This window comes from Mesocricetus auratus, unplaced genomic scaffold (genome assembly GCF_017639785.1).
Source record: "Mesocricetus auratus isolate SY011 unplaced genomic scaffold, BCM_Maur_2.0 Super-Scaffold_100009, whole genome shotgun sequence".
NCBI classification, from domain to species: domain Eukaryota; kingdom Metazoa; phylum Chordata; class Mammalia; order Rodentia; family Cricetidae; genus Mesocricetus; species Mesocricetus auratus.
Genome location: NW_024429193.1, coordinates 50,603,525 through 50,746,102, shown reverse-complemented (window position 1 = coordinate 50,746,102; position 142,578 = coordinate 50,603,525). Strand labels below are relative to the sequence as shown.

The 142,578-nt window shown below is 43.4% G+C and overlaps 5 protein-coding genes and 2 long non-coding RNA genes across 18 annotated transcripts in view; 3 read left to right on the top strand and 4 right to left on the bottom strand.

Moving 5' to 3' along the window:
* Window positions 1-22,003: 22,003 nt before the first annotated feature.
* Window positions 22,004-93,908, top strand: LOC101844401 (adenosine receptor A3). 8 transcript variants are annotated; one of them, XM_040752102.1, is made up of 8 exons: window positions 72,848-73,406; window positions 80,610-80,622; window positions 86,037-86,130; window positions 87,869-88,210; window positions 89,739-89,805; window positions 91,086-91,186; window positions 91,713-91,780; window positions 93,514-93,908. In XM_040752102.1, exons 1-8 carry the CDS (start codon window positions 73,054-73,056, stop codon window positions 93,523-93,525), a joined length of 1,050 nt encoding a protein of 349 aa, XP_040608036.1. In that variant the 5' UTR covers window positions 72,848-73,053; the 3' UTR covers window positions 93,526-93,908. The 8 variants fall into 8 exon arrangements, with proteins under 8 accessions (XP_040608030.1, XP_040608032.1, XP_040608031.1 ...); XM_040752098.1 differs by lacking the exons at window positions 72,848-73,406; window positions 80,610-80,622 and adding an exon at window positions 22,022-22,102 and having other exon boundaries at window positions 86,029-86,130; XM_040752099.1 differs by lacking the exons at window positions 72,848-73,406; window positions 80,610-80,622 and having other exon boundaries at window positions 86,029-86,130; window positions 93,511-93,908.
* Window positions 35,254-63,666, bottom strand: LOC110342122. The gene is made up of 5 exons (XR_002384122.2): window positions 63,503-63,666; window positions 61,720-61,913; window positions 55,611-55,723; window positions 54,879-54,948; window positions 35,254-35,513 (listed from the first exon to the last, which is right to left on the bottom strand). It is a non-coding gene; the product is annotated as an uncharacterized LOC110342122 (long non-coding RNA).
* Window positions 47,791-51,098, bottom strand: LOC110342123. Its single transcript, XR_002384123.2, has 2 exons — window positions 48,882-51,098; window positions 47,791-48,347 (listed from the first exon to the last, which is right to left on the bottom strand). It is a non-coding gene; the product is annotated as an uncharacterized LOC110342123 (long non-coding RNA).
* Window positions 93,909-96,383: 2,475 nt separating the features above from the next.
* CUNH1orf162 (chromosome unknown C1orf162 homolog) lies at window positions 96,384-103,699 on the bottom strand. 5 transcript variants are annotated; one of them, XM_040752103.1, is made up of 7 exons: window positions 103,421-103,699; window positions 103,276-103,319; window positions 98,630-99,185; window positions 97,878-97,935; window positions 97,246-97,340; window positions 96,941-96,996; window positions 96,384-96,662 (listed from the first exon to the last, which is right to left on the bottom strand). In XM_040752103.1, exons 3-7 carry the CDS (start codon window positions 98,682-98,684, stop codon window positions 96,501-96,503), a joined length of 426 nt encoding a protein of 141 aa, XP_040608037.1. In that variant the 5' UTR covers window positions 98,685-99,185; window positions 103,276-103,319; window positions 103,421-103,699; the 3' UTR covers window positions 96,384-96,500. The 5 variants fall into 5 exon arrangements, with proteins under 5 accessions (XP_040608037.1, XP_021086617.1, XP_021086615.1 ...); XM_021230958.2 differs by having other exon boundaries at window positions 98,630-98,929; XM_021230956.2 differs by having other exon boundaries at window positions 98,630-98,695; window positions 103,421-103,697.
* Window positions 103,700-110,846: 7,147 nt separating this feature from the next.
* Atp5pb (ATP synthase peripheral stalk-membrane subunit b) lies at window positions 110,847-123,130 on the bottom strand. Its single transcript, XM_005076580.4, has 7 exons — window positions 122,974-123,130; window positions 122,671-122,707; window positions 118,066-118,211; window positions 116,552-116,715; window positions 115,377-115,502; window positions 111,759-111,938; window positions 110,847-111,240 (listed from the first exon to the last, which is right to left on the bottom strand). The coding sequence occupies exons 1-7, from the start codon at window positions 123,011-123,013 to the stop codon at window positions 111,163-111,165; spliced, it is 771 nt and encodes a 256-aa protein (XP_005076637.1). The 5' UTR covers window positions 123,014-123,130; the 3' UTR covers window positions 110,847-111,162.
* Window positions 123,131-123,220: 90 nt separating this feature from the next.
* Wdr77 (WD repeat domain 77) lies at window positions 123,221-131,881 on the top strand. Its single transcript, XM_005076581.4, has 10 exons — window positions 123,221-123,480; window positions 123,721-123,906; window positions 125,546-125,687; window positions 125,956-126,005; window positions 128,381-128,451; window positions 128,574-128,628; window positions 129,066-129,137; window positions 129,757-129,865; window positions 130,381-130,449; window positions 131,152-131,881. The coding sequence occupies exons 1-10, from the start codon at window positions 123,366-123,368 to the stop codon at window positions 131,309-131,311; spliced, it is 1,029 nt and encodes a 342-aa protein (XP_005076638.1). The 5' UTR covers window positions 123,221-123,365; the 3' UTR covers window positions 131,312-131,881.
* A 5,511-nt stretch (window positions 131,882-137,392) lies between these two features.
* Window positions 137,393-142,578, top strand: part of Ovgp1 (oviductal glycoprotein 1) — a 13,597-nt gene continuing 8,411 nt past the window's right edge. The window contains 6 exon segments of the mRNA NM_001281337.1: window positions 137,393-137,431; window positions 137,972-138,001; window positions 138,390-138,594; window positions 139,273-139,329; window positions 140,817-140,982; window positions 141,359-141,483. Of these exon segments, the coding sequence (NP_001268266.1) occupies window positions 137,407-137,431; window positions 137,972-138,001; window positions 138,390-138,594; window positions 139,273-139,329; window positions 140,817-140,982; window positions 141,359-141,483 (608 nt within the window). The 5' untranslated portion in view covers window positions 137,393-137,406.

Sequence of the window (142,578 nt, the reverse complement as noted above, 5' to 3'; positions counted from 1 at the left end):
CGAACTCACAGAGATCCACCTGCCTCTGCCTCCCGAGTGCTGGGATTAAAGGCGTGCACCACCACCGCCCAGCCTACTTGCTGAGTTTTATGACCTGAATTGTACTTCCATCATGGAGTCAGTTGCGCTGAGGTCTGGGGCCTTATTACAACCTCTGTGCTTGGAATCCTAGGAAACAGGAAAATCATGTAAAACAGGACAGGGGAGGCTTCACTAGTGAACCGGCATCAGCCAAAGTTAAATGACTTCTAGAGAAGACTTAACTGCATGTGGTCATAAAACTTCTCCTCGCCCTTCGATAGGTCTGGTGACACAAGTCTTTAATCCCAGCACTTGGGAGGCAGAGGCAGGCAGATCTCTGTGAGTTCAGGGGCAGCCTAGTCTACAGAGTGAGTTCCAGGATAGCCATGGCTGTTATACAGAGAAACCCTGTCTCAAATAAACCCCAAACAAACAAACAACAAACAAAAAAACCCTAGAACTTCTCACCCAAGGACCACCCTGCCCACTATCTTTGTCGTATGTTTGCCATAGTCATCTCTAGGTCTCTGCTAGAATTTGGCTCAGTTCTTCCCTTTCCTGTTCTTGGTTTAACAAATTCCTGATCATCCTTTACTGAGCTGTCACTTGGTTAATGTATGAAAGCCTTGTGCAGAGGAAAGAATTTGGATGTCGGAACGAGACACAACTGCATTCAAACTTCATTCCACTTCACACTAGATGAGTCACCTTTTGATAACCTAGCCTCTGAGTCTACCTGCTCTTCTGCAAAGGGAGCTAATGTCTCAGGCACTAGAATGTGGATAGTATTAAATAATACAACTGTATAAAATGCTTCTGTGAATTAGACACTAAGTCAGTGTCTACATCCTCCATGCACATCTTCCAACCTCTCCCTGAATTCTCTAGCAGAATCATTTTAGCCAAAATTTAGAGCATGAGCTTGTGTCTTATCTATAGTTAGTTACCTGTGGTTATGTGTATCCACATTCTTCCATTCCCAGAAGAAAAGATATAAGATGGAGGTCTGGGTGGAAGTTTTGTATTGGGAGTGACCAGTCAGATTTCTGCCACCAAGGGGGTGAATGTGACTGCTGGGAAGTTGGGGCTGGGTAGTTAATAGAAGACAAAGTTGGCTGGATCTTGAAGATAATGTTCTCATCCTAGAACTGCCCTAACTAGGACTGATGAGATGGCTCACTAGATAAAGGCACCTGCTGCCTAGCCAGATGTCCTGAATTCAATCCCTAGGACCCACAAGGTAGGAGAAGGAAATTGACTTTCAAAAGTTGTCTTTTGACCTGTGAATGCACATGCACACACACACACACACACACACACACACACGAGCTTGCACACACGTATACTGAATAAATAAACAAACGAATGTTTTTTTTAAGTTACCTGATTAGTTTTAAAACTTCACTTGTCCAATACAGTAGTCATTTGTCACAGTGGGCCAGTGTAACTCTAAAATGGAGCTACTGGTTTTACTTGATTTTAATTAAGTGCAATGGTGAAGTAGAACGTTTTCTTATACTTAGTTCTAATTAGTTATAATTTAAAAATTAAGAAAGCATGCATTTTGAAGACTTTAACATTTTATTTATTTAACTTTGTGGAAGACCTATAAGTATATGGGGAATAACTGGGGTACATGAATAAACCTACATTTGTGTGTGTATAGTAGTAGTAGTAGTGGTAGTAGAATATGCTTCAATGTGTGTGTGTTCACACACACACACTCACACACGCACGCATGCACGCACATGCTCACAAAGGGGTATAAAAAGGACCTTTGTTGACATTAGGATGTCATTACTACTTCTCCACCTTACTTTTTGTAGGCAAGGTCTCTCACTGTTGGAAACTTGTATTTTAGCTAGATTGGTAGGCCAATGAGCCCATGGCCTCCACTTCTCTTTGTAGCCCCCATTCCAGCACTGGTCTTATATGTACATGCTGCTGTACTTGTATTTCACATAGGTCCTGAGGATTCAAATTAAGCTTTTGGCGATTGTGCCACAAGCAGTTTACACACTGAGTCATCTTTCAAGCTCATATTTACATTTTCAACTGTAAATTATGTAAGATTTAAGAGACCAAATAAAAATGGAGACGCACATGCCCGGTGATGGAAATGCTAGAAATATAGAACACACACCAGAGCACAAAACTGATCATGAGTAAAAGGCTGCATGACATTTAATTAGCTTGTATAGACAGGCTCTCATATAATCCCAGGCTGGCCGTAAACTCACTCCTATATAGTATGAGATGACCTTGAACTCCTGATCCTCTTGCCTCTATTCCCAAATATTGGGATTGCAGAGGTGTGCCACCCTAAAATTCATTGGTAATTTTTGATGCTGAGAAATTAGCATTTTATTATATTAGATTAAGTATATTGTCAAAATTAATGTCAGATGTTCATATTTCTCCCTTTGTTTTTAAGCTTTCCTACTGAGTGGGATGCAAAACATCTCATTAGTTTTTTCATACTGATTACAATTTGGTTCATTGGATTTAATGAATTATAAGAATTAATTTTGTTGTTTTTTTTTTTTTTGTTTTTGAGACAGGGTTTTTTATGTAGCCTTGGCTGTCCTGGAACTCAACCTGTAGACCAGGCTGGTCTCGAACTCACAGAGATCCACCTACTTCTGCCTCCCAAGTGCTGGGATTAAAGGCGTGGGCAAACACCATCCAGCAACTAATAGTATCTAAAAGTCTTATTTTTAATGATGATTACTAAAATTATGAAGATAATTAATCATTGGTAGCGTATAGAAAAAGAGGTTCTGGCGGGAGACAGCTGTGGCCCCACTAAAGCAGGCATTCTGGTCATTTTATATAGCATGAATCATGTTGGTGAATTTCCAGAAGTCTTGCCTGAAACCCAGCCTCAAACCCTGGTCTGTCCCAAACCCAAACTCACATTTTCAGAGATGCCTTCTTGAAACCTCACAGAGGCCCTCGAGGAGGCCAGAGTGGAATCTGAACTAGGCACAAGCATGGGTATGCCAAGCAACAATTGCCCTGTCCCCTTGGTATGTGAGGCAAATCCTCATAGCAGGCTTCCTTACCACTGGACTTCACAAGCCAGGAACACCTCAGAAAAGCTTCCAGAAACATTCATCTGAAAGATACCACCAAAGCTGCCAACATATCCTCTGTCTCCTCTCACTCCACATAGTTTGTAAGCACCCACATTTTGTCTTGTAGAGTAAGTTGTCTTGACCTCAACACTTAACATTTGGGCCACATTAACTCTTCCATGTGAGTGGATGTGTAGGGTTAACCTGTGCTTACTAGATGCTTGGTAGCAACTCCCTGGCCTAGCTTTGGCAACCAGAGTGTTTCCTGACACTGCCCCCTGCTTGAGAACTGAGATCTTTCTCCTTGCTCATTCCCTCTCCAACCTTTATATTCACGATTCTATATTCAGGCTCCCTTTCTTCATAAAAAAAGGCTACTTTCTCCAGTCTTTAAAAATTAAACAAATCAATTAACCGCAAAACCCTTTCTTCTTGGTCAAGTTTGCTAAAGAACTACAGCTGAATTGGCTGTCATTTTCCATCCACTTTTGCAGGCAGGGTCCCTCACCCTCTTTGTAAAAGGCTCGAGTCTCCTCTCTGCCATGATCACCTAGTTGGCCTCTACCATCTAACATTTGGTGAGTGATGTCTGGCTTCATGGTTCCTCTTTTACCCTCCCTTGCAGAGGGAATCTTTAGTAAGATCGCTGTTGTGTCCTGCTTCTTAAATTATAGCATGCCCTATCTCCAAGGGCATTTCTCTCTCTTCCTGGGGCATGGTCATTTATTCTAAGTGTTTTTGTTCCAGGGGGAGCATCAACTCTAAAGTTTATAGTTCAAGCCCAGATTTCTCTCCTGAGTATTAAATCTACACACAGATGTGTGTCTCTCACATACTCTCTGAGAGAATTTATTATCCCATAACTTTTTCCCCCCAACAGTCCACTTTTCCAAATCCCCATCTCAGCTACACAGTGATGCACACAGAGTATCAAGATCTGGTGTAACAGTTATATGGTATTTCAGTAAAGATGTTCCTCTTATGTCACCTAGAAATGCAACCCCACAGCTGTAGGTATACATGAACCAGATAATGAGAGTTGTAGTAAAAAGAAAACATCAATAATGCACCTTGTTCACAGTAGGCACTCATAAACTCCCTTCCCTGTGTAGTATAACATGAAGAAGATTTACCTTTTGTCCCTGACTCTTGTCACAGAGTTCCTACAACCCCTGGAATTTGCTAAGTGACCAGGGTCACAGACCTATATAATGCACTTGCATAAAGTAAACACATTGATGTTCCCAATCAGCCCCTTTAAAGCACCTGATTGTATGTGGATAAGATGGTTTAGTGTGGGTCCCTAGACAGCTTGGGAGTGGGCTAGTCACTAGAAAGACAGAGTGAGTGGATGATTAGAGATTTGGAATTTCCTGCTCTACTCACCCTCCAGAAGAGATAGGGCTGGGGCTGGAGACCAAGTACTGTGACAACTGTGGAACAAGGTTACTCAGCAGCTGACAGTAAGTGATGCTGTGAGGTGCCCCCGAGAAGCTGTGCACCTCCCACTACACCTTGTTCTGGATGCCCATCTCATATTGTTTGATACCTTTTACGATAAACCAGCAAATGAGTGTTCTCTGAGTCATGAGCCACCCTAGCAAGTTAATTGAACTTAAGAAGGGTATCGAGGGAACCCTGGTTTACAGATTGGTGACCAGAAATATGGAAGGCGTGGACTTAAGACCCACAGTTCAAGGGAGGGAGTTTGTGGGACTGAGCTCTTGACCTATGGCAGAGTATCAGAGCTGAGTTACTGGGTACCCAGTGGGTATCTGGTTGAGAACAGTTAGCTGTGAGGAAAACTGCAGTCACACTGAGTGCTTTGTGTTGAACTAATGGGAGCAGAGAAGGAAATAAAGTTTACCTTTTACTTTACTCCCTGTTAGTTTCTCTGAAAGATACACTCTAGAACATTAAGAATTGTGTTTTGGCAGTGAGAGTATAAGCCATGTTGAATGTATTCTCTGCATTTTTTTCATTGAAAAGAAACTATGCAACTCAAGATAAACATTTTATTAAAACACTCTTTTACACATACAACTGACCACACCATTCCTTCTGCTGGCTGTTTGTTTACTTTCCTGGTAAAGTATAAACCTCTAAATGTGGCTTGTAAGATCCTTCATGAGTGGCTTTTGACCAGCTATGAAATGGTTTTATATTTTGACTGTTTCTTACTTGTATGAAATGTATTCTGATTGTATGTTCTTGTGTCCTTTCCAGTCCTGCTGACCTAGTCTTCTTAACTGGTCTGTTTCCTAACTGGTCTCTCTGACTTTCATGTCGCTCGTGCGTGTGTGTGTGTGTGTGTGTGTGTGTGCGCGCGCACATGCGCGTTTGCACACAGGTGGTCACAGATGTTACATGTTCATGATTGAAACTGCTATGTCATATCTAGAAGAATGTACTAGAGAATATCTAGAATATCTAGAGAATAGTACTGTTCTCCTTTTCTGACTCTTACAGTCTTTCCATCCTCTCTTCCACAATGTTCCCCAGGCCTTTAAATGGGTGAAGTAGATTGCCAAGTAGTACACCGCACCCAGTAAACCCTTATTCTCAGCACTTCGATGATTTATGAGTCTCTGCTTGCCTGTCACTCAGTGCTAAAAGAGGCTTCCCTGACCAAGGCCTGTACCATGGGTATAGGCATAAGTATTTGGAAGGCAGTTTAATTACATGTCCATTTAGCAAAACATCAGTAGTAGATTCTTCCCTAAGCCATAGGCTTTTGAGCAGGTTTATAGAAAGAGGCATGCATTCCTTCCCTTGGAGTGAGCCTCAGATCAGATCAGGAAGTGGTTGGGTAGCCCAAGAACAATTGTGCCACTATTATACCAGTGGAAATATCCTGCCTGGCAGATTAGTACTGTAGTACACAGCTGGGTTAGATCACTGGTGACTTTTCTCCCCCAACAGTTTAAGTAGCACTTTTCAGCACTATGAATGCTAGTTAACAAGGAGGTTGCTTCCAGTTCAGTTTCAGCATGATTCTTCTGTGTCCTGTATCCCAAGGGAGTGTTGTCTTCAGAAACAGGAGCTTACTGTGTAGTTCTAGTAGGAAACCAAGAGCAGTGGCAACAACCTGTACTGTTTTTGGAGTACCTAGGGGCTGTCTGGCTAACAAAAAGTATTCCACACTTGCCACTGGGATTTTGAGTTGAACCTTCTGGGAGTGAGATGCTAAAACATTCTCACACAACAGTTGGTACATGCATATATACTCCAGATTTCTGGCTAATTCTCATTTTTTCAAACTCATTTCAAACATGTCCTCTCTAAACTCTCTTCTTAATGCAAGTCTGCTAATCAAATGAGACATACTCTATGTTTATGTTGTCTCCATCACACACGTCTGTATTTGTCAGAGCACCTAGGACACTGGCATTTATTTGAATCATATTGTCGCCTTTTAAGAGACTATGAAGTCCTTATGGGTAAGGCTTATAGGAGATAGAAAATGAAATTTAACAGAGGACTGGGGATGTAGTCAGGGTGGGGAGTTTGCCTGACATGCACAAGGCCCTGGGTCAGTCCCTAGCACTACAGAATCATTACAACAAAATGAACCTGGGAAGCCCTGTGGTTTACTTCAGGAGGGAAGGAGAGGATGAAACAGGCTCACAGTGCCTTCTGCTCTTAGGGGACTTTCCACCACTTCATGAACAAGACAGAAGACATTATAATAAGAGCCAAGCACTAGGCCAGTGTGGCAGCACAAGCCTGCAATTCTAGTACCCAGGAGGAGCAGGGAGGAGAATCAGGAGTTCAAGGCCAGCTTGAGCTTTATGAGACTCAAAAAAAATACCCACAAACAAAAAACAAAAAACAAACAAAAACCTCAGCTAACCAACCAAAAAAACTCCAAGCACTTTATATGCTTTAATCTTTTATTTGATCAATAATTTATTTGAAAATATTTTAAGGCTATACTTTTATGTTTAAAATTTTTATTGAGTTTTGTACAGCATGTTTTGATCACATTCACCCCCTTAATTCTTCCCAGATCCACTTTCCCTTCCCTACCCTCCCCACTCTGTGTACTTAAAAAAATCAGAAGCCTTCAAGACCAATTTGTGCTGTCCAAATATTGTTGGATGTCTGGTCTTCAACTGGAGCACAGTTGACTTACCAGGAACACTTAGACAAAACTGTCTCTCCCCCTCCAGCAGCTAGCAAATGCAGATAGCTCCACAGTTAGGGGTGGGATTGTGTGCTCAGCTCCTCTTTCTCAGCAGGGATTTGGTCTGGCTTGGCTTGCACAGGGTTTGTACATGGTGTCACAACTGCTGTTAGTTCATGTGTGAAGCTGTCCTGCTGTGTCCAGAAGACAATGATTCCTTGCCGGCATCTGCCACCTCTGGCCCTCATTTTTTTTCTCTTCTGCAGTGATCCCCGAGCCTGGGGAGACAGGATGCAACATTTATGTCAGAAATATGTTCTTACTTGAGAAATTGAGGCTTCAGACATGGTAGACAATTTGCCCAGGACGAGGCATGCAGTAAACTTTAAAAGTTAGTGTATTTGACCCTGTTTTTGAATGGAGCCCTCAATACACTGGGGGAAGATTTCCATTAGGGCTTATTCTAACCAGTCAGCATACAAGAAACCTGAGGGTCCTTGCAAAGTATCCAGGGAGGAGCTAATGGATGTTAGTGTTCGGGGACTGAGGTTTGGGCTGTTTTCCCTGGATCTATTCTCCTACCTCCAATTCTAGAAAAACATTAAAAAATGCAAGGTTCCCCCAGTTGCTGGATCCACATCCATTTGGCCTATGGAACATCCTGACTTTTGGAAAATCTCACTGCTTTGTGGTCAGTTTTACAGAAGAGGCTGTTTTATCGGAACACAGTGAGACTCTTAATGGTGATGCGAGGCCTCTGGCAAAGACCTTAATACCAGGTAACTTGAGGTCAAGTGGCCCTTGCTATTCTCTCTTCCCAAAGCCCTGACTGCAGACCTGCAAGGAGGCCCTGTAGCTTCCTAAGGACTTTGGGTTCTGATTGAGATCAGGTGGCCTCTCAGCTGGCACCAGCAGCCAGTATACTTTCCAAAGATAAGGAAACCAAATATTAGCTGGCAGGAGTGTAAACAGTGCCATAAACACTCCCACACCTTCTTCTCCTCTCCTCCCCCAGTCCTGGGGAAGCAGCAACCTGTTACTCCCGTCCTTAGAGAGGAAAATGAGGAAGTGAATACAGGCCTGGCTGAGAAAGTTTTCTTCATTCCCCACATAGAGTTGGGGTGCATTCTTTGATTTCTTTACAACTCCCTCAAATAGCCTTATCTGTCTCAGCACCTTAACTTGGCCTAGAATTATAAGCATGCCACAATGGGACTGCAATCTCTAATCGTTGTTTATATGGCTGTAGGATCCGGTTCAGCGAGTGTTTTCCAACCCCTTTGATGTTGGTTCTGTGTCTTGTGTATTAAACAATAGCTCACCTTAGGATTCCACATCCTGTATCTTCAGTGTTGCCTGGTGTGGTCTTCTGCCTAGTTCCCCAGAGTGCACTGGGAGCTTTTTAGAAATGTAGCCTCTCAGACTCCACCCCAAATTCACTGAGTCAGTTCACGCTTTAACATGGTTCCAGGTGACTCATCTGCCATTTAAAATTTGAGGTGCTCGGGGCTGGAATGGTGTTTACAAATATACAAGTTCTGTGATCTTAAGTATGCTAAATAGTAGGTAGGACAGGTTAGTCATCTCCCATGCATCAAGGTCTTTGGGTGTAGGCAATACCGTCTTTGCATCCCTTGTATATATTAAACACACACACACACACACACACATTATATAATGGCCTGTTCAGAGATTTTCATTAGTAAAAACAGTAGTAAGTGTAGGAATGTAATGTTAGTATCAAGCTGCCCCTTGGGCCACCGTACCTGTGGTAGTCCTTTCTCCTTCACAGATACACACAGAGAACTTGTATGTGAACATGTGGCTAACAGACTTCCTGTGCTCGAGGTTTCTGACCTGAGGAAGTGGGTTGACATCAAAAGGGGTCCCAGGGGGTATACATACTGTTCCCCACTCCATTCCCTGCCTCCTGCCGGGGAATCTAGCCAGAGAGTCTGGCTAGAGGCATGTGCTAAGGAACCTTCCCCCTCCTCAGAAAGACCTGGAGACCTGGGGCCCTTGATTTCCTCTCTTAGCCTCTGCCATGCTGTTTCTGGTGCTGGGGCCTGAATTCATGTTACTTATTTGTCTGTCCAAGGCATTACTAATTTATTCTTCTAATAAATCCATACTCCCCAAATCCATTTCAGTAACCCCTGATTTCCTACTAAGTACTCACCTGCTAAGGAATTTATGTGTGTTAGTCTCAAATCTCCATTGTACCTGTGCTTGCTTAGAGTGCCACAACAAAATACCAGAGGCAGGGAGTTTCGAGTAATATAAATTTCCCACAGTTTTGGTAGTTGGTTGGTCAAAATCAAAGTGTTGGCAGGTTTGTTCTCACCTGAGGTTTCTCTTTATGACTTGCCGATGGCCCCATCCTCAGAGTGTTCCCCTTTTGATGTTTGCTTTTGCTTCTTTTTTTAAAATATATATATTTTTTATTTTAATTTTAAATAGCTTGTTTTACATGTCAATCCCAGTTCCCTCTCCCTCCCCTCCTCCCGCACTCCCCTTCCCCCCAACCCTCCCACCCTATTGCCAAATCCTTCCGCATAGGGGATATCTAGAGTCTGTCATTTTACTCTGGGTAGGGTCCAGGCACTCCCCTAAGAGTCCAGGCTGAGAGAGCATCCCTCTTTGTGCTATAGGCACACGAAGACTGTTTGTATACCAGGGATAGACACTGATCCACAGCTCAGGGCCCCATAGGTTGCCCAGGCCTTCTCGCTGACACTCACATTTGGGGGGTCCAGATCAGTCCCATGCTGGCCTCCCCACTGTCGGTCTGGGGTCCAAGAGCTCTCCCATGTTCAGATCAGCTGTCTCTGCTGGTTTTGCCAGCCCATTCTTTGCCAATTTGCTCATCACTCCTCTCTCTCTGTCACTGGGTTCCTTGGGTTCAGTTCAGTGATTAATTGTGTGTTTGCCTCTGCTTCCATCAGTCACAGGATGAAGGCTCCCGGATGGTTATAGACATCAAGTTCATTATCAGGAATGGGCATTCGAGGTGGTCACTCCACTATTGCTTAGCTTGCCAATTGGTGTTATCCCTTTAGATCACTCGAGGTCACTCTGGTGCATGATCTGTATTCGATCCTATGATTCCCTCTTCCCCCTATTCTACCCCCACCCCCTCAACTTCCTTTTCCCCCATGACCAACTCTCTTCCTCTTCACCCCCTCTCTTCTTCCCAGGTCCCACTCCCCCCCACCCCTCGCCGTGTTCCCCATCCATTCAGAGGATCTTGTCTCAATCCTCTTCTCTTGGGTACTATGCATATATGCATATATTTTAGGTTCTTTCCTGTTTCCCAGACTCTCTATCAGTGGAAGTGCAGACTGGCATTATCCTGATCCATGTCTAAAATCCATATATGAGTGAATACATACCATGTTTGTCTTTTTGCGACTGGGTTACCTCACTTAGGATGGTTTCTTCAGTGGTATCCATTTCCCTGCGAATTTCAAGATTCCATTGTTTTTTTCTGCTGAGTAATACTCCATTGTGTAAATGTACCACATTTTCTCTATCCACTCTTCAGTTGAGGGGCATCTAGGTTGCTTCCAGGTTCTGGCTATTACAAATAATGCTGCTATGAACATAGTGGAGCAGATGCCCTTGTTGTATGAACTTGCCTCATTTGGATATATGCCTAAGAGTGGAATTGCTGGGTCTAGTGGTATATTCATTCTCATTTTCCTGAGGAATCTCCATACTGATTTCCAAAGAGGCTGCATGAGTCGGCACTCCCACCAGCAGTGGAGGAGTGTTCCTCTCTCTCCACATCCTCTCCAGCATAAATTGTCTTCGGTGTTTTTGATTTTAGCCATTCTGACAGAGTAAGATGGTATCTCAGAGTTGTTTTGATTTGCATTTCCCTGATGGCTAAGGATGTTGAGTACTTTCTTAAGTGTCTCTTGGCCATTTTAGCCTCCTCTACTGAGAATTCTCTATTTAGCTCTGTGTCCCACCTTTTAATTGGATCCTTTGGTGTTTTGGAGACTTGTTTCTTGAGTTCTTTGTAAATTTTGGAGATTAGCCCTCTGTCAGATGTAGGGTTAGTGAATATCTTTTCCCATTCTGTGGCCTGCCTTTTTGTCTTTTTGACTGTGTCCTTTGCCTTACAGAAGCTTTTTAGTTTCAGGAGGTCCCATTTGTTAATTGTCAATCTCAGTGCCTGTGCCACTGGTGTTATATTTAGGAAGTGGTCTCCTGTACCAACTCGTTGAAGAGTATCTCCCACTTTCTCTTCTAAAAGTTTCAGTGTGGCTGGATTTATGTTGAGATCTTTGATCCATTTGGACTTAAGTTTTGTACAAGGTGATAAACATGGATCTATCTGCAGTCTTCTGCATACCAGTACCCAGTTATGCCAGCACCATTTGTTGAAGATGCTTTCTTTTTTCCATTGTACAGTTTTAGCTTCTTTGTCAAAAATCAAGTATTCATAGGTGTGTGGGTTAAAATTAGGGCTTTCGATTCGGTTCCATTGGTCTACCTGCCTATTTTTGTGCCAATACTAAGCTGTTTTCAGGACTATAGCTCTATAATAGAGCTTGAAGTCAGGTATGGCGATGCCTCCTGAAGTTCCTTTATTGTATAGAGATGTTTTGGCTATCCTGGGCCTTTTGTTTTTCCATATAAAGTTGATTAATGTTCTTTCCAGGTCCTTGAAGAATTGTGATGGAATTTTGATAGGGATTGCATTGAATCTGTAGACTGCTTTTGACAAGATTGCCATTTTTATTATGTTGATCCTACCAATCCAAGAGCATGGGAGATCTTTCCATTTTCTGGTATCTTCTTTGATTTCTTTCTTTAAGGACACAAAGTTCTTGATATACAGGTCTCTAACTTCCTTGGTTAACATTATCCCCAGATATTTGATGCTGTTTTTGGCTATTGTAAAGGGTGATGTTTCTTTGATTTCTTTCTCAGTCACTTCATCATCTGTATATAATAGGGCCACTGATTTTTTTTAGTTTACCTTGTATCCTGCCACATTGCTGAAGGTGTTTATCAGCTCTAGGAGTAACCTTGCGGAGTTTTTTGGGTCACTTATGTAAACTATCATATCATCTGCAAATAGTGAAAGTTTGACTTCTTCTTTTCCTATTTGTATCCCCTTTATCTCCTTTTGTTGTCTTATTGCTGTAGCTAGAACTTCAAGTACAATATTGAAGAGATATTGAGAGAGTGGACAGCCTTGTCTTGTTCCTGATTTTAGAGGAATTGCTTTGAGTTTCTCTCCATTTAGTTTGATGTTAGCTGTTGGTTTACTGTATATTGCTTTTATTATATTCAGGTACGTTCCTGTTATCCCTGATCTCTCTAGGACCTTTATCATGAAGGGGTGCTGGATTTTGTCAAAGGCTTTTTCAGCATCTAGGGAGATGATCATGTGGTTTTTCTTTCGCAGATTGTTAATATGGTGGATTACATTGATAGATTTTCTAATGTTGAACCATCCCTGCATTCCTGGGATGAAGCCTACTTGATCATGGTGGATGATTTTTCTGATGTGTTCTTGAATCCGGTTTGCGAGTATTTTATTGAGTATTTTTGCATCAATGTTCATGAGGGAAATTGGTCTATAGTTCTCTTTCTTAGTTGTGTCTTTGTGTGGCTTGGGTATCAAGGTAATTGTAGCCTCATAGAAAGAGTTTGGCAGTGAGCCTCCTGCTTCTATTGTGTGGAATACTTTGAGGAGTATTGGAATTAGCTCTTCTTTGAATTTCTGGTAGAATTCTGCACTGAAGCCATCTGGGCCTGGGCTTTTTTTGCTTGGGAGACTTTTGATGACTGCTTCTATTTCATTAGGGGTTATAGGTCTGTTTAGATTGTTTATCTGTTCTTGATTTAGTTTTGGCAAGTGATATCTATCCAGGAAATTGTCCATTTCTTTAAATTTTCAAATTTTGTGGAGTACAGATTTTCAAAGTATGCCCTGATGATTTTCTGGATTTCCTCAGAGTCTGTTGTTATGTCCCCTTTTTCATCCCTGATTTTGTAAATTAGCATGCTCTCCCTCTGTCTTTTGGTTAGTTTGGACAGAGGTTTATCTATTTTGTTGATTTTCTCAAAGAACCAACTCTTTGTTTCATTGATTCTTCTCAGTGTTTTTCTGGTTTCTACTTGATTGATTTCAGCCCTCAATTTGATTATTTCCTGGCGTCTGCTCCTCCTGGGGGAGTTTGCTTCTTTTTGTTCTAGAACATTCAGCTGTGCTATTAATTCTCTAGTATGACTGTTCTCCAGTTTTTTCATGTGGGCACTTAGTGCTATAAACTTTCCTCTCAGCACTGCTTTCAAAGTGTCCCATAAGTTTGTGTATGTTGTGTCTTCATTCTCATTGAAATCGAGGAAGTATTTAATTTCTTTTTTTATTTGTTCCTTTACCCAGGGATGGTGCAGTTGTGCATTGTTCAATTTCCATGAGTTTGTAGGGTTTCTGCGATTTGTGTTATTGTTGAATTCTAATGTTAATGCATGGTGGTCTGATAAGATGCAGGGGGTTATTCCAATTTTTTTGTATCTGTGGAGATTTGCTATGTTTCCTATTATGTGGTCAATTTTAGAGAAGGTTCCATGTGGTGCGGAGAAGAAGGTATATCCCTTTGTATTTGGGTGGAATGTTCTATAGATGTCTGTTAAACCCAGTTGGGTCATAACTTCTATTAGTTCTTTTGTTTCTTTGTTAAGTTTCTGTCTGGAGGTCCTGTCTAGCGCTGAGAGCGGAGTGTTGAAGTCTCCTACTATTAGTGTGTGAGATTTTATGTGCATTTTGAGCTTTAGTAATGTTTCTTTCACGAATGTAGGTGCCTTTGTATTTGGGGCGTAGATGTTTAAAATTGAGACTTCGTCTTGATGTATTTTTCCTTTGATGAATATGAAGTGTCCTTCTTCATCTCTTTTGATTGATTTTAATTTGAAGTCTAATTTGTTAGATATTAGGATTGCTACACCCGCTTGTTTCTTGGGACCGTTTGATTGGAAGATCTTTTCCCAACCCTTTACTCTGAGATAATGTCTGTCTTTGATGTTGAAATGTGTTTCTTGTATGCAGCAGAAGGAAGGGTTCTGTCTTCGTATCCATTCTGCTAGTCTGTGTCTTTTTATAGGCAATTTGAGGCCGTTGACATTGAGGGATATTAATGACCATTATTGGTGATCCTTGTTTGTGCTTGATTTATTGTTAGTGAAGTTATTTTGTGTAGTTTCTCCTCCCTTTTTCTTTTGGTGTTTTGTAAAGTGTGATTATATATTGCCTGTGTCTTTGTGAATGTAGTTATCTTCCTTGGCTCTAGGTTTTCCTTCTAGCATTTTCTGTAGAGCTGGATTCATGGATATGTATTGTTTAAATCTGGCTTTGTCATGGAATATTTTGTTTTCTCCATCTATGGTAATTGAGAGCTTTGCTGGATATAGTAGTCTGGGCTGGCATCCTTGTTCCCTTAGCGTTTGTAGGACATCTGTCCAGGATCTTCTGGCTTTCATTGTTTCCATTGAGAAGTCAGGTGTAATTCGGATAGGTCTGCCTTTGTATGTTACTTGGCCTTTTTCTTTAGCTGCTCTTAATATTTTCTCTTTACTCTGTAGGTTTGATGTTTTGATTATTATATGGCGAGGTGACTTCTTTTTCTGGTCGAGCCTATTTGGTGTTCTGTAAGATTCTTTCATAGGCATATCTTTCTTTAGGTTAGGGAAGTTTTCTTCTAAGATTTTGTTGAATATGTTTTCTGTACCTTTAAGTTGAATTTCTTCACCTTCTTCTATACCTATTATTCTCAGGTTTGGCTTCTTCACGGTGTCCCATATTTCCTGGATATTTTGTGTTAAGGATTTGTTGGTTTTGAGATTTTCTTTGGTTGACGACTCTATATCCTCTAATGAGTCTTCAACACCTGAGATTCTCTCTTCTATCTCTTGTATTCTATTGGTGATACTTGCATCTGTAGTTCCTGATCGTTTACCCAGCTTTTCTATTTCCAGCATTCCTTCATTCTGTGTTTTCTTTATCGTTTCTATTTCAGCTTTCAATCCTTCAACTGTTTGAGTTGTTTCCTTCATTTTTTGGTTGTTTTTTCTTGGTGCTCTTTAGATTCTTTGAGAGATTTGTTTATTTCTTGAATTTTTCCCCCATTTCATGGATTTTTTGTTTGTTTTTTCTTCTATTTCTTTAAGGGATTTCCTCGTTTCTTCTTTGAGGGTCTCCATCATCTTCATGAAATAATTTTTAAGGTTTGTCTCCTCTTCTTCATCTATGTAGTGCTTTTCAGGTCTTGCTGGTGTTGGATCCCTGGATTCTGGTGGGGTCATGTTTGTGTTTCTATTGCTGAGTGATCTCTTATTCTGTCTTCTTCCCATCTCTTCTTCCAGTGGGTGCTGGTGAGGTCTTTCTGTCTCCACTGGTCTCCTTCCTTCCTGCAGCTGAAGCTGGGGATGCTGACACAGAGTTTGGGTCCTGGTAGGGCTGATGTCTTTCCTGAAGCTGGACTCGCTGGGGTTGGGGTCTTGGAATTGTTAACGTCTTTGCTGTGTGGGCAGGTCTCCTGAAGCTGTACTCGCTGGGGCTGGGGTCTTGGAAGGGCTGATGTCTTTCCTGAAGCTGGACTCGCTGGGATTGGGGTCTTGGAAGGGCTGATGTCTTTCCTGAAGCTGGACTCGCTGGGGTTGGGGTCTTGGAGGGGCTGATGTCTTTCCTGTGTGGGCGGGTCTTCTGAATGCCAGGAGCGGCCCGGAAGATCAAGGGGATGGGTGATGGGCGGGCGGTCCCTGCCGGAGACCCAATCTCACCTGAAGCTGGACTCGCTTGGGTTGGCTTCTGTTTTCATGAAATCTACACTTTTGTGGATATCCTTGCATTTGCCTTCCCTCTCTTGCTGTAAAGATCTATTTTTGTGTAGTCATGCATTATTGATTGCCAAATTCAACACTACAGCAGAGTCATTACCTTCCAAATAAAACCAGGCTCTGAATGCTGCTTTAGAAAAACTTACCCTAGGCCGCATCGGTTTTCTGCCAGTCTCAGCTGCTTCCTATGGAGTACTCCTGCGTTTGCCTGCAACTTTCTTGGTTCCTTTTTAAAAAGCTGCTGTTTCAGCAAACCCACCTATCCCAGGATAGTCAGTCATGCTACTTCCCAATGCCAACCTCGACAGGACAGGAGATGAGGAAGGAGCAGGCCTCAGTCTACACCCATGGTAGAAGCTGTGGGGTGGTATAGGCAGAGCTCTCAAGTTTGTCCTATTAAGGAAGACAGAGCCAGCAGCTCCTGAGAGCAAGAGCTCTTGCCTAGTTGGAAAAGGCCTAGAGAGCATCTTAATAACTAATGCTATGGAAACCATCAAACAAGAAATTTAGCTCTCAAGGATGGTAGTAGCAGAACATGCTATTAATCCCAGAACTCCGGAGGCAGAGGCAGGTGTGTCTCTGAGTTTGAAGCCAGCCTGGTCTACAGAGCAAGTTCAGGACAGCCAGGGCTACAGAGAGAAACCCTGTTGCAAAAAACGAAAAACCTAAACCAAACAACCAAAGGAAAAAAGAAGACATTTATCTCCTTTACAGCAATGACAACCAATAGTCAAAACATATGCCGTTTTATATATTCTATCAACAAAATCCAAGGCTATGTATGGAATTGGGGCTGTGAATTTTCCAGACGGAGGTACAAGGTTTCTCACAAAATCAAAGGAAAAGGAGATTGCTGGCCATGTTTGTCTTTCACCATGCTTGTCTTATTCTGGGTCTTCTTTTCTAGATAAAGTCTCACTCTGTGGCCCAGGCTAGCCTGAAACTTCACTTTGTAGCCTAGGGCTGGCCTTGAAGCCATGGCCATTCTCCCATCTTAGCTTCTCAAGTGGTGCTCACCATGCCTCTTCTGTTTTCAGTGCCATCCCCTCCCTCTCCCCAGTGCAGTTGTTACACCTTGGGTAGCCAAGGCTGGCCTTGAACTCTGTTTACTTCTGCCTCTGACTGCCACACACTAGGATTACACATGTGTGCCACAAAACTGGACTGGTTTTTTTTTTTTGCTTTGTTTTAATTTGTAGTACTCATAGATGCAAGAGTCTCTACCTCTGAAATATGACCCAAAGCCAGGTGTGGTGGCACATGATTTAATCCCAGCACTTGGGAGGCAGGGACAGGTGGATCTCTGTGAGTTTGCAGCCAGCCTGATCTATGGAGTGAGTTCTAGGACAATCAAAGCTACACAGAGAAACCCTGTCTGGAAAAACCAAAGCAGGGAGGGGAAGGAGGAGAAAGAGGAGGAGGAGAAGAAGAAATACAACCTTCATGTTTCTTGGGTTCCAAATTAGTCTAAAAAGAAATTAGCTGGTATGGAAACTCGTGCCTTTATTCCCAGCACTTGGGAGGAAAAGTCAAGAGGTTCATGAGTTTGAGGCCAGCCTGGGCTACATAATAAGACTTTAATCTCAGAAAAGAAGAAAGGAGGAAAAGGATGATGATGAACCTATTGTGTATAGTTATGGTCCAATACAAAATCTGCAGTAGTCTGTGTCTGGAGCTCATTTCTTGGAAGACTGAGTCAGGAGTTATTACTTGAACTTAATGGTTTGAAGTCAGTTTGAACAATATAGTGAGACTTGGGCTCATACATACATACATACACACACACACACACACATACACACACACACACACACACACAAATGGGGCACAGGCCTGAAGTTCTAGAACATGGGAGGACCAGAAGTTCAAGGTTGCCCTTAGCTATATAGAAAATTTGAATTAGGCCTTGAATTTTGAGACCTTGTCTCAAAACAAAACCATAAATAATAGATAAATAAACTCCAGCTCTGTGCGAGTCATAGAGATGTCTACTAAATTTTCAAAGGACTGTCTGGGCAGTCAGAGAATGTATGGTAGGGATAGTTCCTGAGAAGACAAAGTATGAAACTGTGAGAATGAGTGAAAAGCTTCAGTGGAGATCTCCAGGAAGCTAAGGGATACCAAGAATGTGGACCATCCATCCAGGGAAGTGCCCAGCAGTGAACAGAGTTAGCTTCTTCTTTTAAGGACACTTGTTCTGCTGACAAGACCCCTACCTCAATGGCCTCGTTTCTTTAACCAACCACTTGAAGGTCCTATCTCTAGAAGACAGTCACATTGGGGGTTATAGAGCTTCAGCATATGAATTTGGAATGGATAAATTCAGCTGGTGTTCTACTAGCTCCCTCATTTCCCCTTTCTACTCAGTCTGGGACAGCAACCCATGGGGTGGAACCATGCTCATGCATGATAGATCGTTCCTCCTCAGTTAAGTCTCTGTAGAAATGCCCTCACAGTCAGGCCCAGTGTGTGTCTCCTAGAGAATTTAATACAGGCAAGTTGACAATGAAGAGTAGCCCTCACAACCACCCTTCCGTCCTCTGAGGTAACTTGCTGCCATTCCTCTCTGTACCCATAATCCTTTGCCTAGATCTCTTATTCATGCATTCATAATATAATTTTACATTCCTCTCCTTATCTATCTCTTCCAAATGGGTGTTTCTTTTCTTTATTTTGTTTTTTCGAATTTATTTTCTTCTTCTGTTTTTATGAGGCAGTGTTTTTACACATAGCCCAGGCTGGCCCTGAACTGAATTCATAATCCTTTTATTTCAGTACTGGGATTATAGGTAAGGTGCCACATCTGACAAAATGGCAGATTTCTTTTCTTTCTTTTCTTTCGGTTTTTCAATTTTAGATAGAGTATGTCCATGTAGCCTTGGCTGTCCTGGAACTCACTATGTAGTCTGGTCTTGAACTCACAGAGATCCACCTGCCTTTGCCTCCCTAGTGCTGAGGTTAAAGGTGTACACCACTACTTTCAGCTAGACTTCTTGATAGCAGCAACTCTCTTCAGTCCCCTGTTCACATCCCCAGTGCTCTTGCTCACTGACAGTCACAGCCAAACACTGAAGGGAGCCAGGGCAGAAGTTCAAGTCAGGAACCTGGAGATGGGAGCTGAAGCAGAGCCCACGGAGCAATGGTGCTTCCTGTTTTATGCTCAGCTACCTTTCCTTTCATATACACCTCAGGTCAACTTTAAGGATTGTACTACACACAGAGGGCTGGGCCCTCCTTCATTATGAGCAATTCAGAAAATGCCCCACGGGGCAGTAGAGATGGCTCAGTGGGTAAGGGCACTAGCTGCTCTTTCAGAGGACCCGGATTCAATTCCCAGCATCCACATGATGGTAACAACTGATGGGGGAAGTCCTTATGTGTATATGTTTCTCTTATTGGTTAATGAATGAAACCAGGCAGGGAATGATATAGCTGGGCAGAATCAGAATATAAGCAGGGACAAACAGAAAATAGCTCTCCTCTTCTCTTCTCTGTGGAGACACTGAACAGACGTGATGTATAACAGAGTAAGAAGCCTGAACCTTTCTCTGGTAAGAGAAGACCACATGGAAATACTAAGATTAGTAGTTTTGGGTTAATAACTAACACAGAGCTAGCCAATAAGAAACCTTAGACACTGGCCAACAGCTTTATACTAATAAAGCATCTGTGTGTTTAATTGGGGAAGAGAAGGGCGGTGGGTCATAGCCATGCCAAGAAAACCTCATGTAACACAGAACTGTCTTTGACTGTAGTCTGATGGGATTTAATACCCTCTTCTGGTGTACATGCATACAAAACATCCATATACATAAGATACGTACATAAATAAATCTAGAAAATGCCCCCACAATCATGTCCAAAGGTCAATCTGATGGAGGAGATTTCTCAGTTGAGATCCTCTCTTCCCAAAGTTGCCTAGGTCTGTGTAAGTTGACAAAACCAAATAATGACACTGTCCATAACTTATAACATTAGATATGCGATATAAGTTTGACTGATGGTGGGTTACACACAAAACAAAAACACTATTGATACAGAGACAGATATGCTGTGAAGGTAATGAAGCTGAAGGCTTGGGGTTCCTTCTTTGCAAGAGAAACTACCTATGGACTTTGAATTTATAATTTTGTATTCTCTTCCATAAAAAAATAGAGATTGGAGGATCTTAATGAGTTCAGAGACAGCCTGAGCTATGCATTGAGATTATGCTTAAAAGAGAGAGAGAGAGGCAGAGATGAGAAAAAGAGAGAGATGAGAGAGAGAGAGAGAGAGAGAGAGAGAGAGAGAGAGAGAGAGAGAGAGAGAGAGAGAGGCAGAAACAGAAATAGGGAAACACACAGATGTATTTTAGGTTGTATAAAATCTGGGGTGCCCCTGATTTGCTAAGACAGGCTGTGACTTTCTATACTTACTATTTCTTCCTTACTTATCACTGGATTTGAGGGGATGAACAAGTACCTCAGTTACCCCTCTCCTTCCCTGACCACTTTGGAGACATATAATCCACAGTTCAGCCATCCTTTGACCAAAGGAAATGAAAATGCTGGAGCCGTGTACCGAGCAGCAAGAATCATACCGACTTCCAAATTTACATTAATTAAAGACAACTAGATGCCCAGTGCAATGATCCCAAGGAATGTGTCTTCCCATTAGTTATTGCCCAATAGAAATATTATATGAGTCATGTGTTTATTTCACTGTAAATTGTCTGGTAGGAACATTTTAGTAAGTTAAAAGAAGGTAAACATTGAAAAACAACAAAGTCTTACATGCTGCAAAGGCAAAAGTGAATGAAGCCCTCCTGATATTAGAGATTATGCTGAATATCTTCACTCATACTTTTGAGTTTACACCTTAATAACACTACTGGACTATGGTCACCTTTTTCCTATTTTTAAATATTATATTCATTTATTTGGCAGGATGTGTATGTGAAGGTACGTTTGTTCCTTCCACCATCTGGGTCCATGGGATAATCAAGCTTCTTGATTATCAGATTTGGATGTCGCTTGCTCTGACACTCCCTGGCCTGTATTAAGCACCCTCATCTTTCCTTGCAGCGTTCCATGTTTAACCTGATCGCATTACTTACTGCACTGTGATGCAGCTGCCTGCTTGCCTGTCTTTGTTTCTTGTTAGATTCTGAGCTTCTTGACAATGAGGACTTTGTCTAATTCATTTCTGTATCATCAGCATCCAACAATTCAAGCCTAAAATATTTGCTTAGTTTGTTTGTTTGACGGAGTTTGAATGCCTAAACAACAGTCTTCTGTGGCCCAGTACAGTACTGCAGGATCAGGTCCCTCACTCACTATGATCTCATCGCCTACCATCCTCCTTTTTGTTCTCTACTCCAAACACATTGGCCTCCTTTCTATTCTTTGAATAACCGAAGTCTGAGCTAACCTCAGGGCCTTTACACTGGGCACTTTTTCTGGAAAGCCCTTCCAGCTGAGGATGTGTTGCTTGGTGGGTTCTCTTATTGCCTCTGGCACCTCACTCAAACCTTCCTTGAAAGCTTTCTAAAGAAAACACACAGAACGAGTCACTTTCTAACTCTGTCGCTATTTTATTTTTTAAGCAAGTTTCTCACTTCTATTTGAAGTGTTGTTTTGTTGATCTGATCTCCCCACTAGAATACAAGTTTCCTGAGCTATATCTCTTTCCTGTTGTGTTTAGTAATGCATTCTCCTTACGCAATGTCTGATATCTAGTAGATATATGCTCAGTAAGTACTGGTTGACAGCAAGAAAGTTTATCTAGGATACTGGAGAGAAAGGAAAAAGACCAATTTTCCTCTTTAAAGTTTTTTCCCTTTAAAGTTTCACAGCGTCCAAATGGCTTGGAAAATCTGAGCATGTCTGACTCTCTCCCCCTACAGCCAAGGTATGCTTGGTTCTCCAGAAAAGGGTTGGAGGGATGGAATGTGGCTGCTGCAGGCTTCCATGGCAGTTGGTAAAGATGACCAGATGGACGGATGCGCAGGACTTCAGCAGGACCCATTGAACAAGAAGGGCAGGTAGGAAAGCCCTCATGCACAGTAACCACACTGGAGTTGCCTCCTCCTGAGCCTTGAAAAGCATGAGACAGCACAGAGAAAGCAGGAGCAGAAGGCCAGACTCTGTGTGCTGATCACTCAGGACAAGGGCACCCTACTTCCACAATGCTCAGTCCTCTCTGCTAAGTAGAGACAATTCTATTCACAGCCCAGTGAAGGCAATCGGGTAGGACACGTGAAAGCATTCTGTGAGGCACGGAGGGTTTGACAAAGTCATGGGAAGCGTTTCCCATGAGTTCTCTTGTCTGCCCACCTTACACCTTTAATAACTGCATTGTTGATTGCGTATAACTCAGGGCTCTGATAAACTTTGATTTTGTTGCAGAACTCAGGCTCTTTCCTCTTTCCTCTTTCCTCACAAGGTTCAGAAAATCAAATTTCAGCCTACAGGAACTATCATAATTTGTGATTTGAGGAGCCGTATCTTAGTATTTCAATGAAAACTGTGTCAATTATTTCTTATATGGTTGTCTTTCCTTCCCAGATTTAGACTGTAAGATGTCTGCTAAATCATTCAGAACTATGTTTACAGCTTTGCTCTTTGCTAGTGCTGCACGACTGGAGTTAGGTTACTTAATCTCTTTCAGTTCTAATCCCCTCATCCATGATATAGACATGATAATATTCTTTGCAGAGTGGAAGTGTGGGAACTAAAAGATGTATTTAATGCATCTAAAGTATTGACCTAGACCTAGCACACAGTAAGAGACTAATCAATGCTCCCTTATTAACAAGAGCTACTAGCATAAGGCTGGAGAATGCTAGAATTGGATTTTCCTCAAATTCTTGATTGAGAAATAGAAATAAAACTAAGAAAGCAGAGTGACTCCATGCCAAATCTGGTTTTAGTCGATACAAACAGAAAGGTTTATGGCTGCTTGACCCAGGCAGAGGCTTAAACAGCAACAAAAGGGCACTTTGTTTTCTTGGGTTGACAAGTGATAAATCCCATTTGAAATAGGTTATGGGTTTATGTAGAGGGGGAATATTGGCAGCATTAGTCTTGAAATGTTGATGAGATGGTTGTGGGGCATAGGGATGGATGTCACAATGTGACATAGTTTCCAGTTAAATCTAACCTAGTAGAAGATGTGTACTCAGAGGTGACAGCATTTATCTTACTTCTGGGCTAGCTGGAGACCCAGTGTAGGCTCTGTAGGAGGTATACAAGTTGGAGCTAATTGGGTCAGGTGCCCCAAGGCAGCAAGAAAGAACTTGACAAGGGTTTGAGAGGATGCAGGGAAATTGACATCCTCCTTGGTCTCCAAGGCAACCAACAGTTTATCTCGGGTGAGTTTTGGCGGTACCAAGGCCTTCTTTCACTTTGCTCTGGAGAAGCCACTGATTCATTTTCAACAACGTTTTCTTAAGGACCGGCTGCACATCTCACCTGCCCTCAGGGGCCAAGGAAGGTGAAATAAGAAAGGAAATCAGCACCATCAACTTCTGCCTTCACTCTCTGCTAGCTTTAAGGCTGGTAGGACAAGATGGGGCCATGGGGTTATGATGGTGAGAGAATGCTAGGTACCTCTGTCAGCCTCACCCCTTAAATTGTAGTCCTTGAATTTCCAGTGCAAGGGCTGTCACCAAGAAATGCTCAGCAAAATGGTGTTCTGTGACTATCTAGGCTGTTCTGAGAGTTGATTTTGAACTCTGTGTTGAATGTACCAAGAAATCTTAGTCTTGAAATGAGGACACCAGACACTGTGGAAATACCACTGTTCAGAGTCATAGGCGTACACAAGAGGGGATACAGTAATCACACAGGCTCTCCAGGCTTTAAAGTTTGAAGGCACCTTGTAAATAAATCTTTGACATTTGAAGTGGGTAGTGTTTATCCCTTGGAGGTCCTCCCACTTTCCTGAGTTCTTTCTCACTCTTTCAAATGAATCTAAAGTCATCCTAAAAGCAACTCATGTGTAGCTTGATTGTTTTGTGCTTAGATAACTTGATTAGTGGGCACCTAATTTGAACATGCTGGAACATAATTGATGATCTAGTATATGCTCATACATGTTATAGTTTTTAAGAGTAATCTACATAAGCAAAGACTATGTTTGAAGCTCATGGTGTCTGAATACCTTATTGATATTTTGGACAGCTGTTATGTCAATAATGAAACTCGTATGCTAGAAATTGTTACTACTATTTAATTTATTGTGGCATTCTGTCTTTTTTAACTTTAGGTAGTTTATAGCTGTTATTAGTTATGTAAGACCTTCGACATTTATATATCTTGAAGAAAAGGAAATGATGGCTATATAGTGCCCCATTTATTTCCACAAAGCAGTGGTTCACAACCTGTGGGTTATCACCCCTTTGAGGTTGAATGACCCTTTACAGGGGTCGCATATTAGCTATTTCTATTACTATTCATAACAGTAGCAAAATTATAGTTATAAAGAGGCAATGAAAGTAATTATATGGTTGTGGGTCGCCACAACATGAGGAACTGTATTAAAGGGTAACAGCATTTGGATGGTTGAGAACCACTGCCATAAAGATAATATTTTTGTCAGATATTAATATAGGTACACTAGCTTTTGATTTGTACTCTTCCCACTCTGTCTTCTTTCCTTCCTGTCTCCCTCCCTCACTCCCATCCCTCCCTGCTTCCCTCCCTCCCTCCCTTCCCCCTCACTTTGGTGGTGCTGGCTATCAGAAGCAAGATCTCCTACATTCTTAGCCACAGTGCTCTTCCTCAGAGCTACACCCTCAGTCTTCTCTTTGGTTTTTACATTCTAAGTGTTTATCCTGTAAATAGCAAAGAGAGTGGGTTTTTAAAGTCCTTAAAGGAAATTCCTCTCATATTGGCATTCCCCTGCCTTTTTTGTAGTGCTTCATGCATTCCAGGCAAGCTCTGTACCTCTAAGCTACACACCCAGATCCGTATTCACTTTAAAACAAGAGTGTAGTCTTCTTACTGGAATTATTGCTTTGTTTACTTACTAAACAGGCTCTCACTATGTAGCCCAGGTGACCTTGAACTTGTGGCAATCCTCCTGCCTCAGCCTCCCAGGTGCTCAGATTATAGCCGGAGTCATCTTGTCTAACTCTCCAGTTTTTAGTTGCTTGAAACTTTTCTGTTTCCACATTTATTTGGGTGGGGTATTTTTTATGATGTACATGTGAGGTAGGCTTAGTTTTTGTCTTAGTCCTTTGAAGAACGTACACTTCTCTACTTTGTTTGTCCTCATGGTGTTGCACAATCCATGGCTACCCGTGTCATCTCCAAGGAACAGCCTTTCAGTTCAACTGCTCTAACGTTTTCTCTTTGGAACAGGGTTTTATGCAAATATGATATGTCTTGATATGAATCTCTTTTTACCAGGGACATGCTGTAGTTTCCCAAGTGAAATAATTGTAGTTTATCATTTCTGGAAAATTCCTGAACATCATTTTGTTTCTCCAAGTTATTACAAATCTATAGTAAAAATAAGTGTAGGTTGATGTCCTGTAAAAAGAGAAAAAAAAAGGAAGGAAGGAAAGAAAGAAAGAAGGAAGGAAGGAAGGAAGGAAGGAAAGGGCTGATGATGTTGCTTAGTAAGGAATCCTTAGTACTGATTAAAAAGAATTGTGATAAAAACTACAAATCACACCATACACCATCAGCTTTTTACCTGTTTTTAAGTGGACAGTCCAGTAACATTTTGGACTTTCATATAATATGGCCGTCACCATCATTCATCCCAACCCCTTTTTTTCCATTTTTACCAAACTCTGCTCCTTAAACAATTCTTTCTTCTTGTCTAGTCCTGGCAATCACCATTCTACTTCCTGCCTCTAGTCCTGGCAATACCATTCTACTTCCTGCCTCTAGTCCTGGCAATCACCATTGTACTTCCTGCGTCTAGTCCTGGCAATCACCATTGTACTTCCTGCCTCTAGTCCTGGCAATCACCATTGTACTTCCTGCCTCTAGTCCTGGCAATACCATTCTACTTCCTGCCTCTAGTCCTGGCAATACCATTGTACTTCCTGCCTCTAGTCCTGGCAATCACCATTGTACTTCCTGCCTCTGTGAACTTGATTCTAGGCAACTCCTGAATGCTATTAAATATTACTTGTCCTTCGGGGAGTGAATTATTTCACTGAGCATTCCTTCCTGAGAATCTGTAAAAATTCCCTTCTTTTAAAGGCTTGACCATTTTCCACTCCATATACAACATTTTGCCCATTGATTTATATGGCATTAAACGCTGGGCTGATGGTATCTTTTGGCTGTTGTGAATAATGCAGCTATATACATAAGTCTGTACTTATCTGCTCAAGTGTCCACTGGAAAGACAGATACACAGAAGGAGAGATATTAGATAGCATGACTTTGTTTTGAGAGGAACTGCTCTTTATAGCACCTTCACTATCTTATATTTCTACCACATGGAATATGAAAGTTCCAAATTATCTAAATGCTCCCTAGTGCCTAATATTCTTCCTGCACCCAAAGTGGTGTGTGTGTGTGTGTATGTGTGTGTGTGTGTGTGTGTGTGTGTGTGTGTGTGTGTGTGTATTCGTATGCCACAGTATTGGTGCATGTACTGGTCAAACAGCAACTGTGGGAATCAGTTCACTTGTTCTACCATGTGAGATGTGAGATGGGCGATGGACTCAGGTCAGCCCTGCTAGCAGGCCCTTTAATCTGCTGAACCAGCTCACTAGCCTCAAATTCTGAGTAATATCTTCAGCTCTGTTTTTCAGCTGGTTGATTCATCCTCTGAATAATCTCACCATTTAACTTGCCCACTGAAGACGCAGACAGTATTAAGGATTGAACCCGTGGCCTTGCACACCCAGGCAAGCACTCTACTATTAGGGTGCATTTCCAGCAGTGCCCACCGTGTTTTAATTTCAAATAAGATGTTTTGTCATTTTGCAATGTTTGAGAGTCTCATTATTTTCTCATACTTTAATTATCTTTCAAGTTTATTTAGTATTCTGTAGCCACTAATACCCACATTTAAAATCTTGGCAGGTCAGTTTTCTTCAGGCTGTGGTGCTGTCTTTCTCCTCCATCTCCCCCAAAATATTTTCTTTAAAAATTTTTTTTGTAACTAGCATACTCCAGGACTTTGTGGGAATTCTTAGTGGCTTGAGCAGTAAGTAGATTTGTGTTTACTTTTGCCAGGAGGTTGAAACCAACCTGGGGGACACTTTTAGCAGGATTCTTGGGTTGGATATTTTGGAGCATGAAAGAAATATGGACTCCTTTTCAGATGATGAATAAATGTTTGGGTCTCTAATATTACTTTTGAACTTGTGGGGATCTAAAAATATCCCATCTCCCCAGTAAAACAAAGTTCTGCATTACTGTGGACCAGAAAGTATTCTAGAATAGAATATTTTAATATTTGACCTACTCTTCAGGCTTGTGCTACGGGCTCATTTTTGACTGTCGAATATTTTCTTTTTTTGCCAAACAAAAGATGTGTGCATAGGTTTACCTGGTAATTTGAGAGATTTATAAGAAAGGTATTTCTGACTGGAAATCTCTATATCATATATGTCCACAGGCCCTATATTACTTATGATTTATTAAAGCTTTGTCTGAGGATTCAGAAAGCAAAACCAGTCACAAGCTACAGATATCTGGCAGTTGTGATACACACCTTTAATCCTTACTAGCTAGCCAGGCACATACCTTTAATTCCAGGACTCAGGAGACAGGCAAACGGATTTCTTTGAGTTCAAGGTTACCCTGGCCTACACAAGAGTGCCAAGTAACAGAGCTCACGCCTTTAATCCTAACACTTGGGATCACACACCTTTCATCCCAGCAGTAGGGAGGTGGAGACAGGAGTGATATCACTGGGCAGAAAAAGGGATATAAGGAGGAGGAGACAAGAACTCGGAGCTTTTGCCTCTTAGGATTCATGGAGACAGGACTGCAATTTCAGCTGTGTAGAGATAAGATCTACGGCCTTGGCTGCTCTGCTTCTTTGATCTTCAGCTTGAAGCTTGAACCTCAATGTCAGTCTCTGGATTTTTATTTTTCGTGTTGCAGGCCCTCAGACTTCTGAATTCTGAACACATTTGACTTAATATTCTGATGATATTCTACAAATATTCTTTTAATTATTTTAATAGACAGGTAAGATAAGAATTCTTATTATTCCCGTCCCTGTGTTAAAGACCAGAAAATGAAGGTACAAAAAAGTGGAGTAATATGCCCAAGGGCAGGGTCGGTAAGTGGGCAGATGTTTGAGTCTGAGAAATTCAGCTTCAGTATATCCACATAAAAGCCCTCCTGTCAGTCACTTCCCATTTCTGCTGCATCCCCAGCACTTTTCCATTTTCTTTAAAACCAGAATAAGGTATGTGGTAGTGGTAGATTAGGCCTCAGAGGCAGAGGAATAGTTGTGAGTTTGAATCTAGCCTGGACTACATAATGAGTAGCCCAGGCCAGCCTCAGCTACACTGTGAGAACTTGCCTCAAAAAGCAAGCCATTAATCCCAGCACTCAGGAGGCAGAGGCAGGTGGATCTCTGTGAGTTCGTGGTCAGCCTGCTCTACAGAGTGAGTTCCAGGACAGCCTCCAAAACAATACAGAGAAACCCTGTCTCGAAAAACTAAAAAAATTTAAAAAATAAAATAAAAAGTAAAAACAAACAAACACCCCCAAGCAAGCAAACAACCCAGAATGGAAACAGAACCCAGAACCTTGCACATGCTCAGCAAGCACTCTACTGCCAAGCAGTACCTCTAGGCTAACCACAGAGGCATTTGTTTTTCCAGTGCTGGGATGGAAGCCAGGACCTCGCGTACACAATGTATGTGTGCTCTACCCATGAGCTTCACCTGTCACTCTGCACACAATTAACTTAGTCCCATTTTCAGCTTCCCAGCCCAACAGTAGTCTTAAAAACCACAGTTTCCATGCTAAGACCAATGCCAGAGAGAGTACAGTGGATGTCATTGTTTGTCCTCTTTTGATCACTCTGCTAACTCTGGTAGCTTCCTAAAGGATCAGCTCAAATGGCATGGTTTGTCTTGCCTTGACTTTCTGTCACCTGAAGCTACTACCCCAGGCAATTTACTGAAACAGACAAATATTGTAACCTTTGAGGCAATGGATAATGGTTGAGGAAACCAACACATTCAACCAACCACCTTGGGGAGAAAGGCTGGGGTGAGATGCTTTAGGAAATAAATGGAAGACAGGAAGTGTTGTAAACTGCCTGGTTGAGTGTTGAACGCATACCTCAGTGAAGATACAGACATCCTCTTTTGTTCCAGGTCTTTATGGAAATCTTCATCTAACCATTGCCTGGCCACTAAGTTAACAGAACAGAGGCGATAGCATTTGCAGATGACAAAACAAAATTAGTTCACAGAAATCAGTAAGGAAACATGCTACTAGTGTGGTACAGCCACAAGGCAGGACATGTAGGTCAGGGCAATAGGCTTGGAATCTGGGACAATGTGCACGCTGGGCAAGTATTCTATCACTCAAATACAGGCCCAGCTTCTCCAACCCTACCTTTTTTGGACAGTCTCACTACGTATCCCATGCTGGCCCAAAATTCATTCTGTAGCCAAGGACGGCCTGGCTTTGGTTTTAACTTTATAGAAGAAAGTCGAATGCCTCAAGTGGCTGAGGCATAAGGATTAGGAGTGCAGAGCTCTTGTGGGTGACACAGACATTTCAAGACAAGAAAGAAAGGGAGGGGGCTGTATCCAGGTGAGTACATTAACATGAAGATTCCAGCACAGGCAGTTTAGAGAATCACTTTCTGTTGCTAGAGATGAGTAAGTTTAGAAAGGGGATCTTGACTTTTAAGAGCAAATGGCAAAACTGACTTTGAGCATGTCAGGTTCAGACTGAAGAGTGTGTTTTGCTGATAATGATTACCTCTGACAGATGCCCCATGAGAATGCCTAGGCTAGACCTAGAATTTGGACTTCTCACTCTCCTCAAGGCTGTGCCTAATCTTTTAATGAGACAGAACCACTTTTTATTTCCCTAAAGCACTGAGATACGAAGACACGATGTCTGAGAGTGTTAAGCAGAAAAGGGTTGTGGCCCAGTTAACTTTGCTTCACCATGATATCTGGGTTGCAGAGTTGAAAATGAATGAGGAAAGTGTTTGTTGAGACTAGGCATCAGAGTATTTTGTTGTTGTTGTTGTTTCTGTGTTTTTCCTGTTGGCAGTGGTTCTCCTTGAAAACAAACTCAGTTTTTCTCTCAGATAATCCCCCTGCCCAGATTTTAGGGTTAAAAAATGTACCTATACTTGAGTTCCCAGGGAATCACTGTAGTTCACTCTTTCCTGGCTCATGGGGAAATGCCCATACAAACTGCGTTTCACGGTTGGATCAAAGAACTCTCTCCTCGACTGAGTGTACAAGTAAATTTCGGTGTCAGTGTCTCATCGCCTTCCAAATTACAGCTTTTACATCTCCTCATGAGAGCCTAGATGTGCAGCTACACAGCCATACCTGCCCTTCAACAGGGCTGGGGTTCATACCAGAACAACGCTTCACTAAGTTTGTTTGAAACAGAGTCTCACTACACAGCCCAAGCTGGCCTTGAACTTGTGTAACCCTCCTGCCTTGGCCTCCCAATGCTGGGATGGCAGTCCTGAGCCACTAACCTCACCCATGTGGTTTTTTTTTTTTTTTTTTTTTACAGTGAAATGCACTTCTGGTAGCAAACTGCTAAGACATTGGAGGAGGCCATACTGTTCTATCTGTGAAGGTCTGGTTAGCTCTCAGCATAAAGTTTATTTACACTTTGTCCCCAGAGAATCAGATGTTTAAAAGGATGTTTCTCAGAGATGCTAAAAACCACAAAGAAAAGGAGACTGTTTATTCATTTGTTATATATGGTTATGGAAACTATTCATGACAATTTTTAAATCTTAGGGAATAGTCTAGAAGTAAACATGTGTCCATATTGTTTGTCAGAGTATAGGTCCTACCACAGGTGAAAAGGCACTATATCCAGCCAGATGACCCCACCCTCACACAACTCTTGTGTCTTCCTCCCAACCAAGTCTCTCTTCCTCGGGCCTCATCTTCTGATCTGGACAACTGCTTGGTGCTTCATCCAGGAAATGGAGGCAGCGGCCAGCTTCCTGTTTCTACCCCTCAGCCAGGACAGCCTCCCACACTAGGAGAAATGAACACTTCTTAAATTCTTTGTGCTTTCCCCAAGTTAAACAGCCCCCAAATCTACTCTCATCTAAAGAAAGGAGGGACAGTGGATGGACAGGTGTTCCTGTTGACACAGATCTCCCAAAGTTGCCCATCTTACTCTCTTTTCCAGATGTTTCTTTGGAAAGGAGTGGGTATTTTGAAATCTCTTTCAGTTTTGGCTTACTACATTCGTCAGCAGTAAGTATGTTTATAAGCATACAGTTTATGTCTTTGTCTGTTTGTTTTGCTATGGGGGTCTTTCTGTGTAGCCTAAGTTGGTCTCAAGCTCTAAATCTTTCTGCCTCCACCTCCCTGGTGCTCAGGTTGCAGGTACAAACCACCCTGCTCAAACCATGTCCAGTTTTATGGCAGTCACACAGCTTCTTTGGTTGCTGTTTCTTTCGCTTTGGTGTCTTTCAGTCTCAGGCTTTTTTTGTGAGTGCTTTCTCAGCCCTGTCTGGGCTCTCCCTGGTGTGCCTTTACCCACCGCTCTTCTCTTTCTTTTCCCTGTCTCTCTCCCATTCCTATGATAGTGACCATTGCGTCCAAGGAAGAGGTTTCCAAACTGACAAGTATCCCAGAACTGAAGGCTCCCTGTCTTCCTGCCTGCCAAGCATCTGCACTCAGGTGTCTCCTACTTGGCATGCCACGAGTTGCCTCCTCTCTGAATGCACTACTCCATCCCATCCTGCCTGCAAATCATCTGCTGACTTCGTTCCTCTCGTCACTGTATCTGTCAGGATTCTCTTGGGGTTCTCACTCACAGGGGAGCTCAGATTCCTTATATGGATGAACCTTGAGCTCATCACTTTCCTGCCCCAAGTTCTCCAGCACTCTCAGAAGCGAGTAATCAATCCCATCATAGTTCATATTCTCACCGAAATACCCCACACCAGCAAGTGGTTCCTCCTTCACAGCTTTACCTTCTATGGTAGAAGTCTGCAAGCTGTGCCTCCTGGGCCAGATCTGGCTCACTTCCCATTTTTGAAAATAAAGTTGTATTGGAACACAGCCACGTCCGCTCATATACATATTGTCCGTGGCTGTTTTTTATGCTACAATCGTAGTGGTGAATGGTTGCCACAGAAACCATCTGGCTTACAAGAGCTCACATATTCGCGGTCTCTTTTTAGAAGAAGCTGCACTTTCCTGGTCTCTAGACATTTGATCAAAGGTGTCACTCTTGGGCCACTGTGCAATATTGGTGTCCCCTTTGCCACTGGAAAGAGGACTAGAAGTGCCTTTGAATCTAGTGCCATCAGAGAATAAATTAACCCATCCCCCCAAGTCCCATTGACAGAGCTCGTTTCTCCTCGAGGTTTCCATACCCCTGGATCCCTGATGGACGTCAAATTCCCTACCAGGGTTGGACTGAAGGAGCAAAACCTCTTGAAATTTGATCTTACATGGTTTTGAAATGTGTTTCTGTCTTTGTGTCTGGTGCTGGAGTGTGAGGTTTGCAGGGCAAGCAGTCCAGAAAACATGGACGTAAGGTGGGGAGGGGAACAGGACCGCCAGCTGGAACCTGAAAAACTGGATAGAGCCTCGGTCAGTACGTAACTGCCCCCAGACATGCTAAGGTGTGTCCACAGGAGCTAAGTGCTTGCCTGCCTCTGATGTCAGGAAAGTCTGGAAGGAGGTGGGGTAGCTATAGGCTACGGTCTATATATGCCAAGGGGTGGAGCTATCGAGTAAATGACAGCATAAGTGGCTTAGTGCTCTGTCACCATCCTTTTCTGCATCAAGGCTATATGGTTGCTGCTTCATCTCCACCGCCAAGACTCCTGAAAACTGTTGCTTATGATGACAAGAGCCAGAAACACACAAGGGGAAGTGTTCTGAGAAATACTTATAACTACACTAACAATTGCAAACCACCTTCTGGAGATGGTTCTACACACCAATAATCCCAGCATTGAGGAGGTGGAGGCAGGAGGATTGCCACAAGTTCTAGACCAGGCTGGTCTACACAGCATCAGGTCAGCCAGGGTTATAGTGAGAAAAATAAGCAAACAGATAGACAGACAGATGGAAAATCACATTTTCTTCCTTTTTAAAAATGTAAGTTAGAAACAAGCTTGTTTCATATATCACGGCTCCCTCTCCCTCCCCTCCTCCCCAGCCCTCCCCACCAGACACCCCCCCCAGTCCCTCACCCAATCTCCACTCTGATCCCCAGGGAGGGTGAGGCCTTCCATGGTGGATCTCCAGAGTGTATCATGTCATCCAGGGTAGGGTCTAAGCCCTCCTTCAAGAGTACAGGCTGAGAGAGCATCTCACATTGTGGTATGGGCATTCAAAGTCTATTTGTACGTCAGGAATGAATACTACCCAAGGACCCATAGATTACCTAGGCCTCCTCACTGACACCCACATTCGGGGGGTCTGGGTCAGTCCCATGTTTTGCACACAGCCATCAATCTGGGGTCCAAGAGCTCCCCCTTGTTCAGGTCAACTGTTTCTGTGGGTTAAACCAGCCCACTCTTAACTCCTTTGCCCATCAGTTCTCCCTTTCTGACACTGGATTCCAGGAGGCAGATACCCACAGATGAACACTGAACTGAACTCCTGGAAAATCACATTTTCAATGGTTTTCATTTTATTTAATTGATTTTTGTCCAATAATAATAATAATGAATCTTTTATTATTTTACTATAACCAATCTGTTATTTCTGTGCGTGTGAGCACGTGTGTATATGTGCATACCTGTGCACATACATGGAGGCTGAAGAGGGTGTATATGTCCTTTCACTTCCACCTGTCCACCTGAGGTAAGGTTTTCTCCTTGAACTTGGGCTTATGTTTCCCTCCTAGACTGGAAGCCAGTGAGCCCCAGTGACTGCCCTGTCCTGCTCTCCTTGGTGCATGCAGGGTGCCTAACTCCTTCCTTTAGCATTAAGTAGCATGCACTCTTAACCACTGAGCCATCTCACCAGCCCCTAAGTTTTAGCTAAGCTATTCTGAATTGTATTTGATACAGTTCAGATGGCTCGTTAGACGACCTATTTTGTTTCTCTGTGTATTTATTTGGTCATGGCCCTTCATTACCTCAGGGCATAGAGATATGGCCTCAGTGAGACCTTGTTAGCTTCTGTGGTATCACTGTTGGTCCTCCTTTCTACAGCTAGGAAGAACCCCCACCTCCACACCAACAACCAGTGCATTCTGCCATTAACTGCTTCAGAATTAATGTTGTGCTTGTGAATGGAGCCTGGAATGGGTAAGATGTTTCACGTTTTTCTATAATTCCAGCGTTTAAAAAGTGACTAGATATAAATAACATATATTTACCATTAGTCTTTTTAAAATATGCAATGCAGTTATATTAAGTGCATATTCACTGCTATCACTATCTATCATTGGATTTTGTTCATCTTTCCCCTTGAAACGACCATCCTGCTTTTTATCCCCAAAAAATCTATTGACCACTACAGATATTTGCAGAAGCAGAATTGTACAGTATTTATCCTTTTGAAGCCAAACATAGTGTCCTCCAGAGACATTTGTCCATACATTCCATGAGTCAGACTCACCTTTCCCTTTTAAGGTTAAGTAATCTTCAATTGTCTGTGTATGTTACATTGTATTTACTTGTTCTTCCAGAAGATTGCTTCTGTCTTCAGGCCATTCTGCCATGACTATGAACTTAAACAATTTTCTTAGATCTATTTTATTTTATTTATTTATTTATTTGTTTTTGTTTTTTGTTTTTGTTTTTGTTTTTTTTTTTTTGGTTTTTACGAGACAGGGTTTCTCTGTTTTGGAGGCTGTCGGTCCAGCCTGGCCTCCAACTCACAGAGATCCGCCTGCCTCTGCCTCCCGAGTGCTGGGATTAAAGGCGTGCACCACCAACGCCCGGCGATCTATTTTATTTTATGTGTATGTGCGTTTTGCCTGAATGTGTATGTTCACCACATGCATACCTGGTACTACGGGAGCCAGAAGAGGATGGGGATTCCCTGAAACTGGAGTTACAGGTGGTTGTGAACCACCACATCAGTGTTGTGGGTAGAACCCAGGTCCTTCGTAAGAGTGACTCTGAGATTATGAGTCATTGCTCCAGCCTGTACTATGAATCTGTTTGAATCTCTGCTTTCAGTTACTCTAGGTTTTTTCCCAGGAGTAAAATTGTTGGATCCTATAGAATTCTATTGTAATGCTCCGAAGTGTCTCCATGCACACAGCTTCTGCTTTCTCTGTGTATTAGCTACTTCTCATTTCTAAAACACCAGACACCTAAAAGAAACAAAGGAGGAGATATTTACCAGCTCAAGTCTCAGGAAGCAGAGAGGGAACATACTAGCATCCACTTGGCTGTCTCTTTAATCTGTCTGGAGACCCTGTCCATGAGATGGTTCCACTTGTGTTCAGAATGAGTCTTCCTCAGTCAATTCTCTCTGGAAATACCTTCCCAGACACAGATGTACCTCACCCATCTCCTAGGTGACTCCAAACCCGTCAAATCTACAGTAAAGATTAATCATTACCTTCCACATATTTACCAACATGTATTACTTCTTTCTTTTAAATTGCATTTGTTTTAATTACATTTATTTATTTGCTGTGTATGTGGCGGGGTGTGAGAGTACATGCCACAACACGCGTGTGAAGGTTAAAGGACATCATACAAGAGTATGATGTTCTTCCATCATGCGGGTGTTGGTCAACAGGCTTGGAAGCAAATGCCATCTTCTTGGCCACTGTTTTTTTTTTTTTTTTTACTTATGTAGTGAGTTTTATCTTAGTGGTTCTGCTTTGCATTTCTCTGAGATTGATGCTAGTCAGCATCTATTGATGATACATATTCTTATTTATTAAAATTGTGAGTCTGCATTTTATGTGTGTGTGGGAATGTGGGCACACTCATGTCACAGTGCAGGTGTAGAGAGAGGTCAAAGGACAACTTTCAAGAATCAGTTGTCCACTTCCAGCATCGTGGTTCTGTGGATTGAACTCATAAGGCTTGTGCAGTAAGTGCTTTTACCCACAGAGACACTTATCCCAGCCCAAAGTGTGAATTTCTTTTATTTCAGTTCTCTGCCTGTTTGTACATGAAATCCATAGTTGTTGAGCTGTTGGTGTTCTTTTTGAATTGGGGATATTGGCCCTTAATTAAATGTATGATCTGTAGATATGTTCTCCTAGTCCATGAGTTTCCCCCTTTTACTCAATTCCTAGTGCCCCTTTATACATGAATGCTTAAAAGTTGACGTATGCCATTTATTGATTTTTCCTCATGTTGCCTATGCTTTTGGTGTCACATAAAAAAGTCACTGCCAAGCTGAATGCCTGATGCTCTCCCTCCTTTCATCAAAGAAATTTTAAGTTTCAGCTCTTTCCCTTCAGTTTAATCCATTCAAGCTAACTTTTGGTGAGAATATGCAGTGTTCCAGTGCTGTTGAAATTTGTTTCCCCTTTGCCTTTCTATGTCCTTGGTACCTTTGTTGAGAATAATTTGTCTGTGTACATGATAGCTTGTTTCTGGCCTCTCCATTCTTTCCATGGGTCTGTATGTCTGTCTTGAAGCTAGTACTACATTGTTCCAGATTACTGCAACTTTGAAATTGGGAACTGTGAAACTGGAGTTTCTTTTTGCCCTTTAAGGTTGATTTTGACTATTCAGGGTTACCATTTTTAGGTGGTTTTGTTTTTAGTCTTTAAAATTAAATGAATATTAATTTTTATTAGTAACAAACTACTACACATCAAATTTAATAGAAAACTTTAGCCAAATGACTCCATATGTACCAAATGGCAACTCTCTACTAGTCCCCGCTCTGGAGCAAATTAACCCCTCCCCACTCTGGGTGATGCGAGTTCTCCATGTCTATCTTCTGTAGAGTTAGTCTTGCTTGCCACTCCCCTTCCCCTTCTCATTCTGGCCCTTGCTCTCCAGCTGCTTCACAGAGGCCTAATCACTCTCAGATATTCTTATCAAGGCTGCTTCTCTATGCATCGCTGTGCCTTTGCCTTCCCGTTCCCTCTGTCGCAGGGCTTCCCCTGCTTTTCTTAGCCTCAAATTACCCTTAGCTCTTTCTTTGGGAACTAGGTTACCATGCTGTGTGGATTAATAAATATTACGTGGTCATTTCCAGTAGCTTTTCAAAGGCAGAAGCTAGAGTTTCTATTTTTTCCAGCGTATAAATACAATCAATGGTGCACAGATAACTTCTGTTAAACTTGACAGAACTAAAAGAAGAAGGAATCACCCAGGAAGAGGCCTGACACTAAGAGTGGATATTGCTGCTATGAGCAAAAGGAAGGACCAGTGGGAGAGGCCCTGTGATGCCTAGGGATCAGGCACACAGGGACTAGGAATGTATGAACACTTGCTACATAATAGCAGTGTCAACTGACTTCTACAGAGTAGGCTTGGAAAATTCCCCTCTTGTCATGTCACCACACAGAACTCCTATTCAGAAAACCTATAGAAAGTTCAAGGCCCCCAAAGGCCACTGGGCAACAGCCCAATCATTCTCTGGTGTAGTAGCCTTTTCCTGGAGGAATGCCAGAGGCCCTGGAGACCTTTTGGTTCTCCAGTGCATTTAGACAGTAGAGATATGCTGTACGCAATTTTAGTTCTCCAGACTGTAGGTACTGCAAATACTTTGTGGATGAAATGGTTTTAAACCCAAAGCAGACCCAATGGGCTTAGATCTTGAGATATCCAAGATGAAAAACAATACTTGTAGGCTATAGTGAGTGGCAGCAAGTTTCTAGCCCAAAGATAGCAGGAGTAGGCTGGCTCAGCAGCCAGAATGAGAGAGACATACTTAACTTGAAATCTCACACCCTGCTTGGATCGACTAGTCACAGGCTAATGAGAGGTGTATGTGTGGAGGTGATAACATAAAAGTTTCTGAAGACACATGATGACTTTACTGGGCCATCATCCCTCTCCCACATATGGCAAATGAGAGCAAGAATGCTTCTGTTTTTCTTCGAGATTTGATATTACCTGTGTACATGGTAGGATGTGTGTGTGTGTGTGTGTGTGTGTGTGTGTGTGTAGTTTGCTTTTCAGCTAAGGACTGACCTCAGGTTTAAGCATTGTAGACAAGAATTCTAGGATATACTTCAAGGCAGGAAGTGTTTTTATATAAAGGGAGAGAGAAAGAAGAGACGAGAGAGTTATGAATCTCATAATGACCTTGAATGTCCTCTTTATACAAAGATGACCTTGAACTTTTGTTCTGCCTTCCTCTGCTTCCTAAGTATTGCAATAATAGACCGTATTATTATGTCCAGTGTGTGTGGAACTGAAGATCAGACCCAGAGCTTTATGCATGCTAAGCAAGCACTCTACCAACTGAACTACATTCCCAACCCAGGAAGTGAATTTTTGTATCAACCTGGCATGCTTGGTTTTTGGCTCCACTAATTCTTTTTTAAAATTGTGGAAATGCCACATGAACTAACAAAGAAGTTGTCTGAAGTTTTTTGTTGTTGTTGTTTAGAATTTAAGATTGCTTTAATATTTGCTTAAAGAAAATGAAAGGACTATTATAGTAGTAAGGGTATATGGTTGGAGGAATTCCCTTGAATAAATCACAAAGATCACTTCTATTTTCACTGTGGTTACAATGGACCCCATGTGTCTCCTACCCCTTATTATGTTGTTTTTTTCCCTTAACATTATGAATTCCAGATCAGATGTGTCTTCGTTAGTCATGGTAAAATAAAACGGATTTTCTTGGAAATACTATTTTGGACATTGTAAGTTTTTACGGCCTTCTTTCTAATTCTTCAAATTCTCCTCAAAAGGCCTGGCATCCTCTGACAGCTTAAGATGTCACAGCAGTGCTTGGACTTTGACAATCCATGGCTTTGATTTCCTCCAGAGAGAAGTCTCCTCTTTAAACACCTGCTCTGTGACCAGGCACATGTGTCATAAACGCTGCTGACATGCTTGCCTGCATCACTGAAGGATGCTTGGTGTCTACTTGCCTGTGGGTGCTTAACTGATCTCCATCAAGCACTTGTGGAGAGCTCAGTGTTATGTTAATGCACTAGGAGGTGTAGGAGGAGAGTATGGTTCCAAGTTTAAGCAGCTCAGAACCCAGGTAAGAAAGACTAAGTAAACAGAGATGCTTACAGAAATGTGAACAGTCTCGAACTAGGAGTGAATGTTGGGAGCGAGGACAAGCCATTACTCTAAGGTTGGAGAGAAGGAATTTTAAAGTGGGAAGTTAATGCCTGATCCTAGGCCTGAAAGAATTCGTGTAACTCTATCAGGAAGAAACGGAACTGGTGTCATGTTGTAGATCTGTAATCTCAGCACTTACTTGAAGGCCAAAGCAGAGAATGGTGAGTTCAAGTGCATCTATCCTGGGCTTGTCAGAGAGATGGGTCAGGAGCAGAGGAGAGAGAGATGGGGGTGGATTATGGTAAATTAGGAACTGGCTAGATGGCTCACTAGGTAAATAGTAGTACTTGCTCCCAAGCCTGAGGACTTGAGTTCAATCCTAGGGAAACCATAGAGGAAGGAGAGACTGAACTTCCACAGGTTGTCCTTCCTCTAACCTTAGGAGCGCTCTGGCATGCATGTGTACACATGAGCATACACACACACACACACACACACACACACACACACACACACACACACAAAAGAAATGTAATGCAATTTGGAAGGAGATAGTCTGAGACTGGAGGACCAGAAAATGAGTGGCAGGTGTGTTAGTTATTTTTCTGTTGCTGTACTAAAACACCATGACCAAGGCTGCTTATAAAAGAGTGCATTTGGACACACAGTTCTAGAAGGATAGGGCCCATGGCCATCACAGTGGAGAGGTGGGGCAGCAGGCAGCAGGCATGGCAACATGAACAGGAAGCCAAGTGTTCACATCCTGAGCTGTAAGCATGACACAGAGAAAAAGACAGAGCGAACTGGAAATGGTGAGTGTTTAAACTCTGACGGTCTGCCTCCAGTGTCTAATTTCCTCCAGCAAGGCCACGCCCCCCATGCACCAAACACAAGGATCACGTGTTCAAATATATAAGCCTATGTGGGACATTCTCATTCAAACCACTACAGAAGGGAAGTGAAGGGACTGTGCCTGGCTTGTGGAAGAAGATACCTATGAAGAGACTGGCCTAACACTTAGATAGACCATTGGCCTTGCTAATGTTTTCAAAAGGGGTTTCCTACTTTGCTTTCTACTGCTGTGATAAAACATTAATCAAAAACAACTTAGAGAAGGGTTTAATTCATTTCATCTTAAAACTCCCAGGTCACAATCCATCACTGCAGGAAGCCATGGTAAGAACTCAGGGCAAGAACCTGGAGGCAGGAATGGAAGCAGAAGCCATAGAATAATTCTGTGGACTAGAATGCTTTCCATGGCTTGCATAGCTTGCTTTCTTATACAGCCAGGACCACCTGCCCAGGGGTGGCACCACCCACAATGACCTGGAACCTCCCACATCAATCACGAATCAAGAAAATGCCTCATAGACATGCCCACAGGATAATCCGATGGAATCAGTTCCTCCATTGTAATTCTTTCTTTCCAGATACGTTGAGATCTGTGTCAAGTTGACAAAACCTAACCACACGGGTAGAATTGAAACATGATTTCACTTTAAGAATTTGAACCCCAGTGACAAAAAAGAATGGCAGACTGAGAGCTATGAGAGATGATGTGGATTCGAAGAGATTAACCAGTCACAGTCGACTGCAGGGTAAAAATTTTCTCCTTTTCCTGAGCGCAGGACTTTGCACACCCACAGAATAGCAAACGCTAATAAAGCCAACACAGAGAAGGCAGGGATGTGGCTTATCTCATGGGTCTGTCTCAAAGTGCTTCTCTGGCCTCAGTTTACTCATCTGAGAGATGCAGAAGCTGACATGCGGCTGGCAAAGATCACTCTAATGTTAGAAATCCGGAACTCTGTTCCTTTGCCGACCTTAAGTCATTCTCCTAAAAATAAACAGATAAACCAAACTTGAAAAAGAAGCCCCATCCGGCAGGTCTTGCTCTTGTCTCAGTGTGAGCAGAGGAGTCAGATGCATGCAGCACTGAGCCTGAAAGACTCAGGGGCTGACAAACCATGTCTCCCTGGTGAAGAGGCTCCCATTGCCATAAATGGAAGTGGCATTTGGAGTGTTGTTTTTGCCAGGTCTCCTGGACTTAAATGGAACTAAATGCTCTTGCAAAGATGGAGAGGAGTGAAGGAGAGGAGGGGGGTGTCTGGGCATGGGAGCTGGCTGCTAGCCCTTGCACTGGAGGTCCAAGTTCAAATATGCTTGCAGGCAAGCCTCCGTTAAGTTTTCTATCCTCATACAATGAAGCTGTTGTACGGCCAGAGGCTGGAACAGGCAGCTGGATTTCCAACAGCTAGCACCTTTTGGTCTCCCTTTTGATTTTCCCTCTGTAGGAGACATACCTCGCAGGACACACATACTTTTGGTCAGTCGCACTGTTAGCTCTAGGGAGCAGGAGAGGTGCTGCTCCTGCGTGGGAGGGTCAGCCCTGTTAGCACATGGCTTCTAGAAGTGGCAGCGCCAAAGGAGAATAAAGATGTTCAGTAGATCAAGAAGCTATTAAACACTTCATCCCTCTTTTAAACATTTGCCCTGCCCCCAGCAACCATTTTAGGTGACTGAATTCCTGGACTGCTTGGGTCCTTTCCCTATGTTAGTTTAATTCTGTAAGCTCCCCCTATAGGAATGACTTGACTAGATGCCTATCTGATTTGTGAAGTCCAGAGGGATCTCTGTGCCTACTGCTTACGGATTTAATCAGATGGTTTTTGAAATGGCCCTGACCTTTCATTGGGAACAATTTCTAAAGTGATAAATTTTCTCTCCCCACTAAACTGCGCTGAGTAATTCTCTCTCTCTCTCTCTCTCTCTCTCTCTCTCTCTCTCTCTCTCTCTCTCTCTCTCTCTCTCTCTCTCTCTCTCTCTGATTCTGTCTCTGTCTCTCTCTCACTGTGTGTGCGTGTGCTCCCACACACACGCGTGCACGTGCATGATTTCTCTTTCTCTTAAATTCTCTTTAAAAGAGTAAATCTTGGAGGTGAGGGCTTGTAGGTGCATTTAGCTACAGTTATAATAAAGTGGACATTTGTTTGGTTCTGACTCTGCTGGGTGCTGTTAAAAGTCCTTAGTGAATTGAATTCGTATAACCCTCAATGTGACTCTGTGTTATTATCCTCATCTCCTTCAAAATGGAGAAACTGAGCACGGAAGGATTCAAGTCATGAGCTGATAGATCATTGAGTTAGGCTCCTAAATCTGTTACTTAGAACCAAATGCTAGACTGATTTCCAGTGAATGGGATGTTCCCTAATTTTCATGCCTCTTGAGTTCAAGCTAGCCAGGAATATACTTGTCACCTTTGAGCTGTGATTTCCAGATGTAAGTAGGAAATAATAGGAGAATAAGCAGGGTAGAGAGTAAGGAATAACTATGTCATTGAGAACATACACACGGTCATACATGTACCCATGTGTACACATATTTATTTATTCATTCATCTAGAGACTGTGTGTGTGTGCATGCATGTGTGTGCAGATGTGCATGAGGGCCAGAAGTCAACCTTGGGTACCATCTAACTTTTTTCCTTCCTATTGGGTCTCTCACTGGGCTGGGATTCACCTCATCAAGTAGGACAGGTTGGAAGTGGGGAAAGCTTCAGAGATCCACTTGTCTCTGCCTCCTCAGTACCAGGATTACAAGCATGGACATACATCTAACCTTTAAAATTTTTCTTTCTTTTTCTCCCAGAGAGAAGTCCTGGGTATTGAATGCATATCTTCAGGCCTTGCAAGTCTAAGGCTTTACAGACTGAACTATCCTTGTAACCTCTTTTCATTTGGTTTCTCTTTTGAAATAGGTTCTCACACAGTTCAGGCTGGCCTGGAACTTGCTATGTAGCTGAGAGTACCCTTGAACAGATGCTCTTGTCTCTAGGAGCAGGGATTACTGGCATTCACCACCACACCCATTTCTGCCTCTTAGTTTTATGCTCACATCATTCCTGTGCTCCCAGAGGCCTTCTGAGCAGGTTAAACATAGCCCTTCCCCAAGGGATCAGTTTTTCCTATTCCAGGTCATGGGAAGGGGCAAGAAGGAAAGGACTTCCTTTTCAAGGGCCTGTCAGGAAACCATGTTTGGAAAGGAACACACACAAATTGATCAATAAGAATATTTAACAGCTTACTAGGTCTCTGTGCATGGCAGGGTGCAGTTGGCAGCTCTTAGGATATAGGAGGACACCAGCCTTGTCTTTTAGGAACTCAGAATTGAGAAAACAGATAGCTGGGACCCCAAGATCACTCTCTCTGGCCATAGTGTGTGATAAGATGTCATTTATTTCATGTGATATCTTTAAAGAATCGTTTTAGACTCCTTTGTTTTTGTTGTATGTCCATTGCCTGCATGTATGTATGTACACCACATGTAGTACCCGCAGAGGTCAGTCACGAGCATCAGATCCCCTGGAACTACAGTTACAGATAGTTGTGAGCCACCAGGTGGGTGAAGGGAATTGAACCCCAGGTCCTCTGAAGAGTAGCAAGTGCCACTGAGCCATTCTGTCTAGGCTCCCCATCCCCTTAATGCTATTTTATACTCTGAACTTAAAAGTGGATCCAGCTTGTACACAAATACAATCAATCAGTGCATCAATGCTATGCTATTATTACAATGCATGAGGTTGTACTGGTATTCAAAGATACATATGATATGTTATCAGATTACACAAGCTTGTAGAACAATATGCATGCTATGGTCCCACTTGTGCAACAAAGATAAAAATGCATAAATAACAATAAAATGCACAATAATTAATCATATACCAGGCATTACTCTAACTTATTGGTCCTCCAAAGAACTCTGTGGTTGCCATTGCTAGTTCAGCAGATAAAAGCACTTGCACCCTAGCCTGTTGATCTGAGTTTTAATCCAGGGTCCCACATTGAGGAACAGATTCCTCAAGTTTTCCTCTGACCTCCACAGATGACACGTGCACGCATTTTAAAAATGTGATTTATAAAAAAAGAACCCTGTGAAATATATATTACTCTTATTTCAATCTTATATGAATAAACTAATGTATAGAAAGGTCGCCACTTCTGTAAGATTCCTTAACTAGTAAATGGCAAGGTCAGAATTCAATCTCAGGTGCCCTACCTTCCAAGTGTCTGCTACTAACCAATTGGGTAACTTATACGTAGTGTATAAACATAAACAAAATCTAGAAAGACATACAACAAATTCTAAGCTATCGTTAGCTAATAAGTAAGGGAGTGAGTGGGATGTAGTGGAAGGTATGTTTTCTTTTTATATGCTGAGCACTCTTTCCTTTTTGGCAATGTTAGAGATAGGTCCTCGTGGAAGGAGTCATTCTGAAATTAGATTACAACTTACAACTTTGCACCTCCATTAGGGATGCAGACAGCTGTGGAGTCAGTGGTACCTTAGACAATGGAAGAGAACCCATGGGATTCATTCTAGGTAGAAAGAATGAGAACTGCATCAGGTTAGTAAGTAGAGAGAAACAGTGGGAAGTGAAGAGAAGGAGAAGGAACTGAGGAGCTGAAAGAGGCAGCAAAGAAGGGAAGGACTTGAATCTGTGAGTCCATGTTAGTCAAGAGGCAGGGATTCAACACAGTCGACTTTGAGGACCCACATGTCAATACGAAGTCTTGGGGTGGGATGATCTGTGTATGGCATTCACAGAAATAAAATACTGAGCCCATTTACAAAGTTAATCAGCAATTGTAATTTTCTGGGTGGGCTAGGGAGGATGGTCAGAGGACCCTTCAGAGAAATCCAGTCTTAACAGGTTTCACTCCACTCTGAGGCCAAATGTCATTCTGAAGGGAAAGTAGCAAGCCCTATGCTGACAATTATGGGTGAGTAGGGCCACCCACAGCCACAGAAGCCTGTAAGGGCAGGGGCCATGCATCAGCTGTTGGGACACTTGGCTGCCCCTCTGGCAGGCCTCTTGACTTGTTCCCATGCCAGCAGGTCCCAGTAGCTAGTATGCCTTGTCTGCTCTCAAGCTCAACCACCTTCACCCCTGAACCAGGATGAGGGCTCTGGAGGGCTCTCAGTACACACAGGGACAGGCAATGCTCAGCCTTGAACAGGGAACCAAACCTTGCTTTCCAGGGTCAGGGCGGATGCCACTGTTATGGGAAAGACAGAGTCTTCAGAGAAAGGTAGACCAGAAAGGGCTCTCAGCTGGCCTGATGGCTGTCCTTACAATATCTGGCAACTATGGTTTTTATGAAACATAGACAAGACTGGGGTTTTTTATGGGCTCAGATGGACTTCATTGTAGGACACTGCGTGTCTGGACAGATGAAGAGGTGCCACCTTTGTCTTCCTCAAATAGCTGCTGGAATAGTGATGATAGGCATGTTTTCTGAGTGAATATTATAAGACTCCTACAAAACATCCTTCCCAACAAAATACTACATTATTTTACAAATGATGAAATGGAGACTTGGAAATGCTAAGTCTCACTCATTTGTGTAAAGATGGTATTTGAATTCAGGTCTATTCTGCTCCAAATCTCATAAAGTTTACACTGTGCTCCCTAGATAGTTCTTTCAAACAGGAATAGGAATGACTTTCTAGCCAAGAACCCGCTAACAAGTGAGAAAACTGTAGTATAAACAGTTGTATATCACAGGGAATAATGTCCATTCTTCCCTGCTTTACCTTCTATGAGTGTTACCTGTGTATGTGTCTTAGAAGTGACATTCACACCAGCACTCAGTAGGCAGAGGCAGGTGGATCGCTGTGAGTTCAAGACCAGCCTGGTCTACAAGACAGGACAGCCTCCCAGTCTCGAAAAAACAAACAAACAAAAATAAAACAACAAAAAAAGTGACAATCACTTGGCTACTAAGTACCATGAGATTTTAGAAGAAGACTCAAATCCTCAACATTCTTTACTTATGTCTAGAGTGTAATTCATGCTAGTTGTGTCCAGAGGTCTAGGCGGAATGCTGGCTGATACTTCTCTCTTTCCCATGCCAAGCCAGATGGCCCTCTGCGCTCCTCCCTGCCTGGGCACTGCTGTCCATCAAGCCGATTGGCATCTGAGCCTTGCTTCTCTGCTGATTCTATCTAGTCCTAGTAAAACTGATCTGTGCATTTGTAAGGGCTGGACTTGATTTCTTCTGGTCTTGAGTACAGGCTATTAATTATTTAAGCCATTTGAACTCCTGTCTAATCTTTACATAAGCTACTATGTCCCCTAGAAGGACAAGTTAGGGAGATTCTGAAAAAAGGTGGTATTACAGCTGCTTGAGTCTTTGTGTTGATGGAAATGCATTGCTTATGGATGTATGTCACAGACAGTACTGTTTAAAACACACACCCAGACACACAAAGAGTACGTTCAACATTTTTACTTCTCACCAAGACGGAGTAAGAGGAGCCAAGTTTACCTTCCAAATAATAAACTGGACAAAATACATTAGACAACAATATTCTGATGCTAATCTTATCAGGCTGTGTTGGAAGGTGCTTCCTAAAAAAGAGAAAACAGAGGAAGTGAGCCCTACAGTTAGCCAGCTTACTCTTGAGGAGAGTTTCCCACTGCAGTTCAGGGAGGAGAAAGCTAGGTAGTATGGTTGAGAACTCAGACCTAGGAGCTGAGGGAGACTGAAAGCAAAAGAAAACACCGGAAATGACAGTGCCGTCTATGCTGAAGGAAAACTCTGGGGATCGGGAAGGTCTCTCTAAAGTCTTCTACTCAGAGTTTTTCAACCCACACATGTGTGAGGAAAGTAGCTGAGGCTTGGCTTGGGAGAGAATTACCCAGAAGGACCAAAGCAGAGAACTTCATAGTTAGTGGGTGGAATTTTGAGTGAGAGTGAAAGATAGGACTTTAAATTACGGGACAGAATTATCCCTAGACTGAAGGTGGCTGTGATCTCCCCTAATGCTGCAAGCCTGGGAACGAGGGAATTATTCCCAAGCAATTTATCTGTTCTCTAGAACAATGCTCAAATGTATTTATGGCAATACAAAAATGTCTAACATTAACAAGACAAAGTCCTGTAGGCCTGACATCCAATCCAAAACTTAGCTGGCATGGAGACAGGAATACGACTAACAATGACCATCAAAGCAGAGACCAGATGGAACACTTTTGATAGAATCAGTAAATAAAGTCTGTGTTGGTTTGGTTTGGCTTTTGTTTAGGTGGTGTCTCCTATAATCCAGATTAACCTGGAACTCACAATCCTGCTGTGTCCTCTGAAGTGTTGGGATTGCAGGTCTGTGTCCTCATTCCTGGTGACAGTTTTCTAAATGGTGGTTATAATGTATCCTATGTGCTGAAAAACGCAAAAATTGAGCATGCAAAGAGCAGACAGAGAAGGCAGTAGAAAAACAAGCCAGGTATATTGAGATACACATGCAATCTTAAGAGTTTGGGACGCTGAGGCAGAATGATTGCCTCAAAGAGGATGCTGCCTGGGTTACATAGTTTCTTAGTTTCTCTTCCTGTTGCTGAGATAAAATACTCTCAACAAAAACAACTTAAGGAAGAAAGGCTTTATTCTGGCTCAGAGGGTACAGTTCATCTTGGCAGGGAAGCCAAGGCAGCAAGAGAGCTGCTATCGGAGTCAGCGAGCAGTGAACACGTGCTGCTACTGTTCAGTGCCCTTTCTCTGCTTACACAGTTCAGGATTCAAGCCAGGGAATGGTGCCTCCCACAGGGGGGGTGTTTTCTCAACCCAATTAACATAACAGAAAAATCCCCGATAGATAGGCATGCCCAGAGGCCTGTCTCTCAGGCAATTCTAGATTTTGTCGAGATACAAACTATCATACATAGCAAGTTCCATTCCAGCTTGAGCTACAAAGGCCTGGTCTTACCATACCACCCAAACCTACCTCCCCAATGCCAAAACAAACAGTCGATCAAGGAAACAAACAAAAAGCCCAAACACTAAAACTGTCTAATCTGCTTTATGTAGCTATAGAAAGAACTCCCCAGATGGGATGATTTGCACATCTGAAGAGGTTTCCTGCTGCTGGGAGATCAACTGCCTCCTTGCTTACAAGATCCTTGGATAGGAAGAGGAGAAAAGAACCTGTAAGAGAAAGAAGAGAATGGAACGCATCCTTTTATCAGGAACCCACCCCTATAATCCAAAGCATAGCAAAATTCAACAACAACAAAGTCATTCAAAAAGGATTTTTTTTTTCAGAGCTGGGGAGATGTTTCAGTTGACAAAGAGTCTGCTTGTGCAGGCATGAGGCCCTGCTTTGGATCCCCAGATTTTTTGTAGAAAAACAGGGTGTGGTGGCCTGCCTCTGTGATCCCAGCACCAGGGAGGCAGAGAAAGGATTCCTAGGACTTTCTGCCAGCTGGTCCAGCCAAATTGCTGAGCTTCAAGTGAGAAACCCTGTCTGAAAAAAATAAAAGTAGAGGGCCAGCAAGAAAGCTCACTGGGTAAAAGCACCAGCTACACTAGCACCCTGAGTTAGAGTCCTAGGACTCATGTAAAAAGGCAGGAAAGAGCCTCTGAACACACACACACACACACACACACACACACACACACACACACAGAGTAATAACAGTAAAAGGCTGGGAAGATAGTTCAGTGGTTAGGAGTACTTACCACTCCTAGAGAAGCGGAGTTTGATTTCTGGAATCAATGTTGAGCTGCTCACAATCACCTATAACTCCAGCTCCTTTAGCCTCTGCAGACACCTGTGCTCATGTACACACACACAGCACTAAAAACATTTCCCAATTATTTGTTAATGGAAGGAATTGACGGGTAACTACATGTCAAGCCATGTTAAAGCAGTGCTAGAAGCTGGCCTGTTGGTTGAGCATGTGTCTAATAAGTCCAAGCCTGAGTTCGATCGGCACAAAAGGAAAAAAAAACCTAAAAAATCTTAGAAGAATGTCTACGATCAAGAGAGAATAATGGAAACTCTAGATCTATACAAAAGAATAAAGACCACTGGCATTGTCAACATATAGTAAATATTAACTTCTTTTTCATCATTGAAATATTTAAACTAGCTTATGGAGGGAAGTAAAAACTGTAACAATTGTATGAGTTTATGCCACAAACAAGTAAAGTTATGGCAATTAGAGAAAGACTAGAAATGTCAAAATGTACAAACCCTGTTTTAAAAAGGTTGTTACACTAGATGTGGAATGGTATAATATTGAGGGTAGCCTGCATACTATAAATGTTTTACTATAAAACTTCAGGGCAAAGTATCACTGCTGATTATCTAACAAATGGAATCTAGTAAAAACTACTAGATAGAGTCATTAATGATAATTATAGGAACAAGACCATCCATTTAAGCATTGTGCTGGAAGTCTTAGCTAGTGTAGAAAGAAAGAAAAGGGAATAAAAATAAAGATTGAGAAGATCTCTTCCCAGTTTATATGACTGTTTATATAGAAAATACCAAAACAAACCAACAAAACCCTGGAATTAATAGATGATTATAGCAAAGATGCAGGATACAAGGTCAATATCACAAGAGTAATTGCTTCTGTATGGTTATGTTGAGTAATTGGATTTTGGAAATAGAAACACATTATCATTTATACCAGCATGCTCAGTGGTGAATACTTCTATATTGACTGCTATATGCATAGGATCTGTGTGAGGCTTGGGTTTGTGACGCAGGCCATCGATCCTAGCAGTTGAGAGGCAGGGGTGGGCAGATCTCTGAGTTTGAGGCCACCCTGGTCTACATGAGGAGTTTCAAGTTTCAAGGCCAGGCAGGGATACATAGATGAGGTCCTGTCTCAATAAACAAACAACAACAATAGAAAAATAATCTATATGAGAACTACACAAAGGGAAGGGATTTAAAAAGAAAGGAAAAAAAGGATGGGGTGAGGCTCAGTTGTGAACACTTCCCTAAGAAGTGAAAGCCCTGGGTTCCTTCCCCAGATTTGGGAAGGGGAAATAAACAAACAAGCAATGATCTAGAATTAAAGAAATGGAAAAATATTCTTTGTCCCTGAAAAGAAAGGACTCAACACTATCAAGATTTCCATTCTTCATAAAAGCTGATCATAAGTTTGCACAGAGAGATGAATAACATCTAGTTATAGTTGCCAACACAATAGAAAAAGAATAAAGTCACATAAAGCAAGTGGCACATCTGCACCCCAGCACTTGGGAAGTGGCTCAAAAACGCAAGGTTATCCTCAGCTACATAACAAGTTTGAGGGCCAGCCTGTGCTGAATTGAGAGCCTATATATATATTTTTTTGTTTTTTCGAGACAGGGTTTCTCTGTATTGTTTCGGAGGCTATCGGTCCAGCCCGGCCTCGAACTCACAGAGATCTGCCTGCCTCTGCCTCCCGAGTGCTGGGATTAAAGGCGTGCGCCACCAACGCCTGGCCGAGCCTATATTTTTTAAATGAAGTTCAATAAATGATAATAAGAAACTGGACTTAACCCATACAAAACAAACACAAATATAGAAATAATTTTCTAAGAGTCAGTGCAAGGTAATTATCGGTTGAAATGCAAAATGCAGGACTGGAAGACTCTTGGTTGATAACATGACCAATCTAGATGATATATGGGTTTGACAGTGATGGTTTTCATTACCTACACCACCCACGGCCTGATCCATGAAGAGATCACTGATAAACAAGGCTTAACTAAAACGAAAGCCTTCTGCTCTGCAAATTGCAACAAAAAAAGGAAGTTTAGACTAGGGGAAAAGCCTTTGCAAAGAACCCGTGTTTTATTCACCATTCTATTGCTGTGAAGAGGTACTCTGACTAAGGCAACTCTTTTTTTTTTTGTTTGTTTGTTTTTTGAGACAGGGTTTCTCTGTAGCTTTGGAGGCTGTCCTGGAACTCTCTCTGTAGACCAGGCTGCCCTTGAACTCACAAAGATCCACCTACATCCACCTCCCCAGTGCTGGGATTAAAGGTGTGTGCCACCAACTCCCGGCTAAGGCAACTCTTACAACAGAAAGTATTTAACTGTGGACTTGCTTACAGTTTCAGGGGTTTGGTCCATTATCATTATGGCAGGAAGCATGGCAGCAGGAGGCGGACATGATGCTGGAGAAGGAGCTGAGAGTTAGCTACACCCTGATCTACAGGGGATTGGGGAATGGATTCTGGACTTGGCATGTGTTTACCTCAAAATGCACCCCCAGTGACTGACTCACTTCCTCCAACAAGGCCACGCCTCCTAATCCTTTCAAATAGTGCCTTTATCTGGTCACTAAGCTTTCAAATATATGAGCCTATGGTGGGGTGGAACATCCTTATTCAAACAGTCACAACATACCTGATAAAGTACTACATAGTATGAAAACTAAAAACTCAGACAGACATTAGGGTTCAAGTTGATGGTCAGATAAACAAAGCAGCTAGTCACTAACTCTTACCTCTACCTCAGACTGAAAGGGTAATCCAGCTAGCTCCTTGAATCCTCAGAGTGCAATGCTGTCTCCACCAATCCTCAGAGACAATAGCTCTCCCTGTCTGGAAACTAAATCTGCACATGAGACATTTTTCTCCTTTTATACTGCCCTAGTGCTGGGATTAAAGCTATGTGATCCCAAGTGCTGAGATGACCTTTGTGTGAGCTGTTTCTCTTTAGGACTGGATCAATTTCGTGTAGCTTATTGTGGCCTTGATCTAACAGAGATCCATCTGCCTGTCTTCTGAGTCCTGGGATTAAAGGTGTGTGCCACCACTGCCTAGCTCTGTGGCTAGCTAGTATGACTGCTGGGATTAAAGCTGTGTATCACTATTGCCTGACCTCTATAGTTTGTGGCTGGATGTGCATTCTGAACCCTTAGGCAATATCACCACAGTACTACTATTTAGAACATACAAAGAGCTCTTAAAATTAAATAATAAGAGAATTAACTACCCAATAGAAAGTGGAACAGAGCCCTGAACAGATGCCTCACCAAAGAAGGTATAAAAGGTGGCAAATCAGCAGGCGAGAAAATGAAGTATCTCATGTGCTATCAAAGGACTGCAGTTTAGCATAAGACAACATCACGCAGCTCTTGGAGTGATCCAGGCCCAAACACTGACCAAAAACCTATGAGGATACACGGCAAAACTGGTTACAAAACTGTGTGTGTTCTCTCACCAAACTCCTTTCTTCGTACTGTTTCCTGAGAATCCACTTAATTGAATTCATTCATTCATTAATCTATGTATTTCAAGATTATAAACTGATCTTTGGAATTTATTCAAATGTGTTTGAAAGCTTGGGTCCACAAATGAACCTGTACATGGAGGCAAAGCTTGGGAGTAACCAAATGCCCTTCAGGAGGTGACTAGATGAACGCCCTACATGGACCAGAATCCGGAAGGCCAGGGACTATCTAACTTCAGTTATACGCCATTCTAGAGATGCCAAGATGGTGGAAATAGTAAAACGATCAATGGTTTCCAGGAATTGGAGGCAGATGGGGGCTGAATATGTGGGACACAGAATAATTTTTAGGGTTGTGAAATTCTATGTGCTAACAATGGTGAATGCATATAAATTATACTTCTTCAAAACCCTTACATAAAACACCTAGAATGCACCCTACTACAGTGTCTAAGACCTTTGGGTGACGGTGCTGTCCCCAGAAATATTCCATTGTTGAGATGTGCCAGTCTGGCAAGAAAGCTGATACTAGGAGACTGCATGAGGAGGGCTCAGGAAATCACTGTGCACTCTGCACAATCCATTTGGTTTTGTTGTGAAGTTGAATCTGCCCTAAGGAATGAAGAGTTTAAAAGAAACTATCGCAATCAAAATGTTGTGGTGTTGGTGTGAAGACAGACACATAGCCAGGTGGAACTGTGCACAGAACACACATAGAAATGGCCCCATACTTGCAGCTAACTTTTTCAAGAGCAGCGCCCAAGCAACTGAGTGGACAGTGGACAACCTTTTAAACCTACAGTGCCGAACGCAATGAAGGGAGGCTCAACTCTTCCCTAACTTGAAGTGGACATAGACATAAATGCAAGGCTAAGATCATGAAAGTTCTAGGAGAAAACACAGGAGGCATCTTAGTGACCATGGCTTTGGCAAAGATTTCTTAAATATCAAGTGTTAAGTAAGCAACAGCTGCCACAGAAAATGTCGCCCATAATGAAATTCGTTTTCTTCCCAAAGGCACTATAAAAAGACAAAGGGTTAGCCACAGACTGGGAAAAAATATTTGCAAATCATATATTTATCTGACAAGGATTTGTATCTAAAATATGTAGAAAAAAACCACTCCATTAAAAACTTGAATGACTTGGGGTTCATGTTGTGTAAGATATTTTTCTTTGCCTAATTTAATTTTTCTTTACCCAATTAAGTGGTTATTAGACACAAAATGCAAAAGAAATTTCCCCTCTCCATGTGGGCACAGATTCAAAGGGGATAAGTTTATGTAATTCATGTATAAAATGTTCCCCTACAGAATATTGTTAATTTGCAGTTTCCTATTTTTAAAAACATGAGAGCTGATTGTTAGTTTTTATTTTGCTTTTTAAGATTTTTTGAGAATTTCATATGTGCATACAATTTATTTTGAGCATTCATTCCTCACACCCTCAACTCCTTCAAGAAAATTTTACACTTCCACACCATCCACACCATTCCCAATTTCATGTAATCATATTTTTTATAATCCACTGAATCCAATTTATAGTGTCTGTATACTCAAAATGTGTGGGGTCAACTACCAGTGAGCATGGCCAACCTACAAGGGACTCCAATCTTAAAGCAATCTGGCTTTTCCTCTCCTAGAAGCCATAAACTGTCAATAGCTCATCAGTGAGGTGTAGGTAGAATTCCATACTGGAATGCTACCTGGCTTGATCTTGTGTGGGCAACCACAGATGCTGTGAGTTCATGAGTTTGTAGAGGGAATGTCCTTCTTTTTTTAAAATTGGTGGATAATTTAACAGTTACTTTACCAAGGAAAATATCAGATGATTTCATGAAAAGACATGAAATCTTACTGGTTATTAAGTGCAGTCAGCACTGTGTAACGACACATTGCTCAATGGCAGATTGGCAGATACAATGGTGACCCTATAAGATTATAATGGAGTTGATCTAAGAATGCAGCTCAGTGGCAAAAATGTGCTTAGCATGCTCAGGGTCTTGAGTTAAACATCCATCTAGCAACTAAGAGAAAATTATAATGAAATTGAGACCTTCGGACTAGTGATGCCATGGCTAAGCTCATCACTAATGTGTTTGCAGCCTGCTATATACAAGTATAGTACATATAATCACATCCAGTATATGATTGTTGATGATGACGATAAATAGCTTTTACTGGTTTGTGTTTACTATACTATAAATTTTATCATTATTTTAAGTTATACTTCTATTTCTAAAGATATATCTCCTATAAAACAGTGTGCCATGCAGTACTGTTAGCAACATCATATTTCTGGTTTCCTATCTATCTTGATTCTATTCGTAGGCTACTTAGAATGATTCAGGTCTGTGTGCAGGTACACTCTATGATAGTCACGCTGTGAGAAAAAGTGCCTAACAAATTTCCTTCATTGGTACATGACTGTACACACAAATTAAATGAGATTTTATCACATGACCACCAGAAGGACTCAAATGAAACCTTGTACTCACCATTTCAAGCATTGATGAGAGTCTCTTTCCAGGAAATGGGACTCTGACTCGTTACTGGTGTCATTCATGACTAGTGGGAATGTAAAAATACTACAATCATTTTACTGTAAGATTGGAAACTTCATAAGGAGTTATACAAATACTCACTATATGACCAGTTATGTCATAACCATGAATTTGCCCGAGGAGAAAGGCTTGTACTTGAATGCTTATGACAGCTTCATTTGTAATGTCTCCTGTGTGAAACACCCCAGATGTCCATCAACAGAGGCATGCATAAGCAAACCATGGTATTCATGCAACGGAAAAGCTGCAACAACAGCAAGCTATGAATACACTTGACAGTGTGGGTGAAACTCAAAACCATGCTGAGAGAATCCAGGTGAAAGGAGTACTTTTACAATGTCACTGCATTTATATATTTCTAGAAAGTCTCAACTAATCTGCAGTGACAGACCATGGATCAGTAGAAATGAGTGAGGAGAGGGAGGGGGTAATTACGAGGGGATAGAAGATGACTCTGGTGAGACATGGGCATGTTTGTTTTGATGATTGTAATGATGTTTACACAGGTATGAACAGATGTCACAATTTACCAAAGTGTGTGCTTGGTGTGTAGTGTGTTGCACTTCAATAAAAGCTTAAAATGAAAATTTAATTTTAGACAGATACTAACAATCATACAGTCCAAACAGTAACAACGGTTACTAGGTGAGGTAGAGTCTGACGTACCACTTTCTTCCACTTCAACTGAAAATACACCATGGTCATGATCCACTAGTTTGACTTCACAATCAGTAATGGGTTTGATAGCTGCAGTTTGAAAACACCATCTTAAGACGTATCTGCAAAACAAAAGGTTTCATGGAAACAGCCTCATAGCTTCATGGACAAGTCCTGCTGAGGCAGTGCCTGTGTCATGAGCACAAATCTTCCTCTTTTCTACTGTCCATGCAATTGAGAAATGCCCTAACATACTTAGAATTCCAGTCTTTCAAATTCTTGGATCATAGGCTCTCTCTTGTCACTATCTGATCTGTTTAAGAGATCATCACTTGATTTCATCATCAGAACTTTTCATGGTGAGGAGTCAGGGAGACACAAGAGGGGCTCTTCAGGAATACTGAGGTGGGGCTCCCTGGTTGACGACTGCACAGTTGTTAAAGGTGGTCAAGGCCTTCGGACTTTAGTCACCTGTTCCCCGCTGCTGTTTCTCACATAGACAGAAGCAGGCTGATTCCAGCAATAATCCCATCTTTGAAACAACTTAGCGGTTCCTGGAGAATTTGCTTGCATTTGTTGCTAATTTTGCCCTTGATATTTGAAGATGGAATGGAAGGAGCTCTGGCTTGCTAATGAGCATGCAGTGCATGACTCTCCCTGTGTGTAACAGGGCCCACTGAAGAAAAGTCATGAAACCAGTGGAGGAAGCAGAGAAAAAAAACAGCAATGAAAGAAATTTAGGCTTGGGATAGCCTCATTTTGCCATGAATTGCTCCTGTAACTTGATAATTATGTGCCTAGCGGTCTCTTCAATTACACATCTCTCTGTCATGAGCAGTGGTGTAATTTGCACATTAGGTCCGAATTAGCTTGGGCATGGTGGCACATGCCTGTAGTCCTAGACTTGGCAAAGCAAGGCAGAGAGCTGGGCTATAAGGTGGGACCTCATCTAGAGTCATTCATGTCAGATTTTCATAAACAGTCTGCAACCAAACAGAGATGAAACTGGAGCAGAAGTCAGAGTGAGGGCTCCAGCATTGGCGTTTGCTTGTTTGTTTTTAAACGGTGGCCGAATATGTGAAAGTTAAGAATGGTCATTGTTTCCCAAGACCTTCATAGTGATCCTAGAAAAAACCAGCAGGATAGATGGATGCTCAGGCCAGACCTTGTGGCACACCTGAGGGACCCAAGGTTGTAAACGACAGCTTAACTCTGGGGTTGGCAGGATAGCCTCACTCACACTCCACAGTTGATTTCCCTTTCAACGTCTTATACTTAGATCATGCTCTGGCAAGCTGTGGCTAGAACTTGTGAATTTGAACAGTGCTAGGGGAGGGGATCCTGGCGCATTTATACTACTGTTTTTTTGGCAAATACATTGCAGTCTCATGTTTGAGTTTTCTTTATTTAGGAACTGAAAGCATGGTTCCAGAGTAAACATTTAGGCCTTGGTTCAGATTTGGCTCTGCCAGGCTTGGTGATCTTGGGGAAACAGTCTAAGCACTGTCAAGTTCAGACTTTGTGCTCAGAACAGCCCTTCCCAAACAGTAGTGATTTTGCACCCCACTCTGAAACATTTGGCAATATCTGAAGACATATTGATTGGGAGCAGGGACTGCTGTTGGTATTTTGGGTAGAAGTCAAGGGTGATGGTAACACCCAGTAACCCAGTAGCTCATAGTAGACATCTACCTTCACAAAAAAGAATTACTTGGTCCAAACAGGCAGTAGAGTGGAAACAACAAAACCCCCTGGCTTAGGTGCATTTAGAGTCTGACACAAGACTGGTAGGTGCCAAATCAACTGTACTGTCATCAGCAAATGATCAGCTTAGTATGGTTTGATAAAAAACAAACAAAACAGGTACTGGAAAAGTAAGCACCATCCACTTCTGGGTAGAGTTCAATAAAAAAAAATCTCTCATCAGTGGTACCCTGCACTGCATCCGACTGCAGCACAGGCCATCCAAGAGGTTTCAAGTGGAGGCTCTGAGGCCCGACTCTACCATTGACTATATACGTATCTTGGGAAAGACATTTAGCTCAGCCCACTTGTCTACACAATATAGGTATTATGGCCACCATAACACCTGCCTCAAAAAAAAAAAAACCCTGCCTCATAGGAAATACGCTGAGGCATGTGAAGGGTCAGTCTGCACAGCATAGCAAGTGTTCAACTGATACTTGCTATTCTTGCAGGACAGTAGTTAGGGAGACTATTGGGAGGAAATGGGTTGTTGTTGCTGCTGTTGTTTCTAACATTTGTTTATTTGTAGTTGAGTATGTGCAGGCATGCTTGTGCCAGAGCACACGTATGGAGGTCAGAGGACAACCTGCAGGAGTCAATTCTCTCCTGCTATGTGGGGACAAAACTCCAGTTAGGCTTCACCATGAGTGCCACTACTGCTGAGCCATCTTGTCAGCTCAGAAGAACAGGGGTTTTAATAAGAAACTCTAAAGTACTTAACATGGTGTGTGAAGGGGACACAAACCAAACAAACAAGGAACCCACACCACCGTAGAACGCATCAGAGGACCCGGTGGCAAGGAACCGGGTGTTCATAAATGCCATCTCCATGGCTTTTCTCACACCCCTTTGAAGTGGCTTTTATTAGCCATTTCTATGAGTCTCATTTGACAGTTATGGAAATGGGCTCACAATAGTTAGCCAACTCATTTAAGATCACACAGCTGCAGAAGGGCAGAGCTGGGTTTTTGAATCCCCAGTGTAACTCCAGCCTGTGTTTTCATGGGCCGAAATTCAGCAATGCTCAACTTAGGGCCAATTCCCAGAATATAAAACATTAACAAGTTAGGAGGTTTCTATGTTTAGGGCAAAGAAGACAGTGTGAAATCCCAGCCTCTGTGTCTTGGCTGGAGCAGGCAGCCTGGATATGTGGCGACAAGAGCAGGAGGTTGCTAGCAGGAGTCCTTTCTGCTTTACTCCAATGACAACTGCTGAGTCCAGGCAAGTCACCCTGCAATGTCAGGCAGCATACAGTCACCCACAGAGCACATTTCTTCGGGATGTCTGAGACCTGAGGGCCGAAGACAAGGAATGTGGGCTCTCAGATTATTCTGTATTATTTCCCACCACAAGGGGAGATCTTCCAGAAGGTTCTGGTGACAATTCCCAGCAAGTGTTTTGTGTGCTGAGACAGGGCCACAATGACCTGAATAACCTGGAGAGTAGAACTGGAGAACTGTGGTGGCCTTCCTCCAAACTCCTCTATTTAGTGGAGTGGGAATGATGCCAGGAATAGCCAAAGGTCCCAAGGGCCTGGCCGTGAGGAGACTGCACCAGGAACCCTTATAATCGTGCAGTAGATGATGACATCTGCATTTCTGGTGTCCTGCAGGGCCCCTTTGCCTCTCCTGGTGTTGGACAAATGCATTGGTTACTTTGCCCATTGTTTCAATGACATACCTAAGAGAAGAACTTAGGGAGGAAATAATGGTCTGCCTCATGGCTTCAGAAGGGTTTCAGGCCACTGTGGCAGGGAAGTTGTGGCAGCAGCAAGACAATTCAGTCTTCATATGAAACAGTGGCTATGTGGAACCTGGGGTAGGTGTAACCTTCAAAGGTCCAGCCACACTGACATATTTACTAAAGCTGAACAGGTTTCTCCTAGGCCCTTCGCCTTAAAGTTAGCATCACAAGCTGGGAAGGCAGGGAGTAAAAGCTTGTGGGGATATTTCAAAGTCAAACCATAGCGAAAGGTCAGCATCTGGGTCCATCTCCCAGCTGCTTGCCCGCCCTCCCTCCAGCTCTGCTTCTTGCATGCACCACAAAATAACTAAGCTGGAAACTGTCTCGGGATGCCTGGGCCCGGCATACCCAGCAGAGAAGCTGGGCAGCAATAGAACACGCTACAATGTGGGCCATGTGTTCTGTGGAAGGCTCTGCTCAACCCTGGCAGAAAAATGCATTGAGAGCTCACTAACCTGGTTTTAAATATAGGGGAGGAAACAGATGCTGGCTGGGCGGAAGTGTCTGAGGAGCGCAGAGGTTCAGGCCGTGGCTTGCCCAAGCTGATAAGAAGGTGGGGGGCTGCAAACCCAACCTCTGCTGATTTGCTGTAGAGCCCTTCTGACATTACCCTGGGCTATCTTGCCCTCAGAACTTGGCTTCTCTGCGAGCTGCTCCTCATGATTGACATGAGAGAGTTATTTTTAAGCTGATCTTTGTGACTTCCTTTTGGCTTGTGTCCTCTGCTTCCTTGGTAGACCAATTCTGGCACAACCTGCCAGGCTGTGGGAGGGGAGGGCTGTCTCTGTATGGGTAATGACAAAAGCCAAGGAGGAATCCAATGGTGCTGACTCTGGCGGGCTGGGCTCATGACAGGGCAGTGTGGACGAGTCCCATCTCTTCAGGTCTAGGTGTTGGTCTCAGAGCGGGGAGGTAGCCAGAGCAGCCCCTTAGGAATGCTGTGACCCAGTCTGTGGCATCCAGACAAATACAAGAATACCTCAGTGTCGTCAGCTGGTCTGTCCTCTAGGGAGCTCCCCTATCTGGGACCAGGCTGGACTGCCCTCTGTGTTCTGTGAGAGCACCTGTCCCTCTAGTGTCACTGATTTCTGGGGGAGTATGTCTGGCCTGGTGTACCACCAGCATCCTCAAACAGCCCCATTCTCTCCACCATTCACAACAGGAGATGTGCAAAGGAGATGACCTGAGATCACTTTGGCTCCTGAGGGGCTGCCACAGCAGTAAACTACTCGGAGACCTCAGAGTTTCTGTTGATGCCTTTGAGACCTCCGTACATAGTGGAGACCCTGAAGTGCATTTGGCACCCAATGGCTGCCTGCAATATTGCATGCCTATGGCCTCTGGTACAAGGGATGGTGACCTCCCAGCAGGGCCCTTCTTGTTAGTGTTCTCTTGAGACTGATACGGTCCCCAACTTCTATCAGGAATCATGGAGCCTCACCCTCTTCTGATTTCAAAGATCTCTGTCTCCGTCTCTCTGTGTGTCTCTCTGTGTATCTCTGTCTCTGTCTGTCTGTCTGTCTGTCTGTCTGTCTGTCTGTCTGTCTGTCTCTCTCTCTCTCTCTCTCTCTCTCTCTCTTTCTCTCTCCTTCTCTTATCATACATGCAGCCTGAGGCCTGGCAGAGAATAGTTTAGAAACTAGAACTTCATTGCTAAGGCCCAAGGGAACGCAGCTCAGTTCTTAGCAGGTGGCAGTCCTGGTTTGAGAAGTTCCTGTGAAGTAAAGCAGTACAAGCTCATCTGTGTCCCCCCCTACAGTGACTTCCCGGGTGACCTTCAGAAAATCCTTTCCATGTCAGGGTCCGTGTTGAGAAATAGGTTTGGACTTTGAGATGCCCTCTGCAGTCAAAGAGCTAGCTCTAGGCTATCTTTCTGTTGAATCCAGGCTTTTGATGCTCAACCTCGGTTACTGTAGAACTGAAGACAATCTAGCTTTCAAAGTTGCATTTGGATTAAATGATCTGCTCCGGGCAGACAGGCACAGTGGTCAGAGATGTGAGAGTGCCTCGGGTTGGCTGACTCATGCAGTTGCTAGCCAAGCCACCAGGGAGAAGCTACTCATCTTGACGTGATGCCAATGTTAGGAAGTGAATGATAGGCTCCACGTACCACGAATCAAGGAATAGCTAGCAACAGACCATTAAAAAACGGGATGGGGGCTGGAGACATGTCTCAGAGGTTAAGAGCACTGTTCTTCCAGAGGTCCTGAGTTCAATTCCTGGCAACCACAAGGTGGCTCACAACCACCTTGAGTGAGATCTGGTGCCCTCTGCTGGCATGCAGGCAGAAGACTGTATACATAATAAATAAATAAAATATTAAAAAAAGGGGGGGGATGGTTAAGGATGCACTATGTCATGCCCAGAGAGCTGGGAGTTACAAAGAGCCCGCTGTACTACTGCATAGAACTAGCCTTAGGCTCTTGCCTTTAAGGAAGGAATGACTGCCTTGTAACAACTTTAAGGGAGGTGACGCAGGATTTGTGTATTGTGTGTGTGTGTGTGTGTGTGTGAGAGAGAGAGAGACAGAGACAGAGACAGAGACAGAGACAGAGACAGAGACAGAGACAGAGACAGAGAGAATGTGCAGGAACACGTGTCCCTCCTGCCCGTACCCTCACAGACTCACTGTGGGTAGGCAGTTGTTCAGCACCAGCGTAGACGGCTTGTTTCTCACTGCACCTGTTTCCTCTTTGGGTCTTTGCTGTCGTCTGTGAAGTGAGAGTCACTTCAGCTTTGCCACATCTAACATATAAATGGTGTTTAGGGGAGGGACTTTGTAGCTCCTTTGATTTGATCAAAACATGATGTGGAGCTCATCTTCTGTAAGTGAAAAGAGAGGCAGGTTGTGAGCTAACCCTTTAAAATGGTTTTTATTAAATTTTGAGAAACACACACACACACACACACAATGTATTTGGATCACATTCATTCCCTACTTCTCCCCCTAACTTCTTCCAAGTCTGCTCCCACTCCACCCCCTCCTAACTTCATATCCTTTAAAAATGTATTCTTCTAACCCATTGAGTCTAGTCTGCTATCTGTATATTCACGGATGTGGGTCCATCCACTGGACTGTGGTGGACCTTCCAGGGGCCATGCCCTTAAAGAACTTTCCTTCTCCTGAAGGACCTGACTGCAGGTTTCTGGAGCAGCCTGCCCCTCTGTGGACCTTCGGAGGGCCTTGTAGCCCTTCCCAGCCAGCAGCTGCCCTTGCCTCCCTGCAGATGTTTCCAGTTTGCAGATTGCATTAGGTTCACATCGGTCATTTGTTCCATTTGCTCAGAAAAAAACAGCCAGCATTATTGTCAGGAAACGAGAGAGTGCCAACTTTAGGATAACACAAAAAGCCCCAGTCATGGGCACTAGATAGGGGGAGGGCGAGGGTTGGCAAGGACCAGAGACTGGACCATCTGCAGTGACCTAGACTTCTGCTGACCCCGGTGAAGTCATGGCCACTGAAGCAGCATCTATCTAACTTCCCTCTGGGAGGGCCCGGAATGGGTCAGTTAAGTCATCTCGGAGGGACCAGGCAGAAAGAGGCATTCTCCTGGAGGCCTGGGCATGACTAAACAGTCTTACTCTGAGGATAAAGCATTCTGTTTCTTTGCTTCTTCATAATCAGGAGCTATTCCAGGATTAATGAGAGATTAGAGAGTGTGTGGTATTTGGGATCAAGAGCAAATACAAATGAACCTAATGTGTATCAGATCCTAAGTTGTGTGCCGTGTGTTTCACGTTGGTCACGCAGCTATTTTGGCAGGAGGTGACTACAATACTCAGTAACCTTCACACCCTGCCCTGGAGGTGGCCTTTTTATAGCAGTGAAGAGTGCCAAGCACTCTGCCAGGCCCTCCACAATGAGTGACGGGTGAGACACAGAAACTGTGATTATGGTTCGGAACAGGGCTGACTCTTGAGATAACCCTGGGAAGGTTTCACCTGCAGCAACTGAGGGGCCCCTGCAGCTGCAGGAGCTTTTTCCTGCCTGTCTAGAAACTGCCTGCAGTCAGACCCCCAGGCTGTCCTCGGAGGCTTGCAAAGGAGGGTGGGGCCAAGGCTGAACTCTGGCACAAGCTTCTTCATGCTGACAAGCTACTCGCTTCCTGGCAAGTGGAAAAGATAGAAGAAGACGTCACTGCCTTCCTGCCGTCGCCCTTGGGTGAGTCCAGTTTCGAAAGCTAAGAGGACCGACAGAGGATTTGGAGCCAGGAGCTTTTCCAGCAAAAGACAAGAGCTGGATCCCAGGGAAACCCCCAGGTGCCTAGCAAGCCTGCAGCGCACAGAGGGTCAGTAGGTATAGGAAGACCTTCTGTTGGTTCTCCACCCACCAAGCACCTCCTGAGGAGTCACTGGCTGGACGCCAGCGAGGTTCACAAGGAAGAACATGGATGTAGGATTCTGGTAACTACCTGATTGGTCAGGACCCTGCTCCAGCTGTTCGGCCCTTTTTACTTCATTCAGCGTCCAGAGAATCATCTTCCCCTCCTTCCCCAAAGAGGAGATTAAGACATGGGAGATTAGGCAACGTGGCCAAGGTTATCCACTTAGAAAAAAAAGAGCTCACAAAACAAGGCGTGGCATGTTCAGCTTCTGAGTTCGGTGCTGGCAGCTCATAGCGATTTCTTCCAGGGCTGGGCCTGGGGGTATGAAAACAGTGGGGCAGACCTGACACCTGCAGGCAGATGTGCAGCGTGCACATCGTGTGGGACAGGAGACACCGCAGGCATCCCACTGAGGCTGAGGGTTCTTGACACAGCCTTGAGGGCTGAAGGTCTGGAAGGTGCTGCCGATGCCAGGTGATGTGACTGGCTGGCACTTACCCTGGATGGGCAGGACAGGCAGAGCAGCTAGGAAATAGGTGCAGAGAGTCAGATGAAAGCACTAGTCGGGTGCTTGGTTGGGTGGCCCCCGGGTGTTCGGCTGGGGGTTCCGAGAGGAGGGCACCAGAGTGGGAGAGGAGTTAAAATTGCTAGCTAGCCACGAAGGCAGACTGTGTCCCAGTTTCGACCTTGAATCGGCCACTCCGCGGGTATCAGTTTCTTCACATGTTTGATTCACTGTGAATATGAATTTGGGGCGAAAGTGATGAGTGTGGCAACAGGCGCAGGTGAAGCCACAAACCGCCAGAAGCAGTTCTGGGACCCACAGGGAAAGCATGAAGAAGACAAGAAAACAGGACCAACACAACGAATAAAGGAGCGCTGATCACGGAGGGCAGGAAACAGGGTGCCCGTGGCATCATATTAGACAAATACCAGTGATGAGAGAATGAACCCAATACGTAGAAGCCACACACGGTTTTGTTACGCATTCTCTCCAAGGGCCTCTTATCTAGACCTAAGTAAGTCACATGATATTTTCTACCTGCACTACTTTAGGATTGAAGTGAAAAGATGCAACAAACAAACACTAGGCCTTCTTTGTTCCTCCCAGTTCCTACTGAACACGGTGACATGGTGAGCACACAAGGAGACAGACCTGAAACTAATGTGTTATACATATTCAGCTTGAACACGAGGCAGGTCTTGCACGCACAGGGTGCTCTTTTAGGTTCTTGGTGCTTTTAGGATAAGGCAATGGGAGTGGGGTCCAAAATTGAACAAGAAGTTGACCATATATGCTAGTAGGAGAAGCATATAAACAAACAGCTCCAAAGTGGCATAGAGGACTCAAAGAGAGGCCTGCGTAGGCTGAAGTGGGACCCTGTTCAGAGAGCGGAGCCACCGACTGCCCACAGTGACTTTGCTTCTTCCTGGGAGTGGTTTGTAGACAGCGTCTGACTGCCTGGCAGTGACTTCGCTCCTTCCTGGGAGTGGTTTGTACATGCGGTTATGAGTTCTTCCTCTGAGGCCTGTCCTGGATACGGGCATCTGTACTCCACACTGAGTCTTCTCCTAAACACTTTAAATGACAAAGCTGTGTGATACTGCCTTCCTTTTGTTTCTTGTTTCTTTGTGACCTTGGCTGGCCTGAACTTGCTACACAGTCCAAGCTGGCTTTGATCTCACCAAGGTCAACCTGCCTCTGCCTCCCTAGTTCTGGAACTACAAGTGTGTATACTTGCTCTGGACGGGTGTTTTCTCTTAAAGATTGCACAGATCCCTATAGTGCACTGGAAACACACACTAATGCTCCCTCTATGTGCTCATTATTTGTGACTTGCTTCCTTCCAAAAAGCACGTGACACTTTTAAAGGAACAGGACATGACAACTGAGACAGCAGGAGCCAGGGCTGGAGAGTTGACTTGGTGTGATTAAGAATACTTGCCACTCTTTCAGAAGACCTGAGTTCACTTCCCAAAACCCACATCAGGTGGTTCATAACTCCAGCTGCAAGGGGTTCAATGATGACCTCTGATCTCTATGGTTCTGTCACAGTGCGTGCATACATGCACATAAATAAGAATAAAAATTATTTTTAAAAGACACTAGGAGCCCAAAATTGAGATGATGCATATAGATTTTCTAGAAAGCCTTAAGTGCAACATGATTGCTGAAACAGCCTGGCTTGGGCTGCTCCGCTAAGTCTCCTGGCTGCCCATCAGAAGTGACCTACGTGACGCTCTTTATCAATCTGGTGAGCAGAGCAGCCGAAGCAGTGAGAAAAGCAGCCTCCTCCCTAGCACTAAACTCCTTAGAGAAATCGGCCCCTGAAACCTCAATATAGGCAATAACAACATAGTATCTTTAATCATAATAAAATGCTGAGACATACTCTGTGTAATAGCTTTAATGAAAAGCCGAGGGAAATAAAGTTATCCAGGAGGACACTTCAGCAGGCAGTAAAGTAATGTGGTTTCTTGATGTTGTCTGACCATGGACTGGAAGTAGGAGTGTGGAGTGGAGAGGAATGAGGGAGGGTTGGCTGGCTGGCTTCCACCACCCCGCAACCTCAGTCGAGGAGCCAGAAACCAGAAAACTGGCAAAATGTCCTGTTCCCAGTGGCTGGTCCAACCCACGGATCACCCACACCCACTCAGACAATGAAGAGTTTCTGCCCAATGGCAGTTTAGGTTTGGTATAATTGATGTTGGCCTATTCGTTCATAATTCACCAGAAAGGGCTTGGGTTTGAAACTCAGTTTAGCTCTGTGAAATGAAGACTGTCAACTTGACAAACTAGATTCACATACAAGATAAACCTCTCAGCATGTCTGTGAGAGTTTCTAGATTAAGAGGACCCCCTCTGGCTGTGGGTGGCACAATTCTGTGTGGCATCCAGGACTGAGTGAAATGTGGGGGGAGGGGGTCACTGAGAATGAGCACTCGTCATCTCTGCTTTCCAAGTGTGGGTGAAATGACTGACTGCTTCATAGTCCTGCCACATTTCCCACTGTAATCGACGGCGCCCTTAAACTTGGAGCGCAGGTTCAGATCCTTGCTCCGCCACTCGCTAGCCAAAAGTCACCTCTCATCAAACCCCGGTTTCCTTGCTTGTGAAATGGGTTAGCCTTACATACTACTAGGTTTGGCAAATGATTGTAAGTGATACGAATAAAACTTGTATCAAGGAGCCTGGCATGTGTCAGTTAACATCCTATCAATGGCAGATTTTATGCACTAATTATAGAAGGACCTTATTGGCTGAATGAGTTCCCACAGCAGGGCCTTGTGGAGTAAGAGGGGAAAACGTGTCATCAAAGCAGTTGAGACTGCAGATTTCTTGCTGTAGCAGGGAGATCTGCATCTAATTCATTAAGGATAGGTTAGGTTAAGATGAGGCCGGGGTAACCTGGCGGTGGTGGCGCACGCCTTTAATCCCAGCACTCGGGAGGCAGAGGCAGGCGGATCTCTGTGAGTTCGAGGCTGGGCTGGACCGATAGCCTCCAAAACAATACAGAGAAACCCTGTCTCGAAAAACCAAAAACCAAGATGGGGCCAGGGCATAGTCCCGAAGCAAATATCTACAACTGGCAGTTCTACTCTGAGTTCAACCCTGCACCTACTAGTGTTTACAGAAAGGGCACTGAAAGTGACATCAGGACCCAGAGTTGACCTGTGTAAAATCAGAGGATGTGTGTGTGGCAGACTCTGCGGGGATCCCTGACTTGAGTGGGGAAAAAAAGCCAGCATGGGTAAATGAACACCTGAGGCTGGGATATGAGAAGGCCCAGGGACGTTTGGAGAAATCATGGGCTTTAGAAGGATGCTCTCTAGAAAAGGCGAGTGACCAGAGGGCCCTGTGCCCACAGGAGGATAGGTTATGGTCTGGAGGCTGTTAAGGGAGGGACCACCCCAGTGAGACCCCCCCTTAGGCCGACATCTCATGGCAGCAGACCCCTCCTGAGTCCTCCCTGTCGTTATGTCGGGAGACCAGACAGGGCAGGTCTCCATTCTGGAAAGGGCTCTTTACTAGAACGGGCCTAAGCAGATTCCTTCTCTGTGAAGTGAGGGTAATTGTCTCTGTTTTGTAGAGCAGAAAGCAAACTTTTTGTTAGGATGCATGGTGTTTGCCAGCCTTTTTGAGTCCAGAGGATCTCAGTACTGTGTGGGAATGCACTGGACTGACCACAGGCAGCTCCTCACTCCTGCCTTCCCCTAGCCCTGGCTTCTCACCATAGCAAGCCTGAGGTGCTTGGCTGGCTAAAGCCAGCTTTAAAAGTTGGGGTTATTTTTTAAAGATTTATTATGTATACAGTGTTCTACCTGCAGGCCAGAAGAGGGCACCAGACCTCATTAAAGATGGTTGTGAGCCACCATGTGGTTGTTTGCTGGGAATTGAACTCAGGACCTCTGGAAGAGCAACCACTGTTCTTCACCACTGAGCCATCTCTCCAGCCCAAGAATTGTATAATGATTTTAATTGTATAATGATTTCTAATTGTATAATGATTTTAATCGACACATATTTAAGATGTAATTATAGAAAATTCCAAATTAAAAAAAAACGTAATAATGATATTCTCAGCCACAATTCAACGACCCTACCATCTATGTAGTTTACTTCTATAATTTTCCTATGGTTTCATATTCTCCCATTCATCAAACATACCATCTGTGAGTAGTTAGTTTTTCATAAGTCTAGCTAGAGTCCACGTGCTACACACCCCCACTCTGGATCCTAAAGCCAGCTTTAAGCTCTCCTCGTTTTCTTTCCTTGAGGGAACCTCTGTGTTCCAGTGGACGATGGAAATGTGCTGCCACCTGGTGGTCGAATCTGAGCATAGCTCCTTAGCCAGATCTCACTGAAACTGATGCTCTACCCCTACCCTTGCAAGACATAGCTAGTTGAAAGGCGTGATCACGTTTTGAGTGCCTATAATCTGAAAGAACATTAGGGGCAGATGAACCCTCTATATTCTCTCTTGGGCTTGAAGGCCTGGCTCACTTGGGATGGGTTGGGATAGGATAGTCAGGGTGTGGGCGCCTAGGATGGAGCAGTTTCCTTTTCCAAAGCAGGATTTCCTGCAACTCTGCTTACAGGAACCTTGACTTGGGTTTCTGGGCCTCATCGTTACCTCTCACTTTCACTGATACATAGCAAGCTCTGTGCATTGACTCCTGGCCCTGTAAATTGAAGGGGTCTTGACCTAGTCCTAAGAAAAGCCTGGGAGCTTAGAACAGTGCCTGTGGGAAGCTGCCGGAAAGATTTAGCATCTTCCCTCCGACAGAGAGGGGCAGGGGAGCATGTTAGAGGAGGGGAAAGGAGAAGGCAGCTTCATGGATGACTAGCACTGGTTCCTTCTAAGCCCCTGCTGTTCACTGGCACACAGAAAGATCTGTAAAAGTATAAGGCTTTGGGGGAAGTGGTAATTGTGTCAAGAGGAAGTGAGTAGAACGATTTTATGCACGTATGCCCGCAACGAGTCAGTGAGAGCTCTGAGTAGCGGTTTCCACCTTTGGGCTGCCTGACATCCTGTCTTGGCTCTGGTGTGGGCCAGTTCTGGGTTCCGGAGACCTAACCCTGATCTCCTGCTACTGTGCCTTGCTGTTGAAGGCTGGCAACTGAAGTTTTCTAGGCTTTTCTGAGACACTACGAAAGAGTCGTGAGTCTTCTCACTCTGGTCAGCCTTCTCAAGGTGTTATGCAGCCCGTGACTGACGGTGCTCCGTTGCTCCGGGCCAGAGCTTGGGAGGCCTTTTCCGGGATTCCCATCACTTCATTAGACTGATGGTTCTCCAGCCCATCCTTAATTCCCCGGAAGAGATCAGGCTCTTCCAGGAGAACTGAAAATCACGATGACCTTCTTTTAGATGGGAAAGAATGACAAGGAAATACGAGCCCCAGTTCACTTACTCTTCGGTTCACTATCTAAAACTGACTTTTTGGCCTTTGATGTGACCCAGAGCTTCACCAGTGGCTGGCCTGCTTATGTAGCCCTTTCTCTGGTCCTACCATCTGTTCCTGACTCAGAAGACACTGAATCTACTTCACATGTGTGCTTTCCTCTCGTGGTCTTGGTGGTCTAGACACCTCATTTTGTTATGCTAGTTTCTTCCTAGTATTGATGATAATAGTGACATCAAAACAAGAGGCTCCTTGTACTTGTGACAGTTTCATATTGTGGTTGGTCATTTGCTTATCCACTTTCTGAGGGCCACCATTCAGAACATGGGTTCTGAGGCTGCCATGTGGGTTTGAATGCCAAGCTTGTCACTTCCTAACTGTGCTCTCTGGGCCAGGTTATTTAACTTTTCTGAGGCTCTGTTTGCTCACCATTAATAAGTAGTGTCTCCCCCAGGCCCCAGAAGACATTAAATGAGATTACGAATAATAAGATGTTTACCCACACACACACACACCAGCCCCCCGTAACTGGTGTCCTGGAGAGTACCTAACAGGCCCTAGCTGAGGGTTTCTGTCATTGGGTACTCAGTGACAAGTTTCTGCCTCCTGGCTTGCTAAGAGTGTCTCTAACCATTCACCTAGCAATAGTGCGCTGCTGTCTGCCAGGCACTGTGGTGCAGAAATGAAAAGTTCTGGTCTGGTCTCAGGAAACTACAGGGTCACAGGGTAGGGATGGGGGAGGCAGGCTGTGAAGGCAGCATGGTGGGACCCGCATATGAGAGAGGTGATGTAGGAAGTTTCCTTCGAGGCCTTGCTGGAGAACTATCTTGAAGGGAGACTTTTTATTTTCCTAGGTGGACCAAGAAAGAGGCCCTCCAGCTAGACCAAGAGAGTGTGCACCAGAGGGGAAGGGAAACGGAATGGCCAAGCCATGAACTGCTGTTGTGCTGCTTCTGGCTTCTGAGAGAGACGCAGATGGCAGGAGCCTGTGGAGGCTGAACCCTCACGATCCTCCCTGGTCCTTGCATTGAAAGCAATTTCAAGGAACCAGGACTTGATCATAGGGGGTGGGAGGGCATGGGCCCATGGGTACCAGTGAGGGAAGAGGTTTGTTGCCTGTCCTGGTCTCTGCCTCCTTTCCCAGACTGCCTTTTGGATTTCAATCTCCAGCGAACAGACAGCTCAGTCATACACCAAGCAGGAGGCTCTGTTTATTCAGAAAACAAGAAGGGCTTTTGTTCTTCAAGGAAACTCCCAAGGCATTGCAGAGACCTCTGGGAGTAATGTTTCTAGGTAGGACGAGGTGGCTGTGTTGTGGCCGTATGTGTGTCCCTTTCACTGGGTGGATTAGTCTTTCACAGATTGTGTGGTCTTAGACTTGGGCCATCCCATCGACTTCCCCAACCCAGTGGAAATGAATTGGCTTCAAAAGAACTCAGTTTCTGCGTGAGAATGAAGGGAGGAGGGGACGGCAGAAAGCACAGATAGCCAGGTTTTCAGATCCACCTGCCTTTAACTACATCCTTTAACTATGTCCTCATACTTCCGGTGGGTAAAACTGTGTTCCTGGGCCCTGCCACCTTCTTCGTTTCCTTTCAGCTTAAAAAAATTTCTATTGTATGTGTATGGATGTTTCTCCTTTCATGGATGTCTGTGTATGGCATGTATGAGCTGTCCTTGGAGTGCAGAAGAGGGTGCCTGAGCCACTGAAACTGCAGTTACAGACGGTTGTGAGCTAACATTTGGGTGCTGGAAACTGAACCTGGGTCTTAACGGTTGGGCCATCTCTCCAGCCTGTTTGCTCAGCTTTTGTTGTAACAAAACGTGGACTGCCATCTTGTTTCTGCTGCTGTTAATGTAGCAGCTGCCCATTGGTGACCAAGAAGCCTTAAATAGAGATGGAAGACTGATCTCCACCAGCTCCACTCTCTATACTCACTCCTAAAGCTGAACTTCCAGGCACCCTGGAGATGCTGAACCTCTCCAGAAAGATGCTCTTTGGTATACAATTGCCACAATACCCAGGCAATGTGAATCACCCTATGCCCAGGAAGGTGTTTCTCTCACATGAAGTTGCTTTGTGTACTGAGTGTCAAAGGATGGAGACTTTTTTTTTTTACAGTAACTAAGCAAGCGAGATTCAGATTGATTTTGGTAAGATTGATTTCTTGCCACTTGGTAACTTCCTCTAATGCAGGAGAGATAACGAAAGCAGTTACAACAGAAGTAAGATGAAGGGCCACAAGAGAGGCTGTTGAAACCTTCCAAACAAAAACAAAAGTCAGACCAAACAAAAACAAATAACTGGAGAGATGGCTCAGAGGTTAAGAGCACTGGCTGCTCTTCCAGAGGTCCTGAGTTCAATTCCCAGCAACCACATGGTGGCTCACAGCCATCTACAATTCAATCTGGTGTCCTCTTCTGGCATGTAGGCAGAACAGTGTATATGTGATAAATAAATAACCCTTTAAAAAAAAGACAGAAACAAACAACAGCAACAAAATCCAACCAGCTTAAACATTGGGGCTAGAGAGATGGTTCAGTGGTTCAAGTGTGTCTGCTGCTGTTGCAGAGGGAGACCTGATGCCCTCTTCTGGCCTCCATGGGCACCTGCACACATATGTGCATGCACACAGACACATATATACAAGCATATCTATAATCTATGTATACACACGTGTGTGTGTGTGTGTGTGTGTGTGTGCGTGTGTGTACAAATTGTTTTGAGTCTGTCCTTGACTGACCTGGACTCTTTAGGTAGACTTGGATGACCTCAAACTCATGGTGACTGCCTGCCTCTGATTCCCCAGTGCTGGAATTAAAGGCATGTGCTGCCACCACTTTCTTTGTCACAACAAAGTTCTTTGCCACTCCTTGCTAATTAGGCAGGGGGTGGAAATATTACATATTCAGTGTTTCCATTCCTTCTTCTACCCAATTCTGTCCCTACACTCATCTGGTCCGTGTGTGTGTGCGCGTGTGTGTGTGTGTGTGTGTGTGTGTGTGTGTGTTGTGACGGGGTGGTACCCAGGCTCTGATGCATGCTAGGCAATCATTCTAACACTGAGACATATCTCTAGCTCCCCACACCCCCACTTGAGAGGGTTTTATTTTTGAGATATGTCTCTTAAGTTAATTAGACTGCCTTAACCCCACTCTGTAACTGAGGCAGGCCTTGAACCTGTGATCTCCCTGCCTCAGCTTTCCATGTAACTGAGAGCATCAGCTTTCACTACCAGACCCCGACTCTCATCTTCTCTTTGAGCTGTCTGTATGAGACTCATGCCAGCTTCCTAGGTCTTCCCACCTTTTTTTTTCTGAGGGTTCCTGGCCCTGTACTTCCTCTTGGCCTATCTCACTTCTTGAAACACTCTAAAGAGGGATGCTTATCTTGATGGAGCTTGAAAAGCCCTCTGAGGGGGGCAGGGGAAGGCAGAAAGCTTGACTGTGTTGGGGAAGCAAGAACAGCAGTACTCCAGACTTAGACGCATAGAACTGTGTCCTCCAGGTTACTAGGAGACCAGGGATATGTGGCTGAAGCTGATGGTCCTGTAACAGGCCCTTTTTTGAGAAGAGTCTCCAAGAGAGCATCACACTGGAAGGAAAGAGTGAGTTGTGAGTACTTGACTGCTGCTACATGCAGACTTCTGGGCAGATGTCGGGCACAAGCTAGGCCCACCAGCCCATACATATCCCACTGACAAGCCTGTCAGGAGAAGCTTCTCGGAGACAGCATGAAACCTGACAATACCACAACTGCGTTGTGGTTGAAGATCACCTACATCTCCATGGAGGTTGTCATCGGGCTCTGTGCTGTAGTGGGCAACATGCTGGTCATCTGGGTGGTCAAGCTGAACCCCAGTCTCAGGACCACCACCTTCTACTTCATAGTCTCCCTAGCACTGGCTGACATTGCTGTTGGGGTGCTGGTCATGCCTTTGGCCATTGCTGTCAGCCTGGAAGTGGAGATGCACTTCTATGCCTGCCTTTTCATGTCCTGCGTGCTCCTGATCTTCACCCACGCCTCCATCATGTCCTTGCTGGCCATTGCCGTAGACCGATACCTGCGGGTCAAGCTGACAGTCAGGTAAACCTGCTTGAAGAAGGGTGGGGCAGCAGAGTGAGAGAGATGGCTAGAAAATAGAGCTACCAAGTTTGGCTCTCAGACCTGCTCAGTAGAACTGGCCCTTGATGTTTACAAAGGGCAGTGGATGTCTTTGCACTGTATGGTTTGAGAAGAGGTTAGAATTGAAGAACTGAGACTTGGGAATAGGAAACGGGCACGCTGAGCTCTTCTCCAATGACCATGGTGTCTGCTCCTGTCTAGAGTAGCCCAAGATGATGAAAGTCTGATGTATCTTTGGTTTTAAAAAATCTGATCTGGTTTTCAAAACGATAGAGCCTAGTAGATAGGATATCTTCTCTTACGAGAAGTAGAAAGATAAGTGTAGTAAGAGATAAGCAGATGCCTGTGTGGCTTTGCAGATGTAGCTTAGATTTTAACGTTGCTTCTGTCTGAGTCTGTTCTGATGCTGAGTGAAGGTTCTAAAAATGTTTATTTTTTCCTGTGGTGGTGGCTCACACCTTTAATCCCACCACTCAGGTGGCAGAGGCAGGCAGATCTCTCTGAGTTCAAGGCCAGCCTGGTCCACAGAGTGAGTTACAAGACAGTCAGGGCTACAAAGCAAACCTTATCTTAAGAAATGAAAAAAAACATATATTTCTTTTTCCTCTTTTTTTAAAATAAAGTGCAAAACACCTCTGAGACGAATATTTTGTGATATGTGTGAAAATACTGTGCAAAATGGTAGCATCTTTTCCTGTGACCATGCAAAAAGAACAGACAGCACAATAAAAAAAATCACATTTCCTGGTTTCTTCTGGTTTCTCTTGGGGAAACTACATGGCAAGGAAACTACAAACAAGCTATAGGCGAAAACAAGTCTGGGTTCTTCTCCCTGGTTTTGTGATCTGGCATTGGGAAAGTTATTTATCTTTCTCTGCTTCAGTCTCCACATGTGAGTGGTTCCGAGCATCTGGACCAGGCTTACCTCTTTTCAATTGTAGCTTTACAGCTTCTTGCTTCTATACATTACCTAATGATGTTTTCCAGTTTTTTAGAACTATAAAATCTACAAAAGATTTCATCTTTTTAAGGTTAAGTCAATAAAGTTAATCAATTGAAAGTTCTCAGAAAAATCCTACTACAAAATCTGTGTTCAATAAATGGTAGCTATGCCACTGCCATCAGTAAAATAGAGATTGTCATAAAAATTTCTCTAGTAGGCTATGAGGTTTCATTAAGTATCAGTCTCTTTCTTTTGCAGTTTGCTTTAGGCTATTTAGGAAGTATGGTTTAAGGAGAAATTATGACTCCCCAGAATGAACCTATGAAAGTATCTGAAACACTTCAGCATAACCTTAAGAAAACATGGATCGATTAACTCAAAGACCAGAATAGATGCCCATGTGAAAAATGGGAAAATGGAGCAGGTACAGGTACAGAGAAGTGTGGAGATGCAGTGGAAACTTATGAGCCAGTCAACCAAAACAGTGCAGAACACCGCACACCAGCAAGCCTTAGGGAGGTTCTCATCAGCTTGGGGACCCCATGACTTAAGTAACTCTTTCATGGCAGGATAGGGAGGCGTTAGTCAGTGGCTCAATAGAGAAAAGCACCTGCTATTCTGGCAGAGTCCTCAGGTTCCATTCCCAGCACCCAGCACCCAGCACCCAGCACCCAGCATCCAGCATCGTCTGTAATTCCAGTTCCAGGAGATCCATTGATTTCTTCTGATCACCCTAAGCACCAGGCATACACGTGGTACACAGACATACATGCACATAAAATAGAATTAATCTTTAAAAAAAAAAGAATTCTTGGAGCCATGATTGAATGGAGGCAAGGAGGCACCTGACCCTTGGAAACATATTGCTGATCATCCTAGGTTGTTGCTGCTGTTGTTTTTTAAATATCACCTTACATTATGGGTGTTTCATCTCTCAGCAGAAGATTAGAGAATTGGAGAGCGTGCTTTCTCTTCCTCCCTTTCCCCAACTAGTCATTTCCTTGGTGACCTCACCAACTTTTTTTCCATTCAAACAGATATAGGACGGTCACTACTCAAAGAAGAATATGGCTATCCCTGGGCCTTTGCTGGCTAGTATCCTTCCTGGTTGGACTGACCCCCATGTTTGGCTGGAATAAAAAAAAGACCTCAGGGCTCTCCCCAAATGCTACCACCCTTTCATGCCATTTTCGTTCGGTCGTGCGCCTGGATTACATGGTCTTCTTCAGTTTCATCACCTGGATCCTCGTCCCCCTCATTGCCATGTGCATCATCTACCTGGACATCTTCTACATCCTCCGTAACAAACTCAGTCAGAACTTGTCTGGCTTCAGAGAGACACGTGCATTTTACGGACGGGAGTTCAAGACAGCAAAGTCCCTGTTTCTGGTTCTCTTCTTGTTTGCTTTGTGTTGGTTGCCTTTGTCCATCATCAACTTGGTGTCCTACTTTAAAGTCGACATTCCAGAGCCTGCAATGTGCCTGGGGATCCTGTTGTCCCATGCGAACTCCATGATGAACCCTATTGTCTACGCCTGCAAAATAAAAAAGTTCAAGGAAACCTACTTTGTGATCCTCAAAGCTTGTAGGGTCTGTCAGACCTCAGTTTCCTTGGACTCAAATATGGAACAGACTACTGACTAGCTACCATGACACATAGAGATATCTCACCAGTGCTCATGTTTAGCACCAGCAAACACCATAGGCCTTATCAGACTTTCTTGTTTCCTTCCACTACAGCGGGATCATCTGACTAGTGGCCATAAAGTTTCACTCCTCCTTTTTTCTGTTTCAGTTATTTTCTTCCTCTTCTCTAATTCAATTCTGTGGAAGCCTGACAGGAAGACAATGCATTACCGATGATCACGGGCTCTGCTTCCTTCCCAGACACAAGAAGTAGTAGAGTCTGGAGGGAGTCTCGTCTTACCAAGGAAAGATTCTAACTGGGCTTGATGTACACAATCTGCTTTGAAAGATTCCTAAGACATTGAGAACAGGAGTGAGCTGAGTTTGAAGAGGGCTTAAACTGCTAAGTTCACTTGTGTGGGTGCATTTAAGCAAATAAAAGATGGTGGCCAATTGTGCAGTTCTTGGTTGGGATCACTTGGGGCTTGGAGCCACAGTTAACTGCTCTCAGCGTTGGTCCTGCTTGCTTCCTGGAACACTGTTCCAAGGTGCAGTCTCAGCATTGCAGATGATAGTCCTCTCTGAGAGGTGGTCTGTTATGCAAGCAAGGCTCTGACGTTCTTGGAATCCAAGGCAACTGCAGGTTTAGGACCATTGGATATCTTTAGCTGTGCTCTGTAAGTCCAGAACATGACATTTAAGAAAGCTGGGACTAAGATGTTAGCTTTTAACTTTGTGGCTTCAGCCTGGAAGGATTAGTAAAACAGATTAGGTATCTAAAACCTATAAAATGTACAAGATTTTATACAGCTACTCTGCATTTCTTACTTTTCTGTTGCTGTAACAAAGTATCATGACCAAGACAACATATAAGAGTAAGAGTTTATTTGGGCTTCTGGTTCCAGAGGGTTAGAGGCTGTGATGGTGGGGAGTCAGCATAGCATCAAGAGCCAGGTGTGGTAATAGGAGCAGGATGCTGACTGACTGCATCTCAGCCATCAGCGGGAAGCAGAGAGAATGAACTGGAAGTGGTACAAGGCTTTAAACTCTCAAAGTCTGCTGTCAGTGCCACACTTCTTTCATCAAGGCTGAATCTCTCCACAACCTCTCAAAGCAGTGTCACCGACTGAGGACCAAGTGTTTACATGCCTGAGCCTATGGGGTACAATTCTAATCCAAACCATCACATGCTCCTTGAGGAATTAACATGCCCATATGCAAAGGGAGACAGATTGCTCAAAAGATGTGGATGAAAAATGAAGGGGGAGTTGTCAGGCTTTCACTGGACTCCTAGTTACTTTGTGAACCCAAATGAAGAATCTGTTCTTTTTAGCAAAATCAATCTTTTAAGTGCCTGTTATAATTCTACTACTGAATATAAGGCAAAAAGAGCTGATTAAAAGCTATTGTCACTTTCTGTATTTGTTTGTGTGCCTGTTACTGTGCGTGAAGGTGTGTGTGTGTGTGTGTGTGTGTGTGTGTGTGTGTGTGATGGGGTGCACATAAATTTTGCATGTGGAGGCCACAGGACAAACTGAGATATCCCTTTTCCTCAGGTGCTGTCCACCTTATTTTTTGAAACAGATTCTCTTACCAGCTTGAGGCTCAACAATTAGTCTAGGCCAGCAAGACCCAGGGATCTGCCTATCTCAGCCTCCCCGGGGCTATGAATATGAGCATAGACCATAGTGTCCAGCTTTGTGTGTGTGTGTGTGTGTGTGTGTGCATGCGCACACACACACACATGCACACCTGCATGCATGCATGTGTGAGAATGATATGGATTAAACTCTTACTGGTCCTAACAATCATTTTCTAGGCACTGAGATTTTAGGTGTCCATTGGTTCTGAAATTGTGTGAAGTGGGTACTACAGTTATTTTTATCTCAGTGTGAGGGTGCAGTCTATCATGGTGGGTAAGGCTAGATGGAGTGGGTGTGAGGCAGCTGGTCACATTGTCTCTGCAGTTTGGAAAGCAGGTTAACCACTGGCCAAGTATGGTGAACACACTTTTAATCCCAACACTGAGGTTAGGGGCAGAGGACTCCAAGTCCAAGGCCAGCCTTGTTTAACTTATCAAGTACTAGGGCTAGATAGTGAGGCGGGAGAGAAAATGCAAGATTGATCATCACAGTGCACTTAAGGCTCTCTCCTTAGCTGCCATTGCTGTCCTCTAGTTAATCAGGATATGTGTCGGACAGTGGACAGTGCCAGTCACATCATCGGAGTCCTGCAGCTTCAGACACTCATAATGCCCACCCTTGTTTTTTCCTATCTAAATCTGAAGCTGCCCATAGAGCCCGACTCCCAAGATAAAGTACTGATTTGATGGGAATCTCAAGACAACAGTTCCAATCAACCAAAGAGAAGCAGGCATCTGAATGTGGAATTAGACCATAACTGTTTCTGAAGTTTGTCTGAATCATAATGCTAGGCCAGCACTCAGCTTCCTAATTCCTTTTGATATTGCTTCAGCAGAGGCTCCATGGTTTTTCCTCCTGTCACCCCAGAAGAATCAAGCACGCAAGGCTTCCCCTTAATCTCTGGTTTGGCTCGTGCGCCTCCAGGAAGAGGCCCTGGGTTTGTTCTAGGGCTTCACAACCTCTGCCCAGTTAGCGGGACAGTAAGGGGAAGTGCTATAGGTTCTTGGTTTCCTGATAATCTTCATGCTGTTGTAGCAACACTCAGTCTCCCCTTTTTAATTTAAAGTGAACACTTCCCTCAAGTCTGAAGAAAAACCTGGCCTGGACCTGTAGGTATTGTTAGACCGTGGCAACTAGGTTTGAGAACAACCTTTACTTTTTTTCTTTGCCCTTCTGATTGTCACTGGTGGCTTGCTAGGAACAACGTTGTTTCATTTTTGCTAAGTGGGAAAATCCTGAGATTCTTGGAAGAAGTCAAAGCCAGGGACTCAGAAGAAGCTGAAACCTAACATATGAAAATACCCTTTTAGCACAAAGTCAAAAAAGGTGAGCCAAAACTCTTTGGCTACATCCTAATCTGAGTGGCTGTGGCTACCACATGGAGCTGGGATGTCAACCAACCAAGCTGCTGATGTTGGCCATGTCTGGGTCTGTTGTCCAGTTGCAGTTGGGGTCTATGTTGAAGTTTGTGGCACAGGTTGCCAGTAAGGCCCATCTGGAGGCCCAGGTGGTTGCCAGTGGTCTTGTTGGAGTCTGGGGGTCGTGCTGCAGCAGGGGCTACATAGATCTGGGTGACCTGTGCTGCCACCTGGGGCCATGGTGTCATCCAGGCCCAGGCTGCTGCTGAGGGTCATGTCTGGGTCCATGGCCCTATAGCAGCCAGGGACTGGATTGACATATGTGACTTCTGTTACCACAGAGGACCATGAGGATGCCCAGGGTCAGGTCAGCCACCTGAGTTCAGGCTAGTATCAGAGGGCCATGATGCATGCAGATCTGAGTGGCCTGCACTGCTATTCAATGCCATGATGACGTTCAGGCCAGAGCTGCAGCTGAGGGGTATGTCAGAGTCCATGGCCCTACTGCAGCCAGGGTCTGTACTTATGTCCAAGGCTCCTGTTACCATCAAAGGCCTTGCAGATGCCCAAGGTCTAGGGCCATGTTAGCATCTAAAGGCCACACTGCCACTGGGGCCTGTGCTGGCCTGGGGAAAACTGGCCTTGCCTCTCTCTAGACACTGCAACAAGAGAGACGGCCCTGATGACCCTCATGTGAGAGCTGGCCCCTGTACTCCGGAGAGATGTCCTCACCCCTCACCACAGTTGAGGAATAACCGATCCTGAGGGTGTAGGCATGGAGGAGCTAACTCCACCCCCTTGCCTGAGGTGGGTGGCCCCAGCAGCTGAGACTGACCAGCTCAGCTATCACCCAGGCCCACAGCTGAGCCTTGGGTTGGCCCACCCTAGCATCTACCCCCATCTAGGCCCTGCTGGAGCTCATGAAGGAACCAGTACTTTGGAATAATACCCGCAGGATCTCCAAGACTCGGGGTAGCCAAGAAATATCCCAGAGGAGATCCAGTGATGATGGTGTATCAGAAACCAGAGGCCTTGAACCAGAACAGTGACTCATTGTAATGAGCATTTACAAATAAAGCTAAAAGGACAAACTGTATATATAACTATATAGCACACCAAGGCCCCCAATGCCACCAGAATGAATGAAGAGGAGTTGGAGAAGCAGGGAAGAAGGGGAAACAGAAGAGGAGTTTGGTTTTGTTTTTTTGTTTGTTTGGTTTGTTCTTATTTTTTGTTTGTTGCTTGCTTTGTTTTGTTTTCTTTTGGAGGGTGGCTGCAGGGATGATGAGAGGATATGGGGGGATCAGGAGGTGAGCAGAATTGGAATGCATGATGTGAAATGCCCAAAGCATAAATAAAGAAGTCAAACTTAGAAAACAATCCTCTAAAGGTAAAAGATACAGAGACACTCAGACAAATCCAGGAATGGCTTTCTCCTCTTCCAAATGAAGACACTGAACAAATGTAGATGCCAAATACGTGGGTTTATTACTTTGCTATGTTTTTTAAATAAATCAAGTAGAACTAGAGACTAGCTTACCAAATGTCACCAAAAAGCTATTTCTCCTCCATTTTTATTTGTGTGGGGGTGGAGGTGGAGGGAACCAGTCTACAGCTCAGATTGGACTGAAGTTCACTATGTAGCCTAAACTAGCATCAGAACTTAGTAGAAATCATGGTAGTCTTCCTGCCTCAGTCTCCCTAGTACTAGGATTACAGGCATGAGTTACCACACCTAGTTTATGCTGAACTTGCTGTAGTACTTGGCACAGCAGAAGAGTAGGAAAACTTCGCAGATGTGTTTAAGGGAAACTCAGAGGCCAGGTGCAGTGGTGTCCATCTGTAATCAGGAGTACTCAGTAGGCTGAGGCAGGAGAGTGAGAGGACAGACTATGTAAAAGCACCTTATCTAGCCCATTTTTAAAAAGTAAGTTAAAACACACTGAAATTTCAATGAGTTTGTCATGAGCATTTGGCGATTCCTGAACAGAGCAACTGCAGACTACAAGCAGCTCTGCTACGGGGGCAGTTGGAAAGGCTTTAACAGCGTCTTGGTGGCCACATGACAGAGAGAAAGCCTATTTGGTGGTGACTGAGGGGTTAAGTGGTAAGTATGATTCTACAGTGTACATGGAGTTGACTGCCGGTTTGATGGTGTAGGAACCAAAGGTGTTGGAGTCATTTCAGTCCACTAACTTCTTTGAAGCAGAAAAGAGAAAAAGAAGCGTCTTGAGCTGTGTTCTTGCTGGAGGGTGTGGCACTGTGACATTCAGATACTTTTGAACAGAGAAGGCATCTGCTTGGTCCTAAACTGCGATGAGAACCACTGCACACTTACAGGACAAGCCTTAGTGACTTGAGGGTAATTGTGAACAGGGGTTAGTGTCTGACTTCAGGAGATTGTTGTTAGAGATAACAACAAGATTCCCTGAAAATGCCACCGGCTGCAGGCTGGTTTGCTGCCTGTTGTAGATGAGTGGCTGCTTTCCCGGGCAGACGGCAGCAGGTTGTCAATCAGAATCCTATGCCGATGTCATCATCCAGATGCATAATTCCCAGGCATGTTCTCAAGAAATACCTTTTCCTAACCACTGTAGCTGGCTAGGATAAGAGTGAGAAGCCTGGCGTGCATGTAATTCTCTATGTAAACTATAAAGTGCTCTACAGCTTTGTAGGATTATTGCTCTGTGTGTGTGTCTGTGTGTGTGTGTGTAAGAGAGAGACAAAGAGAGGAAGAGAGACAGAGAGGGAGGGAGAGGGAGAGGGGGAGGGAGAGAGAGAGAGAGAGAGAGAGAGAGAGAGAGAGAGAGAGAGAGAGAGAGAGGCATAATGCAATGGGAAAGGTTTCTATTGCTGTCATTTTCCAAACCTGCTAGATTTCACATCAGATCACATTGACTCTACTCTACTGACTATGTGAACTTGGCTGACTAACTTAGATTCCTGTGTCTGCTCTCATTTGTAATATGGGAATAATAACATTCATATTCCGGTCCTTTTGTTTCTTAAAAAATATTGTTAGTGTGTGTGTGTGTGTGTGTGTGTGTGTGTGTGTAAGGGCATGTGTGACAACACTTGTGTGGATGTGTGTGGAAGAGAGAGAGAGAGAGAGAGAGAGAGAGGAGAAAGGGCATGTGTGACAGCATTCGTGTGGATGTCAGAGGACAGTCTTGTGGAGGTAGTTCTCTCCATTTACCACGTGGGTTCTGGGATAAAATTCAGGTTGTCAGGCTTATGCAGCAAGCATTAATATTGGCTGAGACATTTTACTGGTGCCTTGTTTTGCTACTTTTTATTTTGTCAAAATCAAAAGTTATAAAGTGGAGTGACTAGGATAATGAGCTCTCATTTATCTATTATCCTGTTTTAGTACTTACTGATTTATGGTCTCTCTTGTTTCATTTATGGTCATACCTACTTAACCCTTCCCTGATTATCTTGAAATTTTGGACTTCAAATTATTTCATCTATAAACACATGAAATATGTTCTAAAAAGTATTACTGGGATTATTATCAGGACCTATGTCTCATTTGTTTTATTTGATTTTTTCTATTTTTTAATTTAAATTAGAAACAAGCTTATTTTACATGTCAATCCCAGTTCCCTCTCCTTCCCCTCCCTCCTCCCCCAACTAACCCCCTATCTCATCCCTTTTCCGCTCCCCAGGGAGGATGAGGTCTTCCATGGGAGATCTTCAAAGTCTGTCATATCATTTGGAGCTGGACCTAGGCCCTCCCCCATGTGTTTAGGCTGAGAGAGTATCCCTCTATGTGGAATAGGCTCCCAAAGTCCATTTGTATACTAGAGATAAATATTGATCTACTACCAGAGGCCCCATAGATTGACGAGGCCTCCTCACTGACACCCACATTCAGGGGGTCTGGATCAGTCCTATGCTGGTTTCCCAGCTATCAGTCCATGAGTTCACCCTTGTTTCAGGTCAGCTATTTCTGTGGGTTCCTCCAGGCAGTCTTGACTCCTTTGTTCATCACTCCTCCCTCTCTGCAACTGGATTCCATGAGTTCAATTCAGTGTTTAGCTGTGTGTGTCTGCTTCTGTTTCCATCAGCTACTGGATGAAGGCTCTAGGATGGCATACAAGGTAGTCATCAATCTCATTATCGGGGAAGGGCATTTATGGTAGCCTCTCCACTATTGCTTAGATTCTTAGTTGGTGTCATCCTTGTAGATCTCTGGACATTTCCCTAGTGATAGATTTCTCTTTAAACCTAAAATGACTTCCTCTGTTATGGTATCTCTTATCTTGCTCTCCTCTATTCTTCCCTGACTCAACCTTCCTGCTCCCTCATGTCTTCCTGTCCCCTCCTCTTCTCCCCTTTTCTTTCTCCTACTCCCTCTGCCTTTCTCCATGCTCCCAATTTGCTCACTTTCCCCTTCTCCGGGGACCATGTATGTCTCTCTTAGGGTCCTCCTTGTTTCCTAGCTACTCTGTCAGTGTAGAGTATAGACTGGTAATCCTTTGTTCTATGTCTAAAATTCATATAAGAGTGAGTACATACCATGTTTCTCTTTTTGTGACTGGGTTACCTTGCTCAGGATGGTTTCTTCTAGTTCCATTCATTTGTCTGTGAATTTCAAGATTCCATTGATTTTTCTGCTGAGTAGTACTCCATTGTGTAAATGTACCACATTTTTTCTATCCAGTCTTGAGGGGCATCTAGGTTGCTTCCAGGTTCTGGTTATTACAAATAATGCTGCTATGAACATAGTGGAACAGATGTCCTTGTTGTGTGAATGCATATCTTTTGGGCATATGCCTAAGAGTGGAATTGCTGGATCTTGTGGTGAACTCATTCCCTTTATTTGATTTTTTAATTTGAGACAGAATTTCACATAGTATAGGCTGGCCTTGATATTTAATTGAGGATGACCCTGAACTCCTGATCCTCCTGCTTCCATCTCCAAAGTGCTCGAATTATAGTGTGTGCCACAACACCCAGTACTCTCATTATAATGTAACTTTTCATTATCTTGGGCATTTAGCTGATACTTAATCATGTACACTCCTTTTCTATTTCTGATGGCATTTTCTTTAGTCATTTGGTGTCATTTCTGAATAACACTGATCATTTTGCTTCTAGTATTGACAAAGATAAGGACTGCATTTCAAAAAACTCAGAATTATTATTTGCTGGGTAATATAAGACAAGTATTTGTCATCTGCTCCTGGTCTGTATAGGTCAGGAATTCAGGAGCATCTTCTTGGATGGTTTACATTCATGATGTCTCATGAAATTGCTGTGCCAGACATGAAAGACTGATCATGGACACTACCGAGGTGACTCTGGCATGAGTCTGGCATCACAAGGTGATATTGGCAAGTGTTGCCTTTTCATATGAGTCCTTTCCATTGTTTGTTTTAGTCCCCTTAAAATGATGGTCCACTCCCCCAAGGTAACAGTACAAGAAACTGCAGCAGAAGTTGTACCACATTTGAAAGACACACTTCATACTTCTGCCAAATTTTATCATGGAAGTCAGCCCTGACTCACCTTCAGATGGGCTACACAAAGGCATGTATAGCAAGGGACATCTGGTATACCTGGCTGGTGTGGTTGGTTAGTTTTTGTCAACTTGACATAAATCTAGACATATCTGAGAATAAGAAATCTCTGTTGAGAAATTGCTTCCATCAAGTTGTCTTGTGGGCAAGTCTATGAGGGCATTTTCTTGATTGCTAATTGATGTATCAGGGCTCAGTTCACTGTATGGGTGGTGCCGTCCCTGGGCAGGTGGGCTTGTACTATATGCTCAATCGAGGAAGAGAAGACCAGTAAGCAGCTTTCCTACCTAGTCTCTGCTTTAGTTCCTGACTTTTGCTCCTGCCCCTGCTTTCCTCAATAACAGACTGTAATCTAAAAACTGAAATAAAGCCTTTTCTTCCCCTAATTGCTTTGGGTCATAGCAACAAAGAGGCTGTGATGATACCATTAACATACCTAAAACAAAAGGAACAGCTAACAATATCAACTATCTAGGCACTGAAATGAGTTTCACATATTATCATTTGCCAATACATTTCACTCAGCTTCATTTAACCTATTGATTCTCCTTCCTAGTCTCCTTTGTGTCCACACATTTTGTTGGTTGAAACAGAGATCACCAATGAGGAGTAAATAATGTAATATAGGTAAAAGCCCCATCGTAATGCAAGCTTGGTGCAGGTGCACATGCTGAATTCCCATGAATTAAAGGAAGTCTCCCCTTTTCTCAAGAAAGGATGTAATCATACAATGTAGAAAAGCCATCTTCATCTGGCCCTTGAAGGGAAGTGCTATCTCTAGGGTCTAATAAGGAGCATCCAGCTTAAACTTGGGAATTTAAGGAGGTTCAAGAACTCAAACTTTCAAAGCTAGTGGTCAGAACACGTGTATCTGCCAGGAATCAGGAGAAGCTGCTGCTGCTACTGCATGGAAAGACCCCTTGATGTGTCCCAGCTCTATTAAGAAAAGTTTTCCAGAATCTGGAGCCTCTGTCCCCGGATGCTGACAACTATTCTCATGTATTCTAGCAGGTGTATATTCTTCTGGCTGCCGGCATGCTCCACCTCTAACCACACTCCCTTGGTCTTCACTGTAGTTTCAGATTCAATTTACTAAGGATTTCTCCAATCTAAATAGACACTGAGCCTCTAAGAATGACGGAGGGACAAGAGGCACAGCCATGTCAAGACAGGGTACAGTTGCTCACATGAATCTGTGGGAGTGGTGACGTATATGTTTTCTGGGTATCTTTAAAGTGTTATGCTAAGTGGATTTAATCAAGGAGAGTGTTTTTTTTTTGCTGCTCTGGTCTCTGCTGGGAGCTCAGATTTTCACAGTTGCTGCAAAGGTGATTTTTTTTCATGAATGATATCCTTCCGGTGAGTTCCCATTGCACAGGACAGAACCTGGCTGGCTCTGTACAGCAGCATTACTTAGAGTAACTGGTGGTTCTCCCTTCACGGAGGATAAAACCACCATACATTCAAACATATGTTTCCCTCATGCAGATCCAGAGTCCCTGAGATCCTCTGTTCTTACCATTCCAGCTGAAGTTTACTTCCTTCTCATCATGAAGCACTTCATTCTGCTCTCCTTGGCTCTCTTTTCAGGTAAGATGTTGGGAAGGAACACCTCTACCATCTAAGCTGCAACCTTTTGAGGCAGCTCTACTTAAAGGCTCTGCTTAGTGTAGCTGTTTAAAGCACCTAAGCATCTGGATAGGAAAATGAGAGGAGGTGAAAATGGGTCTTGTTAACAGGCCCTACTAAGAGATCCTAGGTCCTTACCTAGGATGAGGGAGTTGTGGGGAACTTGAAACCCTTGACAGAAATTGAAGCTCTGCGGTGTTTTGGTTTCCGTGTCCCCAATTCTCCTTTGCTTCTCCTTTCCTCCCTCACATGTTTGCATAGATATAGGCAGCCCTGCTCACCTCCATTCTGCTAAGCCTGACACCGAAGATGGTACTCAGAAATGGGACTTGCCCCAAGCTGTGACACCTCTCGGTTATGCTCCCTTTAGACTTCTCTGCAGCTCTCTGAGGGTCAGCATCCTTGTCTAGGACCTGAGGATCACAAGATCCTCTTGTGTGGTTGTGATGAGAAGAAACTGACATTTGTAGGAATGTGTTGTCTCCTGTAAGACACACTGGAAGCAACTCTCGTGCTGGGGTGGGGGCGGGTAACATACACTTGGAAGGCTGAGAGAGTGATGGTTTTTGCGGTCCCCTCTCTCCTCTCTGGTCAGATATTTTCCCAGCCACGGTAAAGCCGGATGTTGCATGTGTGACTTCCTCATTATGAAATATCCTGACATGATAAAGATGCCCACACTGGTCACTTGTACGGCAAGCTCTCAGCTCCTAAAATCACGAGTCCCTTTATTTTTAGTCCTTTGCAGCCAGAGCAAGCCTCCTAACCTTTCGCTTCCTTTCAGTGGCTGCCAAGATAAGGTAGGGAGCTAGGGGCAGAGCTAAGGGGCTAGAGGGAGAAAGAAATCTCATGTTCTTCAAGGCTCCTTGTGTCCACATCTCAGGCTAGGAGAAAAGACTTCAGCAGCTGTGGAATCTAAGCACATCATACATCAGAGCCTCCTAAATTCAGGGAAGGTCTTTTTCCTTTAGTTAATTCTCTCTAGAAACACCCAGAGATATGATTGATTAATCTAAGCATCTCCTAATCTAATCAAGTGGACATCAAGATTAGCTCTCATAAATCCCCAAATAAAGGTTTCTTCAGAACTGATGTAATTCTGAGGACTTTCTGGCCTTCCTATGCCTTCACATGGTTTTGCCTAACTTCATCTGTTCTTAAATTTTTAAATAAGGACAGCAGCCATATTGGATTCAGAACTATCCAAATTAGGGCTGAGAGATGGCTCAGCAGGTAGCTAACAACCGCCTGTAGCTTCAGTTCCAGGAGATGTGACATCTGTCTCTGACCTCTGGGCTCCAGGCATACATGGTGCACTCACATACATGTGGTGTCCCCATATACATGCAGAGAAAACACTAATACACATAAAATAAAACAAAAAATCTTAAAAAGCTTTTTGAAAGAGCTACCCTAATGATCTAATTTTAACTTAATTTCTTCTTAAAGGACTTTCTTGTGTCCAAATTCAGTCACATCACATTCTTTATAGGGATTAAGGTTTCAACATGTGAAAGATACAATTTAGCCCATAATCATGACCAAATTCAAATGGACAAAACCCAAATTCCAATTAATTATCCTTCAGGAGCTCAGGAGGTTCAGTATGTTTCCACGAATAATGTACTCGTGTGTGTGTGTGTGTGTGTGTGTGTGTGTGTGTGTGTGTGTGTGTGTGTGTGTGTTTGTATGTCCACAGATGCCATGGTCATGGATGAAAAGGTGAAGTCAGGCGTTGAGCTGGACACAGTTTCTGCTAACTGTAACTACGATGCTCACTACAAGGACCACACCAAGTACTGGTGCCGGGGCTATTTCAGGGACTCGTGTAACATTATCGCCTACACCCCTAACAGCACCAACCGGGTGGTCCTGAAGGACACAGGAAGCAAGCTCATCATCACTGTGTCCTGCCTGGTCAAGGAGGACACAGGCTGGTACTGGTGTGGCATCCAGAGGAACTTTGCCAGAGATGACATGGATTTTACACAGTTGATTGTGACTGACAACAGAGATGGCCGGGTCAATGGGTTTTCACCTGGTAATGAGACTGGCAAGGGATCTTTGAAGGGTAATGGGTGTTTGCTGAGGTAGTAAAAACTCACCGAAGGGTCCAGGTCTGGTGGTGCACGCTTTTAATCCCAGCACTCAGAAGGCAAAGGCCAGCCTGGTCTACATAGTGAGTTCCAAGCCAGGCAGAACTACAAAATGAGACCCTGTCTCAAAACAAAAACGCCTTACTGAAGGCAGTCACCACCAACTCAACTTCCTTTTGTATTGTCTGAGGTAACCTGCTCTCGGCCCCACTTTGTATGGTGGGACTGGGGGTTAGGTAGAGTTTTGTAGGAAAGCATAGCACCTGAGTCCTAGGTGTGCTTGTAACTCGCCTTTCCTCACAGAAGTCCTGCTCACAGATGTTGGAAGAGCCTGGAAGGTCTCATAGGAGTGACACCTTTGTAGAGATGGTCCAGGTTTTGAAATCTCAGCCTCCCAGGTCTAGAACCATGGAGATTGGCTTGATAAGTGACTGGGGCTTCAAGCTTCTTGAAACTGGGAAGTTTAAAAGGTTGATGCAAATTAAATATAGTGGTCAAACTTGCCAGCACGCATCTTTACTCATGTGGGATGCAATTAACCCTTGGAGGCTACTGGGAGAGACTGGAACCGGAGGGCAAAGTTTGCCTAGGTCAGACTGGGACTTTGAGGTGGAGCTAAGTCTTAGGATCTCCCAATGTTCACAGGCTCCTTCTCTGGAGCCTGGAAAACTCTTTAGCACCAGGAAGCAGACCCCCCTCCCCCGCCCCATATTTCAGGCGGGCAACTGTGGAAGGCACTAGCTGTTCTTCCAGTGTTCCGTTTAGAAAAACGATGTGTTTTTCTGTCACTGTCTGGAGCCCAATGACAGTAGGAAAACATGCTAGAAAGACTTGTGGGAAGCCTCACACCCACCCCACCTCTTCAGTTCTTGTGCTGGTTAGATCCTTGCTCACACGTGGTCTACTGGTAACTGATGCAGCTAGCATCCCACTAAGTGGGTAACTCCACACTGGCCGTGTTTCCGCTCTGCATACTTCTGCTTTTTATAGCATCTCTTGAGTGTTTAGTTCTAGAAGAGAGGAGTGTTACCCAAATCTGCTCCTTTAAAGGAACACAGAGGAGGGAATGTGGGTCTCCCCTATGGATTGTTAGTGGCTATCAGAGGAACTATGTCACAGATTGACCCATTCCCTAAGGGACTTTTCCTCCTTGGGAGTGACCCTAGCTTGAGTCTCTAATCACGAGCTGATTCTTGACTGCACAGGGTTTTTGTGCAAATCTGGAAAAGGTGTCCTTTTCCTCTTGAGTGCAGAGGACCCAGTGGCAGTGTATATGACTTAGCCGGTGCTCTGTGGACTGGACTTCTCTCCCCAGCCTTGCCCCTGGCATGTTTATGCAACAGTTAGCATTGTTGTCAAATGCACTTACTTACTCTCTGGAGGGGAAGAGAAAGACAGGTGGGGATGCAGCTGGAGCCAAAGGAAGGGCCCCAAGATGAGCTTTTTATTCTCAACAATTCCTTTGTGATTCAGACACCTCAAGGAACAGGAGCCGGAGCTGTAGGACTTCCAAAGTTTTCCAAAAGGCAGAGGGCTCCAGGTGAGTAAGGATCTGAGGAGGTGATGGGGTGGGAGTGGGTGGGGTGGGGTGAACCACATAACGTGTTAGTGACTGGTTTACACCTTCTGCTTCAACTGTATATTGTTTCTCTGCCTAAACTAAGTATCTTCATTGTAATGGCTTGGTTTCTTTAAAATGACTATTTTTGTTTGAGAGCAGTAGAAAATAGCTTCTAGTTACTTTAATCAATTTATGTATGTATATATGTATTTATTATTGTCCTGGAACTCACTCTGTAAACCAGGCTGACCTCACACTCACAGACATCTGCCTGCCTCTGCTTCCCAAGTGCTGGGATTAAAGGTGTGTGGGACCCCCACCTGGCTTAGTTGCTTTAATTTTAAAGAGGACATTATCCCAGGGGGGAGAGAGGTGTTTGAATGCAGAGACAGGGATACAGGCAAGAAAAGGTGCCAAGAACTCAACAGGACGTTTTCTTTATCTCTAGCTCTATTTCCATCTGATATTCTCCAGTGTGTTCGCTTCCTTCTCTTCATATGCCAGTCTTGCCTACTTCTACTTTGTTCTTTAAAAAGTTTGATTCATTTTTATTCTATGTGTATGAATGTTTTATGTACATGTATGTATATGCACCACATTCATGCCTGGTGCCTATGGAGTCAAGAAAGGGGAGCCTGATCCTCTGGAACTGGAGCTAATGATAGTTATGGGCTGCAGTGCAGGTGCTGGGAACCGAACCTCTGAGCTATCTCTCTAGGCCCCTATTTGTTTTGTTTTGAGACAGAGTCTGAAAAAGTTTCCCCCAAGTTGCTATGTAGCTGAGTGTTGACCTTAGACTAAAACCTTTGTTCCCTCTGCTTCCTCCTTCTGAGCAATGGGATTACAGCTGTGTGCTACCACAGCCAGTTTACAAGCCCTCCACCAATTAGGCTATATCCCCCAACTTGTATTTCTTCTGTCTCTCCTTCCCTCTCTCTTCCTCCCAGCTCCCCTCCGTCCCTCCCCTCCCACCCTCTTTCTTATGAACACAGGAGGTGATACCCATTTATCTTTGCCCAGCTTATTTCTTCCCAATTCAAAGGAATGGCCGAAGACTGTAGTTTTCCGCTCCTAGTCCCCATTTCATTTCTGACGAAGGGCTCCTTTAGATGCCCATCAGTTACTTATACAAAGGACAGAGTGGCTGGTGTGGGACGTAGTTGTCAGGAGCTACTGGGACTGGGATGGAAGCGATGCTGGGAGAAGGAAACCAAAGGGGAACTTCCAAAAGACCTGCTATCTGATGTGATTTCTTCTAGAATGTCCATTCTGATCATTTGCATACTGATTACTGGCTTGGGGATCATCTTTATAATCAGTCATTTGTCCAGGGGAAAGAGAAGCCAAAGAAATAGAGGAGGTAAGTAACCCTGGGGTGGGGGGGATTAGGCAGTGTAGAGGGAATTAAAAAGTGTAGAAGTCAAGGAGTATCTCTCACATGAATGAGTGTGACCCTCTGCTTAATGCCTAGTCACTTAGGTACCAAGGCAGTCAGCCCGCCCACAGGCTGAGGAGGATATAATGCCCCCTCACAGTGACAATGGCATCATGAGAGGTGACTGAAGGAACTTTGTAGTCATAAGTGGAAGTAAGTGCAGGCGGGGATAGGGAAGCAAGAAATAACCACACTTCAGGTTCTATATTTGTAGGGCTACTTACCTTCCCAGCACATAAGCTTTGGGCAATAATCTAATAGCTTTACTCTTTGTTTGAAACATTTTATTCTCCTGTAGGGATGGAGCCAAGGCTCCTGTCAAATGATGGAGTCTCTGTAACTGCCCCCTCCAGCATGTGTAAAAAGGTCTCCTTGCAAGGGGTCTGTGTGGGTTGGGTGGGCCCAGGAACCTCAGCCCTTAGCTTTGTGTCTTTGTTTTTTTCTTGGGTAGTTACTGGTAAAAGCATTGCTAGAAGTCCCCAGCCAAACAAAGCTTCTTCTGTGGTCTCCATACCCTTGGTAAGTTCCCTCCTTTATTCTTCAGTACTGAGTCCTGAGATGCCCTCCAGGACCCCATCTTTATGTCTCCCCATTCGTAGAGAGGGGACTATGTGATCACTTGCCTTTCCCTGTGATACAGGCGGGTCCTACCATCTGGAAAGTTCTCTAAGTCACCATATGGTGGTTCTGCTAAGTTCTAAAGCATTTGCAGAACTGAAAGAACACCATGAGAACATCTGTTTAGCCAAGGCGATACTGTTAGCTTTTGTCTTTTTATGATCAGAAACCATGGAAACACCTTCGGTAGTGAAGAGACTGGAGCTGTAATTACAAAATGGATTCCAGTCACCCTACGTGGGTTTGGAAACATAGAAAAACAACATTTCAGAGAAATAATGGTTAAGATAAAGCAAACAAACAGAAGCCTCAGAACAGAAATCCAGCACCATCACTAAATCCCAGTAGGATCCTGAGACGGCAGACCTGTCAGTGACTCACAAGGGGCCAGGGGCAGTAACTGAAATATGAAGACAAGGCCATAGGGTCTCCAGCTGCAGCTGTGCTGTTTGGGTTCCATGCAGACGCAGAGCAAGCTTCCACAAATGGCAAAGGAGCGGCTCACACAGCGTTCTTGCCTTTTTGCCATCTAGAAACTTTGGGAGCAATGGAGGTGAGGGATACAGTCAAAGTGACACCCCGCAGGGATTGTCTGGTTTTACTCCCTCTAGGATACAATTGTAGTTTGTGGTTTTTTTTCAGGAACTTATCATCACTTCTTTAAGATACAACCCATGGCAACATTTTTCTTTCCCAAGCCAGTTTTTCCCTCTGCATTTCCCACCCTGTTGCTATACTCTACCCATGTCCCAGCCACCCACCCACTCACCCACTCACCCTTCATTTTGCAAACTAGTTTCTGGGGTTACAAAGACAAGCAAAAGAGCTAACACTTGTTTTCATGGAGCTTGTGGTATAAAATAGGAAAACACCTGGGCAGCTGTGGTGCACTCAGAAACCTAGGTAGAAGGATCCTCAAACTCGAGGTCAGCTTGAACTACGTAGTGAGTTCTATCCCTGCCTAGGCTACAGAGTGAGCCTCTGTCGCAAAAATAATGTGGTGTGGTGAGGTGGGGGAATACAAGCAGTCCCACATAAGCACAAATGTAAACTTGTCAAGTAAAATAAGTAAGGTGACATGATGCTGTAAAAGATGAGACAATAGAATCTAATGCTATTCTCTTCAGTATGAAGCCCACAACCTGTTTTAGCTACGGTCTCATGCTTGGGGAAACATGACAGTCTGAAATAAAGTCCCTTTTAATTTTGTTATTCTTGGACCCTGCATTCCAGATGCATTTATGCTATCAAAACTCAGAGAGAGAAGTGCAAGGCCCAGGTACCCACCTTGCCTGCAGCTGACTGACAAGTCTTGCGGGGGGGGGGGAAGACAGAATAAATCAATTTTAAAAATCCAAACTTGGGTGTTTTGTTCCCAGGAAGCCCAGGAGTGCCAGGAGCAGCTGGCTCCCACAGCGTTTCTTGCCTTTTGCCATGTGGGAGCTTTGGGAAATGTGAAGGTTGGGGATGCTTAGATTTGTTTGAAAAAATTCTTGTGGTGTATGGTAATGTAATCTTTAATTTAGAAGAGAGGAAAATAGGCTCAAAAAAGTGACAGTTGTGACTTTTTGCTGACAAACACTCTGGCAAGAGACCCCAACTCAGTTTTCCTTTTCTATTTCCCAACAAAGTAGGTAACGATTTGAAGTTCTTCCTACATGTCCTGACTCAAGAAAATGGCTCAAACTGAACACGTGACTGAAGATTTCTTTAATTTAGTTCCCAAATAAAGTGATGTGGTTACAGTTGACTCTCCATGACAGTTAGCCTGCACCTCAGAGACTGATTCTGACCTTTCTGGATTTCTAAAGTACTCTCTGACCTTGAAGCAATCTTTTGTGGCAAGGTGACAACAGTGGTGTCAGAAGAGCCATGACAGACCACGCCAAGCAAGGCTGCCATTGAATAACATCTCCAGACCTTAGCATTAGATTGGCTGGAGTGAAGAAGGGGTACAGAATCTTGGCCAAGGGGAAATGATTTGTATTTTATTTATCAGCCAATAAATATCTGAATAGTGTTGAAAGAGTCCTCAAGTATGACTAACTTCTCCTAGGCCATCACTGGAAACACGTTTCTTGAAATGTTCCTAAAAAGCATAACATTCCAGTACATCTCTTAATTGATATTAAAAATGCTGTTTTAGCCAAAAATAGGATTGAATCTGTGGTTCTCGTAGTCTCTTGGTGAAAGGATCATGGCCCCATCTCCAATGGAAACCTGTCACCAGAGTAAGTGGATGTTGCATCTGACCAATGTGCAACTAAGGGATGACAAGTGACAAATGCATACAAATCAGGAAGCGTAAGGCAGGAATGAGGCATCCTCATCCGTGGGAACCAATAGAGTTACATCACTGTTGGTGCAGGATTACTACTGCCTTATATGCTTCCCTGAAACCTGCAACCCTCTCCCCATGTGGTGTCATTCCCACTGTTTCAACATGGCTTTTGCTGCCCTCGTAAGAGCCCTGGTATTCTGTGGGCAAAGTGTAGACTCATGTGTACACTTGCACGTATGGAGGCTGAAGGATAACCTCAGATGTCACTCCTCAGGGGCTGCCCACCGTGTATGAAACAGGGTCTCTCGTTGGTCTGGAGCTTGCTCATTAAGCTAGGCTAGATAAACAATGAGACCCAGGTATTGTCCAGTGTCTGCCTCTCCAGGGTTAGGGTTATAAGCATGCCCCATGTTTTCACATGAGTTCTCGGGATCAAAGTCAGGTTCTTGTTACTGTGAGGCATTTTCCTAGCTCCAGAAGAACACAGTGTAATATGCCATGGTTCCTTCTGATAGGGTGTAGGTCCAGCCTTAGAATCCTCAAGTGGTCCCCTGGTTTGCACAAGGTTGGAGTGGAGATTGGGTGTTCACCAGATTCTCTATATATCTTGTCAGGTTAGATTGTAGCTCTTGCAAAGCCTTAGATGAGCATAATTCAGGCTCTGCCCTGACCCCTTTATTTGGGAGGGACTCCAAGCTCAGCAGTCCGAGGGAAATGGTAAGGCTATGGATATCATACCTGCATATTTCCTTGTAGCTTTTCTCCTTTTGAGTCTCAAACACCAAAAACAAAACAAAACAAAACAAAACTTATCCACCTGCTCCTGACCAATCCCAGTCTTGTCCAGTGGCTATGTATTGAATTTATTCAACTTACCAGGGACTAAACTCTTAAAGAAAACTGTTTGTTTACCAGCAGCTAATAATTGTCAGTGGCTCTTCAGCAAGGAGTAGGATTGTGTGCCCAACTCACCTCTCCATGTTACGACTTGCACAGGTCTTAAGAATTCTGTCACAGGTTGGAGAGATAGCTCAGTGGTTAAGAGCTTTGGCTGTTCTTCCAGAGGACCTGAGTTCAACTCCCAGCACCCACATGGTAGCTCACAACCATCTACAACCGGATCTGATGCCCTCTTCTGGTATGCAGTTATACATGCAGGTAGAATACTGTATACATAAAATAAATAAATCTTAAGAATACTTTCACAAAAGCTGAGTGCATATTTAGTGTGCGTGCGTGCGTGTGTGTGTGTGTGTGTGTGTGTGTGTGTGTGTGTGTGTATGTGTATGTGTGTGTGTGTGTGTTTGTATACTGGCATGTACACACACCACAGAGTAAATGTGAAGGTTAGATGACAACTTTCAGGAGTCAGTTCTCTGTGTTCACCATGTAAGTCCCAGGGATTGAATTCAAGTTGTCAGATTAGGTGGCAAATGCCCTTATCTACCTCACCTGCCCTCATGTTTATTTTATAATTTTTCTTCTTATTTAGTACTTACATTTCAGAATATGCTTGCCCAATTAAAAAGAATCTTCCTGTTATTTTTAATGGGACAGTTTATATGAGTGTCTCTTTGTTTTGAGAGTAAATGAACATGTTTAATCTTTACCTTTGTCTCATAACCAAGGTTGTCACACACATCTCTAATGTTACACTGAGGAGACTGAAACCCACATTTGACTAGTGTTCTATACAATATGGACTTTTTTTTAGGTTTTTTGAGACAGGGTTTCTCTGACAATATGGACTTTGTGTTGGCTTAGAACTCTGGTCTTGACTTGTGGAGAAGATGATGGGACACAGTGATAACTGATGGAGAAAGGGCCAACACTGGAGGAGGGTTTGCCATTATTTGAAAATCTTAGACTGTTCCTTAGGGTTGGTTCCTTCCTGGTTATCATCAGTGAGTTTCTTTATCTGGAACTCTGTCCCCTTTTGGAAAGTTCAGGGGAGCTGCTCAAGGGGCTGCTACTGGCAATGCACCAGCAGCCTTTTCTCTGGTGAAGAAAGTAATTAACCATTTTGTTGTTGTTGTTGTTTGTTTTTCAAGACAGGGTTTCTCTGTGGCTTTGGAGGCTGTCCTGGAACTAGCTCTTGTAGACCAGGCTGCCTCTGCCTCCCGAGTGCTGGAATTAAAGGCGTGTGCCACCACCACCCGGTCTTAACCATTGGTTTTTAAAACAAATGACAGCACTAACAGATCAGGCCTACACACCTTTGACTGCAGTTGTGCACAGGTTGTGCTAAGTTTGCGGGAAACAAACAACAAAAACAAGCATACAAAACAAAGCCAGAAAGCAACCTGTAGCTGGAACTAAGGGGAGGTCCTGCATTCTGCCTCATTGGAGAGGCAGGCATGGGCCTGACACTTTAATCTGAGAATAGACCGTGGGGTCCAAGTCTGTGGAGCGGTTTCCAGTCAAGTCACTGCTGTTTCCTTCTGAGGGCTTGAAAGTCATGCTGGCATAGGTAAGTGACTCCTTTGAGACAGATGACAGCTTCTGAGGAGAAAGAGGAGGAAGAGTGAATTTAATTTGCAATAAGAGGTGTCTCTTTAAAAGTGTCTTGAAAACTTCCAAAAGTGGGGACCCAAAGAGAGCAGAAGAACTCATACGAGAGTCACTTGTCCAGAGCCAGAAAGTGACACCAGTATTCCAGCCAGTAACCCAGTATGAAGAGGACACAAACTAAACCAACTCCCCCCAAATAATTTTATGCCACTTTCATCACACCCAGTCCTCCTCTTACAGCCCTAAAACAACAGCATGGGCTTACTTACCTTGATGGGAGGCTCTGAAAGAGGGTCCTGGGCCTGGGCCTGGGCCTTGGAGTAACCTGCAGCAGATGCCAGGAAGAAGAGGATTGTCCTCTTACCATGGGGTCTGAAGGAGTGGGGAGCCTCTTCCTTCAACTTTGGGTCAAAGATAGTAGGTAGGGGTAGGGGTGTAGCGGGAGAGCAGTAAGGCCAAGAAGGGAAGGGCCTCGAAGTGGATCTGTGGAGAGGGTGGGCTGAGCAGAGCAAGCCTTCCCTCCACTTCCCCATCACTCAGTGAAAGCAAGAAAAGTCTAACAGAGACCACTCACTTTTTCTGCAGCTCCTGACGATAATGAAGATAAGGGCCACAAGTAGCAGCGTCAGCAGAACCCCGGCAAAAAAGGCCAAAATGAAATGTTCCTGTCTGTTTGGCAGAGAAAGGAAGTAGATGAACCACTGGCAGGGGCCTCTTGGAATTTTTCCTGGAAGCCAAGCTTAGCTTTCTTACTTAGGCTCTCATATGGGCTGATGGACTTGCTCCCACCCACTGCGTGGGAAGAGACACTTTGCTTCTGGGTTCCAGAGGCATTTGAGACTCCCCCAATCCTGTCCTCATCACTCTGCACCTCAACGCTGTAAGTTGAGGTGACTCATGATCTCTCACATCTTGGGCAATGCTGAGTTCATGCTGCTTACAATCAGCACGTGGAAAGCTGAGGCAGGAAGATTGCGGCAAGTTGGAGGCCAACCTGGACTACATTGTGAGACATGCTCAATCCCCCCCCCCCCCCCCCGCAAACAAAACCAAAGAGCAGAACTATACTCCTAAGATCAAACACTTAGTTCTTTCACTGCTAACTGGTCTCTTCTCCCACTCAGATTGCCCTTCCTAAGTCCCCAAGACAAAATGGTCAACAAAAATTCCAGTGCCACATGTCTTAGATAAAATGTGTTCCTTTACTTAGGACTGGAGAAACAGGGTGCAGAGCTGGTCACTGGGGCTGCCGTGGAGACTGTGCCTGCAGAGAACATGAGAGGGATCAGTTTTGGGGGATCAGTGTCCCTGCTCTTTCCCTGCCATCCCTCCAGGATAAGACAGCAAGTTTCCCCACTACCCATGGGGACTCACAAATTGGCTACAACTCTGTAGGGGGGAGAACAGGGGGTCTTTTTTTGCCAGTGCTGGGCAACTGAACCCAGGACAAGCCCTCCATCACTGAGATATACCCTGTCTGACTGAGACCTTTAAAGTAGAGCTATACTTGAACTGGTATACAAACTAAAGAAGCAGGGGCTAGTGTTGAAGTTCCGTGTCCCTTATGCAAACAAAATAAATATTCTGTGTTTCCTTCAGGGCATAGTGGGAAGTCCTGGCAAGATGTGGGTCCTTTGACCTCAGTAGGTACTTCCCAAACTCTATGACACCTGCCCCCCAAGTGGTGTATGTGTGTGTGTGTCTTTTCCAGGGCCTAACCCACAGAGAGGGGAACAAGAAACATGACTAGATTTTCACTAGCTGATCTACTCAGTTTGGAGGGCCAGTAAGGTCTTTCTGGTTCCTTTTTCTAGTCCTTGGGGGACACTGGTTTCTGTATTATGATAAACTTGAATTCTTCTGGCTCAGAAATGCTCTAGGTAACACTGTCTCCCATGGGGCTTTCAACACAATTCTTTCTTTTGCCAATTCACTGTAAGTGCCAAGGGAAGTGATACCTTCTGTCCCGAACTCACTGATTTGGGGTTTAGATGTAGAGGTAATAGATCCCATGCTGTCTTCTCCTGAGAATAAAACAGGTACTCTTTAGCTTGGTGCGGAGGCTGGGCACGGCAGGGCATTCACACTGGGCTGGAGCTCGGGAAGGGCTAATCCCACCATGGAGGTGCAGTGGTGCGTCTTTGGTGCTTTGTTCACCTGGACATGTCCACCGGCCAGAGAAGCTACATCTGAGCCCTTCAGACTAGCATCACTCTCTGTGCTTTATATGCAGCAGCTGGGTGTTGTGGAATATGTCTCTGAGGAGAGGATAGTAGGGGAGGTGGTAGGAGGAGGATCAAGAGTTCAAAGTCAACCTTGGTTATGCAGTAAATGCCAAGTTAACCCAGGTAACATCAGACACCCAATCATAAACAAAAGTAAGGGGCTGGAGAGATGATGGATCAGTAGTTAAGAGCACTTGGCGCTCTTCTAGAGGACAAGGGTCCAGTTCACAGCTGTAACTCCAGTTCCAGGGGATCTGACACATCTTCTGGCCTGCACCAGTACTGCATGCTTATACATAAAAATAAATAAATAAATACAATAAATTAAAATAAGAAGAAAACTGCTAGCTGTTAGGTACATAAGACCCAGTCTCAATCAATCAATCAATCAATCAATCAATCAATCAATCAATCAATCAAAAATTCAGCACTTTGGCGGCCACCAACCCAGTACCACTGTGTGACTTTGGCACACCTGGTGATTCCTTCATTGTAACACAGAATGACATATGGTCTTCTTTAATCTTTGAGATATATGGTGGCTTTTCAGACATGCATGCATGTCCTTGAACAGTCTCTAGGAATTATTGAAATGAATGCAAAGATGAGGTTGGAGAGATGGCTTAGTGGTTAAGACCATTTGCTGCTGCCCTTGAAGAGGACCTAGGTATGATTCCCAGCACTCACAAGGCAACTCACAACCATCTGTAACTAATTCCAAGCGATCAGACGCCCTCTTCTGGCCTCTGTGGGCAACAAACAAACATGTGGTATACAATGTTACATCTAGTCAAAACTCAGACTATAAAGCATCTAATGGCAGGAAAGTATTCCTAGAGCTCATTGCTAGCTGAGTGAATCCCTTTTAGCCATATATCACAAGTTTTATTAAAGCTGCCTGGAACACTGCTTCCCATACAAGGCCAGATCTCTTTTTTGCTCAGCATTTTATGTTCATTCTTACACATTTCTCAAATCCCGTAGAACATTTTTTTAGTGGTGCTAGCCCTTTCTGCTACAGTACTCCCCCATTTGTGGGAGATACTTTGCAAGATCTTGTGTAGATGTCAAAGACCAAGGACAGTCCCAAAACCTGTACAGTACAGACCATGCTTTTTGTTAGGCTTGCTGTCTTAGTTAGGGTTACTATTGCTTTGACAAAATACCACCACCCAAAAGCATGTTGGAGAGAAAAGATTTTATTTAGTTTACACTTCCACATTGCTGTTCATCACTGAAGGAAATCAGGACAGGAACTCAAACAGGGCAGGAACCTGGAGGCAGGAGCTGATGCAGAAGCCATGCTTACTGGCTTGCTCTCCAGGGCTTGCTCAATCTACCTTCTTATAGAACTTAGGATCAATAGCCCAGAGATGGCACCATTCACCATGGGCTGGGCCCTCCCCAACTGGTCCTAAATGAGAAACTGCCTTACAGCTAGATCTCATGGAGGCATTCTGTCTACCGAGGCTCCTTCCTCTCTGATGACTCTAGCTTGTGTCAAGTTGACACACACACTTAGCAAGTGCACATGCCATGCCTGTGAAGTTTTTAGAGAGTATTACAGAGAGGGATTGGCTATAAAACATAGTCATCACAGCAGTATATCATGATAAAATCTATTTAAAACAAAGGGTTGTTTGCTTATGGAAATTTCCCGTTCATATTTTCAAATCATAGTTGACCAGAAAGAACTGAAATTGTCACAAGCAAACCCATGTGAGAGCATGCTATTGAGCACAGATAGGCTTTCTTGACAATTCCCTATTTGTGCAAATGTTTGCCAATGTGGTTAATAACTAACAGTTAATCAGGTGCTTTTATGTACAAAATTTTAGTTACAAACTTGGTTATTTTTTTGGTGGCCATAATTTTAATACATATTTAGGCAACCCCACAATAAAAAATGGGGGGTGTCTCTCCAATTTCCGCTGAATTGTAAGGTAATTTACTTAGACAGAAAATGCCATAAATGGTTTACATGTTTTAATCCATGAGCTCTTATAAGTGATTGTTTTCAATCCTTAGATATGAGGGGAAGACTTTGAGAAGGATTCCTGTCCCGAAGTGTCATTAAAACAGTAGTAAGGCAACGTTATAATGTACCTTACCATTCAGCAAGCATTTTCATATCTGTCACTGTCAGAGAAAAAGGAAAGTACTGACAAGAAAATGTATGACAAGTTTGACGATGAAAACAGGAAAGCCATGGTCCAAGCAAAATCAGCAGGAATAATGGTTTTTCTATCAGTCTTTGGTTCTTTTTGAAATTTATGTTGGCCATGCTTTTAAGTTCAGAACTTGGAAGGCAGAGACAAGTGGATGTTTGTGAGTTCAAGGTCAGCATGGTCTACATAGTAAGTTACAGGACAGTCGGGACTGTGTAGTGAGACTCTGTCTCAAAATAAAATAAAATAAGTCAATGGTATTCATTTCAGAACTTCATGAAGTATTAGTATATCTTATTGTATTTTTACTATACTTTCTATTATTCTTCTATTTTAACTTTTATAAATATGTATTTTTATAATATTGAAATGTATTCTTCCTGAGGATTTCCACTAGGTCTTACATTCAGAGCTACTGATGGCCTTCCTCTTTTACAGCAGTGGTTCTATATGAACAGGCAATCCAAATAAATATTATCACATAAAAAAAAACTTAGGCCAGAATGGATGGAACTAGAAGAAACCATTCTGAGTGAGGGAACCACAAAAAGACAAACATGGTATGTAAGCACTCATATATGGATTTAGACATGGAGTAAAGGATTACCAGTCTGCAATCCACACCGCCAGAGAGGCTGGGAAACTGGGAGGACCCTAAGAGAGACATACATGGTCCTCTGGAGAAGAGAAAGGCACAAGATCTCCTGAGTGGACTGGGAGCATGGCGGGGGGGGGGGTGAGAAGGAGGTAGAAGGAAGAGGAGGTGAAGAAGAGTGGAGAGGAGGACATGGGGGAGCAGGAAGATTGGGTGCTGGAAATAGAGGAGAGCAAGGAAAGAGATACCATAATAGAGGGAGCCATTATAGGTTTAAAGAGAAATCTGGCACTAGGGAAATGTCCAGATGACACCAACTAACAATCTAAGTAATAGTGGAGAGGCTGCCTTAAACGCCCTTCCCCAATAATGAGATTGATGACTACCTTATACACCATCCTAGAGCCTTCATCCAGTAGCCGATGGAAGCAGAAGCAGACACCCACAACTAAACACTGAGCTGAACTGGAGTCCAGTTGCAGAGAGGGAGGAGTGATGAGCAAAGGGGTCAAGACCAGGCTGGAGAAACCCACAAAGACAGCTGACCTGAACAAGAGGGAGCTCATGGAACCCAGACTGATAGCTAGGAAACCAGCATAGGACCGACCCAGACCCCCTGAACATGGATGTAGGTTGGGAGGCCTGGACAATCTATGGGGCCTCTGGCAGTGGATCAGTATTTATCCCTAGTGTACGAATGGACGTTGGGAGCCCACTCCACATACAGGGGATACTCTCAGCCTAGACACACGGGGGAGGGCCTAGGCCCTGCTCCAAATGATATGACAGACTTTGAAGATCCCCCATGGAAGACCTCACCCTTCCTGGGAAGCAGAAAGGGGATGGGATAGGTGGCCAATGGGGGGCAAGGGAGGAGGGGAGAGAGAGAACTGGGATTGACATGTAAAACAAGCTTGTTCCTAATTTAAATAAAAAAGTAAAAAAAAACCACTATCAGAGCTACAAAACAAAAAACAAAACAAACAAACAAACAAAAAAACTTAGGCTACCCTACCCTCACAGACTAAATCATCTCACAACACCACAGAGAAACAGCTTCTTACAAATCCAGGTGACAAAAACAACAATCCAGTCAGGGGTGGTAGCTCACACTAATCCCAGAACTTCAAAGGCTGAGGCAGGAGAATTGCCATGAGGTCAAGGCTAGTCTGGATTACACAGGACCTGTCTGAAAAGTCCAAAACAAGCCTAGAATAGTGGGTTCACATCTTTAATGCCAGCATTTGGCAGAGGCAGGCAGGTCTAGGATGGCCTGAGTTCTAGGGCAGTCAGGGCTACATAGTGTGACTCTGTCTTAAAACAGCAGCAAAAACAACCCACCAAAGTAAGGGCCAACGAGATGGCTCAGCAAATAAAGGCACATGCCTCACAACTCTGGAAACTCAAATTCAATTCCTAGATCCCATGTAAAGGTGAAAGAAAAGAACTTACTTAAAGTTGTCCTTGATACACACACACACACACACACACACACACACACACACACACATTTTTAATTCCAAAAGAAAATAACAATAACCCAGACATGTGACAGAAGCATAAAGTTGAATCAGAAACAATTTTCTTGGCAGTTTGATCTGGCACAAGAGACTTACCTACACGACCTGTGCCACACAGTCATTCAAATTCAATCCTTCTCCTACCAAATAAGAAAAACACATCAGAAACCACCAAATACACATTTAAAATGTCCTTTCATGAGCAGTTACTTGGTCTGGATTAGAAGGGTCTTTAATTTACCTTTCCAGAAAAACTCCAGTCATAAGATGCAGCTGTCAAAGATGAAACTTTTTACTTGCTTCTCTTCCTAGTTTTCTTTTTCAGAAATGGTGAAACAAAGTTTACTCCCACTGCTACTGTCACCATCAAGCTGTGTCGCAAAGATATGTTTAAGCTCCATGCCACAGACTTCCTCTTTGAAGCCGATGATATTTTTTTCCATTCTTTGGCTTCTCTCTCTTTAAAATGGGTCTCTTCCCCTCAGGAAGGCGGCGGCGGACCCGAGAGCGGGGGAGCCGCGGCGGGGCGGTAGCGAGCGCTGGAATCGGCCCCCAGGCAGACGCGGCCGCGCGGGAGCAGCCGCCTTCCTGCTCTCCTCAGGCCGCTCTGTGGACAAGCGAGCATCGGTCTCAGACTCCGCTCCGTCTCCACCGTGAGGAGGGAACTCCGCAGTTCTGCACCTGTCGCCACCTTAAAAGATCGGAGATGGCCGAGGCAGCTAGTTTGAGCAGACGTTGAAGTCGCTCCTCGCTGTTTTCTAAGCAATGCTTGGTTGTCAGATGGGAGCATGGGCGGTTTTCAAATTTCTATCTCCCTGACCTTTTTCGCCTCTTCTCCACACACTGGCGTTTACCTTCAACGGGCTAAATGTTTCGTTTGACTCCCGTCGTGGGTCAGTACTGTTCTCGGCCTGCAGGTTTCCTCGGGGAATAAAACACAAAGATCCCTTCCCCTCGTGGACCTTACATTTTATGCAGAGAATAAATAATAAGACGGTTATGTTACTTGGCATATGGTACCAACAAGAAATTTGAGCGAGATAAAAGGACATCAACGCAAGCCTGAAGAAAAACGAATTGCTCCATTTTAAGCCATAATCAGTTATACAGGAACACAACTTTGGGAAACAGTCTTCAAAAAAGCCTTGATGAGGGAGCTGGAGAGATGGCTCAGCAGTTAAGAGCACTGACTGTTCTTCCAGGGGTCCTGAGTTCAATTCCTGGCAACCACAGAAGGCTGTATATACAATAAATAAAATAAAGTTGCAGGGGTGTGATATTAAAAAAAGCCTTGATGAGCTCATATAGTCCCAGAAGATCACCCCCCAGCTTGCCCTTCAAGTTTTACTTCAGTTTGATAAAGCTATAAATTCAGCTTTGGCTCAAAGAGTCAGGAACAGAGTCAGTTTCAGGGGCTCTCTAAATACATACAGATTCTAAAATAATGTTTAGACTTTTGTTTTGAATGATGTTGAATTTAGAGAGGTGACAGAACTTATTAAAGTGGATAAAGTGAAAATTGTAGCCTGTGATGGTAAAAATACTGGCTCCAATACTACAGAATGAATAGAGAAATCCGGCTTTTTTTTTATGCCACCTTCTGTTATTTTCATGGCTTTTGAAGAAAAACATAGAAGAGACTTTTTCAAAAAAAATTTATTCTCACGGTGCAGAAATGACAACACTGTGCTATACTGTAACCCAAGGGTTCCACAGAGAGAAGCATGTGACTCTCTTCTCTTACATGACCTTTAGTACACAGCATAAAGAAATGTAACTTTTTTAAAATGACAAATCAAAAGTGGTTGCCTTCATACGAATATTCTTCAATAAACTTGTTCTAAAACTAAACTAAACCAAACTAAAATAGGTCTCTTCTCAGAGACTAGCAGGCCTTAAACTGCTGTGGATGACAGTGACCTTTTGCCTGAAGGCCGGGATTACAGCATGCAGGACCATGCTTGGTTTCTGTAGTGCTGGATGAAACTCAGATCTTCACACATGCTAGGCAAGCACTCTCCCGATACAGCCAAGAGAGTTGCTTGCATATACTTTCAGGCATGAATGCCAGAACATGGAGGAAAGTTCATTTCTAGGGAAGAGCTTATTATTTAGCCTCTCTGAAGTTACGGACACTAGCATGACATCATCACCATCATCAATGACTTCATAAGTGCATCAGGTCTGATTAAGGAGATGACACTGACATAGAAGAATGAAGAGTTAAATGTCCAAATTAAATTACAGGCTGAGGACTCAAGTGTGTTCAGAGCACTGAAATCCCTTTTGAGGGGGAAGGAGAGTCATTTATTTATAAGCATTTATTAGTAAAAGAATATGACTAAGCCAGGCATTAGTGGCGCATGCCTTTAATCTCAGCACTCAGGAGACAGAGGCATGCGGATCTCTGTGAGTTCGAGGCCAGCCTGGACTACAGAGCTAGTTCCAGGACAGCCTCCAAAACAATACAGAGAAACCCTGTCTTGAAAACAACAACAACAACAACAAAAAAAAAGAATATGACTAAACTCACTCATCAGATAGATTGCCTCAAGAACTGGTGGTTGGGATTAGGCAGTGTATTTGGGGGATCTTGGGATGGTTCAGGAGTGGGCACTGGTATCAGGGGAGACACTAAACAGTAAACACAGATGAGCTATAGAACCAGAGTAAGACATCTTTAAATTCCAGCAAGACGTATACAGTCATTAGGTTTCATTATGTGAAGATGAGACTGTGGGCATACAAACTTAGCTGGTATATCAGCCACACCATAAGGCTTCCAGATGCAATCAAGAGAGTAGATAAGCTGTGTGTGGCGAGGTATCTGTGAATCCTGCACTCAGGAGGCTGAGACAGGAAAACCTCCAAGCCAGACCTTTTCTTAGAGGAGGCAGGGGCTGATTTGATAAACATGAAATGAATGAGGTTGCTACCAGCATAAAACAGCATACTATTCTAGAGTAAACTTTCTAAGTAGGAGTATAGTCTGAAATGGTGGGCAAAGCTACGGAGTCATAAGGCATTTTATCATTTTCAAGTCTTGGGCACTGTCAGATGTATGTGCTATATTTTTGGAATAGGTTTGTTTACCCTGGCATCACTGCAAACATGTAAGTCATGCTCTGAAGGATGACATTACCACAATCAGTGTCACTGGATGATGGAAATTTTCAGTCTCCTTAAAACTCTATGAGATTATGTAATACATGTGAACTAATGCCACCATCATGTGCTTGCTATGCGACTATATTTAAAGTTTACAAAATAAAAATGTGTTGAAGATTAAAAATTTTTAATGTGGATGGAAGTTTTGTCTGCATAGATGTCTGTGCACTACATGCATAGCTGCTGCCTATGGAGATTCCCCTGGAACTGGAGTTATGAACAATAGTGAGCTGCCATATGGGTGCTGGGAACTGAAACTGTGTCCCCTGTAAGAGTAGTCAGTGCTTTTTACTGCTGAGACACTTCTGCAGCCCGAAAATTTTAAAATATTTTTGTTGAGAATTATATACATGCATACAATGTATTTTTGATCACTGCTCTTAACTGTAACCCACTCCTTCCCAACTTCATGTCCCTTTTTAAAAAAGTAATTAATCTAATTTGTGTTGCTCACATTTCATGGGCATGGGGCAGTCCACTGGAGCATGGTCAACCTACGAGGGGCTACACTCCTAAAGAAGACTGACTCTCCCTCCCCCAGAAGCTGTCAATTATCAATAGCTCCTCAGCTAGAGGTGAGGGATTGCAAGGCTCTCCCTCCTGCATGGAAGGGTTTTGATTGGGATACAGCATGAAAATACATTCTTTAAGGAAGGTTATACTGCATTATATAAAAACTGTGGATGAAGAGACAAGGAAGTAAGTTGGGATCATCTAGTAAAGATGCAGGCAAAAGGAATGGTAGAAAACCACAGGTGTTTATACATGGGTGATTGGAGTACATGGGGATTAAAACATATAGTCAATGGTCATTCAAGCTTTTGAATCTCAGTGGCTAAGGGTTATTTTTATTCACTCACTGACTTACTGAACATTGACTCTGTCACTCTTTTAAATGGTTTAAACATTAATTCATTTAAGCCCTTATTTGTATGTGTGCATACATGTACCATGGTACATGTGTTAAGGTCAGAGGACAGCCTGAGGGAGTTGGTTTTCTTCTTGTACCTTGTGGATCCCAGGGTCCAAACTCAGGTTGTCAGACTAGATGACATGTACCACTAAATATCTCTCTGGCCCACACCATGTGTTATTCTAAACTGAGGATATGAAAGTGGGTGAAAATTGATTTTTAATCTTCCTTCATGGAACTTTCTGAATGTAAGAGGCTGTTGGCAAACAGAAAGCAAATGATCCCATGCATTGTGGTGGGACAGAGTCCTTTACATGCCTATCCGAGGAAAACACTGATACTGCCTGAAGTGATTGACAGTTGTTCTAGAATAGGAAGGAATGTTCAGATAACAGACCAATCGAAAACTGTCAGGAAGGAGAGTAGGAGATTAAAGGCCAAAGAATGAATGAATGAAGTTGAAGAAGCAAGATAATCTCTTGGAGCTTTTGTCTATATAATAAGAGAAACGTGTGTATCTGTATTAGAGGTTTAAGAAACGGCAGGTTTGCATTCTGAAACAATCACTAAAATTGAGGAGAGGAGAACAGTTTGGAAAGTATCCAGGACAGACATGAATAGGCCAGTGGGATGCCTGCAGGAATCCATTTGAGGACAATAGGGACTAAGATGGCAGCAAGAGAGAGATAAAGAGATTTGAGAGGCATTAAGAGCATGGCAGCAAAAACAAGGATTAAAAGCATAGATGACAAAAGATAGCATTTAGTGGCAAGACTAAGAGCCCAAAAAGGAAACTGGAAATTCAAGACTTAAAGAATGACAGCTAAGTAACCAAGCACGTATGGAACATATACACCGACCTAGTCTGTTGGGTGGCAGAGAAAAAATGAGTATGACATAGTTCTTGACTTTAAGTATTTTTGCAATCTTATGTATAGAGATATCTTTATTCTACAAAACAATATTCCAGATGGTGCATGTAAAACAGAATGTTGCAGATGCTATGTTATAGATTTATATACTATGGGGAAAAAAAGACCAGGTTACTTAGATGAGTACTGTAGAGAAAAGCTTCAGAGAAGGAAGTGTTCAAGGTGCATTTTACTTTCAAAACCACAATTTGCTTTTCAAAATACAATCTTCATATTGGCCATTAGTTACTATTCTATTGCTGTAAGGAGACATCATGGCCAAGGCACTGTTTAAAAGAAAGCATTTGATTGGGGGCTTGCTTAGTTTCAGAGTGCATAGCAGCAGGCAGGCAGGCAGGGATGCATGGTGCTGGAACAGTAGCTGAGAGAGCACACATATGATTTGAAAATTTCAGGTAGAGAGAGAGCAAGACTGGGCCTGGCCTGGGCTTTTGAAACCTTAAAGTCTACCCTCAATGACATACCTCCTCCTCCAAGGCTACACCTAATCCTCCTCAAACAGTTCTAACAACCAGGTACCAAGCATTTAAATATATGAACCCACGGGGGCCATTCTCATTCAAATCACCCCAGCTATGCCTAGAGAAATTCCAGTGTTTCACCTTAGCTGGGGGTAGGAACAAGAGCATGGGTGTAACACGAAAAATAAAAACCCAGAGTCTGATACTGGTGTTCAAGCTTCAAGCTGAAGATCAGAAAAGCAAAGCAGTAAGGCCACTGGTTCTTACTTCTACCTCAGGCTGTAAAGGTTAAAGTCTCCAGGAGCTCTCCTCAAGCCTCAGACTCAACATGGCTGGAGACCAATCTCAGAATGCAGACTGAGACAATGAGCTCCTGTCTTTTATATACCTCTCTAGGGCTGAGATTAAAGGCATGAGTTCTAATTCTCTTAGACTGATTCAATCTTGTGTAGCTTTGGGTGTCCTTGGACTCACAGAGAGATCCATCTACCTCTATCTCCTGAGTCCTGGGATTAAGGGGGTGTGCTACCACTGCCTTATTTCTATAACTAGTGTGGCTAGCTTTGTACCCTGAACCCTCAGGAAAACTTTATTAAATTATAAATAATGTATCAGCATACAGAACTTGTAGGGGGAGTGCTGAGGTACAGTTCAGCAGGGGAGTACTTACCTTACATGTGGCCATGATTATGGGAAAGAAACAGTAGGACAGACGTCTGATGCATCCAGCCAGTTATGAAAGTTTTCTGTATAGTATCTATCCACTGACCAATATTGTGGACATGTAAGAACGAATGTAGAATTGTGCACAACTGATTTAACTTTGAATTTGGGGTGCTTCTGAACACTCAAAAAAGGTTGGGAGAGCAGTTGGGTACACAGATCTGAGACTCAGAAAACATCCTGATTTGTATAGTAGATGAGTTGAGGGGTCTGGGATGGAGTTCAGTAGTAGAACATTTATTTAGTAGGTCTAAGGTTGGGGACTCAAATCAGCACTCTAAAAACACATAAAACCTAAGACCAAACTATTCCTCAGTGCTATTCTGTCCTTTCGATTAAATATGTAACTGTTGATGCATGACCTCCTCTGACTGCTCCTCCCTTTACAGGGCTCTTATGGAGGCTGTGATGAACTAACAAGACTGACACAGGCCTAAAAGTAGATCTGTGTTCTCTAGGACAGTTTCTTTGGAGATTCTCTCAGCAAAACCCAAATTCTTCTATGGTAAGCTACTTAAATTTGGGGAAATTTTGTATACTGGCCATCCTGATTGTATATACTTATGATCATGTGTTTTTCCTTTGCCATTCCTAGCAACCTCTTTGAACACAGGTATCTTTTTAAATAATGTTTATTACAGTATGTTACTCTTCTATTTGGTTGCTAATATCTTATTGTGCCTGCTATATAAACTTTATCCTGGGCCTGAGTGATTAGGAAAAATCCTAGATTTTTTAGGTTTTCTCCTTAGGTTCTGGTACTGCATTTCAGCATCTACTGGGGGCTTAGGAGTACACATACTGCCTCTGCTGGGCATGCTTTCCCCTCAGTTCCCCTTAGTGCAGAGTCTGCTCCACCCATTAGTCACTCTGTAACTTTGGCATTGGACTTGACTCCCACAGGAGCCTCACCATCTAGCAAGCCGGGCCATGTGTCTTCCCCAGGGTCCTGGTGTGAGAATGATAAAGGAGCTTGTGTGACCCCTCCCTCTCGAAGGCAGGTCACAGTCTGAATGAAACACTGGTATTCTTTGGTGATTCTTTATTCAGTACTATGCTCTCTCCTGGAACATTTCCTAAGACATTAGTTCAATGACATCTTTAAAATTTTTCAATATATATGTATGTACATGTAGGTTTGTGTGTACATGTGTGGGAGTCAGAAGACAATCTCTGGTGTCTATCTTGCCTTGCATCTTTTTTGCTGCTGTTATACCATCGTGGTCAACAAGCTTCTGGGGATTCTCCTGTCTCTGCTTCTCATCTTCTTCACATAAGTGCTGGGATTACAGATGTGTGCTACTGCACCCAGCTCTTACACGGTTCTGGGCATTTGAAGTCAGGTCCTCATGAATGCATGGCAAGAACTCTTTACCCACTGAGCCATCTCCAGCTGTCAAAGACAGTTTTAATCATATACTTCTTACTCATAATAAATGAAGTGTTATTTCAGAGTATAAAACTTACAAATTGTTTCAAATGTCATTTTATTGCAAGATGGTATAACTAATTACAAGTTTAAACTATAACTTGGTAATTTTAGTTAGGGCAGCAAGTTGCTGCAAATTACTTATTCAAAAGTGATCACTAGCCAATTCCAGATATACAGCAAGGATCAGAAATACCTGACTGGCCAATAGAGTTAAGTCATTAAATGCATCTTGATCATTTCTCAGGAAAGGTACACTGGAATTTCAATAGACAGCAACACAGGAAGAGTTCTTCACATGGACTAGTTCCCATTTAAGTTAGCTCTCCCTGGCCATCTCAACTGAGATAGAAACATTCACATAACTGGCTGAGCGTGAGCCTTCTTTGCAAGCAGCTTTAGATCTGCAATGCACTTGGCAATGGTCTCCTTTTCCTGTGACAAGGAAAGAGAAATGTAGTTAGATCTCTCCAAAACAATACAGAGAAACCCTGTCTCGCAAAAACCAAAAATAAATAAATAAATATATATATATATGTATATATATAATAAAAATAAGTCTTAAGAAAATAATTACCAGTCTCTTTCCTATACAGTTTTGGGGTATTTTCTAAAGTAAGATAAACATTACAATCTATCAAATTCTGACAGACCTTGTCTTTCTTGATTTAAAAAAAAAAGATTTATTTCATTTTATGTGTATGAGTGTTTTGTCACTGGGGTAGGCTTTGAGGTTTCAAAAGCTCATGCCAGGCCCAGTCTTTTTCTCTGTTTTGTACTTGTGGCTCAGATGTAAGCTCTCGGCTACTGCTTGGTACCATGCCTGCCTGCCTGCCTGTTGCCTACCATGATGTTATGGATTCTACTACCCTCTGGAACACATACAACCCAGCCCCCAACATATTATTGCCAGGGTACCAGTCCAACCGTAGAAGCTACAAAAGGTCATGTACCTGCTGTGCAGAAATACTCTTCACCACATGCTTCTCCACCCAGTCTATCATGTGCTCTTCCTCCTTTCGACGCAACATGTCCTGTACAGAAATATGGTAGTCCAGGCGATTCTTTACCTCCCTATATGCTCTATGTAGCCGATCCCGGTAAGTGACTTCCAAGGCCAAGGCAATATTATTCTGAGGGCAAAAATTAAGACATGATTTGCATTTAATTAAGAAACGTTGCTGGGCAGTGGTGGCACATGCCTTTAACTCCAGGGGGATCTCTGTGAGTCTGAGGCCAGCCTGGGCTACAGAGTGAGTACTAGGATAGGCCCTAAAGCTACTGTCTCGAAAAACAAAAAGCAAAACAAAACAAACAACAACAAAAAGAAATGTTATTTGCACACATGAAGGAATATTTCTGTTTTGGGGGCTTTGCCAGCTAGCACACTCCATTTCTCATTTAGATGTTTATATGAAATTCTTTCAGTATGCAGGTAGTAAAACAGCATGTGGCAAATATTTGCATGGCACAGGCTACCATTTTCCTGCATTTCTCAATCTTTCCCAGAAATATCTAGCAAACTCAACAGAAACACACACATACACATATCACTTTCTTTATGTTATACCACCCAACTCAATTTTAAAGTACACTGGAGTCCATTATACTTGTGTTCCAGGACTCATTTACCCAAGATCTGCTAATAGGTTAGGCTGTGTCCACTCTTTTCTACTACAAGTAATGCCCCCCATATGATAATTTTATGTTTGAATGGTAGCTTATATTTATTCAGTAACTACTATGCTCTAAACATTCTTGTGTTTATGTCAATTTAGTGAAGTTTTATAAATACATCATGGGGTATCAGTGTATCTATTTTACAGAGAGAAACTGAGGCAGAAGTTGAACTTGCCAAGATTACAGAGGCAATACTGAATTTAAGATATGAACACATGCAATCCGGCTACAAAAACCTGTTAAGGATCTGTTCTTGGCTAACTCTTAAACCAATTTGAAAGTTATTGACAAAAAGGTTGCCAGGGTAACCCCTTAAAATATAAGTGAAACCACATCATTCCTCTGCTTACAACAACTTTTTCTTCTTCACCTTAGTCTTCCCAGAAACACGAATGACCCGACGTATTACAGACCTTGACTATGCTCTTTCTTCCTTCTTCCTTTCATTCTCTCACTCAACCTGACTTTAGCTCTTTAGCTACATTGGTAATCTGACCCCTTGATTACAGAAAACAACTTCTTGGGTGAGGGCTCTTGCAGTTTTCCCCTCTACCTGGGATCACTATTTCCCCAGAAAAACAACAAAACTTGACCATCACTTCTTTCAGGTCTCTGCTCAAATACCCCATCAGACATCTTTCCCAACTGCTACACACCAATTCCTCACTCCTGCAATGCATCTGCTTTAATATCAGTTTGCTATCTTCCTAAGCACTCTTTGACATTCATATCTACTCAACTATTCACTTTCTGATCTCCCAATGACTGGCTATAAAGTAGTGAAGCTGGGGGTGGGGTTAGGGGCTGCCGTGGCATTGGTCGGAGGCTAATTAACAATTAAAACTCCAGAAACGATGGTTAAGTTACAGGTTCAGACCCAAATCATCTTGGACTATTTTAGCCCCTAAATTTCCATTTATTATCCAATTTTACCCATGACCCGAGATCCTTGTGACTATTAGGTAAACATTTAGGAATGTACAGACCCCTGTCTCACCAACCCAAAGGCTAAGAATAATCATCAGTTTATATATATATATATATATATATATATATATATATATATATAGCAGAGATTTTCTTGCTTTGCTGTATCTTGCCTAATGTTTCCAGTGTGTTTTTGTATGTCTGAGTGTTTGGACTGCATGCATGTCAGTGTACTGTGTGCATCCAGAGAGAGCACTGGATCCCCTGGTACTGGAGTTACAGATGTAAGCCATTATGTGGGTGCTGAGAAGTGAACTTGGGTTCTCTACAAGAGGAGCAATTGCTCTTACTCCTGAGCCACCTCTCCAGTCCCTCCACCAATGTATTTGAAAAATGTCTTGATTTAAAATTTCCTTTGCTCTGTTACTAAACTGACACTATAGCGAACATAGCGTTTGGGATAATCTGAATCTATGTTCTAGGGTCATTCATATTTGGCTCCAGAATAAACCCTTTCATCCCTCTGAGGTGAGAACTGTCCTTTGTGTAGACAAAGTAAATACTATGAAGACATAAATTTTGTTTCTTGTGTTGTTTTCTTCATACCCCACCTTGACCACAGTATCCAGATTAAGAAAAACTCAGTAAGTATATTGCTCAGAGCAATCCTTTCTCTGCTTCCTGGGTGGCGGGTTACAGGTGGGAATCACCATACCAAGCTCTGCTTTAACATTTTCTGGAGTTTTTAAATATTCATGTGCTTAAGGAATCCTGTTAATAAGAGAGTAGCTTCTTAGTCTTCAAGAGACCTAACTTGATAGGGCTTGAAATGGGTCAGAAAAACGAGTGAGTGATGCAAGGGGTAATAAAACCTCACTGGCAATCAGTGGCCTAAATCCTTATTATTAGTATTTTAGGCACTTCATCTCAGTATTTTTATTGCATGCATGCTTCTCTTCAAAAAAAATATTTTTCAAACGAATGAATGGATTGCCTGCATGTATGGATATGTGTAATGCACATGCCTGGTGCCTGTAGAAATCAGAAAAGGGTGTGGAGTCACAGATGGTTGTGAATTACGATGAGGGTATTAGGAACTGAACCTGAGTTTTCTGAAAGAGCAATGCTCTTATCTGCTGAACCATCTCTCTAGCCCCACATGTGTGCATACATAATGTAAAATTTCAGTATGAAACATCTTACCTCTAAATATTTGGCATAAAATACTGGGTTCAAAGAAAACAATGACAAAATACTTGACATGTTCCTAATTTTAGAATCTCCTTGAGCGCTGGGCATGATTAAAAGTTCTACTGCTTCCTAGATAGGTTTTTTAAATGTATGTTAAGGATCGGATTATCTAACAGCAAATGTTAAGGTTTTCTTATTTGCAGGGTGGTGGTGGCACATGCCTTTTATTCCAGCATTCAGGAGGCAGAGGCAGGCGGATCTCTAAGAGTTTGAGGCCAGCCTGGTCTACAGAGAGAGTTCCAGGACAGCCAGAGCTGCTACACAGAGAAACCCTGTCTTGAAAAGAATCAAAAAGATTTTCTTATTCAAGTATGTATGAAATGCAGAGAATGCATTTCACTTTTGGCCTTTCTAAAAATCAGCCCTAACTAACTTATTTTCCTTTTGTATGGATTCAAAGTATTCTTTTACATCGTATACTGTTTCTAATTTTAGAACAATACTAAGTATTGTTTTCAACTAGCAGTTCTTAAATAGCTACATAATTGCAACTGATAACTTCTAGCCAAAACTTCATTTCTATATAAAATAAGACCCATCTTAAAAATTTGACCATTCCTCAAAATATTGAGATTTTTGGTAGTGGTAAGGCGTTCTTGCACACGGAAGGGGAAGTGGTCTAATGTTGAGCTACATTGCAGACACTAATGTTTTTGTCTTGTCTGTCACACCCATGAGTAACTTCACTATCCTTAGAAGTTACTGAAACCTACCCTCTGAACGTCAAAGAGGTAGTGGCGCTTCTGAACCAGTGCCTGCTGTGCCTTCTCCATGTCAATTGCATCCTGGATTTGTTTTATGGATGATTGCTTTACTTCCTCTAGTTGAGCAATTTTTTCCTGTAATTAGGATATTACAACGTCAGTAGAAGCAAAAATGGTACCAAAAAGATTCATCTGATGCTCTTTCAGTTTTAGGCTTCATTTTATAAAAATGACCACGAAGAAAGACATATGCAGAGAAACTCACAAATCTTCAAAAGCATTGTCTATATAAGAGTTACATATCACTAATGAAAAAGACCAAGGAAGGAGGGTGTAGGGTTAATTAAAACTAAAGCTGTATGAAAAAGCCATACAAAAACTTGCTATTCTATAAGCTAAGTAATATAATAATAATTATAATGATACAGCTTGAACAGAGGTACCCTACATAGGTGTATAATATTGCTCTTAGAAGCTATAGTTATTAAACAAAAATCCAGTGCCAGGTGTTAAATACTAAGTTGTTGGTCAGGAAGGCTCCAAGGGCCCCACTACAGTCTATTTCCATTGCTCTCGACTGAGCGCAAGAACAAGATAGTTAACGTCCTACTGCTGAAGATACTTTGGTTGCAGGACAGAGAAATCTAGCTTGAACTAAGATGGGAGCCTTTTCTCTGCTGGTTAGCTTTTATAATGACTGAAAGTTGGGTAGACTGCTGAGGAAGAAAAGTCATCAATATTTTTTTCCTAGATCTGAAACTTTCAAACTGTAACATCAACCTGTCAAGGAAAGTATGTCCAATGGTGCAGTAGTGTTTTGACTATTATGACAGCAGTAAACCATTTTCTAATTGGATTTGACATTTATAGTACAGGAAAGAATTTATGTATGATTCCATAAACAGTCAATATTTCATGGCTAAGAAGGATATAACATATTCTTGTTTTGTTAAATGAATACAGTGTCAAACTGCTTTCTGCATATTTATGTTATACCCATAGATTGGGGCAGTAATTTGAACTTTATATTAAAGCAGTAACTAACTGCAACATGACTGTAACCATGATAATTGTACCTATCGGTATTCTTTCCCCTCTAACATTCATATAGATAATAATTACAATAGATAACTGGGATATTTATGCCATAGTCTAAAGTGAAAAACAAAGCTTAAGACTCTTACCTCATTAAGTTTATCAAGAAATTCTCCAATAGAAGCACCATATTTCTTAATCACATAGACCATCAACCCTACTACTGATATGGTAGAGAAGGTCTCCGGGGTAATCACATATATTTCTTTGGATAGAAAATATAAGCTAAGCCCCGTTCCAAGCATGTAGGGTCCTAGAAGAACAAAGAGTTACCTTATATTTATGTTATGCCTAGTGTGCATTTGGTTACTTCAAGGCAAGGCTAAAAATGATAATCAGATTATACACATACGGTTTAAGCAGCACATAGAGCTGAAAGAAGATCTGGACTGAAGGAAATCTGTACTCTATAACCCATCAGAAACAGAAAAAAAAAAATCTGAACTTTGCTTCCTGAAAGGGGAAATAGCACCTTCTTCTCAGAGCTGATAAAACAATATAAAGTACTCAGCCCACAGGAACTGTTCTACAAAGACATCAAGCTGCTTTCTAAATTAGTCTGTCCAGGAACACACACTGATGACTGAATGGAAACAGACAGGACAGAACACTATTCTTTGCCCAAGTTTATAAGAGTTTTATACAAGACGCAAGAAACAAGAAAAAATAATTATTAAAAAATACATACATAAAAAGAATTAAGTTATCAGAATTCTCAACTTCTGTAGACAATTATAATACTTCTAAATACTTCCAATATAGTTACTTAAAAACAAAACACAACTAGGCTAAGAGTTTAGAAGGAAGAGGATCTAGGACACATACAGTTTTCTTTTTGGTTTTTCTAGGCAATGTTTCTCTGCATAGTCCTGGATGGAACTCAATTTGTAGATCATGCTGGCTTAGAACTCTGAGAGATCCACCTGCCTCTGCCTTCTGATTTGCAGGATTAAAGGAGAGCACCACCATCACCTGGCATTCTTTATAGATATTTTAAAAGTTACAATTTATGGGGTTGGAGCATTTGCCGTTTTTGCAGAGGGCCCAGGCCTAGCACTCACATGGCAGCTCACAACCTTTTGCAACTCCAGTTCCAGGAGATTCAATAGGTTTATCAAGACAGGGTTTCTTGTAGTTTTGGAGGCTGTCCTGGAACTAACTCTATAGTCCAGTGGGCTGGAACTCAGAGATGCACCTGCCTCTTGTTAAGACAAGTATAGAACCACACACACACTCCTCTAAGTCTCTACTACCTTATTTTTATTCATAGCTCCCTTTATTATCTGACAGTATTATATATTTGTACTAATTTGAAAAATTTTAATCCTTAATAAAATACATGTTCTGTAATAAGAGACACTTAAACTTAGCTCATTACTATACTGTTAGAACACGCCTAGAAGTAAATCAAAAGAAATTGGCATGATTAGTAGGTCAATAAATGAAAACAAAGCTATAAAATAAAATCCTGAAACAAAATTCATCTCAAATACAAGTTTTTTTTAAAAATATGGAATTGCTAACTAAAATTTCTTCTGAAAAAAAAAAAAGGACTTGATTTTAATGGTATCACTCAAATTACTCAAGACTGGGCAATGCTCACCTGTTACACCAGTTTTAGGGTAAAGGAACTGGAAAAATTCTTCAGGGATCAGCCCAAGACGTACTTTTCCTCCATATTCAGGAAGAGGCGGTACAGGGGCAAGACGTGGTTGTCCTGTGTGAAAGACCCTTGTTGCCTGTAATACCCTACAAGCAATCATACAAATTTAAAACCAGCTTTTCAGAGAAAACACAACGTACAATTAACAAAAGCAAAGAATAGGGATAAAGACAGGTGTTTCCTACTGTCATAATGGACAGAAAGCAGACCTGATATAGGAAGACTCTCAAACCCTCTACTGAAATCTTTGTGTAAGTCTATGGATCGTTTACAGAGGACTTGATATTTCAACTAGGAGCAATGAAACACAAGAGAGAGGACTACCGGATAGATGGCTTGAGTTGAAATCTTTGACCAACCACTAGGCTTTGAGAGAAGTTAAAAGTTTTTAAAAATTTCTTTCTACTCTTGCTTTTTGTTTTGTGTCTGCACGCATGCACACCACCACACACGAGGGTCAGAGGACAACTTGCAAGAGTTGTTTTTCTCTTTCCGCCACGATGGTTTGGGGAACCAGAACTCGGGTATACCTGTCAGGTTTAGAGGCAGGTATCTTGCTAAGCCTAGAACTTAAAGTCTGTGTAATCTCAGATTTCTTTATGTAAGGAATAAAACATATTACATGGCCATTGTGAAGACTGAGTTAACATATATAACATTCTTTTTTTTTTGTTTTGTTTTTACGAGACAGGGTTTCTCTGTATTGTTTTGGAGGCTGTTGGTCCAGCCCAGCCTCTAACTCACAGAGATCCACCTGCCTCTGCCCCCCGAGTGCTGGGATTAAAGGCGTGCGCCACCACCACCCGGCAATATATATAACATTCTTAAAATGGAACTTGTCTATAGTAGGGTTCCACATGAGTAGTTACCTAAATGTAAGCAACTTGATACTGCTGAGAGCATTGATTCTAAATATTCCCTTTGATGGCCTGCCTATCATTATGTGAAACAGGCCTTTTCAATTTGACAAGGTTATTCCAGTTGAAGTCTTCATTTTCTCTTTCTTAAATACTTTAAGAAATATTCCCCAAACCTGAAGGCTGTTCTTGCCAAATATTCCTTAAATGCAGCTCCTTTCATATTACTGCCAATGCTTCCAAAACATGAATCTGAGATGAAAACTTTTCAGCAGGCCCTCCTCTGTTTAAGAAAACAACAATACAGCACAGCCGAACTGTATCTTCATCTTTCTTTAGTACCTTGTCTCTACTCATATCAACTATAAACAGCTCTCAAAAAACAAACAAACAAACAAACAAACAAAAAACACCTGCAGCTTACATTGCTTTTGCTTGGTACGCCTTTTATTTAATGATTGACAGCCAAATGCAACCAGTCTTCCAGATACCTCAAAGACCACACTCTATGAAGACAAACTTCAACAAATGATGCTGGGAAAACTGGATATCCATGAGTGGAAGAATGAAACTAGATCCCTATCTCCCAGCCTGTACAAAAATCTATCCCAAGCCGGGTGTTGGTGGTGCACACCTTTAAATCCCAGCACTCGGGAGGCAGAGGCAGGCAGATCTCTGAGAGTTCGAGGCCAGCCTGGTCTACAGATCGAGTTCCAGGACAGCTTCCAAAACAATACAGAGAAACCCTGTCTCGAAAAACAAAAAACAAACAAACAAAATCTATTCCAAATGTAACAAAGCCGTAAACACAGGCAAGTACTGTCTCTGAGTGCTAATTTCTTAATAAATAACGCCAACAACTGACACGAAACACTATAAAATTACAAATCTTCACAGCAAAGAAAATAACTGAATGAAAAGACAGCTACAGAATGGGAGAAAATCTTTGGTAAGTACATCTAACAGAATTAGGAGCCATAAGACAAAAAACAAAAACTTCTCAGCCTCCCCCCAAAACAAAAACCCTAAACTATAAGAAATACAACTCAGTCAATAAATGAGCCAATAAAATGGATAATACTCAAGAGACACAGAGCAGCGACTCTTTGCAATGCACACTTGCAAGTAAAGACATATGGACAAAAGGGTAAACTGTGTGACTCACTGTGTCACACTCCAGATTCCGGGATGAGACTGACTTTTCCTTCTCTCTTTTTCTCTTAAATTTTATGTTTTGTTTTGGGGGGAAGTTGCAGGGGCAGAGGGCAGATACAAAGGGATAGGGAAATGAATGGAATGGAGACGCATGCTATGAAAGACACAAAGAATAAATAAAAAGTAAAGAAAAAACCAAAACAACAAAAAACAAACAAAAACCCTAACCCCCAAAACCCCCACCACATTGAGATTTCATCTCACTCCAGTTAGAACAGAAATCAACAAGTAACAAAAGCTGGTGAGGACATAAAGAAAAAGAGAAACATGATACACTGCTGGTGGGAATGTAAATTAGCCTAGCCATAGAAATCAACATGAAGCCCCCCCAAAAAAACCCAAATGATGACAGATCAGATGACTCAGCTAGACCACTCCTGTATATTTATGCTAAGGATTCCAAGTAAGCACATCACAGAAATACTTGTACTTATTGAAGCATTAGGCACAGTAGCTGAATTGTGGAAGCAATCTAGGTGTCTGCCAACAGAGGAATAGATAGAGGAAATTGTCTACAGGCACAATGAAATTTTATTCAAATATACAGAATGAGATTATGTTGTTTCCAGCAAAGTAGATATAATTGGAGAGTGTCATTAGACAAGTTCAGTAGCAGAAAGAGAAAAACATCATGTCTTCTTTCATTTGTGGATATTAGATTTTATATATACAAGAAATCATGTACACAACATGAAAGTAGAAGCCCAGTTATACAGAAGGATGAAGAGGACTAACGGGAAGAGGGAGAGAAAAAAGATAGTGGATGAGCATGGGGGGCACTGTTCTTTTTTTTTTCTTTTTTGGTTTTTTTTTTCGAGACAGGGTTTCTCTGTATTGTTTTGGAGGATGTCCTAGAACTCGATCTGTAGACCAGGCTGGCCTTGAATTCCCAGAGATCCTCCTGCCTTTGTCTCCCGAGTGCTGGGATTAAAGGCGTGTGCCACCGACACCCAGCTAGGGTGGCTATTCTTGTTCAAGATACATTACATACCTTTTAAAGGCTGGTACTGCACATATGACCATTAAAATGAACTTAGGGCTGAAAAGAAGGTTCAGCAGTCAAAGAGTGCTTGCTGCTCTTCCACAGACCAGAGTTTAGTTCCAGCACCTATGCTGGACTGCTCACCACCACCTTTCACTCCAGCTCCAGAGCCAACATCCTCTTCTTGCCTTTGCAAGCATTTGTGCAGATACACTTGTGTGCAAGCAAGTATGTGACGCGTGCACACATAAATAAAATTCTCAGAAAAAATGAGCCTGGCATTTTCTAGAAAAGTAGCAATGCTGGTAAGATTGGAACATAAAGCTAAATGTGGAAGGATGAGGAAGAACCAAGAGATAGATGGGTTGATTCAGGTTCAGTTTTCTAGGCCTTGCTAAGTTTGGATTTTATTTCAAGAGGAATATGAGCTCTGAAGGTTCTAAGCAGGTGACTGCCATACTCTCTCTGCAGCACTGAGAATGGGCTGTACTGGGACAAACAGACTAAAGGGCTAATGAAATTGCTCATTCAAAACCATTGGCTGCTCATGCCGTAATAATGGTAGTGGGTGTAGTCAAAGTATAACTTGAGAATGAGCCTTGTTGATACAAGATGTGACAGAGGAGAAATACAGGCTGCTTCTTGTGTCTTCTGTATGTAATTCACGTATCAATTGCTATAAGTTGTACCTGGCAGGGCCAAGGATCACACAAAGGGTACATTTCCAGCACACAGCTATTTTTCAGTGTTTGTATGGAGTGACTTTTCTGTAAGTTCAAAGCAATCAATTATAGTCTCACTTTATTGCACAGTAAGACATTTACACCAAAACGAGGACATGTTTTACAAGCATTCTGCAGTGATTAAAACTTTGAAAGCTTCATGATTAAGTTTGGAGTTAAAGTATTTCATACACACCCTGATACGTTCTAAAGAAAGGCATTTTAACTGCAACAGTGCCAACACTTCTGAGTACTCACAATGTACTAAGCGTGTTTTCTGAGTTATACCAGAATCAGGTCTCTCATATTTCATAATCCATAACATATGGCTCTAAGTGACGAGTCACAGCTAAGTGCAGGAGCCAGGTGTACCCATCTCTACCTTTGGAGTCTGTAAACTGTCACTGTCTTTCTCATTATGTGACCGTCAAGATAAACATTTACCAATTAATGAATGATTTCTGGCTCCTAATATGGCAACAGAAGACTGAAATCCTGGGGACACCCAAACAACACGCTTTATTCTGTTGTATTTAATCAGGTCTCTTCTTGGGTGTAATCGAGTAACTGATTCAGAGCTTTGTGTCGCTGAAGGTCACGGTGAGTTACTCTCTTTGGTGTTTTTCACAGGGGGATAGATAACGTTCAAGGCAATTGGAAGAACAAGCGTGTGAATGAGGATTCTGGCTCGCCGAAATGAAGGAAATAGGTAAGTCCTGGCTTAAAGCGAAGAGAAGGAAACCGAGTAATAAAACGCGGTGACACTTACCCTGGTCCCAGGACGGCCGCGTTCTTCAGACAGGGGGCTGCAAACACACAAGGCTCAGGTGAGCGAAGTCAAGGCGACACTCCGTTCCCACCTTCCTCGGTCTCAGTGAGACGCGATCCCTACGGCCCGTGCACCCTCCCTGACGTCCCCCGAGACCCTACACTGTCAGGCGGCTCCGCTCACTCCTCTGCTCAGGCCCAAACGTCGCTGTCCTTCCTTCACCCTCTTTCCGCCTCCCTGGGGCCCCAGGCTAAGCTTCTTCCCAGTATCCCCACAGGCCAGCCCGGGGTCTCCATCTCTCACCCGCTGTGGCGGCGGCAGAAAGTACCACCCGGGACAGCATGGCCTTGCTGAGGTCCAGACAGCGGTCTTCGCGTCCCTGTGACCGCGACCCGAGACTGTCAGGGGCAGGGACAAGATGGCCGCTCCAATCTCGCGAGAAAAGAGCCGAGTACTTTCTGTCCTGATCGATTTCTTTTTTTCTCGCGAGAAAAAAAAAAAAACAAACCCAAACTGAAATCCCGCTGCAGGAAGGGCAGACGGAAAGCGAGCTGGCGGTGTAGACGCAATTCTCGCGAGTGTAGCGTATCCCTTAGAGAGGGGCGGAGGCGCAGAGGTGCACCACGTGTGGGGCTCCGCCAGCGGGCAATCGGTATCGCTTAGTTGGGATCTAGCTTGAATTTGGAATCGTGGAGATGCGGAAGGAAGCCCCAACCCCACTCGTGCAGCCGGCGGCCCGCGAGTGGAACCTGCCCCCCAATGCACCCGCCTGCATGGAACGACAGTTGGAGGCTGCACGGTACCGGTCTGGTGAGCCGAGATCCCGGGCCTGGACGCCCCCTTCCCTAGCCCTGGGCGCCCTTTCCCGGTACTGACCCTGGCGAGTCCACCCAGCAACCCTGTGCCCTCCCGATCCCTGCCTGGCGTCTGGGGGCTGCCCAGCCCTGCCCCACAAACCTGATCTCAAACTCGGCTGCGTTGGGTTCTTTGCGGTTACCATAGAAACGAGCCGGGCCTTCCATCTGACACTTTGTAACTTCCCCATTATAGATGGTTCCCTTCTGCTCGGGGCTTCCAGTCTGAGCGGTCGCTGCTGGGCCGGCTCTCTCTGGTTTTTCAAGGATCCGAATGCGGCCCCCAACGAAGGCTTCTGCTCTGCGGGCGTCCAGACCGAAGCCGGAGTAGCTGACCTCACCTGGGTGGGAGACAAAGGTATCCTGGTGGCTTCTGATTCAGGTGAGTCATCTCCTCCCCTGGAACTGAAGATGTAGGTTGGGATGGGAAAAGGTGTTTTTTCCTCTTAAGATTTTAAACTGCCAGGTGGTCAATGCCCAGTAAATTCTCGCAAAAAAGGAAGAAATAGACTGTCATCTTCCTGTGGCCTCTGGCCAACCTAGACCAAAGAGAATGTTGATTAAAGAGGTGGTGCTGAAGACAGTCTTCCTGTTTATTTTTTTGAGACAGGCTCCCATAATGTTGCCCTGGCTGTCCCAGAAGTCACTATAAGTAGACCAGGCTGGCCTTGGGCACACAGAGACCTCCACCCTGTGCTGGGATAAAAGATATGTGCCACCATGCCTGACCTCCTGTTTTCTTTTGCTGTTGAGCTTATTCTGGAACTTGAACCCAGCCACCTTGCTAGGCTGCTGAGTGTCAGACTGAGCAATGTAGGGTTTGGTGTTAAAAAAGAAAAGAAAAAATGAAGTTTGGAGGGTGGGGGTGAATCTTGGGCATGTTAGGTGTGAATATGATCAAACTACATTGTGTGCACATATGAAATTCTCAAAGAACCAAACATATTAAAATCAAATAAAAATTACATTAAATAAAAGCTAGAATTTGGTGGGAGCTGGGTGTGGGTGCTGCCTCTCTGAGCAGAAGCAGCAGAGCTCTGTGAGTTGGAGGCCAGCCTGTTCTACATAGCTATCAGAGTTCCAGGACAGCCAAGGCTACATAGGGAAACCCTGTCTCATTGAAATAGAAACATGTATTTTGGACCTGGAAAGATTACCTGGTGGTTACAAGTGCTGATTGCTTTTCCAAAGGACCCAAGTTGGATTCCCAACACTCACATGCCACTAGCAACCATTTCTGACTACAGTTTTGGGGGAATTCAGTGGCCTTTTTTGGCCTTTATGGGCACTGAATGCATTTGGTGATTAGCCATGAAGGCAAAACACCTATACACTTAAAAATACCTCAAGTGTGTGTGTGTGTGTGTGTGTGTGTGTGTGTGTGTGTGTGTGTGTTGGTCTTTTGAGACAGGGTTTCTCTTTGTAGAATTCTGCAGACCAGGCTGGCCTCAGACTCACAGAAATCCGCCTGCCTCTGCCTCCAGAGCATTGGGATTAAAGATACGCACTGCCATGCCTGTTGTATGTCTGTCTTTATTCTTAAGTTAGGTAGGGCTTGGAAGTTGAGAAATAGGACATTGGAGATTTAGCCTCTCTGGCAGTCTTGAACATTAAAGTATTGCAAGGCATTTTTTCAAGCAGTCTAATCAAATATTTATTAGTGTCTGAACCACTGGAAAGAGATATCATCACTCTTTATCTTTGCCTCCCTGGGAACTAATCCCCCAGTGTCTTTTCTGTGGAAGCAAAATAATTGATTTTATATCGATTTCCCTGTCTTTTTCTAGGAGATTTTCTCACATAGTCATCTGGGCTGTTAGGAAAGCAGTAAGGTAACATAAAACTGAATGGCCTGGATGTGAGCTAAGCCCTTTAATGATGTGGTCTTTGCTTTTACAGGAACAACTTTTTGTTAGCTCTGTAACAATGCCTGCTTGAGTCCTAGGCATGAATTGCCACCCTGTTCTAACCCAGGCTTCTGCTTCCCTCACCCACACTTCACCCCACTCTGTCCTCAACAGGTGCTGTTGAATTGTGGGAGCTAGATGAGAATGAGACACTTATTGTCAGCAAGTTCTGCAAGTATGAGCATGATGACATTGTGTCTACTGTCACTGTCCTGAGCTCTGGCACACAAGCTGTCAGTGGTAGCAAAGACTTCTGGTGGGTTGCTGTTTTCATTACTCCCATCTCTAGGCTTCCTGTGGTTATCCTTACTATCCTCTTAATTTCATTAAGTAATGTTTTGGGCTATTTTTAGAGTCTAGTGAGTAATGGCATGTCTGTTTCCTTATTGGTAGTACATTATAAATAAGACAACAGGAGTCTAGGAGGCAGATATGGGACATGTTGGTCAAACATGTTCCTGTTTGAGTCCTTTTTTATGTTAATAGTACACGTCAAGATTCCTATTTCTTTTTTTGCATTGTAGCATCAAAATTTGGGACCTGACTCAGCAGATGTCACTGAATTCATACCGAGGTAAGTATTCCTTTTTGATTGATACTGGCTATAGTTATCTTTTATTTCCTCCCTTGGGATCTTTGAACTTTAGGTAAGTCTGTGTTCTCTTGGTTGACTTCTCTTTACCAGACTACAGTCAGGTTCCTTTATCTGCCACCTGTCTTTTCCTCTGTTCCTGTTTTTGTTGATGGTGTCACAGCCTTTTGACTACTTGGGTGTCTTAGTTTATTGCTATAGACCACCACCATGATCAAGGCAACTTGTAGGAAAAAGCTTTTAGTTGAAGGCTTGCTTACATTTTCAGTGGGTTAGTCCATGACCATCACTGTGAGGAGAATGGGGGCAAGCAGGCAGTCATGGTGCTTGAGCAGTAACTAAGTGCTTACATCCTAATTCACAAGTGTGTGGCAGAAAGTTAGCAAGACTGGGCATGGCATGGACTTTTGAAACCTCAAAGCCCACTCTGAGTGACACATCTCCAACAAGGCCACACATCCCAATCCTTCCGAAATAGTCCTTCAGTTGGGAGCCAAACATTTTAAACCAGAGTGGCCAACAAAGTCTATCTTCTTATACTCAGGGTTCATTGGGTTTTTGAGTCTCCATTTGGTCACTCCCCTTCCTGTCCATGTCTAACATGTTTACCATCAGGCTTTGTCAGTTGTCTCACTCATCTCTTTGCCTGTTTTCTGTGACTCTTGGTTCTTCATTTGTTTCTTGTATCCTGCAGAACAAGATTCCATTTTCTTGTCATCAAGCTTCATTATGACAGTAAACTGTGCACTAGCTTAATCCAGACACAGTAGAGCCTTGTCATTCTTAGAGGATAAGCCCTGGGACTTGTGTATGTGTGTGTATATGTGCATGTGTGCGGAGACCAAAGGTCAACGTTAGAGATACCTACTTTGTTTTTCAAGACTGATTCTCTCACTAGGACATGGAACTCACAGATGTGGCTGGGAGCCACAAGGGTTCACTTGTCTCTGCCTTCCCAGTGCTGGGATTACAAGCAAGAGCCACCATACTTTTTATGTGGATTCTGGGGTTGAATTCAGGTCTTCATGCTGTTATAGGAAACACTTTATTGATTGGGCCATTTCTACTGTCCAAGACTTTTGAATCCTAACTCTTTGAATTTTCACCTCTACAAAACATCTTTTCAGGGCATTTCATCACTTTCTTTAATATTGTTTTTGCTTTGCTTCATTAACAGAACTAGCAATTGCCTTTATTGTTGATAAATTTTGAATTTATGAAATGGATAGTGAGGATGGATGGAGGGAGGGAGGTTTAGTCCATAAGGCAGATGATGATGAGTACTCTAGGAGAGCTGGTTAAATGACCTCAGTGATGTCTTCAACCTCTAGCTAATTTTTAGCTGTGATTTTTTTTTCCACATGTAGACCTTCTAAAAGGATTTAAAAATAGTTCATGAAGAGATTTAAATAGGTCAAGTGAAATGATTTGGTGGGTAAAGGTACTTGCTGCCAAACCTGGAGACCTGTGTTTGATCTTCGGATTCCACTTGGTGGAAGAACAGAACTAACTCCTGCAAGCTATCCTCTGACCTCCGTGTATGCGCTGTGACAATGGGCACACATACACAATAAATGACTATTACTAAAAATTAGGTAGTTGACAAGAGGTTAATTTTTTTGGTCATATTTATTGTTACACATTTTTTTCTAAGCATGTGTTTACAGAAACTATTTACAAATAACCTGATGGCAAAAACCAATTTGTTCTGTTAGCAGCATTAGATTTCACTTTCTTTTATAAAAAGTCCAGCTTGGTTTATTAGTTCTGATAAGCTAATTGGTTATGTTCTTATGACAGCAATTTTATTTTTCATTTTTCACTGTTAGAAACAGAGAGGCAAGTCACAGAGCTGCCCTTGTATCTGTGGGGTGACTGAGACAGGTTCAGTCCCTTGTCTGTTCTCCTTTGAGAGCCTTGGGTGTTGAGGCTCTGAACGCTGGCCTGGGAAGACCTGGGCTGAAAGGGAGGTATGCATTCTAGCTGTAAAGTGGGAGAAGCATGACGGGAAAGCATATTAGAACACTCATATTGCTTAAAATGCAGCGCCAGAACTGTCTTTTTCTGTACAACTTAGAGGTCTGTATCTCCATTATGGAAACTGTTACCAAGTTAGTAATAGCCTTTTCATTCGAGGCATCCAAACTGCAGATTTTCTTCCCTATTCTTACTAAGCCTGTAATTGGAGTTCATTGTCCCTACCAGTTCGTCATTTCCCCAAGCCTCTTCAGGTTTTTTAACTGTCAACTTTTCCTCTGGTTCTAGTTTATAGTCTGTCATAATATTCATTAAGTTACATGATGAAAGCAGGCCTATTTCTTACACTCCTTTTTTTCTGCCACGTTTCTCCTTTACAGCTCATTCAGGACAGGTCACCTGTGTTGCTGGCTCTCCCCACAAAGACTCCGTGTTTCTTTCATGCAGTGAGGTGAGATCTAGTCACTTCTTTCCAACCATAGCTGGATTTAATAGGCCCAAATCCCTGGTGTGGAGACTGGCCAGTAGCTGTTCTTTTGGATCATGAAACCCCTTTTCTGTTTCTCTTCCTAGGACAGTCGAATTTTGCTCTGGGATACCCGCTGTGCCAAGCCAGCATCACAGATGGGTGAGTCTGAGACCAGTGGTGAGGAGAACATGGTAATAGGAACCCACATGGAAGAGGCTGTCTTTGCCCACAGTCAGAGCAGGGTTGCCAGATGCCCACCCTCTGTGATGTCATTTTCTGTCTCACTGAGGCTCTGCTGACCATAGTGCAACGAGTGCCAAGGGGTAGGGTTGCTTCCAGGTGGGTGGTTTACTCTGCAGAGAGAGACAAAGGGCTAGGGTTATTGTTGTTGTGCACTTTGCATGTATGCCCCCAGATGACAGGAGACTGGTGGATACGTGTGGGTCGTGAGGTTCAGGGATAAGGGCATGCTTGATTGCCTTAGCAGCATTTAAGAAACCCAGTCAAAGTGTTCCCAGGACTTTGTGACTTCTCTTGAAAAACTGCTTCTAGGTTGTGACTGCTTTTGTTCCAAACCTCCCTTTTCTCCTTTCCAGGCTGCAATGCCTCTGGCTACCTTCCTACCTCCCTGGCTTGGCATCCTCAGCAGAGTGATGTCTTTGTCTTTGGTAAGGCAGCATGTCATGTGGACTCTGGGAACGGTAGGATGAGAAAATGCTACCTTCACGGTGTACGCGCTTTTGGCAGCACCCTTCAGCACTACATGAATTAGACCAGTTTTGTTTAGCTTTGGAGAACATAATTTTTTCCTAGTGGATTGGATTCCTCATTGTTCCAGCTCCCTTATTCTGGGCATGTTTAGAAATCATTGGGCCACTTAGCAAGCAGCTTTGCTGTTTAGAAAATTAGGTTCTGCTATGGGTGTGACTGCATATGGTAACAGTTTGTAGTTAAAGTAACAAGTATCCAGTAATTGTCACAACCACACAGTGACCTGCTCATCCTACCTTACAAAAGGAAACTTGTGCTCTGGCTGGTGAACTTGTCCATATTTTGAGGAACTAAAATTCATTCAAATTCAGGTCTGGAATATCTCTTCTAAAAAGGGCGGGGTCTTTCTATGTAGCTTTGGCTGTCCTAGAACTTGATATTTAAACCAGGCTGGCCTTGAACTCAGGCAGATTGTCCTGCCTCTGCCTCCTGCATGCCAGGATTAAAGGCATGCTTGACTGTGGCCAGTCTGAAGAGTATGTTCTTAATTACTGTAGCATGCTGTTTCTTCTCCAGGTGATGAGAATGGATCTGTCTCCCTTGTGGACACCAAGAATGCAAGCTGTACCCTCAGTTCAGCTGTGCACTCCCAGTGTGTCACTAGGCTGGTATTCTCTCCACACAGGTACTGTTTGTCACCAGGGATCTGGAAGGGATGGGTGGGGGCAGTGGTGAGGGAGTGGGAATGGAGTGATAAAGAATGTATCTATTGGCAGAGCATTAGCTGATTACATTGTTCCTTAGATGGGACAATACTGTAACTTGGTTTTCCTAAGCTAGTCAGTGCAGTCCTTATTAGGATTGTATATTCAAGAACAGCTGAAATGAATGTGATCTCATTCCTGTTCAACACAGCTTGGCTAATATTAGGCTTCTGGCACCATGTGCTTGAGGAGCCTGATGCTGGGTAATTGCTAATGTAGAGAGAGACCCATTGGGTAGTTGGTTGCCAGGGTGGTTTCTATGAGTACTGGCTCTGTTGCATTTTTATTGGAATTGTAATGGCAGTAAGACCTTAACCCAAAGTGGGCATCAGGCTGCCTTCTCCCCTGGCTCAGTTTACGGTGCATTTGGGGCTGGTCCAGTCATTTGGTCTGGAATCTGAGCTTTATCTTCTCTTCCCTTTGTTCCCTCTCCTAGTGTTCCCTTTCTGGCCTCTCTCAGTGAAGACTGTTCCCTTGCTGTGCTGGATTCAAGCCTTTCTGAGGTGTAAGTTTGAAGTAGAACCCTGTGGTTAGGAATCAGGGATCAAGACCAATGGGCAAGCAGGTCTGTTTTCTCTTCAGGAACATGCATGTAGAATTCTTCCTTTGTTGGGTCTAGAGAAATGGCTCAGCAATTAAGAATACTTCCTTTTGTTCCCAGCCTCCACATGAGTCTGCTCACAGCTGTCTGTCGCTCCAGATTGAAGGCATTTGATGCCTCTGCTTCTGTGGGCATCTGCACTCAGATGCACATACCCACTTACACATTGATAGAAAAAATTGAAGAAAATTCTCCATCTTTGTAGAGGTTCTTGCCATTTGTGTGTGTGTGTCTGCAGAGACTGAGCACTGGAAGCAGTCTGCTTACAGTCTAAGTCTAGCAAGCATCCCAGCTTCCCAGAGGGAACCCCTTCTGTGAAGTGGAACCTGCTATAGAGAAAAGGGACGGAAAGGAAGACCTGGGCGTACATCTTTCTTTGCTGTGATTTCCTGCTTGGCTGTGGATATATCACTTCCTTGCTCTGCCTACCATTTCTTCACCTAGGAAAGTAGACTGAATTGGGTGATTGGACATCCACTGTCCTGGTGATGAGGCTGTACAAATGGTGAAATGTGTTAAAAATGGTCCTGTTTGGTTTTTTTTCTGTCTTCTTCCCCACCTGGGTTTTTGTCTTGTCTCTTACTACACACCCCACTTTTGTTCCAGGTTTAGAAGTCGAGCCCACAGAGACTTCGTGAGAGATGCTACGTGGTCTCCACTTAACCACTCCCTCCTTACTACAGTTGGCTGGGACCATCAAGTTATCCACCATGTTGTGCCCATAGAGCCTCTCCCAGCCCCTGGACCTGAAAATGCTGCGGAGTAGAATGGATTTCAGAAAAAAAGCAAGCCCTCCACCCACAAGAATCTGCTTGCTTGCCCCTGCCTCCCAATTGTGAGAGCACAGGAGCTTTATAGAGCATGTTACTCCCTAGTCCAGTGCAGTAAACAGGCAGATTCTCCGCCTGAGGGAGGCTGCAGCCCATAGTGACTAGGAGGAAAAACTTCCTTTATAAAGGGTGTGTGTGTGAGAGAGAGCACATGTGTGTGAGTGTATTGGGGTGGGGGAAATTATTCTTCAGCTTTCCCAAAGCAATGCTCTTTATTTCCCATAAAGTGATCAGAGGGTTTTATGCTTCCCAAGTCCAAGAATTGGATATGTTGTTTGGGATGTGGGTGTCCCTAGATTTTTGGGAGTAGTTCCGCTACTCAGAGATGTGGTAATTTATTTTTATATAGAGCTTAATTCATTATTATGGGAAATACTTCAATCCACAAAAGTCCAGCACAGTGTACCTTGAGAAGACACAGAAATACCACAGTTTTGTACAAATCCCTGTTGAACTGAATTTTCAAATCCATTTTCTGGGTGAATAAATTTGGCTGTTGCAATGTAGTTCTTGCTCACCCTTTGCCCTCCTCAGTGTTGTTTGAAAGAGATGAGTGATTTCCTGTCCTAGATTTCCTAGAAAGTTCTAGGGATGATGGAACACTTAAAGGTGCTTCAGTGAAGTCAGAAAACTGACAGGGTTTGTTACAGAGAAATCTTTGTCATTTTTCCCACCTAAAGATATCCTGAGGCCTGATTGCCTCTGGGCACCTTCCTCTGGAGATATGAAGTCTGAGTGCTGTATTTGTGGACTCTTAAGATTTAAGATCCATCATAGGGAAACTGAAATACTGAAAGGTAAAATAAAGACTTTGGTTGTGGTTGTGGCCTTTTCCCCCACCAAAGCTGTTTTTGTTTTTGTTTTTTTTCTTAATCTGCTTCACTTAGGTGAGTCACCAGGGTGTTGTCAGTTTTACTGATGCTGTCTGTATTCTACTGTTCCCGAAGTAGCTAGTTAAGTTAGAACTTAGGAAACATTTATTTATACTTGGTGTTGGTGGTCTAGATTTAGAGTTCATGATAAATAACTGATTATATTGGAGCTGTTTTAACTTTAGTTTGGGAAAAGGCATGTAAGTGGGCCTCCATTCTGTACTTGCATGCATGGTCAGCCAGGGCTTGAGACTGGGTGGGAGTACAGATTTCCATTGTTCTAACCACTGTGCTGCTCAGAGACAAAGCTTATGTTTTGTGGTCACTTAGGCATGAAGGGCATAAAGTTCACTTGCATGGCCTGTTTCTTGGGCTTAAAACTGATAGGGGGGAAAAACCTTAAAGGAAAAAAAAAGACTTTTAAAAAAGGGTTAAAATGACACCAAAGAAGAGAAACAAGTTTTTGAAAAACTGTTACTACTTTTCATTGTTTAAAAATGAAAAATAGGGTAGATAAGACCACTTGCTACTCTTCAGAGAACCTAAGATTTGAGTTTCCTTTTAGGTCTGTATTGATAAAAAGTAGTTCACATTGATTAATGCTTGCCACAGATGTTCAAACCTAGTTAAAGCCATGATAAACAACAAGCATAATTTTTGGACAATTGTATATATGAGCAGAGAAGACAGTTCAAAATAAAAGACCTGGAAACAATCAGGAATATAGTGCTACAGTTGCAGCAGGCCATCCATTGTCTTGAGAATAGTTCTAGTCCATTCTGCCAGGCCCAGTGACAGGGAACAGTGGGGGCATTTTGCTTGTTGAAAACCATTTGGTTTTCTTCAGGTTAGTGTTACTGTTCAAATGTCTGACCTTGAGTGAATGCATTTCCTTAGCCTTGTTATCCATACTTAGAAATCTGTTAGCCTGACTATTGCTCAGCTACTGATCCTTGGCCCACTGAGATCTGGGAGTTGTTCCTAGAGTGGCGAGTGCTTGGGACATGAAACACTGAAGGTCTGTATAGTCTCAGGCGACAGCTGGTCCTCATGTGGACATTTCTTGTGGCTTAACTCTTCACAGCTTCAGAAATACTCAAAGTTAGGGTCAGGAGACGGCTCAATGGGTAAAAGTGCTTACCATCAAGCTGATGGCCTAAATTCTGTCTCAGACTCACATCTTGAAAGGATGGTACTGACTATAAGTTGTCCTCTGCCCACCTATATACATGTAAATAAAATTTAAAAGGTACCCAAACTCAAACTGCTTTGAACTTCTATATTTTTAGCATGTAAGGAAGGGCAGCATATTGGGGAAGAGGCTGTGTATTCTAAAGCTTTCGACTTCACAGAGCATCATAACATTGCTTCTTTTTAAATATGAGAGTAAAGGGCTCAGGTTTTTAAAGAGTGTTGTATTTGGATAGAATGAGTGACTTGTATTTCCTTTGTGTTTTGATATTGTTTGGCTTAGCTTTGAGATCACTAGGTAAATGTGAATAGAAAAAGATAAGATTGTGTGTGTATTGTGAAGGCTTAGAGCATGTAAACAAAGTCCATGTGTGGGAGAAGCTAGTGAGCTGCTTTTTGCCAACACGGGTAATACTGGGGGCAGTTCAGGACCATAAATTGCTTTCGTTTGGGAAAGGGTAAGCTCTAGTCTCAAGGTCTCCAAACTTCATCTCTAGTCTGTATAGTACTGTTGGAAAGTAAGCAAGGCAAGCAGATCACTGTTGAACATCGAAACACATTCCTCTGTGAGGTTTCCCATAACTCCTGGGATTTGGACTTCTATGGAATCATGGATGATTTAATCTTTAGTGTGTGGTAATAGGACAGGTGTACCCAAAAGGGGCTGAAGGAGGTCTGCTGCTGGAAGGGAGGGATAACTGGCAAGTTACACAGAATACAATGCATGATCCTACAATCTTAGCTTACGTTTAGTGTGACCTTCCACTTACTGTGGAATACTTGTTATAAATGGTATTCTGCTGTTCTTTGTGTAAGGAATAGACCATCAAAATTCAAAAGCTCAGTACATAGAGTTTAGTCCCTAACACCGTTCTGGTGGAAGCCAGCCAATATCATTGGTTGAAAAGTCACAATAACAGATTTCATTTGACCCTATGATGTTAAGTGCCAGATTCTAGGCAAGCAATTCATTTTAGAGGCATTGTGCTAAAAAGAATTAAGAATTAGTTTCAAATGAAAAATTTCCACTTTGATGGTGGTTCTCTCTTGGATTCTCAGCAACACAATGAAGACTACCTGAGAATACATTTTATGTCCACAGCTAAACTAGCTTCAGGTTCTGCGGTCTACAATTTATCAGAAATCATGACATTGGCTACGCTTAGAAACATTAAGCTGGGTGTGCCTGTTTTCTGTGGATGTACATTTCCTTATTCCAAAAGCTCCTTTAGTAAAGCTCTCTCAGATCATCAGCCTGGGCTATGAGGTCCTATCTCAAAAACAACCCAAACTAAGAAGCCTGGAACAATATGCTTAGATTGTAAATCCAGTGTTCTAAAGTCTTAAATAGTGGCACATGCTCTCAAACATGTCAGAATAAAAGACAAGGGACATGATTTGTGAAAACATTGCTTTATGTGATAATGCACATTTTTAATAAAATACACATTCAATGTGAGATAAGAGAAGTCTTCATGCTTAACAATCATCCTTTATAATAAATGCTGGGAAACAGTCTTCACTTTAAAGATGAGGTAATTGACTAGAAAATGCTCATTCAGGTTTACTGTGAAACGTGGTCAATACTCTGGAATTTTGTATCATTCAAACAACTGATTTAAACACGCTTCTGCAATTCCTCAATGTCAGTTTTTAGTCAAATGCTTTTATCAAACAAAGGACTTCACGTGTGTTCCTGCCTTCATCTCCATTATCAATGAAATACCAGAGCAATCATGCTGCTTTGCAGAATTCTTCAGTTATCCAAGTAACGTACATCAGTAAATATCTTTCCCTGTAAGAATAGGCTAAGCACTAAAGAAAAGACTCGAAATGCCAGTGGATGTGTCATAGAAGCAGTGGCTTTTTTTTTTTTTTTTTTTGCTGTTTTAAAACAAGAACTGAAGGAATAAAATTGTGAACAAATGGGCACAGCACACTGATTTTCTATTTAATTCTTATTTGATCAACCACTATGTATGCAGAATCAGAGTTGCCAGGTTTTTGGCATTGTCACTCCTGGATTAGGCAGAGCTCATTGATGGCAACCATTGTTCTGTCTTTGCTCTCTCAGCATCCAAGCTACTGCTGTGGATGTGGAGAGATGAGGTGCAGATTGTTAGGTAAAGTATACTGGCAGCAGTGTGATTTGAAGGGTACAAATGTCAATCATGCATAAAATCTTGAAAGGCAGGAGTCACAGAAGTAGAGGTCAACATTTCATAAAGTATTAAAAGGGAACCAGTAGAGTATCAGGCCATGAGAGAGCCTGACAAGACTGAGGCCCCAGAAACCAACCTTAGTACCAGTAATTTCCAGATCACCTTGCAAGTCATAGATTCAATAACAAGAATTGGGGCACATGAGCAGTGACTGAGAAAAGCATGGTCATTAGAGTCGAACATCGGGAGTCGTTTAATTATTGCCTTGGGAGGCTTGCTGATCTTCTGATTTAGGTTAACAGTAGCCCAAAGAATGAAGCATGTAGATAGGACTCAAAGGACCCCAGGGATGATGCAGAGCAGGAAGGGGCCCTGGGGTTTGTTTGATAATAAAGCCAATGATTTCTTACTGCAACCATTGTTGCTTTCCAAGAACTATCTCTCTCTCTCCTTCATTTGCCTTTGTTCTTTGATATTAGTATAAAAATGAGTTTCTTGCTTAGTTCATCACATAAGTGAAGGTCAGATGTTCAACAGATTTGACCACTGGGCACTAATTTCTCTAAACCCTTCCTACACATGTGCAGCAGCATCTGTCTCAGAGAGAGGGCACACGGTTGAAACCATCTGGAACAGAAAAAGAGAAAACACATGGATTAAAGCAACAGCTGATGTACAGACTTTTTAAAAACCTTTCATTGTTGCATTTCTTTAAAATTGACTTCTGGGTGTCCATAATCATATTCATATTCCTGAGGCTCAGGTGCCATTCTCATGGCTGGCTCATATACTTGCCCAAATGTTTTCTAGTTTCAGGGTTTTGTTTGTTTGCATGGTTTTTTTGTTTGTTTGTTTGTTTGTTTGCGTGAGAAAGTAATGGCTCTATCAACTCCAGGCCCACTCGCCATGCAGGACAACCAATAACTGCTATTCAAGTGTACTATCCCCTACTTTACCAATCTCTCCTGACCGAAGGGCTTCATGTCAATTGACAGTGAAAGGTCAGAGGAAGCAGAGGAGAGGGACTAGTGCGATAGTTCTCCAGTCAGACTGCACACTGGACACCGGGTCTGAACTCTGTTTGTGTAGAGAATGCGCTGTTTCAGGGTGTTTACTCCACCTGTTGACTTGAGCTGCTTGGTGAGTGTCAGGGTTTGAGTTTGAGCATTCTGCTCTTCTAGCCAGCTTCCTAATTAACATCTGTAATGAATTAAGCTCTTGTTTTTATGCAAGCCGCAATTTCACACTATCTCTTCAGTTCCTGTATATTCCTGGGAGATAAGAATGAGCTATTAGCTCGAGAAAAACAGACTTTTCTTTGTGTGTGGAAACTTCAGGGGCTCAATAACTCATCCAAAATTATAAAACGTGTAAGTGGTGTAACAAGAGTGCTACCTTGGCTCTGAAGCCAGAATCCAAAGCTGAAGCACCAAAGCTTCATGACACTGCTTTTCTGATAATCTATGGATATACTCCATCATTCAGTGTTTCTCCTCCACCTCAGCTGTGGGGAGTTGGGTACCAGGAAATGGGGCCAATTGCCAGACAAGGCTCAGGAACACTGCCCTTGTCTTTGTTATAGCCTAGGGTGAACACTGACTCCCTGCTAGCGTCAGGCCACGGATGTGGCTTTGTTGGCCCTGAGAACTACAGCTGTTCCTGAGAGGGAGTAGGAGTATTTCTGAGGTCACTGTGACTTGTTTCTGGCATGGCATGTGTGTGTACTGGGCTCTCCCCATGCTGCACATGGGCCAGCTCCTATTAAAGGGTCTTGAGCTCCCGCCCCATTGCTGCCAGACAGCTGAGATGGGGAGGCTGCTGCTGTGGGTTGGTGAGTATGGCGGATCCTAGCAGTGCCACACAGTTCAGGAGATAGCAGTTTGTTGCTTCTCTGGTGCCCAGTAAGCAGCCTGGGACTCGGAGTCTGGATGAGGCAGATATGAGACAGACACAATAAAGAATCAGAGGTACTCGGAGGAAGGGGCCGGGCAGCAGTTCTCCAACCTAGCTGCTTTCATGCTTGGGCTTTATCTTGAGCCAGTTTATTCAGAATTTCTGGGAAGAGGGCTTTGATATGAGTGCTTTTGAGTTTATAGCTGGATTGAGAATCACCGGCCGAGAGCTTCAGCTTGGACATCTATCATTGTCCCTATGCAAAGCATGAGCAGGTGCAATTGATGATTGTAGAAAAGAGGCTTAGACTAGCTCCACTGTTAACTTTGAAATAGAGGAAACCAGTGACTGATGTGTGTCACCAAGTGTGCATCTGCATGCATATATGGTGCTGAGCTGGAGGGGGCACCCGCTAACTAAGGGGTGTACTGGGGAAAGCCACACTGCGTGTGTATATTAATTCCTCCATTTCCTGCAGGGCTGGTTCTTCTGATGAAACCCAACGACGGTAAGGAAACCACCTACCACCCTCCAAAGTCAGGGAGATTTTCTGGCTAGGAAATCTCCATCCAGTGTCTCCTGGACTTCTGCCTGTCTTGGCTCCTTGGTCAGAGGTTGCTGATCCAATATAATTCAGCACAGGACGCTGGCCACTTGCTGTTTGTATGGCTCAGTGTGTGCCGGCATCTAGATGGATAAGACATTCTTTCTTCTCTTGGGCCTTAGCAGCAAGGGTGAGAGGTCTAGGGGCTTGTGGAGGAGGCGCCGGTGTATGTGGGAGGAGTGGGCTGTTACAGTGGCTTGCTCTCTTTGGCTGTGCTGTCTCTACCCTCCGGAAGCCGAGTTCCCTCCTTGCCCCATGATCTCTGCTGACTAATCCTTGTTGTCCATGCCAGGTACTGCCTACAAGCTGGTCTGCTATTTCACCAACTGGGCTCACAGTCGGCCAGTCCCTGCCTCCATCTTGCCCCGTGACCTGGATCCCTTTCTTTGTACACACCTGATATTTGCCTTTGCCTCGATGAGCAACAATCAGATTGTTGCCAATAATCTCCAGGATGAGAAAATTCTCTATCCAGAGTTCAACAAACTCAAGGAGAGGTATGTTAGATGTAGTTGGGCTCTCAGATTTTATAGCTAGAGGAAAATTATGCCTATTTCCCTTATTACTCTTGAATTCCCCTGCTTTTTCTTTTTTTTCCTCTGCTTTTTCTAATCTTACCTTTCTCTCAACTGGGGATCTGAGCACTTCTTAAGAGCTCTCCATCGACCAGCCCCCTGAGCTGCTTCTTGCCTCGATGACTTGGGAGTTAATGTTGCCTGTTCCTGGATGTCTTCACACTCCTTTCTCCTGGTGAACTCTGGCTCACCCTTTGAGCCCAGTTGTGAGGGTTTAATACTGCTAAGACTTCACAGAGGTGAGAGGGATGCTTGTCTATGTGTTTGCTGTTGCATTTCAAACAGTCAAAGGCACAGAGTCATTGCTCAGTGAATATCTGTTGAGTTGGGAAATGAGTGACTAGAAACATTTTAGACTTTTTTTTTCCTGGAAATTTTTGGGGGAAGTGAGGGATCTTGGTGTGCAGAGCTGCAGTGGTCTTTGGATTGATTATTTGCCTCTATTTTCTTCTGTGGTCTCCTCCCTTGTCATGCCTTCTCCCATTCTTGTGTCCCCTTCTCCATTTCCCATTGTTTGCCTAATACACAGAAGAAAGAAGAGCAGTGACTGCAGCTGCTCAGAGTAAGGCCTGCTTTTCCACTTTCTCCCCCACATTCCAGGAACAGAGCCCTGAAAACACTACTGTCTGTTGGAGGCTGGAACTTCGGCACATCACGGTGAGATGCTCAGTCACTGTCTTCTCTCTGGGAGGAAGAACAAGATAGGCTAGAATGAGAATAATGGTGCGTGCGTGCGTGCGTGCGTGCGTGTGTGTGTGTGTGTGTGTGTGTGTGTGTGTGTGTGTGTGTGTGTGTGTAAGCCAGTTTGGATACAAGGACAGCAAAGTTCATGTTGGTACCTTCTCAAGTCCTGGATTCAAGGGATCCTTTTTCCACAGAGGGTCATAGGAGGAAAAGAGGATCCTAAAGGTGATGAGAAAAGGGACAGGGGAACACAAGAGACAATATGGTGCACTTAGGACTGGGAGTGTGGTGCAGAGGCAGTGCACTTGGTGAACATGTCCAAGACCCTGAGTCTGACCCTTAGCATCATCTGAAAACACATTCAAAACAAAACAGAACAGAACAAAATAAAACATAAGACCACTTGGAGATACAAATTCATAGGAAAAAAATACCAAGGAAAACAGGCATTGAACTTGAAACTCAGGGCAAGAAATGATTAACAGGTGAAATGGGAGGTGCACAAATGAGTCTTTAACTCTTTTTGTTGGAAGCAGGGGTTTTATATAGGACAAGAAGAGAGGAGCTTTATATGGGCCAAGAAGAGTAACCCACAAACCTCACAGACCCTGGGCTTTGCCAGTCTGTGCATGGGGCTGGCTGTGTTAGAGATAAAGACACAACTAATGATATTTTGGTGCTATTGCAGGGACTCACAGCATACATCCTTCATGTGGTGGCTGTTCTTGTTAGTACCACAATAGGGAAATGACAAACCACGTTCATAATCTCAAAAGGACAGTTTCCTTACTTCCTAGATAAGGTCTGGGGTAGAGCCTGCCTTCCAGCCTTGGCAGAAGACCTGACAGTCTGGTGTGTGTAGGATGCCCCTTGAAAGGGACCTCCAGGTGCGATGGAGGGTCCTAGGTATGAGGTGTCTGGCAACTAACTCTGTTCAGCCCCAGGCCTCATCTCTGTTCCTTTGACTTGCTATGAGCCTAAAGCCGAGTGAGATGCCACACGTATATGTATATATGAATGATTTCTTGGGAAATGGCTGTATTTCAAATTATTAGGAAAAGAAAGCGAGAGTCACAAGGATTAAGGAACTTGCCAAGTTTTCTTCCAGGTGTCCTCACCCCTCAAGAGAGCCCAGCTGACTGGTGGCCAATGGACAATGGAACCCAGGTCCATTTATCTCTAGGTCTAGTTATTTTATAATCACTTTCCACAAGATTAATCTGGATTTGCTTAAAGTTAGCTCCCATAAGTGAGAATTACTCCTAAGTGTTTTGTTGTGGAAAAGGAAACAAATACAAAAAATCAAACAAGGCAAAGAATAAGAGCCAAGGGTGGGAATTTTCCTTGAGAGCACTTTGCCTCATGCCAACTTAAGTCACCTGCTGGGGGACCTTGCTAGGACTTCAGAGGACACTAATTTTGAAGACATTGTTCTTTGCTTTACCCTGGTCTCCCTGCAGGTTCACCACTATGCTGTCCACCCTTGCCAGCCGTGAAAAATTTATTGGTTCAGTTGTATCCTTCCTGAGAACACATGGCTTTGATGGGCTTGATCTCTTCTTCTTGTACCCTGGACTACGAGGCAGCCCCATTAACGACCGATGGAATTTTCTCTTCTTAATTGAAGTAAGGACAATAGAAAATGGTTTCACTTTTCATTTGGGGTGGGCGAATGTTAGAGAGGTAACACAAGTTTGAGGCGGAGAAAGGAACAAAATATTCTTTTACTGACATTCCCAGGAGGTGCTGGCTCTCACTGCTGCAGAGCAGTTGTCCTGGGGCTGTTTCTGTCTCCAGCTGGATCTTGTCCCAGCTCTGTAGCCTAAGGGACACTTTCTCTCTGAAGCTTCCTGGTCTTGTTCTGGTAACTCAGGGACCATGTTGGTATGCTGTCTTGTCTTTCATGTAGCCTGTGGGCAGAACCTGTTTTCTCTTTCTGTCCCAGGCCTAGCTTAAAGAGCTTAAACAATTTCTGTGTGTATGTGTGTGTGTGTCTCCCTAGGAGCTCCAGTTTGCCTTTGAGAAGGAGGCACTGCTCACCCAGCGCCCGAGGCTGCTGCTGTCGGCTGCTGTCTCTGGCATCCCATACATCATTCAAACATCTTATGATGTGCACCTTTTAGGAAGGTGAGTGGATGTTGCTCCTGAGTGGCTAAAGCACTGTCTGAGTCTCCTTTGCTGTCCCATGTTGGTGAGCTGAGGAGTGGAGTGAGGAGCTAGTGAGCTGAGGATAGGAGTGGTGTCTTACCCATCCCTGGGTTTTCATAAAAAAAAAAATCAGATTTGGGTTTTGTACTTCTGGATTATAGCACCATTACCACAGGTAGAGTCTTCTGCAGGACCCATTCCTGGAACTCATAGATAGAGAATGTCGTGGACCTGGCCTCTTCCTCCTCTGAGCACAGGAGTAATACGCAATACGCAATAAGTGGTAGTGGCAGAGGATGGGTTAGTAGCAAGCAAAGCCATGGAAAGCAACACAGGAATGTCCAGTGTACTTACACTTCAGAGTAGATCTTTTTGCAACAGTTAAAAAGCAGACAAAAATAGATCATAGTCTTTCTAGACATGCTGACTCTCACCTAATTTTCTTGACTCACAATCAAGTATTAAAGATGAAGAAGCCAAGGTTTATGCAGAGAAATAGAGGACATGGTGTCCCTGTGTAATAGCAGGAGGGAGAGCTGTTTTAATGTGGGAGGAAAAGAGATCCAACAGGGAAGAAAGCTTATTAGTAGTCATTGTGTTGCCAGGTAACACTGAGAGAGTGCTGCCTTTACCTAACTGGGTGACTTTCAGAAATATGTTAGTATGTTTCTAATTATTTAACTTTAAAATGTAAAAAGTTGGCTGGATATGGTTTTGTATACTTTTCTGTAGTCACAGCATCAGGGAGATAGAGGAAGGAGGATCATGAGTTTGAGATTAGTGGGGGTTACATAGTCATTTCTAGGTCAGTATGGGTTGTATAATGAGACACTGCCACGAAAGACAGACAGACACAGAGAGGAAGAGTCTATTTACAACATTCACCAGATTAAATTAGATAACCAGCACAAACCTTACATTCTGACATGATACATGCTTAGGTAATATTTGATCATTACGACTATGGAAGTGTCTGGAAGAGTGGACAACAGTAGTTCTCTGGCATGCACTTTTATAGGGCCGCACTGTTGTTCGATTCATGACAGTTTATTCAGACCTCTGCCACCCTCTGTC

Bases quoted from the DNA above. Each gene is read 5' to 3' on its own strand.
- Atp5pb (XM_005076580.4), bottom strand. From the start codon at position 123,013: ATGCTGTCCCGGGTGGTACTTTCTGCCGCCGCCACAGCGG. The intron at 111,939-115,376 runs GTAGGTTTCAGT...TTTTGCCCTCAG, and splicing joins ACCTCTTTGACGTTCAGAGG to AATAATATTGCCTTGGCCTT. The intron at 111,241-111,758 runs GTACATGACCTT...TCCTTGTCACAG, and splicing joins AGAGTATTTCTGCACAGCAG to GAAAAGGAGACCATTGCCAA.
- CUNH1orf162 (XM_040752103.1), bottom strand. From the start codon at position 98,684: ATGGGATCTATTACCTCTACATCTAAACCCCAAATCAGTGAGTTCGGG. The intron at 97,936-98,629 runs GTATCACTTCCC...TGTTCTCTGCAG, and splicing joins CAGTGAGTTCGGGACAGAAG to GCACAGTCTCCACGGCAGCC. The intron at 97,341-97,877 runs GTAAAGGAACAC...TCTGCCAAACAG, and splicing joins CCCTGTTTCTCCAGTCCTAA to ACAGGAACATTTCATTTTGG.
- Wdr77 (XM_005076581.4), top strand. From the start codon at position 123,366: ATGCGGAAGGAAGCCCCAACCCCACTCGTGCAGCCGGCGGCCCGCGAG. The intron at 125,688-125,955 runs GTGGGTTGCTGT...TTTGCATTGTAG, and splicing joins AGTGGTAGCAAAGACTTCTG to CATCAAAATTTGGGACCTGA. The intron at 128,452-128,573 runs GTGAGATCTAGT...TTCTCTTCCTAG, and splicing joins TGTTTCTTTCATGCAGTGAG to GACAGTCGAATTTTGCTCTG.
- LOC101844401 (XM_040752102.1), top strand. From the start codon at position 73,054: ATGAAACCTGACAATACCACAACTGCGTTGTGGTTGAAGATCACCTAC. The intron at 88,211-89,738 runs GTAATGAGACTG...TTTGTGATTCAG, and splicing joins GGTCAATGGGTTTTCACCTG to ACACCTCAAGGAACAGGAGC. The intron at 89,806-91,085 runs GTGAGTAAGGAT...GATTTCTTCTAG, and splicing joins CAAAAGGCAGAGGGCTCCAG to AATGTCCATTCTGATCATTT.